The 144,179-nt window shown below is 44.6% G+C and overlaps 2 protein-coding genes, 2 long non-coding RNA genes and 1 pseudogene across 7 annotated transcripts in view; 2 read left to right on the top strand and 3 right to left on the bottom strand.

The window, feature by feature from the left end:
- Positions 1–18,339, bottom strand: part of HERC4 (HECT and RLD domain containing E3 ubiquitin protein ligase 4) — a 74,401-nt gene extending 56,062 nt beyond the window's left edge. For 2 of the 3 annotated variants that reach the window (XM_084751929.1, XM_084751930.1), the window contains exons 1-3: positions 17,970–18,339; positions 16,317–16,347; positions 15,600–15,903 (exon numbers count right to left, since the gene is read on the bottom strand). In XM_084751929.1, the coding sequence (XP_084608055.1) occupies positions 15,600–15,825 (226 nt within the window). In that variant the 5' untranslated portion in view covers positions 15,826–15,903; positions 16,317–16,347; positions 17,970–18,339. Of the gene's footprint in view, positions 1–11,089; positions 11,223–15,599; positions 15,904–16,316; positions 16,348–17,969 lie in introns of those variants that run through there. The other variant, XM_084751931.1, reaches the window with a different exon arrangement.
- A 41-nt stretch (positions 18,340–18,380) lies between these two features.
- Positions 18,381–21,625, top strand: LOC311581295. Its single transcript, XR_014773736.1, has 4 exons — positions 18,381–18,713; positions 18,847–19,247; positions 20,992–21,126; positions 21,377–21,625. It is a non-coding gene; the product is annotated as an uncharacterized lncRNA (long non-coding RNA).
- Positions 21,626–48,798: 27,173 nt separating this feature from the next.
- MYPN (myopalladin) lies at positions 48,799–136,508 on the top strand. Its single transcript, XM_084751925.1, has 20 exons — positions 48,799–49,006; positions 57,368–58,264; positions 79,105–79,280; positions 81,236–81,287; positions 84,910–85,021; positions 86,438–86,509; positions 95,140–95,281; positions 98,279–98,302; positions 100,476–100,592; positions 101,807–102,182; positions 110,765–111,361; positions 112,384–112,522; positions 122,760–122,981; positions 124,681–124,830; positions 128,300–128,382; positions 130,388–130,514; positions 131,190–131,397; positions 133,085–133,250; positions 134,223–134,356; positions 135,522–136,508. Exons 2-20 carry the CDS (start codon positions 57,369–57,371, stop codon positions 135,689–135,691), a joined length of 3,963 nt encoding a protein of 1,320 aa, XP_084608051.1. The 5' UTR covers positions 48,799–49,006; position 57,368; the 3' UTR covers positions 135,692–136,508.
- On the bottom strand, positions 108,337–108,819 carry LOC311580407 (large ribosomal subunit protein eL21-like; annotated as a pseudogene). The gene has a single exon. The product of its transcript is annotated as a large ribosomal subunit protein eL21-like (transcript).
- A 3,245-nt stretch (positions 136,509–139,753) lies between the features above and the next one.
- LOC311580415 lies at positions 139,754–140,004 on the bottom strand. The gene is made up of 2 exons (XR_014773458.1): positions 139,932–140,004; positions 139,754–139,877 (listed from the first exon to the last, which is right to left on the bottom strand). It is a non-coding gene; the product is annotated as an uncharacterized lncRNA (long non-coding RNA).
- Between the last annotated feature and the right edge of the window lie 4,175 nt (positions 140,005–144,179).

The raw sequence follows: 144,179 nt of genomic DNA, 5'->3' as shown, positions 1-144,179 counted from the left end.
CAGGGTTTCTTGACATACTAATTTGTAAATAATGCTATTCAACTATAAGACTGACTGCATCAAAGAAACTGGCATTCCTTCATGTAAAGCAATTCAAATTGTAGAATTCTATTGTTAGATAATCTCCAAGAATCTATACAACTCTACTGATAGATTAAGTACTTACCTTAAAGAATCCTAAGTTGATAGCTTATTTTTTAGACATGAATACTTGACCTTATATAAACCTGGCCAGTTTATGCCTGCAGCAATCCTTCTAACCTCTGCCTCCCAAGTGCTAGGATTACAAGTGTGTACAACCATGCCCAGCAAGTTCATAACTCTTCAAGCTGGTGCCCAGTACACTGAAGTTTATTACACCAATCTCTGTTTTTTGTTGTTATTTTTTGAGACAAGGTTTCTCTCTGTGTAGTCTTGGATGTCCTGGACTCACTTTGTAGACCAGGTTGGCCTCAAACTCAAAGATCCACTTGCCTCTGCCTCCATGAGTACTGGGATTACAACAGGCATGCATCACCACACCCAGGTTTCACTCTTTGTATTATTGTGTATACTTGTTAAAATAAAATCATTACTCAAAAAACCCCTAAGATGTCACATGACTTGTCTCTAAAAATCAAGAAAACTAAGAACCATTATATAAACAGTCCTATAAATCTTAATTACAAGGAAAAAAAAACACAGAAATCTGTTGTTAATAACAAAGGCTCTCCAAATAAGTCAATTATCTCACTAAAACAATTCTCAAAGGAAATAGCAAAAAGTAAACAGAGTACAAAAATGAGTAAGACTCCTTGGTTCTCCAATTAACAAATTAAGAACACTTAAATTGGATTTATGGCCTTGAAATCAAAAGCATCTAATGTATAACATGAATATCTAATATAAAATATTAGACAAGCACTAAAAATACAAAAATGAAGTTTGAGAAAAACAGAAGAAATAGGAGTTGTGATTAAAGGTTAAACTAAAGTTAATGAAAAAGATGTTTATTTAGGTTTTGAAACACATTAGGCAGGATTCTGGAAGACAGTGATAAGCTCAGGAAAACAAAAGATCCATGTATCCATTAAGAAAACTCAAATTATCAGAACAAAACAAAGACAAATCAAAGTAAAAGTCTGATGGAGAAAACATTATTCATACCTCAGACAAAGGAACATGCTTCCTAATTCTTTTATTTATATATTTTTAAGGCAGAGTCTCACTATATAGCTTAAGTTGACCATGAACTCAAAATCTTCCAACCTCAGTCTCTTGAGTACTGTGGGCACCACCAAACCCATTCCAATTCTTAAAGACTTCCTAGGGGAAAGATCAGTAATTCACATCAAAGCTATAATAAGGAAGAGAACTTGACTCACACAAAAACAAATAGCCTTTAATCATATCAGAGATGCTCAACTTCAAGGAAAAAAGGCCAATTCAAACTATACTTCAGAGACTGCCAATAAACTAATAAAACAAGCACCTGTGGCTATGCTTACATTAGAATAAATTTTTTTTTAAAAAAAAAGACCTCTAGGGCTGGAGAGATGGCTCAGTGGTTAAGAGCACTCATTGTCTGTTCCTTCAGAGGTCCTGAGTTCAATTCCCAGCAACCACATGGTGGCTCACAACCATCTACACTGTGATCTGATGCTCTCTTCTGACATGCAGGTGTACATACAGATAGAGTACTCATACACATTAAATATATAAATACCGCTACATCATCATTATCTAATGATAAAGAGTCAATTACCACAGAATACCATGAATGGACATATACACCTTCACCTAAAACCAAAGCTCCTAAATATAAAGCAAGTAAGTATTAAAGGACTTAAGTGAGAAAAAAAAAAAAAAAGACTCCAAAATCAGAAGGGGACTTGGTTCCTCCCGTTAAAAATGAATAGATTAATTGGTTAGAAAACTCACAGGGAAATACTAGACTGACTGGATAGAATTGTAATTTAGAATAGTCCTAATACCTCATACACATAAAACACCTTTTTGTTAAAGTGACAAAATAAGTCTTAACAAATTCAACAAGATAGAAATCTTACCAAGTATTATTTTTTTTATCACAAACAGCATGAAACTAGAGAGCATTTACAGGAAACAATATCGATAATTGACAAATGCACCAGTTGTGGTGACTGGCTTTACTTCAGGCACTCAGATGTAAGCAGAAGCAGACAGATTTCTTTGAATTCCAGGCCACGTACCCACGTAGTCTACGTAGCACATTTTAGGCCAGTCAAGGTTACACAGGGACACGCTGCCTCAGCTGGGGGGAAACTAGACCAATGTACTCCTCAACAACTAAGAGGTCAAAGACAGTAAAAGCAAAACTAATTATAAATCTTAACAAAAGTGAAATAAAAACATATGGGGGGGGGGACTGGAGAGATGGCTCAGAGGTTAAGAGCAACTGCCTACTCTTCCAAAGGTCCTGAGTTCAATTCCCAGCAACCACATGGTGGCTCACAACCATCCATACTGAGATCTGGTGCCTTCTGGTGTGCAGGCATACATGCAGGTGAAACACTGTATACATAATAAATAAATCTTTTAAAAATATGTTATGATGCTCTTGTGATTGTGTTCTTGTGGTTGCTGGGCAGTGGCAGAGGTACAGGCCACCCCCTGACCCACATGTACTTGCTGTTAAACTATGATAACCAGCAGGTTACCTACATCAAATACATTTTTAACTTAGAAATGTACTCTGCATGCTACTGGAGGAGAAAAGTAATCAGTATTTCCTAGCTATAAACCCTATGATTCTGATTTCTTTGTTAATGTTACTGTTTGAGATAGTCTCACTTTGTGAGCTATGCAGCATACTGCCTTCACAGATAAGCACTGTATATAGCAAGGTTATTTTAACAATTTGTTTTCAAATTATAGTTTGTAAATACTTAAGGATTTCAATAATTTTTCTATAAATTTTTACAGGGATGACCAAAGAATGATATAAAATTTTTTATTTTAAACTTCCACTTCCTCCCATGCACGAAGTGATCTCTGCTCTTTTTTCTGTGTGGCGTTTTAGTCTTGTCTGAGGTAAGCTGTGATTGGATCAAGGCAAAGCCAGCACACTGATGTGAATCCAAAGGCCTATCCCCTCGCAGACGCCCACCTCACCAAGAAGCTACTGGTCCTTATTCAGCTGTCGTGCAGCTGCAAGCAGCTTCGGAAAGAAGTCGATGAAACCACCAACACTCAATAGAGGCATCTCTGAGTGCATTGTGATGGCAGCAGATGCTGAGCCCTTGCAGATCATCCTGCACCTCCCACTGCTGTGTGAAGACAAGAATGTCCCCTGTGTATTTGTGTGCTCCAAGCAGGCTTTAGGATGTGCCTGTGCGGTCTCTAGGCCTGTCATCGCCTGTTCTGTTACCATCCAGTCCACTCAGCAGTCTACTGAAAGGCTCTTGGTGTAGGCCTGTGGCCTCTGTCATTTCCTGTCTACTCCCACCCTATTTGTGTATCATATTGTCTGTTGGCATGTAGTGTTTTCAGCCAGTTTCTATTATAAATATTGTACTACAAAATTTTTTTTCTTTTTTACATTGTAGCTGGGGTTTCCAAAGACAATATGAAATACACTTTGTAAACATTACCAGGTATTAGTAAGAACAGACTGAATCAGAGAAAACTATGGTCACAATTCTTGTATGAAACAGAACTGATCTTACTAGGATAAAAACAAAGACCCTCTGGGGCACAGTAACCATGCCTGTAATCCCAGCATTCAGGAGGCAGAGGCAGGCTTGTCGCTGTAAGTTCAAGACCAGCCTGGTCTCTACAGAGAAACCCGGCTTGAAAAACCAAAACAAACAAACAAAAAGTCTTTCAGGTACTGGCAAAAGAAAACTAATGGCCAAAGTTTAAAGTAATGAGCTCAGGATCATACAACCATCTGCGCAAAAAGAAATAAAATGACAGGACTTACAGGGTAGAATGCCAATTTTTGGCGACATAGCCAACACTAATACTATAACAAGGAACCAAAGCCTAAATGATTCTCAGATGTGAATCTGGGTGAGGTCAAGGGGTAAATAATGAAGGATGAGGGGCTGTTTTGGAGAAAATGAAATGGACTAATAACCCAAATCACAATCACTTCCACTTTTAACACTCCTTTCTGTTCTCACAATCCTAAGTGTTATAATTACACACACACACCTTCATTTTCTGTCCTGGTTTTTTGTTTTGTTTTGTTTTGTTTTGTTTAAGATACGCTCTCCATTTGCAGGCCTGGCTGGCCTCAAACCCAGGGACTCTCCTGCTTCTGCCTACCTACGTGCTGGAATTAAAAGCTTTCATTTTCTTGACATGCAAATTTCTCTTCTATCCAAGTGCCAAAATAATGGCTGCTTATATACCAAGTAAAGAAATATACTCTGATTGGTATGAAAATAACTGCAAGTGCTGAAGCACAAGGCATGATCAAATGTAGTTTTTACTTTTTTGTTTTTCAAGATAGGGTTTCTCTGTGTAGCCTTGGCTGTCCTGAATTCACTTTGCAGACCAAGCTGGCCTTGACCTCACAGCTATCTACCTACCTCTACCTCCCGAGTGCTGGGATTAAAGGCGTGCGCCACCACACCCGGCTGTATTTTTTACATTTCACGAGTCAGTTCATCATTTCAGTTCAGTTGTGTTTAAAATTAAAAGCCTGAGTAAATAATACTAATTTGAGTATTTTTCAAAATATCAAAACACAGCTATACTGTATAATTAGTACTCATAAAATCTTTTTTTTCCTTCCTTTTGGTTTTTTGAGACAGGGTTTCTCTGTGTAGTTCTGGCTGTCCTGGAACTCACTCTGTAGACCAGGCTGGCCTCAAACTCACAGAGATCCACCTGCCTCTGCCTCCCGAGTACTGGGATTAAAGGTGTGTGCCACCACTGCCCAGCTCATAAAACCATTTTTTAAAAAACCAATGGCTAGGGGCCTGCAAGATGCCTCAGTGTAAAGAGGCTTGCCACTAGATCTGACTGAATCCTCTTCACAGGACCCATACAAAGGGAGGGAAAAGCCAATTCCTCTATGTTGTCTTCTGATCTCTCCATGTAAACCTGCATGAGTGCACTTATCTCCATCTTTTTTTTTTTTTTTTTTTTTGGTTTTGTTGTTGTTGTTTTCTGAGACGATTTCTCTGTGTAGTCTTGACTGTCCTGGACTTTCTCTGTAAACCAGGCTGGCCTCAAACTCACAGCAATCCGCCTGCCTCTGCCTCCCAAATGCTGGGATTAAAGGTCTGCGCCACCACATCCGGCAACAAACAATTTTTTTTAATTAAAAAAAAAAATCAGCTAAGCACAATCAAAATACCTAGACAGGTCAGGCGGTGGTGGAATGTGCCTTTAATCCCAGCACTCAAATATGCATTAGGCAGATCGATTTGTGTACCCTCCCGAATTCCAACATTAGTACCTTTTTTAAAAGCAAGTACTATTAAATGAATACTCATATGCCAGGTATTGCTCTTTACACTGCATGTGTTCTTTCGTAATCCTTACACTCTCAACCTTTCAAGAATTTAGCATGATTATGCTAATTTCTCTTTTTTTCTTTTTTTTTTTTTTTTTCTTTTTTGGTTTTTCGAGACAGGGTTTCTCTGTGTAGCCTTGGCTGTCCTGGACTCACTTTGTAGACCAGGCTGGCCTCGAACTCACAGCGATCCACCTGCCTCTGCCTCCTGAGTGCTGGGATTAAAGGCGTGCACCACCACGCCCGGCGATTATCCTAATTTCATAGACCAGACACACAGAGAACAACCAGTGTGCCCAAGACAAGACAATATACCTACAAGCAACAGACTAGGACGGCATCTAAGTTCTTAAACTCCTACCTTTAAAAAATAAATTTGAGCTGGGCGTGGTGGCGCACGCCTTTAATCCCAGCACTCGGGAGGCAGAGGCAGGCGGATCGCTGTGAGTTCAAGGCCAGCCTAGTCTACAAAGTGAGTCCAGTATGGCCAAGGCTACACAGAGAAACCCTGTCTCGAAAAACCAAAAAAAAAAATAATAATAATAATAATAATAAATAAATAAATAAATTTGAAAATATAGTTATACTGTTGAAAAGGACATAAAGTGTCCTTCACCACCCTAGTCGTTATCCTTTTACCTCTGTACCTATAGTAGCTGCTTTTGTTATCTGTTTCAATACATCTACAAGTCAATATAAATGGATGGGCTTTTTTAGATTTACCTAACTTCCTACCCTATGATCTTCTATATCTTACTTTTTTTTCTTTAGTATATTAAATGCCTTCCCATGCCAGTCCTCAACCACATAGCACTGCATTACATTACAGTGCTTAGATATATTATAATTTTGCCAGTTCCCAAGAGAAACATTAAAGTTATTTCTAATCTCTAAAACACTGCGGTTGCTGGGCGATGGTGGCACACGCCTTTAATGCCAGCACTTGGGAGGTAGAGGCAGGTGGACTGCTGTGAGTTCAAGGCCAGCCTGGTCTACAAAGCAAGTCCAGGACAGTAAAGGCTACACAGAGAGATGCTGTCTCAAAACAAAACAAAACAAAACCCACAAAAAACAAAACAAAACAAACACACTGTGGAAAACAGATATAGCTATTAGGTAGTAGCCCAGATACTGGACTTTTCAGATAAAAAGCAAAGTGCTTTCAATTCCTCATCTACATCTTACACTTTTTAAAAAAATGACCTTGAGTTATTTTTTATTGTTACTCTAAAGAGTTTCTTCTATTATTTCATTGATTTATTTTCACTATGTTAATCGTTTGTGTGTGTTCGTGTGCGCGCGCGAGCACGCACACACACAAGAGACAGAGACAGACACAGAGATAGATTGAGAGAGAGAGGAAAGACACGAGAGAGGAGAGAGAGAATAAATATGCCACGTGTGCAGGTGGTTATGAAGACCAAAAGAGGTCACTCAAACTCCCAGGAGCTAGAGTTTTAGGTAGTAGCTAAATGTGGATGTTAAAAACCAAATTCAAGTCCTTTGAAAGTGCAGCAAAGGGGCTGGAGAGATCGCTCAGTGGTTAAGAGCACGGCCTGCTCTTACAAAGGAACCAGGTTCAATTCCCAGCACCCACATGGCAGCTCACAACTGTTTGTAACTCCAAGATCTGATACCCTCACCACACATAAATTAAATGTTTTAAAAAAGAGCAGCAAATACTCTTAACCACTGAAGCATCTATTAAGTCCCACCTCACCGTCTTCTCTTCCTTGCTTACAAAAACAAGGCTGAACATGGTGTACAAGCCTGTAATCCCATCACTAATTAATTCAAGGGCAGCCTAGACCAAACAGCAAGACCAAGTCTCAAACAACAATAAAAAAAAGGGGGGCGCAAGCTGATTTAAGGTAATACAGAAGGGATTCAATAGTGCTTGACACATAATGGTGGTGACTATTACTAGTTTTGAATACCAGCATTATATTCCCTCCTCTCTATACACTGCCATATCAACTTCTAAATGTATGCTTTCAACTTGCAGGCTTACTCAACTACTCACCCAGGTGTATGTGTAAACATGTTCGTGCAGAGAGAACCAATTACCTTTTTACATAACCACTCTTCAAAAGATAAGTGTAGGTTGGGCTAACAAGGTACCTCGGTGACTAAGAGTATGTACTGCTCATCTAGAGGACCTGAGCTTAAGTCAGGATCCCATATGCTCAAGCTATTTCTAGTGTGGTGGACAGTCTTTGCCTGCTGCCTGCTGATCAAGATATAGAACTCTTGGGAGCTGGACAAATGACTTGGAGGTTAAGAACATCACCTGCAGCCAGCCATGGTGGCGGCCACCTTTAATCCTAGCACTAAGGAGACAGAGGCAGGTGGATCAATTTGAGTTTGAGGCCAGCCTCATCTACAAAGTGAGTCCAAGCCAGCCAAGGCTACACAGAGAGTCCAGGCCAGCCAACACTACACAGAGAAATCTTCTCTCAAAAAACAAACAAACAAACAAACAAACAAAGAACATCACTTGGTCATCCAGAAGTTGAGTTCAATTTCTAGCAACCACATGGTGGCTCACAACCATCTATAATTTGATCTGATGCCTTCTTCTGACATGCAGGTGTACATGCAGATGGAGCACTCATATACATAAAAATAAATAAATGGATTAAAAAAAAGATATAGAAGTCTCAGCTCCTCCATCACCATGTCTGCCTGCATACCACCATGCCTCTTACAATGACAATAACGTACTAACCTCAGAAACTGTGAGCCAGACCCAATTAAACATTTTCCTTTGTAAGAGTTGCTGTGGTCATGAGTATCTCTTCATAGCAACAGAAACTCTTAAGACACTTGCCTATGTCCATTTGAACTAGTTTGCCTGTAAAGCACTTTCCATTCTCTCCTTTAAGAGAACTGAATGTCTTTCCTATCCATGTATTACCTCCTCTCCACTCATCTGTAACCATGCTGTTTTATAAGGTTCCGTCACCCATCTTTGTATTTTAGGATTTTCTGAAATAGGATATAACTGTGAAGCCTTGACTGGCACAGAACTCCCAAAACATACCAGTCTAGATAGACTCAACTTTGCAGGACCCCTTCTGAGTCCTGGGATTAGAAGTATGAGGTATTCTATACCGTCATTCATCTGTAAACAACACTGCTGCTTACTTATGTGCTCTCCCATGATGTGTGTCTTGCTTTACTTCCTCACTAGACTGTGACACAATGTTCTCTGCATTGTACTCAGAAGCTTGTCAGATGAATGTACTTTGTAACTCATGAGCGTATATACTTATAAAATTATCTACAACTGTATGTTAACATTTTAAAAAGTAAAAGTTAAGAGGCTGGAGAGATGGCTCAGAGGTTAAGAACACTGACAGCTCTTCCAGAGGTCCTAAATTCAATTTCCAATAACCACATGGTGGCTCACAACCATCTAATCTATGTGATCTAATGTCCTTTTCTGTCCTGTAGGCAGAGCACTGTATACATAACAAAACTTTAAAAAATAATTAAAAAACAAAAAAGTAAAAGCTGTTTATTTTGATATGCTAAAATTAAAGGTGCTCTTTTTTTCTAAAGAAGTAAGAGATGTAAGCAAGGACTAAACTGATATGTACAGTCGTGGCAGATATAGAAATATAGACATATCTTGAATGTTAAGTTATGATTAGTCAACATTTTAAATTTTGTTGTTGTTTTTTGTTTGTTTGTTTGTTTGTTTTTTGGGGTTTTCGGGACAGGGTCTCTGTGTTAGCCTGGGCTGTCCTGGACTCACTTTGTAGACCAGGCTGGCCTCGAACTCACAGCGATCCACCCGCCTCTGCCTCCCGAGTGCTGGGATTAAAGGCGTGCGCCACCACGCCTGGCCTTGTTGTTTTGTTTTTTGAGAGAGGGTTTCTCTGTGTAGCCTTGGCTGTCCTGGACTTTGCAGACCAGGCTGGCCTTGAACTCACAGAGATCTACCTGCCTCTGCCTCCCCGAATGCTGGGATTACAGGCATGCGCCACAGTTTTTTTAAATGGTAGGCTGGGCGTGGTGGCTCATGCCTTTAATCCCAGCACTCGGGAAGCAGAGGCAGGTGGATGGCTATGAGTTCAAGGCCAACCTGATCTACAATAAGAGTTCCAGGACAGCCAGGGCTACACAGAGAAACCCTGTCTCAAAAAAAAAAGAAAAAAGAAAAAAGAGCTGGGCAGCTAGGCATTGGTGGTGCATGCCTTTAATCCCAGCACTTAGGAGGCAGAGGCAGATGAACCACTGTGAGTTCGAGGCCAGTCTGGTCTACAAAGTAAGTCCAGGATAGTCAAGGCAACACAGAGAAACTCTGTCTCCAAAAACCAAAACAAAACAAAACAAAAAATCCAGAGCTGGGCACAGTGATGCAGATCAGTAATCCCTGCACTTGGGAGGCAGAGACAGGCTGGTCTCTTTGAGGCCAGCCTGATCTACAAAGCGAGTCCAGGCCAGCCAATGCTACACAGAGAAACTCTGTCTCTGGAAGAAAAAAAAAAAAGGCCAGGCGGTGCTGGTGCACGCCTTTAATCCCAGCACAGGCAGAGGTAGGCAGATCGCTAGCCTGGTCTACAAAGTGAGTCCAGGACAGTCAAGGCTACACAGAGAAACCTTGTCTCAAAAACAAAACAAAACAACCAAACCAAAGTCTCTAAGTAAGAATAGGTGTGGTGGTGAGTCTTTAAATACAGCACTCAGGAGGCAGAAACAGGAAGATCTCTACTAAACTGGAGGTAAGCCTAGTTTATTTAGCAAGTTCCAGGCCAGCCAGAGATAGAGTGAGATCCTGCTCAAAAAAATCTGAGTAGAAGATGCAAACTGACTCCATAGGCTGCCATCTTACAACATTAATCCTTAGTAATTGCCCAAAGCATGAAACTCAATTCTACCACACTCCTTTTATGTGGTGATAGAAGTGGTTATTGTGGTTTTCATTTTGTATTTTTGAGGGAAGGTCTTGCAGCCCTGAAAAGCCTCCAACTAAGGATGCCCCTGTTTCAACCTTCTGAGTGTTGTATTACAGTCCAATCATGTAAACACACTTATACACCAAACGCAAAGAAAATTCTGATGGCTTATTTCTGTGTATGTGAATTGTTTATACAACATAAGCAAACCAATGTATCCCAGAAACAGACAGCCTTGACATAACATAAATTAAGTAATCTAAGCTCTAATGCTAGCCACTCATCAATCACTACAGACTTCTAACCAGCAGAGCAGTCAAAGAAGGAATATGTGACAATATAAAACAGAAATAAGAAAAGTAAGCTTTGTTTGTCTAAATATTCTTGGAATGGGTGTAGCTGAGTGTCAGTGCTTACTTAGCATGCATGAGGTCCTAAGTTTCATCTATAGCATAACCCCCCCCCCCCAACTGTAACCATCTTGGTAAAATACTGATTTATTTCAACAGGCCATCAAATAGAATGGCAAAGAAACAATTTGCATTACTATTTGATCTGCCTTAAACAGAAAATATTATTGTAAATAATACTAAACATAAACACAATTTAGTGAATAAAGTAGGAGACTGGTAGGCTTAAGCTTTCAGATTCAATTACAGCTGTTCACCAGCCACCTGCTGTTTGACAAGTTACTTACCAACTTGTGCTGCCATTTCTCCGAAAATTTATCCCCTAAGATGAGGATAATTCTTGCAATTTGTGTCACAAGCATTTTGAAAGGAACCATGAGTTATTGTGTAATGCTCTTGAAATTCCTCAGATGTGGGGTCCTACACAAAGTAAAGTATTATTATACATCTCTCTAACAGTAGCATCTGTTTGCATTATGACTTTCCCTACACTTGAAGCTGTGATTCTTGGGCACTGACCTTGCGATCCTGACCTAAGTAATGCTTTTTTCCAAGTCTCTGTATCATGTACATCTTTCTCTTCCTTGGAAGGTACTATGAAAACTAAGCCTTACAAACCCAGTGAGCTCCAATCTTATATGTTTTTGGTAAAATAAGAAATATATGGGATAATTTGGTATTTCTAATTTGCAAATAATTTACCATATTTACATATTTCCTACACTATTCTTTTAAATCCAATTGTATATAAAAGGACATTTCATTTATAGATTTATGTTTTATGAACAGAAAGAACAGTCAGAAAGTAAGGAATCAAGAAAGAATAGTCAGAAAGTGAGGAATCAAGAAATAATAGTCAGAAAGTGGGGAATCAAGAAAGGCAAGCAAGCAGCTACTCTTGTGACCAAACCGCTTTCACTGGAATGACTAACTGCAGTTTTTTGGTTTTTTTTTTTTTTTTTTTTTTGGTTTTCCGAGACAGGGTCTCTCTGTGTAGCCTTGGCTGTCCTGGACTTGCTTTGTAGACCAGGCTGGCCTCGAACTCACAGCGATCCACCTGCCTCTGCCTCCCCAGTGCTGGGATTAGAGACGTGCGCCACCACGCCCGGCTTTGCAGTTTTTTGAGGATTAAATAAGATACAATATTTGAAAGAGTTTGGAAAACCACAGAAAGCTACCAAAATACTCTTCCAAATCACAACAGTCTTTACAATCATAAAATAGCTTAGCACTGCTCCTAACATGAGACAAGTCAAAGCATGTATTAAAGCAACACTTAAAGTTCCTGTCAATTTGTGACCGGGTATATTGTGAGTAAAGAAACTTGTTATACTTTTAATAAATTACTTTTGAATCTTCATAAATAAATCTAGAAGTACACAAATAAAACTAACAATTCATTTAAGTGGACAGATATAATGCACTGAATTAATGTATTTATTTGTAAGCTATAAATTAAGAAATTGAGAAACTACCTTTAAAAAGTATTTATAAGTTCTTACATAGGAAAATATACATGAAGGTAAAAAAGACATTCATTTTTCAGGCACTAATTCAGAAAGAGCTAGTAGTGACGTCATACCTAGAGAACAGAGATGGATATGGACTTAAATCTATACTCTACTCATGGTCTAAAAAGAAGTCAGCAAGTGTCTTTATAATTCCTAAAATATCCAGAATGAAATACTCTCCCATAGGTCGCAGGTCTAAACTACTACACGGCAAGGCCAACTCCTACCCATGTAACTTGAGTGATTTATCCTTAATGACGCTAAGTTCCACTTCTTTACTACATGTTTGTTATGGTTATAAAGCCAGCCTATGTAATGAAATAATTCTTAGGGTTTTTTCTCTACTTTCTTTGTGCCTTAAGCTCTAATGAAGTAATTGTCTATGACTCAGACATATAAGCAGACTGCTCAATTATCAAGACTTTAAAACCAATTAATTAAGATCTAACAATTCCTTATCTTTAAACTCAGCTCTCAGATTCAACAATTTATAAAAGATGTAGGGAAAAGGCACATTTAAAACATTGAAGATTCATTCCAGAGAGAAATAATTTTAGATGAAACATTATTAAAATTTACCACACATATACTTTAAACAAAAGATGAAGTTGAGAGCTGGAATCCTATCACAGCATTCACACTTCCTTGAGTTCCTATTTTCCTATCTCTGTAGCCTAGTTACACTTCATAATATCAGAAAAGCAAGACTTTTGCTTAAGATCAGAGGCTTTGTCCCCCTCAGCAATCCCTTTTAAAAAAGTAATTCTAGCTGGGCATGGTGGCACAGGCCTTTAATCACAGCACTCGGGAGGCAGAGGCAGGCGGATTGCTCTGAGTTCAAGGCTAGCCTGGTCCACAAAGTGAGCCCAGGACAGCCAAGGCTACACAAAGAAACCCTGTTTTGGGAGAAAACAAAAAAACCAGAAAAATTCTAGCTCCAGACTTATTTTCTAGCTATTCATGTAACTACTGACAGAATTAAACTTGAACCTTTATTTCTTTAATTCAGCCCCACATAGCTTTCTCATCATTTAAATTCCCTAGGCTTGAAATATATTGCATGTCATGGCAAACTTTATTTACTATATGTCTGTGTATATGTATGTATGTATATATGTATGTATGTATGTTTTTTTTTTTCGAGACAGGGTTTTCCTGTGTAGCCTTGGCTGTCCTAGACTCAATTTATAGACCAGGCTGGCCTCGAACTCATAGAAATCTGCCTGCCTCTGCCTCCCTAAGTGTTGGGATCACAAAGTGTGTGCCACCACACCCAGCTCTCATGGGAAATTTAAATTCACTTTAGTTATTTCATTTATATATGTTTTAACTCCCAACTCAAGTTCTCAATCCCTGAAAAACAAAGCCCCATCTTTTTCTGGTTGGGGGTTTTTCCAGACAGGAGTTTCTCTGTGTAGCCCTGGTTGTCCTGGAACTCACGATGCAAGCCAGGCTGGCCTTGAACTCAAGAAATCCACCTGCCTCTGTGGTGGATGCCACCGCCGCCAAACTCAAGCAATGTTTTATATGCCCTGAACATCAATGGGTCAAACTGAAAGTGGAAGCACATTCTTCATCTTTACATTACTAAATGCTTCCAGGATGAATTAATAGAAGACAGAGATATCACAATACAGCCATCACAATGTCAACAAGACCAAAAGGCCCTTGGATTTCCCCAAACTTTATGCAGTTTAAGTTATGCTACTCACCGGTATGTGTGCCCCCCCCCCCTTGTTCTGAACACCAAACGGTATTTAACAACAGTTACAATTTCTAAGCTTCAGTAAATTAGTGACTCCTACATCTACAATGTAGTCCCAAAACCATGAAAATCTCAGCTTCAAGGCAGTATTTCCACGCTAAGCAAAGTGTGCAGATAGTAAACTGCCACCCACAACCACCTCAAGGCCCAAGATTATAAAAATCTGGTAGGATTCTCTCAGGTTTTTATTTCTTTTTCTCTAAGAGATTATTTCATGAAACATAAAGAACACTATCGTTTACTTTGAGCTCTCCAATAATTAGACCTATTGTATTAAGGAATTGCTCTCATTCATTAAAAAAAAAACCAAGTTACATTGTCATGAGATAATATGTTCCATACTGTGAGAAGAGATTAAGACCCTACCCACAAACAAAGAATAAAACCTTCAGTATCTGCAAATCAAAAGTATGACAATGGTGGTGAGACGATATGAAGGAAACTTCCATTTACTGCCTGAGTTTTTATACCTACATTGATCTCTCAAACAAACAAACCCAAACCCTTATATAATGAGCTGATGGAGAAAAAGGATTGCCATAGGGAATACCTAAGTGTCATTATTGTCAAACAGTACAGCAGCAGTCTCACCTGATTTTACCACCTTAATGTGGTAGATTTTGGCTATCACAACTGAGAACAAAATATCTTAACAATATCATTGCAAATGTGTTAGTATCTAATTTTAAGTACAACATCCAGGACATCGGACCAGATGCTTCCAATTTGTAGTACCTGATAAATGACTTAGATGCCTCTACAAAGTCAGGCCACCTCACATCTACAAACCTTTTTTTCTTTTTTGGTTTTTCAAGACAGTGTTTCTCTGTGTAGCCTTGACTGTCCTGAACTCACTCTGTAGACCAGGCTGCCCTCGAACTCACAGCAATCCACCTGCCTCTGCCTCCCAAGTGCTGGGATTAAAGGTGTGCGCCACCACACCCGGCCACAAACCGTTTAAAAGCTAACACTGATAGTGATGAAAACAGAGGTTAAGGTATTAAACAGTATTTCTAACTAAGCAAAACAAAAATTACAAATCTAAAGTATAACGGAGATAAAATGGAAGAATTAAGATATAGTTTAAGCAAGAAAATGAAAATAAAAGCTTTTATCATACCTCTCCATATGTACAGAAATATCACAGAAAGCAAATTAGGAATTCAAAAGCTGTCCAAGGTGGCTGAGCTCATTGAAGATTTTCATACCTTTATATCACTGAAGGCTAGGAGTTTTTTGTTGCTGTTTTCTACCACAAACAATCAGGTCATAGTAGTAGTAGTAGTAGTAGTAGTAGTAGTAGTAGTAATTAAAAACATAACATTAAAAAAAACGTAAAACAAAAAAAACACACAAATCAACATATTAAGAGGCATTTGAAAGTCAAGAGTATGTTTAACTCTTGCTTTGCTTTTAAGGCTTGATAAAGACTGAAGGTTTAGGATTTACAGAGGTTATATAAAACATCATTTCTAATATAAAGATATGTGAATTATTAGAAGTAAAAAAATTTTAACTTACCTGGTTTCTTTCTGGACTTTTCATGACCTAGCTGTCCTAGGTCATTGCATCCACATGTGTATACAGTTCCGTCATCCAGGACAAATACAGTGTGTCTGAGTCCGCAGCCTACATCTCGCACCTTCTTATTTACAAAAAAGTCACTTTTTCTGGGCTCTAGTACAATTTCTTCATCAATTCCACCCAAACCTAGTTGTCCATAGGATGCATTTCCCCAGCACAACATGCTTGTAATGACTTTGGTCTTCCAGTTTCAATACAAAATTCGTCTCTGAAACACTGGAAACTTGGAGGCACCCTATATCTGAGGAGACAAACCAAAGTTATTACAACTTCAAAGAAAGCAAGTTGTGTAACTAACTGCTCTTTCATCAAGTGTCAGGCTACAATGAGAGCTGTAATTGTTAAATATTTATAATATGCTCCCAAGTTATCATGCAGTTCCAAGAACCAATCTGTTCTTTTTTTTTAACCATCATATGCAAATGTTTAGGAAACAACACCACTTTCTACTATTCCTCCCAAAACTTAAAAGTTAAGTGGCTTAGACTGTGTTAGTAACTCAGAAATAAGTAGTCTAATGAAATTTCTTTAAGTTTTATGAAAACAGTAAATAAAGCATGTACCAATGCTCAAACAAGCAAGTATCAAGCCAACTGCAGAAACATAATCTTGCAGTCTCCCTCCGCTCACAGAATTCAACAATCTGATACCTACCTCCACATCAACAGAAAACTGAAGCTCTTATCTGTAACAAAAATAAAACCAGTAATAGAACTTTAAAAACAACTCAAAATTTAGACTAGACTTATTTAAACTAATAGGCTATATACAAAATTAGAATTTATGAAGTCACAATTTAAAAACAATCAACTCCATTTTACAAGTTACTGGCGCCGAACCATCTCCACTAATTAATTTTAAAACAAAATTGAAAGCCAGGTGCGGTGGTGCAGGCTATAAAACCAGCACTGAGAGCGGCAGAGGTAGGCAGATCTCTGTGAGTTCGAGGCCAGCCTGGTCTACAATGCGAGTCCAGGACAGCCAAGGCTACACAGAGAAACCTGCCTCCAAAACAAAAAACAAAAACAAAAACCCCTAAATCGATGTGATTATAACACATAAGAAATATTAAGCTTAAATATCAAGATTCTCTCAATTCAAAAAATTTTATTATGAATAGTTTCTTCAAATAAAAAAGTCTGTACTTATGTATACCTCTAGGACAATTACTTGAAGATGAAAAACAAATTATAAGCAATCGCAGGCCTGCTGGGTTTTTTCAAAATAAAAACGGGTTAGGGACAGGGTTAAGACACTGATATCTTGACAGGGAGATCTAGATAACTTCTTCCGCTTGAAAGACATACAGGACCGGGCTGGGAGCTCTTACAGGTTAAGGGCACTGTCTGCTCTTTAAAGGATGCAGATTCAATTCCCGCACCCACACGACTTCTCTCTACAGTTCGTCCCAGGGACTCAATCCTACGCCCTCTTCTGGCCTCCACCTGCACCAAGCACACACAGGATGCACAAACATCTAAACAAAACAGCCATAAACATTCTTTTTAAGGGACGTAAGTGAGTCCTTCTCCTCTAAACCTCCATATTAAAAAAAGAAAAAGAAAAACGAAAAAAAAAAAAAAAGAATAAGGGTGCGTTACTAAATAGGACCATTAACGAAGGCTGTTAGTCATCCCGTAACTGTCCAAAGTCACCTAAATTCCTTACACCGAATCTGAAGTTTCAAAGCTATTTTCCTGCATATGTTTATTTAGAAAGTGCCGAAGCTGCTCCATCCCACGCCCATCACCAGAAGTTAGGTTTTCATCCCTTTGGGACGCCAACACTCGAAAGTTCCAGAGAGTTCTGCATTGTCTTTTCCATATCTTTTTTTAAGGCTAACGGAAGACAGAAACCTATCTCCTATCTCAACGCGCTTTCGTTTGGGCACCCTTTTTTTTTTTTTCCTTTTCTTTTCTTTTTTTCCTCCAAAAGTCAGAACGGGTGTTGGAAAGGCGTTCTCTCGCCAGCAACAGGTTGGAGAAGGGAAAGCAGTTTTGGTTTCCTCTTTCCCTGACCGTGCTCACGCGGCTCGGGGAAGAGGACTGGTGTGCACACACCCAACCTCGCGGGCAGGACCAGCCAAACTCCCGCAGCTACCTGCGCGCCGCCGAGTCCACACTACCGGGCTCGGCTCCCGGGAGGCCTCGGCCCCAGGGAGGCCTTTTTCCCCCCACCCCACCCCCGAGGGAGGTGCAACACCCCGGCGCCGGGAAACCACTGAGGACGCGGGCGCCCTTCACTAAGGCCCCTACGGAGCCCACCTCCGTCACACTACCCCGCGAACCCACAGGGGCAACGACTCACCGGGCCCCTCAGGGCAGGGAGAAGCCCTAAAACGATGGTGGAGGGCGGCCGCTCCCTGGACCTCTGGGCGGCTCTCCGGCTCCCGAGATCTTCCTCCCTCAGCCGGCCCGCGGCTTATGACCCACGGCTCCCCCGGCGTCCCGGCCGCCGCTCCGCTGGCTCTTGCTGCCCGGCTCCCCTGTGAAACTTTCCCAGGTTCCTCGAGAGAAAAGCTGCCGCCGGCACACTCCGGACCGAGAGACAGCCGTCAGCGACCCGGATGGAGCGGGAGGGGAAGGGCTGCCGGCGAGCAGGGCGGAGAGCACGAGGGGTGGGGAGAGCCGAGGGGAGAGGCTGGCGACGAGGAAGAGAGGGGCGGTGGTTTCGCGGGAGGGGGTGGGGGAGGGGGGAGGAGGAGGGGCCTGCCGGAAGTGAGCTGCGGAGCATGCGCGACTCCGCCTACTTCCCCATTCGCGCGCCTGCGCGTGAGTCCTCCCAAGGGTCCTCCCGACCCGGGCGCTTGCGCAGTATGTTACTTTTCCTGCTCTTAAGAGACTTAATACGATTGGGAGAAAAGCTGTCAGTGTATTTTCTTTCTTTCTTTCTTTCTTTCTTTTATTTTTGGTCGTTGTGTTTTTAAACAGTTCTTCAGCGTTCTTCAGAGCAGTTCTTCAAAAGGAAACTTTCTTTTGGGTATGGTTTTCTCCTAAGGAGGAAATCTCCTAAGGAGATTTTGAAGCAGCACATGAAACTATCGCAAATAAGGTTAGAAAAGCCGGTGGCTCACTCTAAACCCTTCAACTCACCTGAACCTAATCTGAACACGTGAGATGTATTGATATCAATGGAGCCATGGCTTAGCCTAATCTTAGTAAATGTCAGCATCTTCTTGCTTCAGGTTCCTGGAACAGAGTTAGCTCACATTTCAGCTAACTCCTTGGAAGACGGAAGGTAAAATTGCCGAGGCTCAGAGGAAAAACAGCGTACAGCTAATCGTTCCTGCTCCTTGAAGACGAAATCCAGATCTCACAGGCCAACTTGAACGTTATCTTGATACCAAATCTGTCTGTTGTGTCTCAAAAAGTGAATAAATGGAGGGCAAACTGTTAAGGGGGAAGGGGGAAGATTTGGTAAGACGCCAAGACCAAAAGTGTGGAGTAGCTTGCTCACATGTTAACCTTTTAAACACAGGTTCCATGCTCCCTTTGTCCCTAGGAAGAAATGAGTGAAGAAACCCAGTAGCTACTGCATCTGTGGGTGTGGATCTGTGTCAGCCTTGGGGCTGGAAAGGAGAACATGGTAATCCCAAACAAAACAACTGTGTCGCTAGCTTCAGAGGGAGGGCTGCGTGGCTGAAGGAAGCACAGGAGCGTTTCAGCAGAGGATAGCTATAAACAAAATTGTAGTCTCATTTAAAGACTTAAAACGAGGCAGTTTTGAAATTGTACAGGACTTATTTTTACACAGCATTTCGTTACTGTCTTTCCTAGGTGTTTTAGCCGACTAAGCATGGCACCAAAGCTAAGTTAGGTTGTCTTCAAACGTGTGAAACCCTCCCTCCTGAAGAGCTGAGGTCGCAAGTATAGACTATAGCACCTGGCTTGGGGGGGGGGGGGTTGTTATCAGACGTTTGCAAGGACCCAAATGGGAGTTAGTAGTGGTGGAGGCTGACATGGCAGTAACAGAGATGAGGTGAAGAAAGATGAAGAAAAACAATTTGCTTTCTGTCTTCTGCCTGCTCACCTGCGCCCCTGGCCTCACCACGCACCATACCCTACAAGGTCATATCAATCAGTGACTGGCTAGGACCTGCTAGGACCTGCTAGAACCAACCTGTGAAGACCTATGAGAAGCAAACAGTAACCTGTTGAGTCAACTAGTGAACCCCCTAGAATCAGTGGCCTAGAGTTGACTATGGATCCAGGCGGTTGTGATAAGGGGGCGTTAGCCACTAGTCTAGAGGTAGCCGCAGACCAAGAGTCAACCTCTGACCTGGACCTAGAGGCAACAGAGCATGCATTCTAGACAGCACACTGGCTTCTGCACCTTCTTCTGGGGGGGGTGAGACCAGCTGCCTTCAGCTTTCTGGAAAGAAGCCAAGGAAACCACAGATTCAAAATTCTGACCAAGAAAAGATTTTGGAAGTAGATTCCAGCCTAGTCCATGAAATAAACCCTGAGGGAGAAGCTGATGACAAGACGTCAGATTTTCAGATGCGTTAGACACGCAGCTCCATTAGTACCTCCAGAGTGTGGGCTGGAGAGATGACATCCTTGTTAGGTGGTTCACAATGACCTGTAACTTCAACTCCAGGGGTTCCACTGCCTCTGACCACTACCAGCACTACACACACATGACTTACACTCACAGATACACATATAAATGAGTTTTAAAAGATAAAACAACAACAGATCTGAGGGCCTCTGAGTCAAGAGGTCTAGCTTAAGTACCTCATCTCTTCACTTTTTACATTTTGGATCCTCTAAAGTATTTCTTCAGGAAGTAAAATGTCTATATATAATATATAATATGTAATATATATCAAAGAAGCTATAAACTTACGTTGTGGACAGTTTAACAGGGCTCCACCAGGTAGTTAATAAATTGAGGCCACAGCAACAGTAATAAAGCCATTTACAAAAATGAAGACACTGAAGGAAGCTGAAGATGAGAGTTTGCTTTAGTTTTTTTATTGATGACGATGATGGTGGTGGGTTTTTTTTTTCTTTTTTTCTTTTTTCTTTTTTCTTTGTGTGTGTGTTTGGGAGGGGGGGCGTTTCGAGACAGGCTTTCTCTAGGTAGCCTTGGCTGCAGGCTGGCCTTGGAATTACAGGTGTGCATCACCACACCCAGCTGATGATTGCTTTTTCAACAGGCTTTCTCTGTGTAGTCCTGGCAGTTCTGGAACTCACTTTGTAGACCTGGCAGGCCTTGAACTCAGAGATCCACCTGCCTTTGCCTCTCAACTGCTGGGATTAAAGGCAGGTGCCCCCACTGCATGGCAGCTTTAGCCGGTTTGTTGTTGTTGTTGTTGTTGAGACAGAATCTCACTGAGTAGCGTTGGCTCCTCTGGACCTTGCCATGGAGACTTGCCTAGCCTCAGATTTGCAGCAATCATCCAGCTTCTGCCTTGGGAGTTCTGGGATTACAGATGTATGCTACAAAGCCCAGCTGGAAGGTATGTTTTAGCAAGAGAAAAACTTTGATGTTTTTGTATTAATTTTGTAGGACTACCATAATACCACAAACGGGGTATCTTAAATAGAATTTATTCAATAGCTTATGTAACTTATAAATAAGTTACATAACTTAGGGGTGAGGTGTGGCTCAATGGTACAGTGCTTGCTTAGCATGCGCAAGAATCTGGGCTTTATCCCCGTTAGCACGAAAGAAAAAATAGGTAACCTAAATAATTTATTTTCTCACAGCTTTGGAAGCTGTGAGAAGTCCTTGATGAAAGTGCCAGCAGTTTCCTCTCATCCCCTCCCAGGAGGAAGAAACTCCTTCCTAGATTTGCAATAAAGCCACCTCCTTGCAATGTGTTCCCATGGTCTTCTGTTGGCTATCTGTCTACTGGTCCTGCCTTTGTTCTTGTAAAGACACAAATCACAATGGGTTAGGTCTTACCTCGTGACCTCATTGTACTTTAATCACCTCCTCAGAGAACCTGTGGATACTCTGGCACATTGAGGGAAAGGACTTCAACACATGAATTTGTCAGGGAAGAGTATAATGTGACCCACACTAGTTTTTCCTTTTTTTTTTAAACTAATTTTTATTTTATACTATAGATGTTTTGCCTCATGTCTGTGTACCATGTGATTGTGTGGTGCCTACAGAGGCCCGACAAGGTGTCTGTTCCCTCTCACTTCCCTAACCCCCAGACAGGGTTTCTCTGTGTAGCCTTGGCTTGATTTGTAGTCCAGGCTGGCCTCAAACTCAGTCATCCACCTGCCTCTGCCTCCCAGAGTCCTGGGATTATAGGTGTGCGCCACCACCCAAGGCTTTGTAGACCAGGTTGGCCTCGAACTCACAGAGATCAGCCTGCCTCTGCCTCTGCCTTTGCCAGTGCAGCCAGTGCTCGTAAGAGCTCTAGCCCCTTGGTTCCCCGCAAGAGATTAGTTCATTATCTTCACGGAGGGGAGCATGGTGGAACGCATGCAGAAATGGTGCTGAAAATAGCTGAAAGTACATGCTGACCCATTTGGGGGGGGGGGTTCAGGAGGAGAGGAAGAAAAGGGAGGGAGGGAGGCGGGGAGGGAAAGAGTGGGAACATGATTCTGAATCCTTAAAGCCCACACTCCAGCAAGGCCACACCTAATTCTTTTCAGCTGAGCCACTCCCTGTTGACTCCATGAGCCTGCCATTCTTATTCCCGTCACCACAAGTACTCTAGCTCTTTAACTCTAGCTGTCCTGAAACATGCTAAGCAGCCTAGGTTGTCCTCCTCTTCCTGTCACTGCACCTGCCTCAGCCTGCTGGGATTATAGGTGTTAGGAATCATGCTTGGACCCATGTTAGTATTTCTTTGTCTTGAATTATTAAAAAGCCCTTTGAATGACACTCAAGGGTCAGGTCACGTAGTCTGCTAACTATATGTGGCCTCCTTTAATGGAGTGGACTACAGTAATTATTGAAATTTTAAAAGGTTTCATTGAAATTGGATTTTAAAAATCGCATCTAAACCAGGTGTGGCGGCGCACACCTTTAATCCCAGCACTTGGGGAGGCGGAGGCAGGTGGATCTCTGTGAGTTGGAGTCCAGCCTGGTCTACAATGTGAGTTTAAGACAGCCAGGGCTGTTGGAGGGGCAGGGGAAGAGAGAGCACTCCTTGAAGATGGGGGGAAGGGGAGAGAGGCCAGGAAGGTAGGAAAAGGACAAGAGCAGGGGCAGGCCAAAGGACAAAAGGAGCCATGGAAAGAAAATGTCTGAGCCAAGTGGTGGTGCACACCTTTAATCCCAGGACTCTGGGATGCAGAGGCAGGCGGATCGCTGAGTTTGAGGCCAGCCTGGACTACAAATCAAGTCCAGGGCAGCCAAGGCTACGCAAAGAAACTGTCTCAAAAAACAAAAAACAGAAAAAAGGAAGAAAATGTCTGGTTTATATAGCGAGTAAAGAGGGAACTATGAGGATGGTTTGTCCTTTTATATGCCCTGGGGAGGGCCACGCCCCTGTGACAAGTAAGCAATGACATCACAAGTAGGCCGACTGAAACAGAATCCTAACAGGAAGCCCCGCCCTTAAGTAGAGGGCAGGATAGGCTAGCCACGCCCTGCAGCAGGACTTAATAGTTCAAGGTTAACTTTGGCTACCTACCAAGTTCAGGGCTACCCTGGCTTACACAAGACCATATCTCAAAAAATAAATAAAAAATCCTTTAGCTGTTGTAGTAGGGCGATATGGGCCTGTTCTTAGGACACATTTTTTAAAAGATGGGAGGAATAACTCCTATCGCATTAAAAGCAATTTTATTGATATTGTTTGTAATACTTCACCTAGTCAACAGCATAAAAAATAATACTTCTCAGTACTTATTGCAAGAACCTTTTCAACCTTCACCATCACAGTTATCTCAGCTTCCAATTTTGCTTTCTGACTTCAATTTTCTTCTCACTGTCTCTGTGTGAACTGGCAGTAATCTTTGCATTGTGAAAGCCAGAACTGTCTCTAAATGTGTTCTCTTATTTATTTATTTATTTATTTTGGTTTTTTGAGACAGGGTTTCCTTGTGTAGCTTTGGCTATCCTGAACTCACTTTGTAGACCAGGCTGGCCTCGAACTCACAGCGATCCACCTGCCTCTGCCTCCCAAGTGCTTCTCAGTACACCACCACCACCCAGCATGTTCTCTTTTTATAACTGTGCCAGTCTCTGTTTCTCACTAACTGCAGGATTCAACTGACAGTCAAACAGATGTAATCCCGAAGAATTCCATGTAATGTGGCCCTTGACTGGTATGTGGGGATGTGTCAATGCACTTGAAATTAGTTATTACTTTAGCAGTTACTATACTTGTTTGTTTTATTTTTTTGTCGATGTTATTGTCATTTTAGGTTTTTGGGGTGTTTTTTTTTTTCGAGACAGGGTTTCTCAGTGTAGCCCTGGCTGTCCTGGACTTGCTTTGTAGACTAGGCTGGCCTCGAACTCACAGGGATCTGCCTGCCTCAGCCTCCCGAGTGCTGGGATGACATTCTTTTAAACACTAAAAAAAAAAAAAAAAAAAATACTTATTTAGTGTTAGGAATCATAAAGTGGTAGGAGGGTACATGACTACCGCAACTTTTCAGAAATTGGTTCTCTCCTTGGTGTGGAACTTGGGGATTGAACTCAGGTCTTCAGACTGAGCATTGATATCTTAGCATTGATATTTTTATGGGCAGACATTTATTAGAATTTGAAAACTGTACTCTTATAAGTGTAACATAAGAACTGATAGCCTAAAGGAATTGAGCAGTAGTGACCAGAAGGCCACGGTGTTCTAGGAGATAAATTACAGTTGTCACTTTCACTTTTCCTAATATAGTTTAACCATATTAAAGTATCAAAAATGTTAGACCAAGAAAAATGCTATGCTGATCACATTACTTTCTAAAAATCTATATAAGTATTAAGAAATACAAATTATTCTGTAAGCATGGGATGTTATGAAGCAAATCAAGATGTAGTGTGTTTCCCTACAAAATAAACCAAATTCATATGTTCAACACTGGAGGGGGGCACATGGCAGGGAGCAGAATATCATTATGTAGCCCTGGTTGGCCTGGAACTATCTATGTAGACCAGGCTGGGTTCTATCTCATGGAGAGCTGGCTGCCTCTGCCTCTGGAGTACTAGGATTTAAAGCTTATACCACCATGCTCAGCCATGTGTTCTGTCTTTAACAGGAAGCCTTACCCAACAGGCTAAAATCCAAAGAGCAGACTCAAAGTGTCCCCAATTTACACATTTTAATACGAGAATTGCTGCACAAACCACTGGTGCTTTCATCTCAGGGAGATATTGGTGGTTTAATACCACATTCCAGGGCTGGAGAGATGGCTCAGAGTTTAGGAGCACTTACTGCTCTTCCAAAGGTCATGAGTTCAAATCCCAGCAACCATATGTTGGCTCACAAACATCTATAATGAGATCTGTATACATAATAAATAAATCTTTAAAAAATAATAATAATAATACCACATTCCAAGACTGACCATGGCCAGGGGCACAGTGGACTTGGGAGCCCAAATGTGATGGCGGCCTGTTTCTGAGGCAGGCTTTTTATAAGAAAAACTACAACCAAGTAACCAGGTGGGAAGCAAGGGGGAGGGAGCATCCTGTCATTTTGACTAGCTAAACACAAGAAAAGTTGCTTTTGCTCTGAGCACAATGTCCAGGTAGCTAGGCAAAGCACTCTCAGTTGATTGGCTAGGATATAAGCTTGGGGATTATTCAGCTCCCCACCATTCCAGGAGAAAGGAGCCTAGTGGGGGTGTTGTGGTTTTGTTTATGTGGTACATAACTCATTAATTCAAACAGAATATCCAACAAGTATTGAATTGTAAGTAAAAGGCTATTCAAGCTCCCCGGCAGGCAGAGCCCGAGAACCTGGACTTAATTTTACTTATGATCAAAATGGACACCCAGAGGCAAAATGGCTTCTGATAGGCTAAAAGTGACAGCAGCTATAGGGGAGCCACAGTTGTGCTAGGAACTAAAGTAGGTCTCAATGGAGAGGCTACAGCGTTTAAGCAGGATAAGCAGGTTGCAACACTGACCGTGTTGACGACAAAATGAAAACCCTGAAGAACAGTAGATGTTAAGGTCTTTTTAGTGTTGAAATACTGTTGGTTGTTATTACTTTGTGAGGTAGGAGGGATTTGAAGAATTTACCACAGGGGCCTCTGCATGCTGGGAAACTGCTGTGCTACTGACCTATGTCCACAGAACTCACTCTGTAGCCTAGGCTGCTTGGCATCTTCCTGCCACAGCCTCCCTCATGTGTCTGTATGCCTAGGCCACCACATCCAGTGAACTTGGCTCTCTCTCTCTCTCTCTCTCTCTCTCTCTCTCTCTCTCTCTCTCTCTCTCTGTTTCTCTTTTTGAGATAGGATTTCTCTGTGTAGCCTTGGCTGTTCTGGACTCACCAGGCCTGGCTGAGATCTGCATTTTTATTTTTATTTCCCTCCCCCCAGTGGTTGACCTTTCTAAGAACATTTATTTATTGCAAGTGGAGTTGTATGTGTATGCACATGCCAACAGCATACATGTGGAGGTCCAGAGACAACTTTGGGAAGTTGATTCTCTCTCTCCACTGAGTGGGTTCTGAGCATCAAACTTGCGTCATCAGGCATAGCAGCAATCTCAATGTATCAAACCATTTATCACTTAAAAGGTGAGATACAAATTCTTAGAAAACTTTATTAAGCCTATGAAGATGTTTTGACATAATATCTCTAGCGGACAAGATAAGACGTGAGAACACTGTGACATAATCAGTAATTTTTGTGTTTGTCGTCTAAACAGTTCTTCCTATTTAGACTGTGACCTTTCTAAGGGAGAGACCGGTGGCAGCTACAATTTTATCACCACTAATGCCTAGCAGAATACCGTGTTCACATTCATTTTTACTAACAAACTGAGTAAGCAAATCCTTTCATTATCTAAAACCTCAAGTCGAAGCTGGAATTCTTACACTTACGCCTTTGGGTCTTTATGTATTGAAATATCTGTGTGCCTTCTGAGGATTGGGGTTTTGCTTACAGACATGGAACATTGTGGAAGTATGATAAATGTACAAGATTTCACCAATACAAACAGGTCTGTTTCATTCATCAGTGTGTTGCAGTTACACTGGGCTGTCTAGTAAATATCTGTTAGAAAAACATAACTTAGAAACCTGGCTACTGGCAGGTATTAGTTCAGAAGCTCTAGCCTGCTAGCCAATCGGATCTGCCTCTAGGTTGCTTAGCAACCTCTGACATCATCATCTGCGGCCAGCCACCAGGTGTGTGCCAGAGGCACCTGATATAAAGGACCAACCAACCGCTTCTCTCTCTCTGTCTCTCTCTCTCTGTCTCTCTCTCTCTGTCTCTCTGTCTCTCTCTCTCTGTCTCTCTCTCTCTCCTTTCTCTTTCCTCTCCCTTCTCCTCCCCTCCCCTCCTCTCTCCCTGTCTCTCTCTCCCCCTTCCCCTCCCCCCTTCTTAACTCTCTCTTGCACTCTCTCCAAGCAGCATCCCCTTTTTCTTTTTCTCTCCCTCTCCCACTGTCTCTCTGTCTCAGTCTCTCTCTATACCCTCATGGCCCACTCGGGCCTTAACTCCTCTCCCCTAACCTCCCTTCAAATAAATCTCTCCATATCAGATCAGTTGTGTGGCATTTTTGTTTGTTTTGTTTTTCGAGGCAGGGTTTCTCTGTGTACCTTGGCTGTCCTAGACTCATTTTTTTTTTTTTTTTTGGTTTTTTGAGACAGGGTTTCTCTGTGTAACCTTGGCCATCCTGGACTCACTTTGTAGACCAGGCTGGCCTTGAACTCACAGCGATCCGCCTGCCTCTGCCTCCCGAGTGCTGGGATTAAAGGCGTGGGCCACCACACCCAGCCTTAGACTCATTTTGTAGACCAGGCTGGTCTGGAACTTACAGCCATCCACCTGCCTCTGCCTCCTGAGTGCTGGAATTAAAGGCGTGGGCCACCATGCCGGGCTGGCATCTTATTCTTAGTGATAATAGCAGAAATAGCTAAAATCCAGTGTGAAAAGTTTGCTTTTGTCTCTTGGATTCAGAATTAAATTCAGCAGAGGAAGCATAGTTACGAATGGGTTTTTGTTTTTGTAAGTACTAGGGTTGAACCCAGGACTTTGCATATGCTAACACACTCCTGAAAGACATATACCATATACATACATACATACATACATACATACATACATACACATATACATACATACATACATATATACATATACATACATACATACATACATACATATATATACTAATATTACAGCAAGATAGCTCAGTTCCACAGATATGGAGTGGGGGGAGGAGAAGAGAGACAAGTTGGAAACAAGTGAAGCTCATAGGAGAAAATAGCTCCTCTGAAGGGAGCCACATGCCTTGACACTCATGGCAGCCGCATGAGGAAGCAGCCTAAAATTAGCAGGATGGGCAAGCCCGGGAGGGAAAGCCAGGCAGCCTTCTCCACCCTCAACAAGTGAGGAGTCCCGGAGGAACCCCTTTAATCTCTCCATCCTCCGCTGGTGACAGGTAAGGCCCCCACTGGGGGTAAATCCACCTCCCTCCCTCCCTCCCTCCTCTCCCCCCCCCACACACCCACCCCCGTTCTTCCCTTCTGTTGTGGCTCCTTTGCTTTGTTTTTGAGACAGGGTCTCACTCTATAGCCCAGGCTGACCACAAATTTTCCATCTGCTTGCCTCAGCCTCCTAGGTGTGGTTAGCATGTCCAGAAAAAAAAAAAAAGCTGGAGGGAGAAGAAGGGGGTTTCTCAAGAGGCGATGCAGAGAAGTGAAAGATTTGCTATTACCAATGAATAATGTTTCCAATAATCTGGTAATTAAGAGACCCATAATAGGCTGGGCGGTGGTGGCACAGGCCTTTAATCCCAGCACTCAGGCAGGTGGATCTTTGTGAGTTCCAGGACAGTCAAGGCTACACTAAGAAACTTCCTACCCGTCCTTACCCAGTATATTCACCCAAAGCACCCACTTCCACATGACTGAATTAGGGCTCTTTAGCATGTGCTTTCTTCGAGTGCTAAAATACCTAAGAAAGTCTGTGAAACCTGTGGAAGGAGGCCTGGGGAAGGTGCCACTGGTGGCTTAGAGAAAGGGATGAGGTAATGCAGAGCCAGAAAGATTAAACATGGTACAGACAAGACTGGTGAGGCAGCAGGGGGCTTTTTCTATGCCTGAAATACAGAGTAGTTGAGCTCACTGAGAACAGATGGCATGGGCTGGCGAGATGGCTAATGGTTAAGAGCACTGTGTGCTCTTCCAAAGGATCCAGGTTCAATTCCCAGCACCCACATGGCAGCTTAAAACTGGAACCCCAGTTCCAACGGATCTGATACCCTCAGACCAATGCACATAAAATAAAATTAAATAAAAATGTTTAAAAAGCTAAAAGGAGAACAGATGACAGAATCCTGGAAAGAGCTAGAATTTTATCTGTGTTATTTCATAAAGAATTGGTAGTCAGGCGTTGATTGCTACTGTAATTAATAGCTCCAGCACTTGGGAGATGGACATAGGAGAAACAGGAGTTCAAGTCAGCTTTGGCAAATTTGAAGTCAGCCTGCACTAGGTGAGACCATGTCAAAAAGGAATGAATGAATGAATGAATGAATGAATGGTAAACCATTCTCAGTCAGGATAGTAACCTATCACTAGCTGGCTGGCTGGCTGGTTTTGAGACAAGGTCTCACCACATGGCTCATATTAGCCTCAGACTCTTGTTCCTTCCACCTCAGCCTCCCAGGCCCTGGGAATAGATATGCCCACCACACCCAGTGTCCACTCTTTGCTCTTATTACAGCTGCAGTGATGGCAGTGGAGATCTAACCCAGGTCTCCCGCACGTTAGGCTCATCGCTGAGCTGGACCCCCCAGCCCCTCTCCATTGAGCCATAACTTTCTGGAATTTATTTACATATGTCTTATTTCTTTTTTAGAAGTTATAAACCTCTATGGAGAACCAGGCATGGTGGCGCACGCCTTTAATCCCAGCACTTGGGAGGCAGAGGCAGGCGGACCGCTGTGGGTTCGAGGCCAGCCTGGACTACAAAGTGAGTTCAGGACAGTCAAAGCTACACAGAGAAACCCTGTCTCGAAAAACCAAACCAAACCAAACCAAACAAAACAAAAAAACAAACAAACCCTCTATGGATACTAACCCTTTTGGGGGGGTGTTTTTTGGTTTGGTTTGGTTTGGTTTGGTTTTTTTGAGACAGAGTCTCTTTGTGCAGTCTTGGCTGTCTTGGACTCATTTCGTAGAACTCACAGCGATGCCTGCCTCTGCCTCCCCAGTGCGGGGATTAAAGGCGTGTGCCACCCCACCCAGCTCTGGATGTTAAAACTTTCCAGAGATGGTGAAAAGAAAAGGGTCTTCTAGCCTTAGTCCGAAGGGATTGTACAAAGGAATAACAGAGACTCGGAACTAAAACAATAATGGGATATAATGCACATACAATACATCACCTATTTAGAGTATTCATTTCAGTGGATTTGAAAGTACTTACAGGATTGTGCAAACTGCAACCACTGTTAAGCAATTTTAGAACATTACACCATTACACACACACACACACACACACACACACACACACACACACTCACTCACTCACTCACACACACACACCCCTAGCCCTCTAGGCTTCTTTCCCTCCACTATCCTATGAGCCACAGTCCCGGGCAACCAGTGACTTATTCTCTGTTTCTGTAGATTTGTCTAATTCTGGGCTTTTCATGTAAGTAGAATCCTGATCTGTAGTATTTTGTGGGGTTTCCCCTTCTTTTTAAGATAATTAAATGTGTAGCAAGAGTAAAGGAACCCTCCGAGGTTGCCATTACCTCCACTGTACACTCCAATGAACACCCACAGCCATTCCTTTAAGCTCTGAAAGAAGCCCAGTGTTGTATGTTTTCCACCAATGCTGTGTAGTCATGATGACTTTTAGTTTTTTATTTTATATGTATGTATGGGTATTTTGCTAGCATGTATGCTTGTATATCACATGTTTACAGTGCCTGAGGAAGCCAGAAGAGGGTATTAAATCCCTTGGAACTGGAGTTACAAATGGTTGTTAGCTTCCATGTGGGCACTGGGAATCAAACCCAGGTCCTTTGGAAGAGCAGTCGGTGCTCTTACCTCCTGGGCCATCTCCCAGCCCTGATGAGGATTTGTATTTAAGGATAGTCTCAAATAAGACCCGATGTAACGATGCGTATCTGTTTAGGACGTCACTGGAGAGCACATAGGTGTACATTCTGTCTGTTTATTTTCCAAGTCAGGGTTTCTTTCTCCATGTAGCTCTGGCTGTCCTGGAACTGTAGACGAGGCTGACCTTCATCCCTGCAATCTGCCTGCCCCTGCCTCCCGAGTGCTGAGATTAAGGTCGTGCACCATCCCTGCCTGGCTTGCTTATACATCCTGTGAGTAAGTGAACCATAATGAGGGTAGTGAGTCTAGACTATGTCTGGTAAGTATTAGCATCTTTTTTGTTGTTGTTGTTTCTTTGTTTGTTTTTTGAGACAGGGTTTCTCTGTGGAGCCTTGGCTGTCCTGGACTTACTTTGTAGACCAGGCTAGCCTTGAACTCACAGAGATCCACCTGATTACAGGCGTGCACTTCCGTGCCTGGCTTCTTTCCTTCTACTTTCAATGTTAGACATCTAATTATAACATAAAACTTACAGAAGAGATTCGAAGACAGCCTTAACATAGCAGAGTGCTTTAAACAGACTACTCAATAAGTAAGTGTTTTTAAAAATGGGAACAGGGATACAGTTGTGGATATGCATATAATACAGCAATGACATTGTCTCATAAAAGCTGTGGAAGTAGTTTTGTGTTTCTGGACCAGGATGTGCCAATTGTAAAGTCAAGTTTGAACTAACATCAAGTAATAACTGACTTACTTTCTTGAGTCCTCAATTTATCTGCAGTTCTAGATTAGGGATGGTGATAGTGGGGGCCGGGGGTAGGGTGGAGAAATGGCTCCATGGTAAGAGTTCCTGCTGTAGAAGCGTGACGCAATGAGTTCAGATCCCAACGCTGTGTCAGAGGCTGTGTCTGAGTGCCTGTAACCCTAGCACTGTGGGCGTGGAGGCAGGAGGATGGTTGGCACTCTCTGGCCAGCATCCAGCTCCCGGTTCAGCAATAGACTCTGTTTCAAAGGGACAAGGCAAAGAGTGATAGAGCAGAACACACAGTTGGCACAGTCCTACACATCCTCACATGTACCTGCATATGGAGAACACACACACACACACACACACACACACACACACACACACACACACACACACTGGAGAGAAAGGAAATAATAATATAGGATTGTACTATATAAAATGCCATGTCCATTGTTTATGCTGGGGAATCATTTTATGGCAAGGTCTCCCAGACACACCTGCCTTGGAGGTGTTTATTTCATGCTAAATATGACACACTGAATTACAGGGCTGAGCTACGGGGAAGTCTACTTTGTTTACTGCCACAGACCTTGAAGCTTATAATTGCCTTGATGAAATTAACAGGTTCCACTGTTTGGCCTTCAGCGTTCCAACTCAGACTCTGAAACATTGTTTTCCTCCCCAAAATTGTCAGAGTAATTTATTTCATTACTAAAGATTTAACCCCAGGCCTTATGTCTGTGTATTCCACTAGCCAGAATTACAATTTGTTAATTTACCACACCACCACCCCGCCTCTGGTTTTTCAAGACAGGGTTTCTCTGTGTAATATCACTAGCTGTCCTGGGACTCTCTTTGTAGACCAGGCTGGCCTCCAACTCACCGAGATCCACCTACCTCCCGAGTTCAGGGATCTGTGCACCACCATGCCCAGCTCTCTCTCTCTTTTGGAGACAGAACCTCACTAGGTAGCCCTGGCTGGCCTGAACTCACTTGAATTCACAGAGCTCCTCCTGTCTCTGTTTCCTGAATGCTAGAATTAAACACAAGTGCCGCCACACCCCAATCTATTAATTTTCAAAGAGACAAGAAAGCTTTAAAAATGAACCAATTGCCATGACTCCTGGCTTTAGAAGCTTTAAAAAAGTTCAGCTAGGGTTGAGATGGCTTGGTAAAGTGCTTGTGGAGCCAGCATGAAAATCTGAGTTCTGATAGGCGGTAACTACCTAAGAAGCCAGGCATAGCATATGTATGGTGTGTGGGAGGAGGAGGGCAGGGTAAGTGGAGACAGGAGGAGAGCTGGGACTTGCTGCCAGCTAGTCTAGATGATCAATGAGCAGCAGGTGCAATGAAAGAATAAGACGAACAGTGAAAGGAAAAGACACCCTACGTAGACTTGCCTCGCCACTGAAAACACATCTTAACACACGCGCGCACACACACACACACACACACACACACACACACACACACACACACAGAGAGAGAGAGAGAGAGAGAGAGAGAGAGAGAGAGAGAGAGACAGACAGACAGACAGACAGACAGACAGACAGAGATAGAAACAGAGACACACACTACAGCCAATGCTTACTGAACTCCAGAATTTTAAAAAATAAAACAGGGTTTTCTATATGTACCTTTACGCTCACTACTGTGGAGGCAGAGAAAGGCAGATCGCTCTATAAGAGCTAGCCTTGCCTAACTCACGAATTCTGGGTTAGCCAGAGCTACATAGTAAGACTCTGTCTTGAAAAACAAAAACAACAACAACAACAACAACAAAACAAACAAACAAAAAAACCTGAACCCCCAATGATTACAGTGGAAAAATTGTGCTACTTATAGATTACTGCATTTTAAAAATGTTATTCTGGAAACAAAACCTAGGGTTCATGCAGACCAACCATGGCTTGACCACTGGACTATATCCTCAGTCCCATTTTTATTGATTGATTGATTGATTTTGGTTTTTCGAGACAGGATTTCTCTGTGTAACAGCCCTGGCTGTTCTGGACTCACTTTGAGGACCAGGCTGGCCTCAAAGTCACAGAAATCTACCTCTGCTGGGATTAAATGTGTGCACCACCATGCCCAATTTTTAAAAAAAAGACAATAAGTCTCTTTTGTCTGGGAAATAAAAATGAAACAGATTTTTAGTCTAGGACATCTGCTCCCCAACTTGAAACAGAATAATTTTTCTAAGACACTTACGTGTGAATTAGCTTCAGAGATGGGCAAATGAAACTGTCCACAGATGAAGAGGTGCTCCCAGTGATACCGGAATCATGTCACTGAGTGCATGCGGACACAGCTCATGGAAACTTGAAGATACACAATGGCCTACGTAAATAATAACTTCATATTCAGATGGTTTCTAGCATTGAATTACATGTAGATGCAAGTTAATGTCCTCTCTACGTGGCAGTTCGCTGTGGTAAAGCATGTGCATTAGGAAAGATCTGCTGACAGGATTCTGATGAGAAATAGATTTTTTTTAAAAAAAGGAATCATTTTTCAAATAAAACATTTTTTTTTTTTTTTTGGAACAAAGCAGGATTCTGATAAGAAATAGATTGTTTGTTTGTTTTGGTTTTTTGAGACAAGGTTTCTCTGTGTATCCTTGGCTGTCCTGGACTCACTTTGTAGATCAGGCTGGCCTCGAACTTACAACGATCTGCCTGCTTCTGCCTGTTGGGATTAAAGGTGGATGCCACCACCGCCTGGCAGGAAATATATATATATTTTTAAAATGAATAATTAGTTCAAATAAAACATTTTTTTTTGTTTGGTTTTTGGGACAAGATTTCTCTGTATAGCCCTGGCTGTTCTGGAACTCACTGTGTAGACCAGGCTGGCCTGTAACTCAGAGATCCACTCTGCCTCCAGAGTGCTGGGATTAAAGGCGTGTGCTACTACCACCCAGCAGCTCTAATAATAGTCTTTTTTATTTGTTTTGTGTTTTTTGAGACAGGGTTTCTCTGTGTAGCCTTGGCTGTCCTAGACTCACTTTGTATACCAGGCTGGCCTCGAACTCACAGTGATCCACCTGCCTCTGTCTCCCTAGTGCAATAGTCTATTTTTTTTAATTCACTTTAAAAAATTCACCTTACAGCCTAATCGAAGCCCCTCTCTCCTTCCAGTGCCACCCTCACATCCCTCCCCATCCCCTTATCCTCACAGAAGGGGAGCGCCCTCCCCCCAAGGGTCCAGCCTACTCTGGTACATCAAGTTGTAACAGGACTAGGTGCATCCTCTCCCAATGAGGCCAGACAAGGCAGCCCAGCTACAGGAAAGGGATCTAAAGGCAGGGAGCAGAGTCAGAGACAGCCCCACTCTAATTATTAGGGGATTCACAGGATGACCAAGCTGTACATCTTCTACATATGTGTAAGGGGCCTAGGTCCAGCCTATGCATGCTGTTTGGTTGGTGGTTCTGTCTCTGTGAGATCCCATGGATCCAGCTTAGTTTACTCTGTAGGTCTTCTTGTGGTGTCCTTGATCTCTCTGGCTCCCTCAATCCTTCCCCCCACTCTTGCACAAGACTCTCCACGCTCCTCCCTATTGTTTGGCTGTGGGTCTCTGCATCTGTTTCCATCAGCTGCTGGATAAAGCCTCTCAGAAGACAGTTATACTGGGCTCCGGTCTGCAAGCATAGCAGATTATCGTTAATAGTTTCAGGGGTTGGCTCTCTCCCATGGGGTGCGTTCTCAAGTTGGGCTATCCATTGGTTGGTCATTTCTTCAATCTCTGCTCCATCTTTATCCCTACACATTTCATAGGCAGGACAAATTTTGGGTCTAAAGTTTTGTGGGTTGGTTAGTGTCCCCTCCCTTCACTGGAAGTCCCACCTGGCTACAGGAGGTGGCCTCTGCAGGCTCTATAACCCTCTGCTGGTAGGAGTCTCAGCTAGGGCCACCCCCATAGAGTCCTGGAAGGTTCCCCTGTCCCCCCCCCCCGCCCCCACCACTGATTTCCATTCTCTCTCCCAGCCTCCCCTCCCCCACTCCTGATCCCCACCCTTGTTCCCCTCCCTATCTGTCTCCCTCTCAATTCCCTCTCTAGTAATAGTCTTAAAACACCACTGTATTGTACTTGACATCTGACCCGGGTGACGTCCATTGCCTTTTAGGACATTTATTGAGTAGATCTATATCTCATTTATCTTGTTCCACAGGAGGCATTAATAAGCATTAATTTTTGGACAACTCAGGACCTTGAAAAGATATCTCCCCACTTTCCCAGGTTTCTCCCCTATAAATCATTTCAAGAAGATCTATAGTTGTGAAGAATAGTTGTGATCCTATGTTGAGTGCTACACTTAGACCAACATCCTTTATTTAGATTAAATGAGAAAAAAGATATTCACTAATACCGCCAATGATTATTTTCTTGTCATAATGCACATACCATAGACTGATACGCTGCTCTGATATTTGTCACCACTCTATTTGGCTGCACAGGTCTTGTTTGATACCTGGCCTGTCAGATCAAATTATAATTTAAAGGCTTTAGCTATGTTTAGCCCCTTGGCAGTGGGTCAGTTGACAATCCAGATTTCAGAAGCAGATGTTTCCGGAGCACCGTAACTAGATAGGAGCATTTTTCCGTTTATCATCTGCGTGCGTCTAAGCTTGGTTGATCGCCATTGGTATTCTGCACAAGTTTTAAGTCACCTCACTCACCTCTTTCGTGGACAGTTCCCCATGTTATAGAAGCTCATCACTCTTGGCACTAATTGGCATTCTTGTTGTCAGCCTCAGGAAAGACGCCAAGGCCTGAATCTCTCTGGAAACCCGAACTGCAGCAGGGCCTGAGTCATCAGTCTAGGTGGCCCATTCAGCCTTTGGCCTTTCTTTAAGTTTATGGCTCAGCACAACAGCGTGAGCTTCACTACCTGTGACTTTACATAGCAGACCAGATGGTGTTTACCTCACTTTCTGTTTCTGTTTTTGCTTTAACAATTTGAATGGTAAAGTCTTGCTATATAGTCATGGCTAGCCCGGAACTCACATTGTAGCCCAGACAGCCCCAGAACTTGTGGAGATCCTCTTGCCTCTGCTTCCAGAGTGCTGGGACTGCAGGTATGCACTGATAACACCTGGTTTAAGATACATTTTTAAAATAAGAGTAGCAGTGCTTAACATTTGCTGCTCACTTTCAAGGAACCAAGCATTGATATGAATATTAATAATTTTCACAATATTCCCCTCCTCCCTTTCTAAGATGTATTTATTTTTATGTTATACAAGTGCCCTATCGGCATGTACACCCGAAGAGGGCACCAGCTTTCATTATAGATGGTTGTGAGGCACCATGTGGTTGCTGGGAATTGAACTCAGGACCTCTGGAAGAGAAGCCAGTGCTCTTAACCTCTGAGCCGTCTCCAGCCCCTCAATTCCCTCTTTAAAGTGGTGTATTTATTTATTAACTTTTTGGCTTACTTACTTGTTTACCCAGGGTCTCGATGTGCTTCCCAGACTAGTCTCCAGCTCTAGGTTCAAATAATCCTCCCACCCCAGTCTCTGGAACACTGGGAATTTAGGGGTACACCATTGTACCTGGCCAACTGAAGCATAAAGAGACTCAACAACTTGCTAGAAGTTTCTCAGACAGGAAGTAGTAACATTAGAATCTGATCCTAAATACAATTACATTCTGCCTAATTATAGCATTTGATCTCTTCTTTTACATCTTCCTATGTGCTTTGATATCTTTGTGCGTGTGTGTGTGTGTGTGTGTGATGCACAGCTGTGCAAGTGTGAGTTCCTGTGTGTGCATGTTCATGTGGAGAGCAGTGGATAACTTCGGCTGGTGTTCCTCAAGCACTGTCTGCCTTATCTTTGGGACAAGTTCTCTCCCTGACCTGGAACTTGCCCAGTAGGCTATGCTGACCAGGGAGCCCAGGGATCTGCTTGTCTCTGCACTCCCCACATTGGGATTACAAATCCACACTATCATGGTTTCTGGGGCAGGGGGAGTTTTCTGAGCTAGGAACAGTGGCTCACACCTTTAATCACTGCATTTGGGAGGCAGAGGTAGGCAAATCTCTATGATTTAGAGGCCAGCCTGGTCTACAGAGTGAGTCGCTGCTCTGATGGCCCAGAGACAGTAAAGCACCTGGATTGTGAGGACTTGGGAGAACTTTGGAGGTAGTTAGTAGCCACCATGATCCAACAAAATTACCGGGTGTCTTCTCCTTGCTGTTCTAACTCCTCTAAGGTTCCCCCAATCCCGAACAGATTCTTCCGTGTACCACTAACAAGTGGGATGCCTCTGAAAGGTGGCTTACCAGCAGAGAGAAGAGCTTAGCTTTGGCGTCCGGCAGACCACGGGGTGAATCATGGCCCTGTATGGCTTTTGTACAAATTTCGTCTCTGATCTTTGGTTTCCTCCTCTATAAAAAGAAGATAATGACACAGCACATCTTAAGCGATCTTTTTCAGACACTTGTATCTGCAAAAATCACAGAGGCATGTAATTTTTTTTCTCAGGTTCATCCTCCATAAAATAGGGATAATGATCCAGACTTCCTGAGTTGTCTTAAGTCATTATATTAACTACAGTAAAAAAAGCAAAGCTTGGCTCCTGGGCTGGGATCACAGCGTCACTTACAGAGCTAGGGAATCATTCCAACTTATCTGCATTGTAAAAAGTAAAGCCAAAAGTCAGCAACAAAGCATTGAAAGCTGGAGTTAAATTAGTGTATATTATGTAAGTTTTAAATATATTCTTTGCTGCTGGTAAAATGGAAAGCTTGGCGGGGACCTATAGCTGGGCTTCCCCAAACCAAGGCATGGGAGTGGACGGAGTTGCCCTCTTAGGGTGAAGAGGTATAAAGCCCAAGAGAAGCAAAAAACAAGAAGCCAACAGAAAAATATCATATCTTTGTTGGGTAGAGCGAAATCAAGGGAAAACACAAAATAAAGGCTGTGGAAAGGTGTTCACGAAAAGTGGACACAGCAAAGGTGTGAAGGGCCCCATGGGAGACATCTCAGAAAGAGACCTTGAGCAAGATGGACATCTAACAGCGCCACGCCTATTCCAAAAGCAAGGGCTCTCCTCTGATGATCCCACACAGTGAGCACACACTGAGCCAGCAGCCCATGTGCTCCCCTACTTTGTGACGAGCACACAGTGAAGATCCAGTCGCTTTGAGCTCCCTCCTTCATTTGACTTAATTCCTCATAGCATCTATGGGTTAAATACCCTGACCATCAGTGGTAACATAGCCACCATCAGAGATTTTAGGCCATTTGATCTCTTGTACCATGTAGGAAGTGTGCTAAGCAAATATGTATTGAATGAAGAGAATAATTTAGGACAACTTAATAGTGTGTGCTTCATTTTCATGGCCTGCCACAGGCAAACATTTGTTAACCTAATTGCTTCATCATAGGCCTTGACAATTTAATTGTGTGCTTAACATTTTTCATGGGAAAGCCAGGCATAGTGGCGCCCACCTTTAATTTCAGTGCTTGGGAGGCAGATCCAGGCGGATCTCTGAATTCCAGGCCAGACACTGTCTCCAAAAAAAAAAAAAAAAAATTGTTGGGGGAGGAGGCTAGAAACATGGCTCAGCTGCTAAGACTGTTTACCGGGGTAGGCATGGTGGCGCACGCCTTTAATCCCAGTACTTGGATGGCAGAGGCAGGTGGACCTCTGTGAGTTGGAGGACAGCCTGGTCTACAAAGGGAGTCCAGGACAGCCAGGGCTATTCAGAGAAATCTTGTCTCAAACAAAAAGTGTTTACTACTTCGCCAAAAGACTCACTGACTGTTCCCAGAGCCCACACTGAGTGGCTCAGAATCACAATGTAACGCCAGCTTCAGGGGAGTCCAGTGCTCTCTTCTGGCCTTTGCAGGCACATATGTGTGTATATACACACAAACACGTGTGCGCACGCGCACACACACACACAAATATAAATACGCCTATTTTTTTTTAAATGGCCTGATTTTCTTTCTTTCTTTTTTCTTTGTTTTAGTTTTTCAAGACAAGGTTTCTCTGTGTAGCCTTGGCTGTCCTGGACTCACTTTGTAGACCAGGCTGGCCTCAAACTCACAGGGATCTGCCTGCCTTTGCCTCCCAAGACCTGGGATCAAAGGTGTGTACCACCACGCCCACCCATGGGTCTGATTTTCAAGAAATTTGCCTAGGTATATAAACGAAAGTTTGCTGCTGCAATGTAAGAAGAGCAGGGAAAGGTAGCAAATGCGCTGAGGAGCTGGAGGCAGACGGACAAGGAATTCAAAGCAGCAGGCCCCCACGAGTTGTTTAATTCTGTTGTAAGTAAAAGAAACAGCAAGCAAAGGAATAAGTAAAGAAGGGAATGCTGCTGGAGTTTTCATTGAAGACAGAATTTGTGCAGAAGAATGGTAGATGAGACCTATTGTCACAGGACCAGGATGATCACATTTCTAATAATACCAAGGCCTTTAGATGCATAACAAATTTCACACGCATGTAAGGACACAGCGTGGTTATCTCAATAACTGTTTTTTTCTCTTTACTCTTTATTAGAACCATACAATAGTGTCAGGTGGGTAACAAATAGATTTATCTCCCGTTCACTGTACACTGTGCTGTTTCTGTGTTTAAAGCACTCTGCACCGTTGTCTATTTACGTGTCCCTGTTAGTGACACTAGTGGCACTGTTAGTGACCCACATTATGAACTGAAGTTCACTGCCTACGATAGAAGACGAAGGAGCTCCACACGAGCACATATAGTGATTACCTTGAGGCAGGAGACTTTGTTTAGACTAGGCTTTAAATAGCCCATCCTTGACTTGGAACAAAGAGCAGCTTGGAGATGAACAAGCAGAACAAAGCGTTTTTTTTTTTGTTGTTGTTGTTGTTGTTGTTTTTGTTGTTGTTGTTGTTTTTTTTTTTAAGGTCTTCCTCCATTCAGGTACTTGACAGGGAGTTTACCATGTCCAGAAAACACCAAATGGATAGACCCAGATGCAGGTAAAGATGTGAGCTTCGATCAGTGGTTCTCATCCTGTGGGCCGAGACTCCTTTGGGGACAGAACAACCTTTTCACAGGGGTCACATGTCAGATACCCTGCATATCAGATATTTATATTACAATTCATAACAGTAGCAAAATCACAGTGATGAAGTAGCCGTGAAAATGATTTTATGGTTGGAGCCATCAGAACATGAGGAACTATTATTATTAAAGTGTTCTTAGTATTAAAGGGTCCAAGCATCAGGAAGGTTAAGAACCACTGGTTAGATAAGGATATAAAATACAGACTCCCTTGGCATTTTTCATAGCGTTTATTCTCCAACTCTTGTCTTTATGTTCTTCCCTTTTTAGCAACAAACATCCCATTTGGCACATTTACTAATTTCATAATAAATTCCATATAATAAGATGATTGTTTTCTTAGAAACACATCTGATTCTTTACTATTTCAGTTTATTTATTTATGGCTTTTGTTTGGTTGGTTGTTTTTGTTTTGTTTTGTTTTGTTTTTGAATCAGGGTTTCTCTTGTAAGAGGCCTGGATATCCTGGGACTCACTTTGTAGACCAGGCTGGCTTTGAACTCACAGCGATCATCCTGCCTCTGCCTCCTTAGTGCTGGGATTACAGACGTGTGCCCCATACTGCTGAGTTTAAATTAATTTTATTAAGGTGTGTGTGTTATACTATTTTTCTCTGTTCTCTTCCTGTTTCTGTAAAATAAACACCAAGTTCATAGGAGCAAAGTAATAATTTTCACAACTTCTTTGCCTATGAAAACATAAAAGTCTTCCTTTGTCTTATTTTTGACTCTCTATACTAACCTGGATAATTACCCTTTGTGACTAGACAGTGGAAGCCAAGGAAAAGAGAATACATTCTAAGCTAGAAGACATAAGCTGTGCATCCCACTGGTTGGGTTACTTTAGGAAAGCCACATTTCTTTACCTGCCCCAGTATATGTAGATAACATCCATTCCTAGCATATGCAGATAACATTAAGCCATGAGATTGCTGGAAATTAAAGGAAAGTAATTCTCAGAGTTTAGAAACCTTGGCTCCTGTAGGGTGGCAGTGGTCCACGCCTGTAATCCCAGCACTTGGGAGGCAGTCAGGTGGATCTCGGTGATTTCGAGGCCAGGACAGCCAGGACATTGAGAAACCTTGTCTCGAAAAGAAAAAGAAGCATTGGTTCCCACTCCCCGTCCCATTGTTAGTGTTGATGTGATTACTCATATCATGAAGAAGAGCACTGAACTTTGATTCTGAGATGACCTTGTAGCCCCAAAATAGACGTGAGTGGGATTGCCAGAGCCTGACATACTGGCACATTCCACGTTAACATTCTACAGTGAGAACTCAAATCCATTTTCCTAGCCCTATCTTGCAAAAATAGAAAATTATTGACTTGTGTGGGTGTGTTCAGAAATAACATTTAAAGCATTTAAGCTTCATTTCAAATGAACAATGCTCTTAAATTGTTTTAGCAAATTGCTGTAATGAATAGAACCCCCCCCCCAAAAAGGCCCCGGAAAGCCTCCTGCCTGCCTGTCAGTGCCCTGTTCCCCTGCTTGTCTGCGTAGCATGCCAATCTGGCGCTCGGGAGTATTGGAAAGCATCTCTTTTCCCCACCTCCTAAATTTCCCCTTCATTTGGTTTGTCTAATCATACTGAAGGATTCCAGAGCAAGTGTCAATCAGAACCTAAGCGACTTTGAGTTTTACATAGACTCTCTTTAGGACATTACTACAAAAAGTGGCAGCCGGGCGTGGTGGTGCACTCCTGTGATCCCAGCACTCAGGGAGGCAGAGGCAGGCAGATCGCTGTGAGTGTGAGGCCAGCGTGGTCTACAAAACAAGTCTAGGACAGCCAAGGCTACACACAGAAAAACCCTGTTTCTTATTTATTTTACCCTCGGGCTTTTAACAAAAATGTTGAAAGTGGGAACATTTAGTTTTTTGCAATAGTTATGAGCATAGATTTGATTTTTGGCTCAAGCATTTACTTGTGTGATCTTGAACGTGCTTTTAACTTCTTTTGAGACCCCAGATTCTCACATGTTGAGAGAATGCATTAAGTAAAGTACAATCAACATGAAGCTCCTAGCCAAATTTCTAGTGCATCAGCACAGGAATGCTAGCATGTTTTTTGTTTTGTTTTGTTTTGTTTTTACCAAAACGGCAAACGAATATCTTTAAGAGTATATACTTGATACTAATTATTTTGGATTTTTGTAGCTCAGTGTTAGTGACAGAATACTTTTAATTTTTTTTTGTTTGTTTTTTCAAGTCAGGGTTTCTCTGTGTAGTCTTGGCTGTCCTTGACTCACTTTGTAGACCAGGCTGGCCTCGAACTCATAGAGATCCACCTGCCTCTGCCTCCTAGAGTGCTGGGATTACAGACATGCACTACAGTATCCTATAGGCCATCTGGGGGTCTCTATGTTAATTGCCATCTACTGCAAGAAGAGGCTTCTCACGAGGAATGAGAGATACCCTAATATGGAGTGCTGATTTGAACTCCACCAGTCTTTGTGCTTGTTGTTTTCATTTATGATGATGATGATGATGTTTTTTCCGAGACAGGTTTTCTCTGTGTAATAGCTCTAGGCTCTAGCTGTCCTGGAACTCACTCTGTAGACCAGGGTGGCCTCAAAATCACAGAGATCCACCTGCCTCTGCCACCCAAGTGCTGGAATTAATTTATTTTATTTTATGTGTGTGGGTGCTTTGCCTGCATGTGTGTCTTGGCACTATTTGCACGTCTGGTACTAGTGGAGGCCAAAAGATGACAGCACATCCTCTGGAATTGAACCTAGGTCCTCCGCAAGAGCACCAAGTACTCTTAATTGCTGATCTGCCCTCCCCCCCCCAGCGTACACTCTTCATTTTTTTTAAACATAAAGTTTGGCCAATTGTAGGGCCACATGCCAAGTTCAGAAACGTGAAAATCAGAATACACACATCCTATTATCAACCAGCTGGCTTTGTGCTTTATTCCCATCTCATACCTGTGAATAACTGAGATCAACTCCCAAATAGATACTTAATTGTTTTTCATTGTGTCTATTCGATGTACATAGTACTGTGTCTAATGAACAGGATGCTTATCTGGTCATTTACCTCTGTGTGTGTGTGTGTGTGTGTGTGTGTGTGTGTGTGTGTGTGTGTGTTTGCATATGCGTGCATATATACACGTGCACATGTGCTGCAGATTGAACCCAGGGGCTCATGCACACTATTCACATACTTTACCATTGAGCTATGCATTCAGTCTCAGGAAGCACTTACACAATGTTCTGGGAACAGGGACTAAAGAGACTGCTCAGATGTTGAGAATGCTCACTGTCCTCGAAGAGGACCCGGGTTCAATTCCCAGGACCCACACAGTTTTGTTTTCCTGCACCTGTGTTGGGTGACTCACAGTTACTGTCTGTAACTCTAGCTCTTTGGCACTTGAAACCCTCTTCTGGCTCACACACATGTGACATTCTCTCTCTCTCTCTCTCTCTCTCTCACACACACACACACACACACACACACACACACGCATGCATGCATGCGTGCACACGCACAAACACACACACACACTCAGGCATAATTATAAATAAATCTTTGGAGGGGCAGCAGTAGCACTCACCTTTAATCCCAGCACTCCAGAGGCAGAGGCAGGTGAATCTCTGAGTTTAAAGCTAGCCTGATTTGCCGGGCGTGGTGGCGCACACCGTTAATCCCAGCACTTGGGAGGCAGAGGCAGGTGGATCGCAGTGAGTTCAAGGCCAGCCTGGTCTACAAAGTGAGTCCAGGACAGCCAAGGCTACATAGAGAAATCCTGTCTGGAAAACCAAAAAAAAAAAAAAAAAAAAAAAAAGCTAGCCTGATTTACCGAGTAGGTTCCAGGACAGCCAGGGCTATGCAAAGAAACCCTGTCTCAAAAAACAAAATAACAACAAATCTTTTAAAGTTCTGGAAACAGATTTTTTTTTCCCTTGGAAGTAATGCTTTCTATACAATATAAACTGTGGTATGTTTGGGAATATATTAGAGTTTCAATATTCATGCCAGGAACATAGTAAAATAAGCCCGGTTGTGTGTTGCTAAAAAATTACACTGTAATGCTTTACCCTAAAACTAGGGACACAAACTCAAAGTATTTAGCAATAGTAATTGATCGTTTCTCCACATTTACTTAACTAAATGTATTACCATAGCCTCTGTTTTGTACCAAATAAAAGCCTTTCTATGTCCTATGTCTTTTTAAAAATATATTTCATTAATTTATTCATATTATATCTCAATTGTTATCCCATCCCTTGTATCCTCCCATTCCTCTCTGCCTTCCATTTTCCCCCTTACTTCCCTTCCCTATGACTGTGAGTGAGGGGAACCTCCTCCCCCTGTTTATGTTGATAGAGTATCAAGTCTCTTCTTGGTACCCTGCTATCCTTCCCCTGAGTGCCACCAGGTCTCCCTATCCAGGGGACCCAAATATGGGGCACCAGAGTTCGTGTGAAAGTCAGTCCCCACTCTCCACTCAACTGGAGAGAATGCCCTGTCCATTGGCTAGATCTGGGTAGGGGTTCGAAATTTACTGCACGTATTGTCCTTCACTGGTGCCATAGTTTGAGCAGGACCCCTGGGCCCAGATCCGCTCGTCATAATGTTCTAGGACTGTCTGGGTCCTTCTATTTCCCCATTCTCCCATGCTTCTCTTACCTAGAGTCCCAAAAGGATGTCCTCCCCTCTGTCCCACTTTCCTGCTAAGTGAGGATTTTCATGGGACATGCCCCTTGGGCTAGTGTCCAGATATAAGTGAGTATATACCATTTGACTCTTTCTGCTTCTGGGTTAACTCATTATGATCATTTCTAGTTCAATCCATTTGTCCACAAATTTCAGGAATTCCTTGTTTTTAATAGCTGAGTAGTATTCCATAGTGTATATGTACCACAGTTTCTTTATCCATTCTTCTACTGAGGGACACTTAGGCTATTTCCATGTTCTGGCTATTATGAATAAGGCTGCTATGAACATGGTTGAGCAAATGTTCTTGTTGTGTGCTGGAGCATCTTCTGGGTATATTCCAAGGAGTGGAATAGCTGGGTCTTGAGGAAGCCTTACTCCCAGTTTTCTGAGATAGTGCCAGATAGATTTCCAAAGTGGTTGTACTAGTTTGCATTCCCACCAGCAATGAAGGAGTGTTCCTCTCTCTCCACATCCTCGGCAGCATGTGGTGTCACTTGAGTTTTTGATCTTAGCCATTCTGATGGGTGTAAGATAGAATCTCAGAGTTATTTTGATTTGCATTTCCCTGATGATTAAGGTATTTCCTATGTCTCGTGCAGTCCTTAAACTTTGTTTTTCAGAATTTCCTTGTTGTTGTTGTTGGGTTTTGTTTTTGTTTTTGTTTTCAAGATAGGGTTTCTTTGTGTAGCCTTGGCTGTCCTGGACTTGCTTTGTAGACCAGGCTGGCCTCAAACTCACAGCGATCCACCTGCCTCTGCCTCCTGCTTATTTTTTTATTTAATTTTTAGTTAGCATAAGAAGCAACAGGTTCCCTTATGGTGTTGCCATCCACACTCAGTTTTGGTTGACGTCCTTTGGGCTTTTCTCTTCCAAGTTCTCTCATCTCATCTGGGAGGTCGCGCATGTCCTTAGTCTTCTGAGTTATTAATCCGCCCTCACCACCTCACAGGCTGAGGACATCACACAGGCGACTGGGTTATTAAAGTCGGTCTGAGGGAGCAGTGTGTTCTGACTGACTGTCCCTGGATCTGCAACGGAACCCTGTAAATACCCTTGTTACTCAGGCTGGGCCGTATCCGTTTTCCCCGTGCTACTTCTTCTGTGGCTCACAAGAGCTGGGCAGTGAGAGCCAGCCTTTCCACGGTCCTGCTTGACTGATACAGGGACAGCGCTTCTCCTGATACAGGTAATGGCAACATCCCTTTCCCAACTCATGTGAGAATTGTTCAAAGCTCTTATAACTAAATGTGCTTTGAATTGATAATTTTTTAGGTTGGTTTTTTTTTAATTTAGTTTTCCCAGGTAATTTTTTTTTTTAAGGATGAGAAAGAAGCTTCTTAAGAATTGTGTTATATTTCTCAATTATACCACACAGGGTTACACAGCAGTCTAGGCTCTACCACCTAGCTCCTGCTTGGAATGGTCAAGAACTTGTCTCTAGGGTGAAAATCATTTTCATTACAAAGATCTGGAAGATGAATTTGTGTTGTTGGTCTTTAAATATGTTACCAGAGAGGGAGCCTCAACATAAAACTATGAACTTTGGTATAGACATTTTAGACATTAGACAACATAGAGGATAGCAGCAAATCAAATGTACGAATCTCCTAAGACGAAAATTCAGGTCTCTCCTCCAAGTAAACATGACTCTGCCGTAGATTCCCGGACTCCTTGTCATCCCTGCGGCCCAACCCAGGGTGACTAAACTATGTCTCTAGCACATATCTGAATTAAGGAAACAGCGAAGACAAGCGAGGATTGGGCTCTAATCGCAGTAGTACATACGGGGCTGGGCTGCACTGCTTTATGGGGAAGGCTTAAGATGTGTCACCTTGTGTTTGCTTGTCACTAGGAAGTCAATCTAGGGCCATGCTACATTTTAGAAGCTTTAAGAATTCTTTTCGCCGGGCGTGGTGGCACACGCCTTTAATTCCAGCATTTGGGAGGCAGAGGCAGGCAGATTGCTGTGAGTTTGAGGCCAGCCTGGTCTACAAAGTGAGTCTAGAACAGCCAAGGCTACATAGAGAAACCCTGTCTCATTTAAAAAAAAATTCTTCTCAGTGCCAGTAAACTCTGGTAAAACCTAGGAGGAGGTTTGCAGTACAGTATTTGCTTAATTGTTGCTGATAAGCAAGGCTAATATTTATTTATTTATTTTTGTTGGGTTTTTCGAGACAGGGTCTCTCTGTTAGCCATGGCTGTCCTGGACTTGCTTTGTAGACCAGGCGGGCCTCAAACTCACAGTGATCCACCTGCCTCTGCCTCCCGAGTGCTGGGATTAAAGGCGTGCGCCACCACGCCCGGCTAAGGCTAATATTTAGAATAAGAGTTTGAGATCTTATAAGCAAAACACCTCATAATTGCCAAATAATACTTTGATACCTAAGTTACCTAGATTTTTAAAAAGTTTTTTCTTTTCTTTTTCTTTCTTTCTTTCCTTTTTTTGTTTTTGTTTTTGTTTTTGTTTTTGTTTTGTTTTGTTTTTCAAGACAGGGTTTCTCTGTATAACAGCTCTGGGTGTCCTGGAACTCACTCTGTAGACAAGGCTGGCCTCAAACTCACAGAGATCCACCTGCCTCTGCCTCCCAAGTCCTGGGATTAAAGGTGTACACCACCCACAAATGGCTTTTGATACTTTATTTATTTTTGGTTTTTCGAGACAGGGTTTCTCTGTGTTGTGTTGGCTGTCCTGGCCTCACTTTGTAGACCAGGCTGTCCTGGAATTCACAGCGATCCACCTGCCTCTGCCTCCTGAGTGCTGGGATTAAAGGTGTACTTTTTGAAGAAGGCCCTTCAAATGTATTTACTCCTGTATTTATCCTCAAGCTAAAAAGTTCTCTTTTACTTTGTCTGTGATTTGGAATTAGCTCCCTGTGTACAGAGTTTTAAAAGGCTCTTGACTTTGAACTGTGAACTTCAGCTTTGTATTTCCTTTTCATCAACAGATTTCCTCAGTATCTTAGTAATTAAATGAGAGTAAGTCTCTGTTGATTAAAATTAAAGATATTGGACCAATGAGATGGCTCAGAGGCTAAAGATGCTTGCTGACGATCTGAATTTGATCCCGGTGTCCCACATGTTGGAAGAAGAGAACCAATTCCTGAAAGCTGTCCCTTGATCACCAATTGCACGCTATGGTCCCTGTCAACCCCGACACACGAATCCACAAAGACAAATATATGTATTTTTAACTAACGACAAATTCTGCTATACATTTAAAGTAATGCTGTTGTTTTGCTCTTTGTTTTTGGTGGAGTGTGATATGGCTCATTTACTATTAACTCAAAATATCAATCAATAATAAAATACCTTGTTCCACCAGCTGTAAATGGAATTCCGTGGGTAGAAAACTATCACTGACCCCAGCTCCTGTAGGTGCTGGCCCGCAATGGAATCCCTTTGCTCAGTTTTCTCCTGTCCAATCAGGTGGAATGTTTCACAGGCACATGGTTTATACAGCTCAAAATAACTCGGGACCCGTGAGCTGACAAATGCTCTGGCTGCGGTGGTGACAGGTTGCCCAGCTTCTAACAGCCATCTTCACTGAACCTAAGGTTAACTCCTCGCTCTCTATGGACGGCTGCTCTCTCTCTCCAAGGGCGTGAAGAATTTTCCCTTTCTCCTGTGTTTTCATCTAAAACCAATCCTTGGATAATTGTCATCATAGAAGTGTGCCTGAGTTGGACATCCTCATCTGGGTCACCTAAAAAGAGAAAGGTAATATCCCGATTTAAGTTTGCTACGTGTGTTCTGATAGTAGGCTACTGACAATGGGGAAAGGGGTATTTCAGGCAACTAATTACCGTTCCTTAGAGTGAAACCTAGGATAAGTTTCTAATTATGTACCATGAGACACACAATTACATGGAGAATAAGGCTTTCTATTCCAAAGCTTCTGGAATAGAGAGTGAGACTCACAGAGGTGGTATCCTACCGGAGGTCTAAGGAAAAATACTTTAACAGGGGAAGCTGTGACAGTTCTTACTGACACTTTTTTACAAACTCGTCGATTATGCTAAAGTTGTTCATATAGAGTGTGTGTGTGTGTAGTTCCTATTTCCTTCTTAAAGGAAATCGAGTCTAAAATAATGTGACTCCATGGTTGAAGGCTTTCATTTAAAACTTTTTTTTTTATCCTGTAAAAGGATCTGCTTGCTATATTTAGTGTTGGGAGATCTGCTCCCTGGATTAATACACACAACAGCTGCAGAAAACCTGCTCAAGAGACATTGCTCTCGCTCTTGCTCTCTCTCCTCTCTCTCCCTTCCCTCTATCTTCTCTCTCTCTCTCTCTCTCTCTCTCTCTCTCTCTCTCTCTCTCTCTCTTCCCCCCACGACTGCTCTCTTTTTCCTTATCTCTTCTCTCCTTTCCATCCCTTCTCCAACTGTATCACAGATACTTAGCAGCCACTGACAAGTGTTTGACCAGGTACACTGCAATCTTAGCTCTTAACAGTAACTACGTGCACTCTTGAATATTTTTAAAACCATACAGGCAAAGAGAAAAGGTAGATCACTCAGTGTATACGGTCACAAAAAGTGCATGGCATGAAGAAATGGGATCACTTCGTCAACAAATTTTCATTACACATTAAACATACCCCCACCACTCAGTTTGAGAGAGATGAAAGAGCAATCTTGCCACGGCCAGCTGTGCCTGAGGAGGCCGGGGACCCAGCTGCAGTGTCTCACCAATCTGGGCGATGAGCATGTCAGCCAAGCCACCCAGACAATCTAGCTTACCCCCCCCCCAAATCATTAAGATAATTCAATCACTTTCATGTTAGGAATAATTTACTAACGAGAAAATGAATTTTATAGGCTATGAATTAAAATTTTGTCTTAACTTCACAATTTCCTTTTAATAATACTCTCAGGTTCATTTAGAATCTACAGTATTTTTCTAGGAAATCAAGAATATCTACACTTAAAGATACTCCCTCTGACATTCTATTTGGCAACAAGCAAACTATTTACAATCAAGGCCAGTGTAGGGAACCTAAAAAGCATGGGGATTGCACTTCCAGAAGTCAGGAGAATAAGCAGACTATGAAATAGTTGTCAACCATCACATCCTAGAAGGTTGCCTCTCTTCCCACTGACACCGTGTGGCCAACGATAACTACAATTCTATAAAATACCAGCTCTTTCGTACATCTATAACTTACAACACAGGTTCCACACACGTTTCCTTTCCAATGAGCAGCAACAATACACATTGACTGGGCCAGCAAGATGGTGCCGTGGGTAAAGACACATGCTGCTCAGCGTCTGCCCTGAGTTCCATTCCCAAGACCTGTATTGTTTAAGGAGGGGACAGACTCCCACAGGTTTTTCTCTGACCTCCACACCATGTGGTAGCACACATGCATCATCATCATCATCATCATAACAATAATAAATGTTTTAAAAGGTATCCACTAAGAGCTATCATTTATGAGCACAATACATTCACACACACACACACACACACATACACATACACACATACACATATTATTATTTAAGCTTGCTTTGGAATTAATTGAGATAGCTTTTACAAATGAAGTTTTGGAAAGAAATGGTCCAGAAAGAGTTTTTTGGTTTTGTTTTTTAAACCAGCCTTTTCCCTTTGCTAGGGGATAAAAACTAATATGGGCATGTTTTCATGACTTTCTGTGACTGTCTACAGAATGCCTTTAAAACGTCCTAGAGTGTCCCACATTCGCTTCAGGGGAACAACCTGCCTGTATGTATGTGTGCCGCATGAATGCCTGGTACCCTCAGAGGTCAGCAGAGAGCACTGGAGCTCCTGGGAAGTGGAGCACCAGGAGTGGAACCTGGCTCTTCCACAAGAGCAACAAGTGCCTGTAACCACCGGGCCAGCTCTCCAGTCCAGGAGTGTTGTATTCTGAATAGACAGATGACTGTCAGTGGCTCTACCTGTGCATCCTAGAGAATTGCCAGAGCTCACGCAGAGCAAGTCACCTTGACAAGCTGTCTGGGCACAGGCGGCTTGGCTCACAGTCCTCCATTGGAACCTCACTGCCCCTCATTCTCAGCAGAGACTCAGGGCCATACTCCATTCTGAGCTACATCTTGGGCACTTTCCACCCATCCTTGCAAACACATTGTGACAGTTGGATTAGGGAACTTGACTCCTTTTCAAAGGTCGTAACTACCTGTGATACAAAGACCTGATTAAATATAGGTTGAAGAACATAAGCGGGGCCCCTTTCCTCCTGACTTTTCTAATTTAAAAAGGTAAATTTTGAGCCGGGCATGGTGGCACACGCCTTTAATCCCAGTACTCGGGAGGCAGAGGCGGGCGGATTGCTGTGAGTTCGAGGCCAGCCTGGTCTACAAAGTGAGTCCAGGACAGCCAAGGCTACACAGAGAGACCCTGTCTCGAAAAACCAAAAAAATAAAAAATAATAAATAAATAAATAAATAAATAGGTAATTTTTGAGTTTATGAGGATTGACAGAAGTTCTGCATTTATGATACCCTATATCCGTGGTTCTCAACCTGCGAGTCGCAACCCTTTCGCAGGGGTCACATCTTGGCTACCCTGCGTATCAGATATTCACATTACAGTTCATAGCAGTAGCAAAATTACAGTTATGAGGTAGCAACAAAATAATTGTATGGTTGGGTGTCACCCCAACATGAGGACGTGTATTAAAGGGTCGCAGCACTAGGAAGGTTGAGAGGCCCTGTCCTATAATAACCCAGTGCTTCATACAGATTCCACCCCTGTCACTGTCACCACCAACCAACCTCTCCTGACTCTACGCGTTCTGTGTGTATGTGGTGGGGGGCATATGTGTGTCTGTCTGTCTGTCTCTCCCTCTGTCTCAGTCTCTGTCTCTCTCTTGTGCCTCTTTTTTTCTCTCTGTCTCTTTCTGTTTCTCTCTCTCTCTCTCTCTCTCTCTCTCTCTCTCTCTCTCTCTCTCTCTCTCTCTGTGTGTGTGTGTGTGTGTGTGTGTGTGTGTGTGTGTGTCTGCCTGTCTGTCTTTCTCTCACTCTGTCTCTCTCTGTGTCTCTCTTTCTCACTCTGTCTCTCTGTCTCTGTGTCTGTGTCTCTGTGTCTGATGCTGGGGCTCAAAACCCAGGGCTTTGTATACTCTAGGTAGATGGTATACCACGGAACTACTTCTACAGGCAAATGCCTTTCTAATCTGAGATTCCTTCCATTAGCCTTTGGACTGCCCTGGGATTTTCTGAGCCCAGTTGCTTGCTGTGTTTCAGTTTCAGTGGTGACTGGGCTCTGGCTTCAGTATTGCTTACATTAATCTCCCACAGCAGCCCCCTCATGTTGCTTCTCCTCTGTGTCCAAAAACACATGCACTATATCGTGTGGCAAATCTCTCTTTCTTGAACATCAATGAAATCTTTCTTTCCTGCTTGTTGGCTTTCCTCAGTTTCATGAAAGCAAAGAGAGAATGACCTACTGGTCTTTGCCCTATTTTCTCAAAGTCCTTTCACTGCGTCAGCCTCTGGCCTTCAGGGAGGAATCTAGTCAGGAGACCCTCACTAATCCTCCTGTGTGTGGTCTCGGCTTTGCCTCTCTATTCCAACACACTTTTTTTTCTTTTCAATCTTTAGGCAAACAAACAACTTTTTTAAACCCAGGATCTTGCTGTGTAACCCAGGCTGGTCTCAAATCACAATCCTCCTTCCTCAGCCTTCCAAGGGCTGGGATCACAGGTGTGTGCCACTGGGTTCCGCCTCAACATATACTTTTCACTGAGTCTGTTGTCTGGATTTATCTTTAACTACTGTTTTTCTTCCTTCAGACTAGACGCTCTTTAAGAGAATGAGTCATATTGTTTCTAGACCTTTGATACTTACCCATACCTCATCCCCACGCCTATTTAGACTAATAGAAATTACTAATGCTGTTTGCGTTACAAATAGACTAGAAATAACAGGAAAGTACAGACGATCCATGTAGTATGAGGGACAGGCATTGTAATGGTGCACAAAGTGTGTCTCATTTGCAGCAAAATGTTTATAAGGTGTTCAGTGCACAGCTCCACGGAGCTGGTTCCTCTGCACTGAGACTTGCCTTTTGGCCAAGCAAGGGTATCTCCCGAAGAACTTGCTTATGCTGGGAAATTGTTTGTAATCTCTGTACTCAAAACGCTGAGGCAGGAAGGCTGAAAGGCTGAGCTACATAGGGAAATTCTTGTCTTAAAAAAAAAAATGGAGCTCTTGAGATAGCTCAGTGGGTAAAGGAATCTGCTGCCAAGCCTGATGACCTGAGATCAATTCCTGGGACCTACGTGGTAGAAAGGCAGTGCCAACTCCCACAGGTTGCCCTCTGACCTCCACATGTATTCAGTGGTACACATATGCATGCACACATGCACTCTCTCTCTCTCTCTTACACACACACACACACACACACACACACACACACACACACACACACACACACACACCACACCACACTAAATAAATGTAATTTTTAAAAAAGACAGCACTCAGGAGGTAGCACCAGGAGGATCAGAATTTCAAGGTTATTCTCAACTACGAACCACGATTGAGAGCAGCCTGGGCTACAAGAGAATCTGTCACAAAAAATGTTAACAAAGCCCCCAAGAGAGCACTGTCGTATTGTTACCCTAATGAAAATTCTAGGCCTAGTAATTACATATCGGCAGAAAGCGATTTTCTTAAATGTGCACAGTGCTCTACTTTTAAGCGCTCTCACACAGACAAACCTAGGAAGTAGTAAGCAGCCTTGCTCTTGGGTGTCTGCTGTTGCTTAAACATGACTAACTCTTCCTATCTCAGCATTCTTTATCAATAACTATTAAGTATTAGGCTGTTTTTTTGTCATCCTAGAAACTAGACTTGGATTTTATGTGTGCATTTGTTTTTGTTGTGGTTTAATGAATATGTTCCCCCACATTGCAGTGAATGTACAGCAGTGTTTATAGAGCTGTGTTTTAAAAGATATTTCCTGTTTTGCAGCTTTACTAAGTAAAAATTTACCTTACAACTAACAATTACTTTTGTTAGCCGACAAAGGCCCTGCTTGTGGATGGTAATAGCATAATGTTTTAATATATGTATGCATTGTACAGGGATTAATTAAGGTGATTAATATACTTCACAGACTTCTTTTTGGCATATATTGGTCTATTAGCTGTAGTTGCCATGCTGTTAAGAGAACCTCCAGAACATACCAGAACATACCTCTTTTGTCTACTTGAGACTCTGGGCCCTTGTGCAATCTCTCCTCCTCTCTAACCTTTGTGGCTGGTTTTTCAGTTAAACATATAATGATATCCAACATGTTTAGCATGTACAAGGCTCTAAGTTCAGTCCCTAGCACCAAATAGTAATAATAATAAAATAATAAATGATTATTGACAGGCAGAAAATTCCAGCACGTAGGTTTCAACTTGAACTATTTACTGTTGGGCTTTGCCAATTCTCTGGGCAATGCCACAGTTTGTTTATTTTCTTGTTTTTGTAGTGCTAGAGACACAACCCAGGACTTCCTGCATGGGAGGCAAGTGCTCCTCCACCCCTGAGCTGAATCCTCGAAGTCACAATTTAAATAGCCGCCTTTTAAACAAAAGATGAATTTATAGTATATGATCTTCTCCAACAACAGGGTCTTCTTAGAGCCTGAAGGATTGTAATGAGTTATAACGAGTCAAGAAATATGCCCGATGGGCTGCGGCTATAGCTTAGTAATGGCACTTACCCAGCATGCACTAGGCCCTGTGTTCAACACCAAACACAAGCAAGCTGAGCAGAGTAGCACACGCCTTTAATCCCAGCACTTGGGAGGCAGAGGCAGATGGGTCTGTATGAATGTGAGTCCCTCCTGGTCTACATGGTGAATTCCAGGACAGCTGGGGCTTCACAGTGACACCCTGTGCCAAAGAAGGGGGCAGGGTATCAACATGAAGTTTTGCCCTTATGAAGCAAACAAGGTCTAAGGGCAGAATCTCCTCAGGAAAAGTCATAGGGAAAAGAAACCACAAATGTAGCCAAGTCAATAAGCTCCCTGGGTGGCCACTCTGTCTTAGGACTGTGGCCAAGTCTTCCAAAATGACTGATGGGATTGCCTCATCTCCAGCATGGCCCAGTTCACAAATGCCAGAAAGCCTTCTCAGGAGCAGCTACACCTCTTGAGAGTGGCATGAAGTCTACATTTCAATTTACAAGGGACAAAAAAAATGAGAGTGTAGCCAAATGTCACAGAACGCCCCAGATGAAATGTCTAAGAGAACTCATTGGTTTCCTCTCCCCAGAGCTGAGTCTGCCAGCCTCCCAGTTGCTCAGGTCATAAATACTCCTCTCTCTCTCTCTCTCTCTCTCTCTCTCTCTCTCTCTCTCTCTCTCTCTCTCTAGCTCATTCCCAACCTATGAACAAATCACTGGCCTCTGCTTTCACAAGCGATCTCAGATCTGGCCATTCCTCACCACCTCCTGCTGCTATCACTCACTGGCCCATAGCACCCCATCACAAATGCTTTGATGAATCTTCTCCCTTCATAAAGTAGGAAAATGTGAAGTCCTTCCTATGGCCTGCAGGCTTAATATGATCTGGCCTTCTGTGTTTTTTCTTTCTTTCTTTCTTTCTTCCTTTCTTTCTTTCTTCCTTTCCTTCTTTCTTTTTCTTATTTTTATCCTCCCCCTTCTCCTCCTCCTCATCATTTTAAGACAGGGTCTTCCTTACTCTATAGCTCAGGTTGTCCCAGAAGTCACTATGTAGTCCAAGCTGGCCTGGAACCCTGTATCTGCCTCAGCTTCCCAAGTGCTGGGATTTTAGGCATAAGCCACCACGTTCAGTCTACGGCTGTATATATTTCTTTTCTTTTCTTTTTCTCCCCTCCCCCAGACAGGATTTCTCTGTGTAGCGCTGGCTGTCCTGGACTAGCTTTTTGTGGGTCAGGCTGGCCTCGAACTCATAACAATCCACCTGCCTCTGCCTCCCGAGTCCTGGGATTAAAGGCGTGTGCCACCATGCCTGGTGGCCCTGTACATTTCTAACCTCATGTCTTCTATTCTTCTTTTCCATTCACTGGAAAAGTGTAGAGTTTGAGGTACATCGTCTTTCTGATTTTGACATTTCTTCCTTGGTAAAGAATATTCTCCCCAGTTGTTGAGGTTGCTGATGTCTCCATAACAGACACTCTTGTCCTTCCAAGCTAAAGTAACACACCTTTCTGGACCACCCTTCCTGCTTTATATTTGACCACCATGTCCTACTTTATTCTTAACATTGGTGTCATCCTATTAGGAAGAAAGCTCCATAAAAACAGAAGCTCTGTCTTTTATTGGCCACTGAATCCTCAATATACGGTACCTGCTGTATACAAGATGCTCAATTAAATTTATTAGATGAGATGGCAAGGTTGTAGCCCAGTGATAGAACACTTGCCTAACATGTATAAAGCCTTTCTCCCCCACCCCTTTGTTACAGTATCGCATAGTTTTTCTTTTGACTGTAAGTTTCCTTTCCTTTTTATCCTTTCTACTTAACACTGCGATTAAAAAAATAATAAGTAATAGAGCTAACAGGATGTTCTGGTGAACAAAATAATTCAGCAGGTATTTGTTGGCTACCTTCTGCTCTTGGTCTGTGGAGAGAATATGGTAATACAAAACAATGTAGGAGAGACCAAATAAAAGTAAACAGACAAATTCATTATATTGTATTAAATGCTGTGTTTGGTGATAAGCACATGAGCTTTCCAGACACATTAGAAAGAGAGAAGAGATCACAAAGTTGATGTCTTGGCTACCAGCTGCAAACTATGCAGAATTTAATCCTGTAAGAGAGTAAGGAGAGGAGGGAACAGTGAGCAGGCCAATCAACCAAAGAGAAGTTATACAATGTTTCAAAGTGAGGACAGGCCATTCATGAGCCTATAGCTCAGCAGGAGACAGCCTTGCAAGTCTAGAGGTGTCTTTCCACAGGAAGTCATTTCACTAGTACTACTATTTCTCCATCATAAAATGGGGCCCAATGTGACTATAGTTATTATGTGACAATAGTAACTACAGTAAATTGTTGTTCCGTGGCAGTGATCCAATTTTTCCCCCTCCTATTCTTATCACTTTGTTACAGCATGCAAGACGACAGCATAGAGGCGTCTACTTCCATCTCTCAGCTTCTGAGAGAAAGCTATCTGGCTGAAACCAGACATCGTGGGGACAATGAGCGCAGTCGAGCAGAACCCTCCTCCAACCCTTTCCATTTCGGCAGCCCGGGGGCTGCAGAAGGAGGAGGCCCAGAGGACCTTCCGGATCTTTCCGCCTTCCTGAGCCAAGAAGAGTTAGACGAAAGTGTCAACCTGGCAAGACTGGCCATCAACCACGACCCCTTGGAGAGAGTGGATGAAGCTCAAGCTAGGAAACGCCTGTCTTCCGACCAGACGAAGCATTCGCCCAAACCAAGCTTCGAACCTGCCTTCTGCCAGGACAGCCCCCGAGGTCCTACCAGCCCTAAAGACAGCCCCCCGGAGACCAAGAGGCCACAGTACAGTTCTGAAACCCAGTCCAAGAAAGTATTCCTGAACAAGGCTGCAGATTTCATCGAAGAGCTGTCTTCCCTTTTCAAGGCTCACAGCTCCAAGAGGATCAGACCTCGAGCTTGCAAAAACCACAAGAGCAAAACGGAATCTCAAAACAAAGTCCTGCAGGAAAACAGCCCCACTTTCTCAGATCTGACGGAAAGGCGAGAGAGAGCATCCGTCCCCATCCCCATCCCTGCAGACAGCAGAGACAACGAGTTGAACCACGCGATTGAACAGCGGGAAGCCAAGAGGCGGGAAGCTGAGCTGGCTGCAGGTGAAGCTGCCGCTGGAGACAGCACCCCAGGGTCTTCACCTTCGTCCCTGTACTATGAAGAACCTCTCGGGCAGCCTCCCCGCTTCACACAAAAGTTACGGAGCCGAGAAGTTCCTGAAGGAAGCAGAGTCCAGTTGGATTGCATAGTGGTAGGAATTCCACCGCCCCAAGTAAGGTAAACACACAGCCAGTGGGTGATGTTCCGCAATGCTATCTGTCTGCCATGGTTGTTGTTCCAGAAAATTCCATATTTCCTTTGAGAAAAGGAGCTAGGATGAAAGGCAGGAACATAACACTAGCTACGTAAATAACTCAAATTGTTCTAGGGGCTGTAGTTTGGTACTGGCAGAGCGCTTGCCCAGCATAGGTGAGAGACTGAGTCCAACCCTTCACGCTAGGACTGCAGTAAGTGAAATTTCTAGGGCTGGTGCTGGTCTACCTAGCACGCTGCAAGTCCTAGATCCCCTCAGTAACACAGAACCTGTACTCTAGCACTCCGGAGGGAGAGGCAAGAGGATCAGTAGTTGAAGGTCATCTTTGCCTACATACAGAGTTTAAGAAAGTCTCTGTGAGTTCGAGGCCAGCCTGGTCTACAAAGTGAGTCTAGGATACCCAAGGTTATACAGAGAAACCCTGTCTTGGAAAAAAACAAAACAAAACAAAACAAAAAAGAAATACGCACTGGGAAGCTAAGGTTGCTTGCAGGCTCCATGGGGCTACAAACATATAAGGAAATACGTACATGTATAGAATAAAATTAGGACATAAGGTTAGGTGCAGCATGCCTGAGTCAAGAGCCCTGATACTTCTGTTTCATGTGCCTTAGATGAGTGTCTCAGGGCTGGGGGGAGGGGCAGTGGGGAAAGCACTTGCCTTGCAAGCATGAGACTTGGATTTAGCCCCCGAGCCCATGTAAAAGGCAGGTGTGGTGGTGTCCGTCTGTCCTTCCAGTGTTCCACTGGTAAGACGGGAGAAGACAGAGAACTCCCGAAAGCATACACACACACACACACACACACACACACACACACACACACACACAGTGAAAGTCATGGTTGTAGCTTCTTCACAGCAATGCTAATTTTGCCTAGAAAGGATTTCTCTGCTGATAGCGCTCATGATGATATCAACAATTGGTCTGAGGCCAGGAAACTGGTAGGAATTCATTACATTTATTTCTGAATGAACTTGTACTGAATTTCCTAACTACAACTGTCTGAAGAAAACTATAATTTTCCTGGTTGGTTATTGGCTGTCACTCTTTTCCTAAGCACAGAGTTTGTATAAGTCTACTCAGAAAGCAATATTTGTTTGGTTTTTAATTTGCTCAGCATCATTGTCAGTACAACCATATAAATAACATTAATACAAATATATGCCTTCCAGGAGGTTGAAATCCAATGAAAGATGTCATCCTAATTTCTCTTTCTTTCTGTTTTATTTTATTTTATTTTTTTTTTGAGACAGGATTTCTCTGTGTAGACCAGGCTAGCCTTGAACTCACAGAGATCTGCCTGCCTCCAGAGTGCCAGGATTAAAGGCTTGTGCCACTATGCCTGGCTTCATCCCAATTTTTATAGTAATAACCCATGTGCTCTCAGGCTATGAGGGAGGAAGATAGAGGAAGGCTGCTGAGGTGTAGAGACAGTCTAGTTCAACTCTGAAGCCTAAACAGGAGCTGGTTAGAAATGGGTGCGTTTGTTATTCTTCAAATACCTATAGAGTCACTAATGTTGTTCAAAGCAAGTGTTCAAAGCAGTGAGCTATTTGTTTTAAAGCCACATCTAAGCCATTCTGAGGAGGCAACTCATAACCTAGTGCCAGGATCAGCTGTGTAATCAGAACGCTGCAGTGTTGTGTAATAAGGGGTATACAAGGAGTAGGGCTGGGGACGCCTGAGTTTGGTCCCCAAGCCCCACATAAAACCAGACATGGTGACACAAGCCTATAATGAGCACTTGAAAGGTAGAAGTGGGAAGGTCAGAAGTTCAAAGTCACCCTTAGCTACATAGCAAGTTTGAGGTTAGACGAGGCTCCACGAGACCCATTGGACCCGGAAGTGGGAAGAAGGATGGGGGGGGGGCGGCGGGAAGCAAGTACAAAGGTCCAGGGGCAACTGCAACCAAGGAGTCACAAGCCCTTGTCTACTGGAGAACAGAACAGAGGGCAGAAGGCAGTAATGAAGAAATGGATGGAAAGATGGCCCCTGGGCAGCCAGGGAGGCCTGCCTACAGAAGGCCACAGATGTGGGTACTGGAATAGGTTTTATATGACAGGGAGGACACTGATGTAGACAGAATGGAGAATGGAGCCAGATGCTTTTGAAGAGCCCAGAAAGCAAAGTCCAAAATAACCTGGAAACTGTCTAAGGTAAAAGGAACATTTTGGAAGGGAGCTTCCGGAAGGATGGGTTAGATCAGAAAAGGACAGAGTGCTGAGCCTTCTGGGAAACTGTGGAAGGTGTCCTGGGCAGCAGATACTCCAGAGGGTTGGCATAGATGCTATAAGAAGGAGAAGACAGGACGCCAGAGACCGATATTTACACGAAGCTGAGCTTGGTGACTGACTGGATGGGAGGAATGATTCAGGAGTCTACTCCCTGTGAAAAGGCTGGGCATCCTGGCATCCGGGGCATCCTGGGCTTGTGCTTTGGCAGCAGTGAGCATATCCCTGGGGTTCCCTGGCTCGAGGACAGTGAAAGACCCTGGTGTTGCTTCTGCTCCAGTATGGCCCTAGGAACAAAAAGGCAGCACTGATTGGACTCAGTGGGGTGGGAAAAGAGGACATGCAGTCAGGAGGGGGCTGTGGTGGAGAGGGCAGTCTGAAAGGAGTCTGATGGGGAATGGAAGGCTTAATGTCATCAAAACAAGTTGTATATATGTATGATTTTTTTGTTTTGTTTTGTTTTGGTTTGGTTTTGGTTTTTCAAGGCAGGGTTTCTCTGTGTAGCCTTGTCCTAGACTCACTTTGTAGACCAGGCTGGCCTTGAACTCATGAGATCTGCCTGCCTCTGCCTCCCTGAGTGCTGGGATTAAAGGTGTGCATGACCACACCCTGCTATGTATTCATTCTTAAAGAATGAATTGGGAAGAAAAAAAGAGAGTAACTGAGAAATGACATCTAATGTCAACCTTTGTCCTGCACAAGTGTGTGTAGGCACATCTGTGTGCACGGGGCACACACACACACATATACACATTATTCCACAAGTTTTAAGCTGGGTACTTGGTGGTTGGGGGAGAATGGAAAAGGCATCATGGTCCAGGACTGGCCAAATGGAAGCAACAGCAGGTTTATGAAGGATGCCAATGAGCTCTAAGTCTGAGGGTCTGGAAAGAGCACAGTTCTCTCAGAAATACGGACAGAGCCAGGAGTTCTGGTGAACCCCTATTTCAGGATTCCAGAGGGGGAGGCAGGAGGATCAAGAATTCAAAGTGATTCTTAGCTACACTTGAGGGGAAAGCCAACCTGAGACCCTGTCTCAAAGGAATTAGAACATCCAAAGAGTTAGCCTGGATACTCAAAAGAGCCTGCTTCAGCGTCCCTGTGCCTTATATAAAGCTGAGTCGATCTAAAAGGACAGGACTGCTTGTGTTTCCCTGGAGTTTACAGAGGGACTGGTCACACAGGTGACATCGAAGAGAGACTTCTGATTCAGTCCAGTGCTAGAATGGAGTATATTTTCCAACTTTCTTTCTTTCTTTTGAGATTTATTTATTAATATGTATACAGTTGTCTGCCTGCATGCCAGAAAAGGGCATCAGATCACATTATAGATGGTGTGAGCCACCGTGTGGTTGCTGGGAATTGACCTCAGGACCTCTGGAAGAGCAGTCCGTGCTCTTAACCTCTGAGCCATCTCTCCAGTCCTATTTTCCAACTTTTAACAGTAAGTCTCCAAGAAAAAAATAGTACACACACTCGCTTTAAAGATCAGATCAGTATCTTAAAGGAGCTGAGGCAGAGAGGGCCTGAAGCCTGCTTGTTGCACACTAAAGCCCCTGGAACATCTCAGGGGACCCAGCAACACAGATTTTGACCCATAAGATTCTTCTAACAGCCTGGGCGTGGTGGCACACACGTTTAATCCCAGCACTCGGGAGGCAGAGGCAGGTGGATTCCTGTGAGTTCGAGGACAGCCTGGTCTGCAAAGCGAGTCCTGGAAAGCCAGGACTACACAGAGAAATCCTGACTTGAAAAACAAACCAAAAACCAAAAGACAAAAAGGAAAGAAAATATAAGTGCACTAGGTGCCTGTCTCAGGGCTCCTGTGTGTCATCAACATTTTATCTATGTGTAACTTAGATTTAGCTGAAAATACATTTGCGTTTTTACTCTTGGTTTCCAAGTTAACTATGTTGCGAGCTCTCAGTAGAAGTGGGATCCCATCTCACTGAAAGTAGCATCTCTGAAAGCAGGTTAAACTTGGGCAGAGTTTAATTCTGAGTCTTAGAAAATGTCATCCACTGGTGCATAAGTGCAGATGAAAGCATCTGCTGGAATCCACAGCAAATGGCCTTGGTCCTTTTCTGTGGCCCAGATCTAAATTCTTTGCCCAGGAATGTACAGCTGGGTCACTGTGTTTGTACTTGTACACAGACTTCTAAGGGAGCACAAGTTTACCTTTTTATAGCTATCTGCGCCTGCTATGGTTGTTAGGGTTCCTTATTGCTACTTCTGCTTGAAAGTAGCACACTAAGGTGGGGGTGGGGGGAGCGTGCCTAGAGAGATGGCTCAGTGGTTAAGAGCACTGTCAATCCTTCCAAAGGACCCTGGTTCAATTCCCAGCACCCACATAGCAGCTCACAACTGTCAGTAACTCCAATTCCAGAGGATCTGATACCTTCACACTAATGCACACAAAATAACATTAAAGAATTTTTTTTTAAAGACGCAAGCCAAGGAAATAAAAAAGAAATGTTAGCCAGGCGTTGGTGGCACACACCTTTAACCTCAGCACTTAGGAGGCAGAGGCAGGTGGATCTCTATGAGTTCGAGGCCATCGTAGTCTACAAAGCAAGTCCAGGACAGCTAAGGCTACACAGAGAAATCCTGTCTTGAATCCCACCCCCACCCCCACCCCAAAAAATTGAAATAGCAGTGAAAACAATGTTATGGTTAAGGGTCACCAAAACATGAGGGTCTGGAGCCGGGCGTGGTGGCGCACGCCTTTAATCCCAGCACTTGGGAGGCAGAGGCAGGCGGATCGCTGTGAGTTCCAGGCCAGTCTGGTCTACAAAGTGAGTCCAGGATGGCCAAGGCTACACAGAGAAACCCTGTCTCGAAAAACAAAACAAAACAAAAAAATAAGGGTCTGAATAAAAGGGTCAGATCTGAATAAAAGGGTTACAGCATTGAGAAATGCTGCTTTAAGCTTTCTGAATACAGAGAATTTGTGAGTCTTGCTTGATACTCTAGCCTTAGATACAAGTCATATAAATGTGCTAAATACTCATTGGATAAATGAGTGGATGTGGAGTTTCCCAACAGGTAAAAGAAAAAGCCCTGAAATAACAGAATATGAATTGCCTCTTTAAGATGTCCTTCCTTCTTTCTCCCTCCCTCTCTCTCTCTGTCTCTGTCCCTCTCTGTTTGTCTCTTTCTTCTTTTCTTTTCTTTTCTTTCTTTCTTTCTTTCTTTCTTTCTTTCTTTCTTTCTTTCTTTCTTCCCGCCTCTGAGACAGGGTTTCTCTGTGTAGCCTTGGCTGTCCTGAATCTTGCTCTGTAGACCAGGCTGTTCTTGAACTCACAGCAATCTACCTGCCTCTGCCTCCCAAGTGCTGGGATTAAAGGGGTGCACCACCACATCTGCTATTTCATAACTATAATTTTTCTACTGCTATGAATTGTAATGTAAATATCTGATATGCAGGCTATCTGATATGTGACCCCTGTGAAAAGGTCATTCATAATGCAAAGGGGTGCCGACCCACAGGTTGAGAAACACTGGCTTAGATAATTAAAACTCTGTACGTGATACCTAATTTTTTTTTTTTTCAATAGCGGTAGGTTTTATAAAGGAGGGAACACATCGTATGGGGACAAAACTAATGGTTGGGGAATTTTTCTCTAAACAGTGGTACTAGAGCCGATGCGTAAAGCAACCAATCCCGCCAAGCAGTGGGTGGGAAAGAGGATTGCAGGGTGGGGTAGGGCGGCAGAAAATGTAAAGCCCTTGAGGCAAACAGCCAGGCAACTGCTGAGTATACGGAACTGAAAGAACTGACGTAGCCAACACATGAGCAGGGAGGCAGAGATGGTTTCGAAGCAAGAGGGGGCAGCTTCGGATGCCTTCTAAAGCAGGCAGAGCAGCTTGCTGGGCCAGCAGCATGAGGGCCACCTGGGACCTAAACAGGCAGGCAGCTTCATAGGCTACAACCCAGGAGCGCCTGAATCAAGGTGGTAAGAGGAGGCCAGACGCTGTATTTTTAACAAGCTGCCGGTAACTTGTTGATAATTGATGGTGCTCAACGATGTGCGTGTCTCTACCTCATCTATAATCTAAAAGTTAATAAAAAGAAAAAAGAAAAAAGTTAGGGGCCAGCAAGGTGGCTTGGCAGGTGACGATGCCTGCAACCAAGGCCTACAACTGGAATTTGATCTGCAGGGGCCCACAGGGTGGATGGAGAGGGCTGGCTCCGGCAGGTTGCCCTCCAGCCTTCACGTGTGCACTGTGGCATGCACGCACCCTCCCCCACAATGTATAAGCATTGCTTTGTTTTTTTTTAAATTAAGTGTATGCTGGGTGTGGTGGCACACGCCTTTAACCCCAGCAACTCGGGAGGCAGAGGCAGGCGGATCTCTGTGAGTTCGAGGCCAGCCTGGTCTACAAAGTGAGTCCAGGACAACCAAGGCTATGCAGAGAGACCCTGTCTCGAAAAACAAAACAAAACAAAAAGAAAAACCAAAATTAAATATACAAGTAAGTGTATTAGTATGTACGCTGTCCTGTAACATGTTAGAGGAGTGGGATGAGAATGTCTGTCTTCTTTTGCTATGTGACTTTGCTTCCTTAAGTATTTATAGCTCTATCCACCCATTTTCACTGTCATATAATGTATTATCACATGGCTAAGCCATTGCATTCCCCACATACATCTGACTTGCTTCAGTGGTTTCCCCCCCCCCCCCACAGGAATAACAGTATACACTTCCTATATATCCTGGCGAATGAGCTCTACTTGTTTCGTTGATGTGGGTAAGGATGGACTTGTTAGGCAGTGTATATGTATAACTTCAACCTCATAGTAGCAGCAAATTGTTGTCCCAAAGAATCGTTCCAATTTATGTTTTCCCCTAAATAGTGGAACGGTTTTGGTTACTCTGCACCGTTGCCGATGTTGACATCACTGGCTTAACCAATATAATGGCTATGAAGTGCTGTCTCATATTATTTAGTTGTTCGTTTTAAAAGTTTATCTATCTATCGTGTACACATGCTATGGTGTGAGTGTCGAGCTTGGAGGACAACTTGCAGGTATCGTTTCTCTCTCTCCGTTCACGATGTGGGTTCCTGGAATAGAACCTGGGCCATCAGGCTTGGCAGCAAGCACCTTTATACCAGAGCCATCTTACTGGCCCTAGATGTTCTTATTTTTCTATTGAGTTGCTTGGTTTTTGTTTTTCTGTTCTTGTTTTTTTTTTTCTTTTCTGTTTGTAAGACTTTTTTTGTTTGTTTGTAAGACTTTTAACATAGTCTGGACATTAGCTGAGCTTGGTGGAGCAGACCTGTAATCCCAGTTATGTGGAAAGATGAAGCAGAAAGTTGGTGAATTCAAGACCTGTCTGACCCATAGAATAATTTAAGGTCAGCCTGGGCTATTTAGTTAAACCTTTTCTCAAAAGAGAGAGCTGTAGGGGCTGGAGAGATGGCTCAGAGTTTAAGAGCGCTGGCTATTCTTCCAAAGATCCTGAGTTCAATTCCCAGCAACCACATGGTGGCTCACAACCATCTAGGATGAGATCCAGTGTCCTCTTCTGGCCTGCAGGCAGGATACTGTATACATAATAAATAAATAAAATCAGCCGGGTGTTGGTGGCACACACCTTTAATCCCAGCACTTGGGAGGCAGAGGCGAGGCCAGGCTGGTCTACAGAGTGAGTTCCAGGACAGCCAAGGTTACACAGAAAGGGCTGTAATATTCACAAACATGGCGAATTTTCCTGTTTCCTTCTGTATCCTTTAACAAATTTGTTTTGCTAGTTTTAGCTTTGTGGTTTTTGAAATAGGGTTTTGTAGTTCCCTCTGGCCTTGAACTCTCGGGTTGGCCTGCCTCCACTGACCCTCGAGAGTGCTGGGATTACAAGAGAGTTTGTGCTCCTCAGACAGGAATCTAAGCCTTACGCAAGCCAGCCACTCTACCCAGCTGACTCTCAGGACCGTTTAGTTATCTCTTTAAAGATTTGAACTCATTTCTGTAGCTCTTACCAAATAGTTGGCTATCTTTATTCACAGGTATTTCATTTTTTATGCAATTATAAATTGTATCTTTTTTTTTTTTCAAAAAATGGCATGCTGTGTTTATCATATGTAGAAATATAATTGACTTTCACAACCTTGCTGAATTCGCAAAATGTTCTGATTTGGGAAACTTTCCTCATTTCAACAACTGCTGAACTGCTGAATTGATGGTGGTTTGGCAGCAGATTTTGTTTGCATATTCTTTCTTTGTTTTTTGTTTTTTTGTTTGTTTGTTTGTTTGAGACAAGGTCTCTCTGTGTAGCCTTTGCTGTCCTGGACTCACTTTGTAGACCAGGCTGGCCTTGAACTCACATTGATCCGCCTGCCTCTGCCTATTCTTTCTTTCTTGCATGCTCCTTTCTTACTGTTGATCAGCAGTGGTGACCTTTTGTGCCCAGTATTATTTCTGACCTTACCAAGATCACCTTCTACTCTTGAACATCATGTGGGATTTTGTTATAAGGCCTCTTCTCTAGGAAGTTTAATATTTTAAAAATCCAGTCAGGTGTCATGCCACATGCCCAGAATCCCAGCACGTAGGAGGTAAAGGCATGACCATCCTCGACACTCTCTGAGGTTTGCCTCTTTATGATTGATAGGGGCCTCCAATCTAAGTCGTCGTTGTCATCATCATCATCATCATCATCATCATCATCATCATCATCATCCTGGCAGTTATCCTGTCCACTCAGTGTTGTAAAGAAATGCCAAGGTATAAATCTTGGGTCAATAAGGAAACTGGCCCCTGGGAAAGTGCATCTCAAATGGTAAGAGAAAAATAGGGACAAACATAAAAAAGAAAAGTTGCCCTTAGAAGGAGTAGGTAAAACTGGGCATGTCACTCTGGAATCTGAGACAGGAGGATTTAGAGTTAGAAGCCAGCCTGGGCTGCACAGACCCTGTCTCCAAAAACTGATAAATAATAAAACTCTTTTGAAAAAGAAGGAATATATTGTGAATGAGGCTGAATGCTAATTCGAGGTAAGCAAGATGAAAACCAAAGTGTCATAAGTTACATTAAATATTAAGTATTTAACTTAAAATGTTGTGACCTCCGAGGTATTTTTGTTTTTTTGAGACTGAGGTTTCTCTGTGTAGCTTTGGCTGTCCTGGACTAGCTTTGTAGACCAGGCTGGCCTTGAACTCACAATGATTTGCCTGGCTCTGCCTCCCAACTGCTAGGATTAAAGGCGTGCGCCACCACACCCAGCAACCTTGGCGGTATTTAAGGGTAATGGCCACAGCAGGCAGATTAGAGGTGAAAGGAGGTCAAACCAAAATGGTAGACTGAGGACACATGTCTGCCTTTCCTTCCAACCCCGACCCAAACCTAACTGAAAAACTACAGAATGCCATCCGTGTATCTGAGATCTAAGACAGGAGCTTTTGTATCTCAAGAGAGCTTCAAACTTACTATATAACTAAGTATGGACTTCAGAGGAATGTTAATTCAGAACATGGCTGTTCTGGCAAGAGATCACATCAGCTGGGAGAAGAGTGGGAGCCAGAACAGCTGAGTTGAACCAGCCAGCCCAGAGTTCAGAAAGAACAAGTAAGGGTGAGCTTATTAAGCAGTAAATCTCAGATGCTGAGAACATTCTAGGCCTAGATTAGATTGTATGGAGGCTAGAAGCTTCCAGGACTAGGCCTAGGTTAGCAGACAGAGGCAGTAAGCCTCCCAGACAACAATAGAGCCAGGAGAATAAAAGTTACTTCTTTTGTTTTGTTTTGTTTTTCGAGACAGGGTCTCTCTGTGTATCCTTGGCTATCCTGGACTCACTTTGTAGATGAGCCTGGCCTCGAACTCACAGCGATCCGCCTGCCTCTGCCTCCTGAGTGCTGGGATTACAGGCATGCGCCACCACTCCCGGCTAAAAGTTACTTTTTAATGAACTTTTGTTTCTTCCTCCTCCACCTCCAGAGTTTGGAGTTAGAACTGTGAACCTTCAAATCTGGTTTCTTTGGTGCTGGGGACCAAACCCAAGGCCTCGTGCATGCTGGGCAGGACTTTACCAGCCTCAAATCAGACTTTCAGAACTGTCCTTAGAGTAGACATCCCATATGGAAGACAGGCACCAGCCTTATGAGTCTTGATGCATGTACAAACTGGAGGTGTCCTCTTTAAGATAAATAATGCTACCTCCTGAATAGACAGTAAAGGCCTTGGAAGGGTCCTTTAAAACCTAAAGATTCACAGAACATCTTAAACAATATGATTGGCAAGGAAATCTTTAGATCCAAACAGTCATATCCCAGAAAAGATGGACTAGGTACTAGGAACTCTTCTGGGCAGAATCAGATGGGAAAGACCCAATGGCTAGGAGAGGACCCCAGCAGTCAGCGTGATTAACTTGGGGACTACATTTAAAGAGCAGCTGTGCCGGTCAGGGCTTCCCACTTTCTTTGCTTGGGCTGAGCACCAAGCACAGCCCTGAATACAGGAGCCAACGCAGCAAGTGTGTTCTAGAGGAGCCAGGGCAGTGGCCCAGATAGCTAACAATAGCCAAGAGGGTTGAGGTGTTTCTGGTACACAGTGTCCACCTATTTGAAATCACAGCTGCCTCTCCCCAGCAAACACCAGAAACTATTGTCTCCTGTAATCAGAGCCGAGAGCCCTGAACAGGCAAGGGTTTCAGACAGCTCAGGAAAATCAATGCCAAGACACTCCCGGAGGGAACAAACAGAAGGACTCATTCTAGAAGGTTGTAACTTAACAGGGTCCAGGGATGACTCATTTGGTGAACTGCTGTTGCACAAGGCTGAGGGCTTGAGTTTGGCTCCTCAGCATGCATGTTATAACCTAGGCATGGCAGCATGCTGTGGTCCCAGGCCTGGGGAGGTGGAACAGGGTGGAGTGCTGGGGCAAGCTAGCCAGCCAGAGCACTCAAATCAACTCTGTGTGCTTCATGCCAATGGGAAGCCTGTCCTACACATACACACACACACACACACACACACACACACACACACACACACACATACACGTACATAAAACATGCACACACATGCATACCACATATGTACATACACACACACATATATACATACATACGTATATTCATACCTACGTACATACATAATAGGGAGGGAGGGAGAGAGTAACTGAGGAAGACACCCAATATTGACCTCTGGCCTCTACCTGTGCAAGCACATAAGCAAGCAAGCGCGCACACGCGCGCGCGCGCGCGCGCACACACACACACAAACTCCAACACAGCAGACAAAATGAAGGAATAAATTATACTTTTAAACATGTAACACAAAAAGATTTCAGTACATCAAATTGATGACAACAAAACCTGAAAATCTGTCTGTCTGCTCATTCAATATCAGTTGAAGGCATTTATTGTGTAGCGGGAAGTCTTCAGAGGCCCAGATGTCCTCTAAGGAAAGTGAAGTTCCCTGAAATACCACATTCCAGAAAGGAGATCAGATAGTAAGTGATAGCTTTGGTAAATAAGCAAGTTGTGTAGTAATCTAGACACAAAGGCAGTGGGTCGAAGAATGAATGCGTTTCTAGGAAGAAGCAATTAAAGTTTTGGCCAGGTGAGCCTTGACCAAAGTAATTTAGTCTTTAAAACATATTGTAAGGGATGAAATTCAGCTGGTCAAGTGTTTGCCTTGCAGGCACAAAGCCCTGGTTTGTGCCTAATTGTAGACTAATTCAAGAGGTGGAGGCGGGAGGGTCAGAAGTTCAAGGTCATCTTCAGCTATGGAGAGTTTGAGGCCAGTTTGGGATTTTAAAAAACCCCGTCTCAAGAGATAAATGAATCCTGAGAGGTAGCTGTGGTGAGCTCAAGCATAATTCCAGCACCTGAGAGGAGACTCGTGAAGCCACGGTCAGCCCTGGCTTAGGAATTGCTTTCCTCCTCCTGTTCGTCTTTTTGCCCTTGCTCTATGTAAATTTAGCTAAGTGGTAAGGGGTGGTCTCAGTGTCTTTATAGGAGACACATGTTTATTTGTGTCTAAGTCACCAACTAGCTTTCACCTGAGAACTCACACATTTGTTTTCTTTTTTGTTTTTGAGCCAGGGTCTGCGACACCATGCCTGGCTCTTTTTTCTTTTCTTCTTTTATTTTTTGAGACAGGATTTCTCTGTGTAGCCCTGGATGTCCTAGACTCACTTTGTAGACCAGGCTGGCCTCGAACTCAGAGAGTTGCCTGCCTCTTCCTCCCGAGTGCTGGGATCAAAGGTGCACACCACCACTGCCCAGCTCACATATACATTTTGTTGTTGTTGTTGTTGTTTGAGACAGGGCCACATATACATTTTTTTAAATCAGAATGTAAATTGTTTTAAACTACAACATCACTCCGAATTCTTGATGGCTCTTGTGGCTTTCACAATCAGGGAAAGAGACATTAATCACTTAAACCTACAAATAATACATCATCTGCAGATTCTAGGAAGGGGAGGGACCGGGCTAACAGAATAATAGAAGGTGCACTGGGGACTTTGGAAGGACTGGGGCAAGGTTAAAAGAGGACTGAGTAATCACTCTCTTAACGAGCACTGTTGCTGGTGAGTCAGAGCAACACATTCAAATTATACTTAGAACTTGCTAACGTGCTAAGATGACAAGTCACAATATTTACCCAAGTCATGTTTTAGATGCGCTAGTAATCCAACAGTGGACCGACAGTGATAGGCAGAGGCGGCAGGGAGACCAGTTAAGTCTGGAAAACGTATTTCTTGAGTGTCTTCCTTCCCCGGCTTGACTGCTGGCCAAATGAGCAGGCTTGGCCAGTGACTCCAGCGTTAGAAGGTAGGTTTGGATCTGCCCTGTTTCCCCAACCCAGTGACTCATTTCTTCTGAGCCGTGAGTCACGCTGCACACCTCCTGCCATTCTGTGAGAGTCATGGGCACTGGCATTCTGGAAACTTGGAGTAAGTGAGGGAATCTCTGTGAAGCCATTGCCTAACATAGGTAGCTCTGTGGTCAGATGTCTCTCTCCCTTCGGTCCATTTGTTGCCTCTGCCCCCTCCTTTCTCCTCTTCTTCCTCCTCCCCCTCTCTTCTCCTCCCCCCTCCCCCCTTTTCCTTATCCTCCCCGCCCCCCTTCCTGTGCAGGAATTGAGCTCCTGTTATCAAATGCTAAACAAGCCTCTGGAGCTTCCAGTCTCCAGCCTAGATATTTTTGTTTACATGGGTTACAATTACATAGCCTGTTAGAAATGAAAACTACAGAATGTTCCAAATATCCATTCCTTTTATAATAATAATCACATCACTCTAAAGAATTTGATGAAGCATATTTTCCAAATCAAAAAAGTTTAGCAAGAAGAGTGGCATTGCTTTAGTAAGTGTTCATGTGATGTGTGTGTACATGTGTGTGCAGCTACATGTGTGTGAGAGCATGCATATTGGAGGCCAGAGGTTGACATCTGTTATTTTCCCTCCACTTTATTTTCTGAGACAGACTCTCTCACTGAACCTGGAGCTTACGGATTCAGCTAGATGGGCTGGCCAGTGAGCTGCGGGCATCCACCTACCTGGGTACACCCCCCCTTCCCTGCCCCCCCCCCCCCAACTCAACATGTTTGCACAACAGGCACTTTAACAACCAAGCCATCCACCCAGCCCTGTGGCACATAGTTTTACAGTTCTCTTTGGTATCTAGTTTAAAGGAAGACAGCTGGCTCTTGTATTGGCTTCTGCGCTCAGCTGATTGTAATGTGCTATTTGGGCTGAAGTCACGGTACTGGACTGAGTCTCAGTCCTGAGCGGGAGGTCAGAAACAGAAATGTTTTATGACCTTTTCAGATCACGGCTCCCTAAAGGTTAGCTGCAGTGGGAAACCTGAACCCTAGCAGAGAACTTTTGCCCTCCATTGTCCTAAAACTCAGTGGATCATTTTGAACTCCGCACAGACAGTATCTTCCATCTGCCATTGGAATATGAATAATACAGATATTCCAAAAGTAACACATTTCTTCTATGGCATACAGCCCACATCATTTGTTAAGTCATTGATTTAATTAAGAAATAAATAAAACTTAAAGATAGTAGGAATCATTCTCACTGTGGAAGATGCAAACGTTTTCTAATTTCTCCTGGAAAAAAACAGTTTTTTAATCCATGGGCAACAAATGCTGTCAGTTGTTCTTTGCTTGAGATGACAAGCTTTCTCCCTTTGACCTGTGAGAAAAGGCCTGTAGAGTACCCCTGTCTGAGTTTCCATAACCTATTAGTCATCCTGTCAAATTAAAAGGCTTCATGCATTAAACAGTTAGTTTAAACTTCAATTCAAGTATAGCACAAGTACCCTCTCACATGCAGCAGAAATGCCTTATACCACATCCCACTCTACTATCCGGAATGTTAAAAAAAAAAAAAAGTAGACTCAAGGTTACGATTCAATAAGAAGTTGCTGGATGAGGTAGTCTACACCTTTCATTCCAGCGCCTAGGAGGCAGGGGGTAACCTGATCTACATAGTGAGTTCCAGGCTAGCCCAGACTCTATAATGAGACCCTCCAAAGGGGGGAGAAGGGTTGATAAAAACAAATGATTTTTTTGTTGCTCTGTCAAAGTCTGCTCTGTGTGGGTATGCCGGGCCCAGCACTACAGACTGTGACATGCTTCAATTGACATGGCTGAAACGCTCCAAGCTCTCTTTACTTACTGTGGCTTTTGCCCATCAGTGTAAACCAGAACACAAAGGCAAATAATCTCACTTTTGTCCTCACAGAAAGTGAGAGACCTTAGTTCAGCGATATGCTTGGGACGCTGTTACTTAGTATGCTAGTGTAAGCTATTTTCTATTGACTTCTGTCTGTTGGCAGTAACTTAACATCGCTACATTAGACCAGCACCACTGTCTTCTCTTTTTCTGTTGCCTCACTATGTTGTCACATTGTTATATCAAAAAGTACTTAGTCTCAAAAAACAAACAAACAAATAAAAATCACCCGTGGGCCTCTCATGATGTAAGGAAGGACCCAACTCCCACACAAATTGTCCCCTGACCTCCCTACATGCTATGGGGCACACACAAAATAAATAAATAAATGTAAAAAGAAGTCGGATACATAAATAACAAAATACCTGATATAATAAATGCCATACTAATTGTTGTTATATGTTGTTGGAAAAATAATAACTCAAAAATTCTGTGCATCTCAGTGCAGATATGGTTCTTCATGGAATCCTCGCCTGCATAAACTACAGCTGCTGAAGGACAGACATAGTGTTCATTTTTACCTAATTTATTGTTGACTTGGCTCTCTGCGGTAGTTTCTTTTATCGATGGGCAGGGCTCTGAGGGGCGGGGTTCAAGATAAGGTTTCTCTGTCTGGTCTCTAGACCAAACTGGCCTTAAACTCACAGAGATCTGCCTGCCTCTGGAATTAAAGGCGTGTACCACCATCCCTAGGCTATTGGTGGTGGTTTCTTTGTATTTGTTTGGTGTGAAACAAAGTCACCTCAATTTTACCAGTAGTTTGTGAAACTTCAAAATGGCCTGGTGTGTGAAGCGAAGCCCTTCAATTTCCCCCAGAGAAATCCCTCCTGAAGCCCTGCTTTCTTTCCCTTGCTCTCCTCTGAGAGGGGGCCTTGTTTCCCTGTAGTTCAGCCTTCCTGGGCCTGACTGCTCAGCTGAGGGGCAGTGACATGGGGTGGAGGCTCATTTTGCAAATTTGTAACCTTTCCCCATGTTTTACACTCCCTGTCCTCTCCCCTGTTGTCAGCAATCTCAAATCTCCACATCCCTGATTTCTGGGACTTGGCTGCATCAGTGCATCTTTCACTGACAGCCTGGAGGAAATACTTGATTTGCAACTCTCCTCCGTCCTCTTCTGTATGTGCATCTTCCCACAGCTCCTAAAGGCTAGCATCTGCTCTCACTTTCCTTCTCGTTCTTTTGGGTTGTGCAACTTTATGCCTTTAAAAAGCTTTTTCATTCTGTACTCTCAGCATTCAGAATGTGGGGTCAGAAGGGTGGGGAATTCAAGGTCACTCTTGTGGTCTTTGTTTGTTTGTTTGTTTTCGAGACAGGGTTTCTCTTTGTAGCCTTGGCTGTCCTGGACTCACTTTATAGAGCAGGCTGGCCTCGAACTCACAGAGATTCTGCCTGCCTCTGCCTCCCAAGTGCTGGGATTAAAGGCATGCGCCACCAAAGCCTGGCTCATCCTTGTCCTCTTAACCAGTTTTTAAAACCTGTCTTGCCTACAAGAGACTCTATTCCAACACCCCCAAGCAGGAACAACAACAAGAAAATCTTTTTAGTCTCATTTGATGGGTGTTTCAAGTGGAAAGTAATGACGATGAATGTGCCCAATACAGTGTTTAGTTGAATGCCCAGTATTTACACCTGGTCACAGCTGTGTGCTCTGGGAGACATGTGAGTCTGTCTTGGCAACTGCAGGTCCTATGTCTGCTGTTCAGAGACAGGCAGTGAATCTGGTGAGGCAAATAAATACTCATAAAACATTAACTTGTTTGACAAGTCCATCAACACTTTTTTCTGGGGAATAATTTTATCTTGGGTAGCCCAGTTACTTAATATTTGTTTAACATTAGGAGAGTGCATTCCACAGGAAGCAAAAGCCTCATTTAAACACCCCCAGATCTATCATTTCTATAGGATGACACATATAGGATGACACGTAATCTCATACAATCCTGATCAGCACCATTAGCAGGCAGGTGCTGAAAATGACCAGGAACCCCTGTGGTGGTTTTGTAAGCCCAGGCCACCCCTCCTCTGGCAGCAGAGTTGGCTCAGTAGGATACATAGTACAATCCTATCTCAAGGACCTGCAGGAAGATGACTCATTGGGTAAAAGCACCTGCAGCGAGGCCTGATGAACTGAGTTCAATCCCTGGGACCTACCTAGTGGAAGGAGAGACCAGACTACCACAAATTCTCCTCTGACCTCCACAAGCATGCTGGGGCAGGCATGCTTCCCATGCAAAAACAAAAAACAAAACAAAACAACTTTTTTTTACAAATGTAATAAGACACCCCCCCATCAATTAAAAACAAACAAACAACCGGGTGGTGGTGGCACATGCCTTTAAATCCAGCACTCTGGAGACAGAGGCAGGCAGAGCTCTGTGAGTTCGAGGCCAGCTTGGTCTACAAAGGGAGTCCAGGACAGTTAAGGCTACACAGAGAAACCCTATCTCAAAAACCCAAACAACAGCAACACCCAAACAAACAAATAAATATCCATGGTAGAGAAGATCTCACTGTGCGCACAGACTAGAAAGGTCCATGAGGCTGAAACAGAAGGAAGGTGAAGTTAGAAAAAAATACTAATCATTGGTGGCAAGCGTAGCCTTCTGCGGGAAGTGATAGCTGAACCACATGTCGATGGATGAGTTATATTTAAAGTTACAGAAAATCAGAGGAAGGGAGATTAAGAACCTGGACAGAGGCTTGAGTATCGGCATGACCGTGATGTATTTATGGAAGAGTAGAGAATGGCTTGACTGTGGGAGGTGACAGATGTGATTTCTAGAGTGTGCTTTAGAGTCTTGCTTCAACAGCCAGGCTTGGTGGTGCACACCTGTAAAATCCCAGCACTCGGGAGGCAGAGGCAGGCGGATCGCTGTGAGTTTGAGGTCAGTCTGATCTACAAAGCGAGTCCAGGACAGCCAAGGCTACACAGAGAAAGACCGTATTAAAAAAAAAAAAAGAAGAAGAAGAATCCTACTTTATCAAGTGGTATGGAGGTGGATGGAGCTAAGCCACTTGGGGTTAAGTATATCTTAGGGACCCATCTATGTCAACACTCAGGGCTCCTTCTCATCCTTTTTGAAGCTGAAATGTTCCATTGTATGGTGGCTGCACCTTGGTTTGGAGAACAGCAACCTTATGATGGACAGTTAGCTTGTTTCTAGTCACTTGCTATTCTAAGAGTAACATGTATGTTCTCTTGTTGTATGCTTGCAAGTCTCTCTGTACACAGATTCCAATGAGATGGTAGGGTCCAAAAATAAGGTATAATTTTATCTGTATTTTTAATGTCTCTCCACAGTCCTATTTTTCTTTTTGGATTTGTATTTTTTTCTTTTGTTGTTGTTTTGTTTTGTGTGGGAGGGTTGTTTGCTTTTTGTTTTTTTCAAGGTAGGGTTTCTCTGCATAGCTCTGGCTGTCTAGAAACTCATTCTGTAGATCAGCCTGGCCTCAAACTCAGAAATTTGCCTGTCTCTGCTTCCTAAGTGTTGGATTAAAGGCATGCACCACCACTACCCAGCTTGAATGACTTACTGTTTTTCACTGTCCCTAATGTATGTGAAATTGATCAAAAGATTTTTCCAAAATTGTTGTGTGAGAAATTGTATTTGTTTAATTTCAATGTTCATTTTTTTCTTATCATGCACTTCCACATTTTATTTTTTTCTTTTTAGAAAAATGCATGTTTTTAAAATTATGTGGCCAGGCGTGGTGGCTCACGCCTTTAATCCCAGCACTCGGGAGGCAGAGGCAGGTGGATCGCTGTGAGTTCGAGGCCAGCCTGGTGTACGAAGCGAGTCCAGGACAACCAAGGCTACACAGAGAAACGCTGTCTCAAAAAAAAAAAATTAAAATTATGTGTATGTGTCTCTGCATGTGAATGCAGGTGCTCATGAAGGCCAGAAGAGGGTGTTGGATCCCCTGGAGCTGGGGTTGTTACAAGCAGTTACCAACCACCTGATATAGATGCTGGGCTAGATTTGCAGTCCTCTGCCAGAGCAGTACATACTCCTAACCCTTGAGCCATCGCTCTCCAGCCCCTAAAAAAAAAAAAGAAAAGAAAAGAAAAGAAAAAATGCTATATGTAGTGAAAGGGTCTAACTAAATATACATTCTATATTAAAAGAAAAGACCAGCCAGGCATGTGGCCCACACCTTTAATCCCAGTACTCAGGAGGTATAGACAGGTAGATCTCTGAGTTTGAGACCAACATGGTCTTAGTGCGTTCCAGCTCATGTAGGGCTACACAGTGAGACTCTGTCACAAACAAACAAACAAATAAACAAACCATGCATCATCCATAGAAACATTTAACTTGGGCTATTTACTGGGGCTAGACCAGTCCTGGGAGAAGTAGTAATAGAATAAATTAATTTTATTTCTTTCTTCCTTCCCTTCTTTCTTTCTTTCTTTCTTTCTTCATTCTTTTGTTCATTCTTTCATTCATTTGTTTTTCAAGACAGGGTTTCTCTGTGTAACCTTGGCTGTCATGAACTTGATTTGTAGACCAGGCTGGCCTGGAACTCACAGTGCTGGGATTAAAGGCATGCACCACCATGCCTGGCCTAAATTAATTTTCTTATAGTGTCAGACACAACATAAGTGCATTCAACATCGTAAACACTTATTGCCTCTCCGATGCTCTCTACGTAAGATAAAGCAACACTTGGTGCACACTACAAAAAGATTAGGAAGGACATCTGTATCACAGACCCATCTTTGTGAATGATAGTGTTTGTTTTTCTCAACATCTCTCAGTTGTATGATTCTTTAGAAAAATAATAAAAGAAGTTATACAAGTGACTGGAGAGATGGCTGAGAGGTTAAGAGCACTGGCTGCTCTTCCAAAGGTCCTGAGTTCAATTCCCAGCAACCACATAGTGGCTTACAACCATATGTAATGAGATCTGGTTCCCTCTTCTTTTATGCAAGTGTACATGCAGGCAGAACACTGTATAAATAATAAATAAATAAATATCTACGTAAAAAAATAAGCTATGTGTGAGTTTGTATGTAGGAGTGCAGTGCCCATGGAGGACAGAAAAGGATCACAGCCCCTAGAGCCAGGATCCCAGGTGGTGTGAGTTACCTGACCTGAGTGCTTGGAACCAAATTCAGGCTTCTCTGCAAGCAATGGGAGCCCTTGACCCACGAGCCAGCTCACCAGTGTAATTTTCTTTCTTTTCTTTTCTTTTTTATTTATTTATTTATTTATTTATTTTTATTTTATTTTATTTTTTGGTTTTTTGAGGCAGGGTTTCTCTGTGTAGCCTTAGCTGTCCTGGACTCGCTTCGTAGACCAGGCTGGCCTAGAACTCACAGAGATCCACCAGCCTCTGCCTCCCAAGTGCTGGGATTAAAGGCATGCACCACCATGTCCGGTTTACCAGTATAATTTTCAATAGGAGTCACATAGGTGTGCTTTATTTAAGGATGCTTTATTGGATTCTTCTATCTGTCTCCACCCCAGTCCCTTCCAACCCCCCAACACTAGGTAGATGCTGACCAAGGGCATCGGGTTCCTTGGGGCAAGTTGGACCTTGGCTGTCAGGAGATTTGGTTTCTTCTTCTGACTCAAAGTTTGTCAGTTTCTTTCTCAGGCAGTACCTGGAGCCATTTCTGCTATTGAGCCTTTGATACTGTTACATTTTATTCCTTTGTTTTGGTTTGGTGTTTATCCCAGTTACTTTGAAGCAGGGTCTCCTGTAGGTCAGACCAATCTCCAGTTCACTGTGTAGCCTAGGATGACCTCGAACCTCTGACTCTGTCACCTCCACCTCCCACATGTTGGGGTTCCAAGTAAATCCCACCATCCCTGACAACTCTGCTGTTTTACCTGTGCCTGATGGCGGTGATATTCTCATCCTTGCAGGTGGTACTGTGAAGGTAAGGAGCTAGAACATTCTCCAGACGTTCACATCGTGCAGGCGGGGAACCTGCACTCACTGACCATCGCTGAAGCCTTCGAAGAGGACACAGGACGGTATTCGTGCTTTGCTTCCAACATCTATGGGACAGACTCAACTTCTGCTGAGATTTACATAGAAGGTAAAGCTAAACACTTTTAGAGCATGGCATGCACTATGGAAATATAATCATCTGTAATTAAATAAACATTTGCCTACTCAACCCATCTGGACACTGGAGATGACAGCTATAAATCAAGCAGACATAAATCTTCAGATGATGTCCCGATGAAATAATTACATTATAATGGGAGAAACAAGGCCAGGCGGTGGTGGTGCACACCTTTAATCCCAGCACTCGGGAGGCAGAGGCAGGTGGATCTCTGTGAGTTTGAGGCCAGCCTGGTCTACAAAGTGAGTCCAGGACAGCCAAGGCTACACAGAGAAACCCTATCTCAAAAAAAAATAATAATAATAATAATGAGAGAAATGGCAACCAAGTGAGATAAATGATGATAAATACACAGTATGACAGAAGAAATATAAAAAATAAATAGGAATTGTGTGTGTGTTGGCTGTAATTTTAGATTAGGTGACTAATAAAGACCTCACTAACCAGCTGACATTTGAGAGGAGACCCAGAGGAAATAAAGTGGTACTCACAAGAAAGTCAAGAGAACCTCACCTTGGCTGAGAAATCAGCAAGTGCAGTAGTGCAGAGGTGAGAGAGCATCAGTTTTGAGGTAGAAATGAGCCAGTGTTGGGCCAACGAGATGCCTCAGTGAATAAAAGCCTGGAACCTGAGTTTGATCACTGGTACCCACAGCGGAGGAGAGAACTGGTTCCAAAAAGTTGCCCTCTGACCTCCATGCATGCCCCCCACCAATAATAATAACTGTAATAATAATAGTGATGATGATAATAATAATAATAATAATAATAATAATAAACAAAAACAATTTAAATAAAATAGGAAGTGTTGAGTTAACATGGCCAGAATAGAGCAAGTAAGATGTAAGTAACAGAAGCTTGAAGTTCAAGATGAGATTGAGGTGGAGGGAGGCAGGCGAGCAGATCCTAAGTCCTAATCAGTCATTGCGAGGATTTTGCTTCTGAGTAACGTAGGAAATTCTGGAAGGTTCTGAGGAGAGACAAGATACAACATGACTGTCCCTAGCTGCTGGCTGAGAGTGAGTACTGTGGGGAGCAGGGTATAGAAGTATGTTAAGCACTAGAGGTGTTTACAACAGTTCCAAACGGGAGTCACTTCAGAGGAGAAATCAATTTGTAGTCCTCAAATATCTGTTATGCTGTTGTTCCTGTTTGCTCCAACCTCTGAGTTTTACCTGGGCACTCTGCTCTAGTACTTTCCCCTGCCCTACATACCTTAATGTGCGCCTTGTCTTGAGCACTTACATATTATATGATTATGAAATAAGCACTCGTTTGCCAAGAAGATAGCACAGAACTAAGCTCATATTTAACAAACATAGGTCGGAATGTCTTCCCTGTTTCCAGCCTCCAGTGTTTGCAGTACAATAAACGGCTCCTGGTTTAGCTTTACTGTGTATTCCTAGAATTTACTACCTTGGGGAGTAAATCTAGGAGCAGGCATCCGGCAAGAGAACTGAGATTGCATTGCTGTTTGTATTTGTATTCTGACATCTGGATATAGAACACTCCCACTCCCAGCTTGTAGGATGATTTGTTAATAGCAGGACAGGACGGAAGAACCCCCGCCTACACCTGCAGTGTTTGGAGTCCGGAATAATCCCCTCTTTCACCCACTCTATGAGGATTTGTGAAGACCAGGGAATGCCCGCAAAGACTGCCCTCTTAGTCCAAAGTCCTTAGCGGGTGTTGTTCACACGGGAATTCAGAGCATGGCCCAGTTTATTTGACCTGTGCCACTTAGTAGGCATATGTCCCTGATGGATGCCTTCCACTTCTTTGGGTCTGCCTTTCTCCTTTGCCAGACTGGGTGTTCATGTGAGGAACCACTAGGTTGTTGCTAAGTCTAAGATTCCTTGTTAGGTCTTCAGATGCCTAGGGATATGGTGGTCTTAAAAATCCCATCTCTTGTATTCCTTTCTCTAGGAGTCTCTTCCTCCGACTCAGAAGGGGACCCCAACAAAGAAGAGATGAATCGGTAATTCTAAAGCTTGAACACCCTCAGACGTCACGAGAACCCTTAATTAATGTCTAGAACTTGAAGGAGGTGGTTCCATGGGAGGGCCTAACATTTCAAGAAAACATACGTATGTACATATACGTGGGCAGATTTGGGGAAGACCCAATTTGTTTTTGCTTAAATCCAGCCCGGCAGATTAATTTAAATCTTCCCTGATGTTTAAAAAGAAAAAAAAAAAAGTAAAATGTCTCTTACGAAATATCATCATAGTTTTAGCTACAGGATTAAAAAATATAAAGCCCAATGGTTTTTAAAGTACGTTTTAAAAATAGTATTTACCAAGCTTGGTGTGGTAGAGCACACTTGTAATACTAACACTTGGGAAGCTGAGGCAGGAAGGTTGCCATAAGTTTCAGAGAAAATAAATGTTTCGGGGAGTCATAGTCTTTTTGCTAGACAGTGGTACTGAATAAAATGTTACCTATCTCTTTTTACTTTTAACAACTTTGATTGACACCCACCCACCCCTGCTATGGCCTAGGTACTGCGCTAGGTTCAGTGGATACCAAGAAAAATCACAGGCTTCCTGCCTGGACAAGATTTAAGGGAACAAAAAGTAGGGCAATTGGGCCAGGCATGGTGGTGCACGCCTTTAATCCCAGCACTCGGGAGGCAGAGGCAGGCAGATCTCTGTGAGTTCGAGGCCAGCCTGGTCTACAAAGTGAGTCCGGGACAGCCAAGGCTGCACAGAGAAACCCTGTCTCAAAAAAAAAAAAAAAAAAAAAAGAAGTAGGGCAGCTCCATGCTCAGTTCCCAAGATTATCTATAGAAAAACAAAACCAAACATGAAACAAAGAACATTTTTTTTAAAAAAAAATTTTCCCCCCGGGCTGGAGAGATGGCTCAGAGGTTAAGAGCATTGTTTGTTCTTCCGAAGGCCCTGTTCAATTCCCAGCAACCACATGGTGGCTCACAACCATCTATGATGAGATCTGGTACCCTCTTCTGGTGGGCAGGTACACATGCAGGCAGAATATGTATATAATAAATAAATAAGTCATGCCGGGCATGGTGGCACACCTCTTTAATCCCAGCACTTGGGGAGGCAGAGGCAGGCAGATCGCTGTGGGTTCGACGCCAGCCTGGTCTACAAAGTGAGTCTAGGACAGCCAAGGCTACACAAAGAAACCCTGTCTCAGGAAAAAAATAAATAAGTAAATAAATAAATAAATCTTTTTAAAATATCTTCATGAGGCCTCCATACAAAGCTGTATTCAGGAAAAGGTCAACCAGGATGCTCTGTTCCCCTGCCTCACGCTCTCCATGTGGCTGGCATCTCACTCAGACAGAACAGCATTCATTCTCAGCTTTCCTCTCATAGTGCTCACCTTGTGGAATTTCCTGTTGTGAAACTTCTTACTCATCATTTACACCCGGTTTAAATGTTCTCTTTCTGGGTTCCATAATAAACTCCTGTTCAGCCACACACTCACCACTCCTCTCTTGGGGACCCCTCGATGCTGCGACAAAGGCTAATGGGTATAAGTTTTGGTCTACAAGTTTCAATAAGTGAACAAGGAGATCTCACTTACTCATTTGCTTTAAATTGACTTGTTACAGCAAAGATTTTAGCTTCAGTTGTATATAACGGAGACCAAGCCAGCTGTGACTTAAATAACACAGATATTTGTTCGTCATTTACATACAAATCGGGATTTTTCTGGTAAGCAGACTTCTCAGCCTGCTAGGTACCAGCAAGGGACACGCTGGGTCTCTGGTGGCCTGATTCAGTTCTCTTCTTTACCTCATGCTAACACTTGGCCTCCATCACTTCAGTGTGACAAGAAGGAATGAAGGACACACTAACCCTCCTTTTGAGTCATCCCTCTTAAGCTGCACATAGCACTCTCCCTTGTGGCCCATGTCCAGAAAGTCATCACAGGGGCCACACCTAAGTACAGTAAAGGTTAGCAAGTAATCTTTCTACAGAGTAGCCATGAGGAAAAAGTAAATGGCTGCCCTGTTGTAGAGGGAAAGAAGTGCTGTGAAGACAATGCCGTGTAATTTTGCTTCTTAGAACACACACTAAGCAGGGTGTGGTGGCACACGTCTTTAATCCCAGCACTCGAGAGGCAGAGGCAGGTGGATCGCTGTGAGTTTGAGGCCAGCCTGGTTTGCAAAGGGAGTCTAGGACAGCCAAGACTACACAGAGAAACCCTGTCTCAAAAAACCAAACCAAACCAAACCAAACCAAACCAAAAGCACATGCTGCCTGTGTGGGAGAAAAATACATTCTGTATCCGTATGTCCCTCTTTGTTGTACAGCGATCCCACGGGCAGCTATACTGAGCGTGGCACAAGTGAGGACACTCAAAGCATCTGATGGGAGTTACCTCTTTTAACCCCCTAAAACCTTACAGCCTATAAGTGACTATTCACTCATTTTAGAGTTGAAAAAGCTGAGAGGCAACATCCAGACAAAAGAAAGTGTAGTCTACTCTTCAGCAGTCACATGTCCTCCTGTTGAAGACCACGAGGACCCTTTAAGCCCCGTGCTTCTAATTTCCCAGTGCTGCTCTTCCTTCCGGAAGACCCAGGTGTCAGCCTTCCACTCTGCCTTAGGCTCTTTCTCTTGTCGGGTTCTCTGGCCAAATCCACAGACCTCTATCTTCCCCACAAAACTACTTTTCCTTCTGTGTCCTTCTCAGGAGCACTTCCTGGTTCAGATCTCCTTGAGCGAAATGGTATCAAATTGAAGAGCGTATCGATTTTAGGGTATTTCTCATTTTTTGCCAGGGCAGATCCCAGAGATAAAGATTTATAAAGCCTGGCCTCTTTTCTTTTTTTCTTTTTTCTTTTCTTGCTTGAGATGGGAAGGAGTCATTGGTGGAGTGCTTGTCCAGTGTGCACAAAGTCCTGGATCTGATCACCACATTAAACAGGCGAGGTGGCTCATGCCTATAATCTGAGCACTCAGAGGGTATGTGCAGAAGGATCCGAAGTTCAAGGTTCCCCTCAGCTACATAGCCAGTTCAAGGCCAGCTGAAGGAGAGAGGGAGGGGAGAGAGAGAAAGAGAGACACAGAGAGAGAGAGAGAGAGAGAGAGAGAGAGAGAGAGAATTTAATGGTACATACCTTTAATCCCAACACCTGAGAGGCAGGTACAAATGGATCTCTGTGGCCTCAAGGCCAATCTTGCCTACACAGTGAAACCCTGACTTTAAAAAAAAAAAATGAAAGGAAAAAGTAAAGAATGGAGAGAGGGAGGAAGGGAAAGATAAGAAAAGAAAAAGGAAATGAGAATTAAGGTAGAGGCAGGGACAGCAAATGGATCTTTAGGAATTACCTCCAGCCCTTGCTGCGCCCATCTGTTATGAATCTCCAGTCACTGTTGAGATATCCGACCCTCTGGCTGTAGCCCATGCAAGGAATCCAAGGCTAAAGATGTCTTGGTGTATGTCTTGCCGGACAGAGGGTATAGCAATGAAATGCTGGCGGATGCTTGCTTGTAGAATATTGTCGAAGACTTACTATACTCAACTGTACGCAGAGCTGACATTACTGGTGTTGCTGAGAGATTTTTTTTTCCCACAAGCAGCTAGAGTTCTGTTTCATAATCTATATTTTAATAATTTCTCAGAATCCAGAAGCCAAATGAGGTGGCATCAGCCTTCACTACCTCTGCAGCCATTCCTCCAGCAGCACGAGCCCAGCCTTCGGTGGCCCAGCCCCGTGTGTCCACTGTCCAGCAGGTACGAGGATCCAGGTTGAACACAAGTGATCATGACCACCTTGCATGGCAGGCTCATGGCCCTCTGTTGTAAATCTGTCATTAACACAATAGCCTTGTCCTGCGGCTGCATGAGCTCCTTGCTTTCAAAGGCTTTGGGAACCTCGTCTCCAACGCCTTGGGAAAACACCGCAGGAAAAGAGACTCTTGACAAGTTAGTTCATGAAATTCCCCCCCCCCCCATTTAATAAAAAGTACCAATTGTACATGAACCGACGGGTGTGTATCTTAACTTTATTTCATGGAACTTGGAATAGTTCTACTTATTAAGATAAGCAGGAAGTCAGTGTTGTTGTTGTGAGAAAAATAATAAAGACTCACATCTTTCACGTTGATGATAATGTTTATTGTAAAGCACCCACGGTATAGAAGCACATTAAGTAAAAACTTTAACCAGAGCTGGAAAGATGGCTCAGTGGTTAAGATCAAGTGTTGCTCTTGCAGATGGAACCTGAGTTCAATCCCCAGCATTTACTTTGGGCAGCTCACAACTAACTGTAATCCCAGCTCTTGGGATCCACCTGCCTCTTCTGGCTTCCGTGGATACCTGCAGGCACATACACAAACAAAGCTACATACCTATACACGTAACTAAAACTAAAATAAAATCTTTAAAAGAAACAAAAACCCACCAACATTAGCCAAGTATCTATCTCTACATCCTCAAATAAGTCTCCAGTCAATAGTGATAGTTGCTGGGAGAGACTTCCGGGCATTTTCTACTCATATATAAAAACACTGCATATGCATGTGCTTTAAGAAATGAAATTATGCTTTCTGAATGTATGTGCTGCATGTTAATGATGATATAAATAAATGCCCTTCACCCCCCCCCCCCCCCCCCCCGTTTTTTGAGACAGGGTTTGTCTGTGTAGCCTTGGCTGTCCTGGACTCACTTTGTACACCAGGCTGGCCTTGAACTCACTTCGATCTGCCTGCCTCTGCCTCCCGAGTGCTGGGATTAAAGGAGTGTGCCACCACACGCGGCCAAATAAATGCATTTTTAAGATCTACCATTTTTTGAATGTTCAGGATTACTTATCTAACCTCTTCAACAATGCGGGGAGGGTCAACTTTGAGTCCAAATGCATTGCTCTTTAAGCTGTGATTTGTGTAGCCCCAGGGACTTGATGAGTCCTCTTCCAGTTAGTGCTAGTTGTCTGGACCCCATAGGGTCGGGAAAGTGTAGTTTTTCTAGCCTGACCTAGGAAGGAATGCCTTCGATTCAGTCTACAGTCTCAAGTCTATGATTCATCAATTTAGAAAGCACTGGTCTTTTGGCTTGAAATTAATCTTATGGAACAAGGTCTGGTATCTTTAGGTCCACCCTGCAGTCATCTTGGTGACAATGGATGTCTTGTTGATTCCCTCCTAACAGTGTCAGAGTCCTACCAACTACTTGCAAGGCCTGGACGGGAAGCCTATCATTGCAGCTCCAGTGTTTACAAAGGTAATCAAATAGGACTTCCGCTCTTTCCGTCAGGGCTTTAAACACCACGGAACCCAGACAAAGGGCCCCAGTTTATCTCAGGATTTGCCTCTTGGAAATACAGTGTAGGACTTGTGGTTTTTGTGTGTGCGCGCATTTTGTCAGTTTCTATGGTATCACATCTAGCCCTAGGTATATTTATTTTATTTTACTTTACTTTTTTTTTTTTCCGAGACAGGGTTTCTCTGTGTAGCCTTGGCTATCCTGGACTCGCTTTGTAGACCAGGCTGGCCTCAAACTCACAGAGATCCGCCTGCAGATCCTCCCGAGTGCTGGAATTAAAGGAGTGCGCGACCACGCCCGGCTTTACTTTACTTTTTTGAGATAGGACCTTGGTATGCCCCAGGCTGGCCTTGAACTTGCTGTGTAACTTAAGATAACCTTGAACTTCTTGCTATTGAGTCCTGGGATTGCAGGTTTGAACTGCTACGCCCAATTTATTCATTGCTAAGAATTGATCTTGGGGCCTTGTGTGTGCATCGCAAGGACTCTGTCGGCTAAGGTATATCTCCAACCCATCTCCAAGTCTCAGATTCTTTTCTTTTCTTCATCTTTTTTTTTTAAACTAAAACAGCTGTCAATTTTATTTTCATACTTCACAATATAAGTGAAGGCAACAACTTTTTGAAAATCCCACTTCTCCCCTCCAAACTATTCTCCCTGCTAGGAAGGGAGAAGTCTTCCTTATCCTGCAGCTAAAAACAAACAAACAAACAAACAAAAAACCACTCAGGCTCAGCACAGGGAGCTCCTGGTGAAACAGAAGAAGAAACACAAAACTGACCCAGGGCCCTTCTGCTCTTCTCTGTCTGGCCGAGTGGGCATCGTCGTAGGGCGAGCCTCAGGCCCAGGCATCATGGGCATGTGGCCTCCACAGGGTGGCCTTGTCTCAGGAACAGGTCCCACAGGCACGATCCCAGGAGGAGGAGGGCCTCTCACTGGCATCGAGGGAGGGCCTCCCATGTGGGGTGCAGGCATCATGCCAGGGAGAGGAGGACCCAGGAGACTAGGGGGAGGCGGCGTCATGACCCCTCCAGGAGGAGGAGCTGGAGGTCTCTTTCCTTGTTGAAACGCAGCCATTGTTTTGTCAGTCAGGCTCTGGGCTCCTTCATCCATTTCTGGTAGTAATCTTTCACGTTCTCTTTGTGTTTCCTACCACCGCAGTCTCGCAGATGGAGAATCATGGGTAAGATATGAATCACAATAGTGACAATAAAACATAGGTGTGTTGCTCCTCAGGCCGTAGGCTACCAAGCTTTGCAGTTGTCCCAAGTCTCAGAGTTCTTTATTTTTATTGAGACAGGGTCTCTCTGTGTAGCCTTGGCTATCCTTGGACTCACTTCTGTAGACCAGGCTGGCCTCGAACTCATAGTGATCCACCTGCCTCTGAAGTCTCAAATTTTTTTTTTCAAGACAGTGTTTCTCTGTGTAGCCTTGGCTGTCCTGGACTCGCTTTGTAGACCAGGCTGGCTTCAAACTCACAGAGATCTGCCTGCCTCTGCCTCCCGAGTGCTGGGATTAAAGGCGTGCGCGACCACACCCAGCCCCAAGTCTCAGCTTTCTAATGACACTTTTTGTAATGAGGGAAGTGTGCTCACCGCTAACCACAATGACCTTTATGCCATTCTAAAGATTGTTAAACAGCCACACCTGGAGATCAGGTGACAGGATTCTGGGCACTTGTAATTCTAGAGATATATCCTGACTTTCAGGAGAATCTGGTTGAGGGGCTTGCCTTTCATGTTCAAGGAAACAGAGTTAAGTGATCCTTGGAGAGTCATCATAAAGCCTAGATTAGGACAAATAGCTCTCCTGTCTGTTCCATACCATTAGCAACTGTGGAGCCATCAAACGCTAAATCACAGTCTTTGTGTTTTGAACTCAAAAATCCAGCCAGAGGTTTTCATTTACAAAGAGAAAAACCAAGGGAGGGCCAGAGATTACAATAAAATTCAGCCTATGCTAATGGTAGAATTAGGAACAGGAACAAGTTTTCCCACTTCTAAGACTGAGATTCTTTCTGTGTGTAACACACGCCATTGCCCAAGACAATGAGTTCAAAGGTGGAAAACAAAATCACATTGGATTTTTGTTTGTTGCTTTTTGTTTTTTGAGACTCGGTTTCTCTGTGTAGCCTTGGCTGTCCTGAAACTCACGTTGTAGACCAAGCTGGCCTTGAACTCAGCAATCTGCCTGCCTCTGCCTCCGGAGTGCTGGGACTAAAGGTGTGCGTCACCATGCCTGGCTCACATTGGATTTTTTTGTGTTATGAAAACCAAATGTGTCTTCATGACATTCTTCTTAGTATAAACAGCACCTGTAGACCTAAATATATTTTTATTCTAAAAGAAATTATGGATTGAGCCATGGCTATTAATTGTGGTCAATTTTGTTCTCCATGGATCATTGATAATGTCTGGAAACCCTTTTGGTTGTCACATGAGAGGTCTGTGCCAGTGGCATGTGAAAATGTTGTTAAATACTCTACAGGGCACAAGGTGCCAGCTCCCCATGCAACAAAGACTTATCTATTCCCAAATCTCTTGAGTACCCAAGATGAAGAACTCTGGTTTCAAGAAAAATGGCAAATGTGGAATTTTCTAGTGCATTACACTTAGTAGCCTTTTTGTTGTTGTTTTTTGTTTGTTGTTGTTGTTTTTGTTTTTGTGTTTTTGTGGGGTTTTTTGTTTGTTTGTTTGTTTTTCAAGACAGTGTCTCTCTGTGTTAGCCTTGGCTGTCCTGGACTTGCTTTGTAAACCAGGCTGGCCACAAACTCACATCAATTCGCCTGCCTCTGCCTCCCAAGTGCTGGAATTAAAGGTGTACACCACCATGCTGGGCAGTAGACCTTTTTTTTTTTTTTTTTTTTTTTTGGAGACAGGGTTTCTCTGTGTAGCCTTGGCTGTCCTGGACTCGCTTTGTAGACCAGGCTGGCCTCGAACTCACAGCAATCCGCCTGCCTCTGCCTCCCAGACCTTTTTTTTATTTTAATCTCTTATTGACATTGCTAAGTCATCTAGCCTTAAGATACAACATAAAAATGATGCAGAAATAAAGCCATTTGTCACAGGTGAGAGGGAGTGCTGACTCTTCAAAAGTAGCTAAACCACCAAATATTCAACCTCTGGTTCCAATAACATCTCCTGTCTCCCTGTTCTCAGCACCTACCACCAAAGATTCAGATCACCCTACACACACACCTGGTACACCCATCACGGATAAAGCTGTTTGTGTCATAGGGCTTTCCCCCTGGGAATTATGTGTAATGTGCAGCTAGAAGTTTACAGAGTGCAGTGTGGTACATTGACACATTCCTGTAGTCCTAACAATCAGGATCATGAGACAGAGAGGGGCTTTTCAAAGTTGGCCTGGGCTACATAGAAAAACCTTCTCTCAAAAACTAAGTTCCATGGGTGGGTATGGTAGTGCACACCTTTAATCCCAGCCAAGGCTACACAGAGAAACTCTGTCTTGAAAAACCAACAAAAAGCCGGGCGTGGTGGCGCACGCCTTTAATCCCAGCACTCGGGAAGCAGAGGCAGGCGGATCGCTGTGAGTTCAAGACCAGCCTGGTCTACAAAGTGAGTCCAGGACAGCCAAGGCTACACAGAGAAACCCTGTCTGGAAAAACAACAACAACAAAAAAAAAAAAAAAAGAAAAAGAAAAAAGAAAAAAAACAAGTACTAAGTTCCAGAAGCGTTTTTTTCCTTTAAAATCTGTTCAGAGTGTAGATCAGTGGTTAGCTACTTACCTAGCAAGCACAGCGCCCTGTGTTAACCCTCAGAGAGATACAGAGACACAGACAGGGAGTCAGATAGGCCCATTTAATATTAATTCTTGGTTTTGTTGTTGTTGTTGACTGTCCTGGACTTGTGCTGGGATTACATGCATGTTCTACTGTGGCCAGGTTAATATTAATTTTTTATACTTAATTTCCAAGCTCAATAGGAGCATCCATTTTAACTGCTTTTACTGAGGTTATTCTGGTCACCTCTTTCTAATCAAGATGTTCTGATTGGCAGATACAAATGCCTTTGACAAATAAAAATGGGGACGTGAATTGATCATTAGATATAGTGAAGTCTATAAAAACATTAGCTTGCTGGTGGGAAATCAGCTCTTGGTATACAGACGCGAGCTCTGAGTAGGCTTTCTCTGCCCCCTTTTGCCTCCATAAATGGGATCAGAATTGTCCAGGGACGTGAGGCACCAGGATAGGCTGGGGTTCAAATTCCAGAGAGACTTATCAGCCACAGCGTGCTTGCGTCAGTGAGGGCAGGATTGAGGTCACAGTCGCTGCCAGTGTCATTAGCGAATTTCTGAGTCACAGTTACCAAGGATGGTATTACGCCACCAAGCAATGATAGGGAGGCGACTTGCATGAATTCAGTCGCTGTTTATCTCTGTAGGGACCTCTGGCAGCCCAGCTCCAGCGACTCACTTTCTATACAGCCCAACAAAGCAGTTCTTTGCCAATTACGGCAAGATGTCACTTTTTTCTAAAGCACTGATTAAAGAGTGGGATTTTATTTAACTCCTTTCCCTCCCCTCTTCTTTAATGATAGAAAGTGCTTATCTTCATTTTTTTTCCATTTTCTTTCTTTCTTTCTTTCTTTTTTTTTTTTTTTTTAGGAGGAGGGGGCCTCAAGACAGGGTTTCTCTGTGTGGTCCTGGCTGTCCTGGAACTTGTTCTGTAGCCCATGCTGACCTCGAATTCCACCTGCCTCTGCCTCCTAAGTGCCAGGATTAATGATGTGGACACCACCACTGCCTGGCACTTAGATTCCCTTTATAGAGGGTTTGAGAGAGAAGGAGAAGGGCCCGGCTGGATGCTGACAAAGTGAAGAGCGCACTATGGGTTCTGTTTGAGTTTACTTGCAGAGAGCATCTGTGCCATTCGTTTGCTCCCTATGCGATGAGCATATGCTTATGAGTATTAGGCAAGTGCCCTGCCGCTGAGCTACATCCCCCAGCCCCTGCGTTTTGTTGTTGTTTTAGACCATGTAGGCCAGGCTGACCTCAACCTCTCTTAAGTAGCAGTGGAGGACTTTGAACTCCTGGTCCTCTGGTTTCCATCTCCTGAGTGCCAGGGTTACAATGTATTTGTGGCCATACCTGCTTTATGCAGTGCTGGGAACCAAACCCAGCGCTCTGTGCCTGCTAGGCAGCTTCTCTAGCCAATTGAGTTACACCCTCAGGCTACCTTCCATACTTTGTTTCTTTTCATTTTACATTTATTCACTTATGTGGGGGTGGGGTTGGAGGTGGGTTCGGCCCATGCAAAAGATTAGAGGCAACTTGCAGGAGTCAGTTCTGTCCCTCAGCCCGGTATGTTCCAGGGGTGGAACTTAGGCTGTCAGTCTTGGCAACAAGTGTCCTCCCCACCCCCAGCCATCTCGCCACCCTCCTTATGTTTTTAAACACTCTGTGTATGGAGCTAGACCACCTTTCCTCCTCCTTGCAACATCAAAAACACTTGACTCGGCTTATGAAGGGAGCAGTACTCACACTTCTTGAGTGTGGAGGGAGGGTGGTGACCAAATTAGAATCTTGCGCCTGTCACCTCCCACTCAATGGCAGCTGCCCTGGCAGGCTTTCAAGGCTGCCGAGGTCCTGGCTCTGGCTGCTTCAGCAGTAATTTGAGGAGTGTAAGGGGGCAGGGGAAGCGAGAATTTGAAGAGCACCACATTATATAACAGCAGAGGCAGGAAACCCTGAAATAACTGGGCCAGTGGCCAGATCCAGAGTTCTGAAAACCTCTCTCTCTCTCTTCCAACCCACCAATTCCAGGGACTTTTCTGCATCAACTTTTGCCTGGGGCACCCAAGGCAGCCAAATAGTCCAGGGCCTTCTGTCTGTTGTTGTTCTCTCTCTCTCTCTCTCTCTCTCTCTCTCTCTCTCTCTCTCTCTCTCTCTCTCTCCCTCCCCCCCAACTCCACCCTAAGGCACTATACACATTCACTTGCTTTATGTTCAAAGGAGCTGAAACATCTGGATTTAAAAAGAAATAAGCCGCATGTGATGGCACACACCTTTAATCCCAGCACCCAGGAGACAGAGGCAGGCAGATCTCTGTGAGTTCAAAGCCAGGGTGGTCTACAAAGAAAGTTCTAGACAGCCAGGGCTATTACACAGAGAAGCCTTGTCTCGACCCCTCCTGAAACAAACAAACCAACAACCAGCCAACAACAACAATAGATAAACAACAAAATGAACCTCAGAGCTAAGGTTAAGCAGGAACCTACAGTTACAGCACCTGACACTACAGGGCAGGGACAAAGCAAATATATAGTCACATTTATTCTGCAGTAAAAATTTCTATGTCTGGAAGCTTCCGAATATCTTGAGGAAGAGCAGACACGACAGTCCCAGGGCTGACAGTCACAGAGGCTCTCCAGACTGTGTCAGGTCTACAAGGAACGAACTGGGACAAGATCTCTATGACGGCAAACGAGGCAGACGTGTACTTTAACCATTGTCTTACCTCAGGAGGCTGTGGACTTTTGACAATAGTGACTTTCGTTCAGATCCATAATTTCTAGTAAAGATTAACGCAGCCTTTCTCAGTTGAGGATGTTTAATTTATCCTGTTCCCCTTTAGTGAAATTAGATGAATGTGCAAGCCTGTGTGCATTATGTGTGTTTGTCTCTGTTTTGTTACTGTAATGAAATTCCAAAGGCTGGGTCCTTTATATGGGAGAGAGGTTGATATACCTTATAGTTTGGGGGCTTCAAGGGTATAACACTGATACTGGCTTAGCTCTGGTAAAGATCTTGTGGAGGGTGGTAACACGATGGTGAAAAGAGACAGGACAGAATCTTGCGGCGAGACAGGAAGCAGGATTTTCAAAGGAAAAAAAGGAGGGGTTGGAGTGATTGAGAGTACTGCTCTTCCGGAGGAACACAATGTTTTGGGGGGTTTTTTTGCTTTGTTTTGGTTTGGTTTTTGGTTTTTTGAGACAGGTTTCAGTAGGCCCCAGTGTTGACATTTTAGCAAAGATTTTTCCCCCCAGAGGTCAGAGAAGAACATAACAGCCCGCTTTCTATCTTGTCATTATAAGATATGTTGGGGAAATGAAGAATGACTAGGTTTTTTGTTTGTTTGTTTGTTTGTTTTTCGATTTTACTAATTCAGAAACCACTCTGTGTTATTCAGGTCATGAATGATTTCGGCAAACTAATTTGGGACTACATAAAAAAACAAAATAGTGACACTGAGCTACAGTGCCCCCTGGCTGTCATAGCGCCAATTCACAGACACAGCTGATTAAAAAGTCAACTGTTCAACCTTTGGACCCTGGGACAAGACCTTGCCACCTACAAAACTTGTGCTTGAAAACTGTGCAGCTGACCAAAACCACTCCACTTTGTGATATTTTAAAAATATTTTTATGGGTTTTGTGTAAGGCATTGCTCACAGCTGTTGGAAGCGGGATGTGTCCACACAGCCCACATCACTAGCCAAGGGTTATAAATGTGTCATGGCAATGCACAAAGTACAGTAAGTTCTGTTTAGACAAGAACTATTTGAAAAAACACAACTTGAGACTCCACCCAGCAGGGGATTGAGGGCTGAGACTCACAGCCAAGCTTTGGGAGTCTTATGGAAGAGTGGGGAGGGGGAAAGAAAGACCCGGAGAGGACGGGAGCTTCACAAGGAAACCAACAGAACCAATAAATCTGGGCCCAGGGGTCCTGCACCAACCAGGGTCATGCATGGAGAAGACCTAGACACGCCCTGCTCAGATGTAGTCGATAGGTAGCTCAGTCTCCATGTGGGTCCCCTAATATGGGGAGCAGGGGCTGCCTCTGACATGCACTCTGTTGCCCGCTCATTAATCACTTTCCCCTTGGCTGGGTGTCCTTGCCAGGCCACAGAGGAAGAGGATGCAGGCAGTCCTGATGAGACTTGATAGGCTGGGGTCAGATGGTGGGGGAGGAGGGCTCCCCCTTTCGAGGACTAGGGGTAGGCGAGAGGGAGGGAGGGTGTTCCTGGGAGGAGAAGAGGGAGGGGGCTACAGTTAGGATGTAAAACGAATACATTTTTTGTTTGTTTTGTTTTAGTTTTTCAAGACAGGGTCTCTCTGCGTAGACTTGGCTGTCCTGGACTCGCTTTGTAGACCAGGCTGGCCTCGGACTCACAGCATTCCGCCTGCCTCTGCCTCCCAAGTGGTGGGATTAAAGGCGTGGGCCACCGCTGCCTGGCTACGAATAAAGTTTTTAAAAAGAAAAGGAAAGATACGAACACACATACAAAATTGTAGGACCCAATGACAAAAGAAAACAAACTAACTAACTAAAAACAGAAATTACTAAAAAAATTACCTCCATTTACTCAAAATGTCTTACCTAATATTTAACAAATTTGATTAGCACTGAAATGGAAGCAAAGGCAAGGAATAATGAGGAAAGAGCCTGGGAAGGGTTGGATGGCGCTGTCTTCTGAACTAGACTCAGTATACACTGCATTGAAGCTGCTGGGCACAGAAGATCTGGAAAGAGTCCAAGGGTGGAGATGGCGCCCCTAAAATCCAGGATTGGGATTCACTCCTCACCTGCATTGGTGGTAACAGTGCTTCTCTCGTCCCAGATGCTACAGAACTTGTCAGCCTCCGAGGGCCAGCTGGTTGTCTTTGAGTGCAGAGTGAAAGGGGCCCCGTCCCCGAAAGTCGAGTGGTACAGAGAAGGGACCTTGATAGAGGACTCTCCAGACTTCAGGATCTTACAGAAGAGTAAGTCGTGCTTTTCGCGTAGTCCCACTTCTTCAAGTAAGGGTTTCACCTAGGTTTACTTTTATGTCTTTAACCACAAACCAAATACATAGGAAAAAGCTAACAAATGGGCTGGAGAGATGGCTCAGCAGTTAAGAGCATGGCTGCTCCTCCAAAGGACCTGGGTTCAATTGCCAGGACCCACATGGAGGCTCACAACTGCCTACCTCAGTTTCAGGAGATCAGGTAGCCTCTTCTGTCTCTGTGGGCACACAGACAATATACAGGAAAAAACATCCACACATGTAAAGATCTTTTTTTTTTTAAACTAACATAAAAATCATTTGTAAGAATGTCTGCTAAGGCCAGGAGATGGTGGCATATGCCTTTGATCCCAGCACTCCAGAGGCCGAGGCAAGTGAATCCCTGAATTTGAAGACAGCCTGGTCTGTATAGTGAGTTCCAGGACAGGCAGGGCTATACAGAGAAAACCTTTCTCAAAAACAAAACAAAGCAAAAGAATGTCCCTAAGAATAAATTTTTTTTTTAAGAATAAATTTTATTAGCAGGCCATGGTGACACACACACGCCATTAATCCCAGCACACAGGAGACAGAGGCAGGCAGATCTCTGTGAGTTTGAGGCCAGCCTGGTCTACAAAGGGAGTCCAGGACAGCCAAGGCTACACAGAGAAACTCTGTCTCAAAAAAACAGGGGAAAAAAAAAGAATAAATTGTATTAATATGTTGCTATATATTCTCCACGATTTCTTCATACATATTTTAATTTTTTAAAAAATGAATCTTTTTTTGGTAATTGATTTTGGGGTGTTTTTTTTTTCCTTTTCTTTTTTTGAGACAGGGTTTCTCAGTGTAGCCTTGGCTGTCTTAGAGTCACTTTGTAGACCAGGCTGGCCTCGAACTCACAGTGATCTGCATGTCTCTGCCTTCCCAAGTGCTGGGATTACAGGCTTTTTGAGACAGGGTCTCACTGTGTAGCTCTGGCTGACCTCAGATTATGTAGACTGGCTTGAATTCACAGAGATTCCTCTTGCCCCTGACTCCCAGGTGTTAAGACTAAAAAAGTATGTTCCAGAACACCCAAGTATAATTGATTTTTTTTTACACAAAACTTCATAGACATCTTCCCATATTAACATAGGTTTCTTTTTTGTTTTGTTTTTGTTTTTGTTTTTCGATACAAGATTTCTCTGTGTGTAGCCCTGGCTGTCCTGGACTCCCTTTGTTGACCAGGCTGGCTTCAAACTCACAGAAATCTGCCTGCCTCTGCCTCCCAAGTGCTGGGATTAAAGGCATGCGCCACCATGCCTGGCATTATAGGTTTCTTAATTATTTTAAATGTTAGTTACATTTATTTATCATATGTGTGTTTGTATGTGTGGATACATGTACTACAGCATACCTGTGAGGTCAGAGGACAACTTGCAGGAGTAGGTTTTCCGCTTTCATCACGTGGGTCCTGCAGATTAAACTCAGGCAACCAGCCTTGGCGACAAGGGCCTTTACCCACTGAGCCATTTTGCTAGCCATAATTATAACGCTTTTCTTTCTTGTAGTACTAGGCATTGAGCCCAGGACCTTCTGCCTGCCAGGCAAGAGCTCTACCACTAAGCTACAAGTTTTGTTACCTTTAAAAACTAGTGTAAGTCATGGACCAGCAAGATGGCTCAGTGGGCAAGGGTAGCTGCCTCTACCCACAGACTGGTGCAGTGCAGGAAGAGAGCTGACCCCTGAGGATTATTCTCTGGTTTCCACATGCATGGTGGCAGCAAACAGCAACAATTCTAAAGCCATCTAACTGAGGAAGCAAAAACAGTTCAGTGGTTCTGTGAATTGTGTAGAGAAGAGGCCGTGGATTGTACAGCTGATCACTGAAAGCCTGCCTTAGGATAAATGTATGTGGAACACCTGTATTTTGTGGTAGGTGCTTTGAGGAAAACCAAACAATTTCAAGATAATGAACCTGCCTACTAGGAATATTTGGTGTGTCTTGAGGCTCTTGGGCTTACAAACTTTCAGAAGAAAGAAGCTACATTTTACATGCACAGAGTTGAGAAATACTTCTCAAACGTCAGTCACATTTTTCTTCTAGGTAAAGAAAGTCATGGCCAGTGAGATGGCTGAGGAGGCATACACAGGCTCTTGCCTTCAAGCCTTAAGACCTGAGTCTGATGCCAGGCAGTGGTGGTGCATGCCTTTAATCCCAGAGGCAGGTGGATCTCTGTGAGTTCAAGGCCTGGTCTACAAAGTGTGTCCCAGGCACCCAGGAATACACAGAGAAATCATTTCTCTTTCTCAAAAAAGAAAAGCGCTGAGTTAGATCCACATGATGGAAGGACAGAGCTGATTCTGATTTCTGCAGATTGTCCTCTGACCTCCACTTGAGGGCTGTGAAATGCACACAAATGGTAGATGGAGGATAGATAGATAGATAGATAGATAGATAGATAGATAGATAGATAGATAATTGATAGATAGTAATAAATTATAGCTAGATAGATGATAAATAGATGATGACAAATGATAGATAGATGAATGGATTGATGATCGATAGATATATAGAGAGATGATAGAAGATAGATTTTGTATGTATGTATGTATATATATGCAAATATATGGAAAGAGATTGAGAGATGATGACGACGATGATGATGATGATGATGATGATGATGATGATGATAAAGAGAGATCGGGGCTAGTCCTCCCGCATCCCAGCTCCCTCAGGCACTCTTCCTTGCCTGGGGCCCTGAAGCTTATGTTCACTGTGTGAACCTAGGTGTGCTCCAAGATGAAGCACCGTTGAGCTGCTCTCCAGCTGCCCCTCTGTGGCCCTCTTTGAGGTCACTGGTACCTGGGTCATTACTTAGTCTTGGCACATTGGCCTTATCACTTCACCCACAAGAAAGGAAGGCTGGGATGCTACAGGCAGCTTCTGGTGGGTGGGTGTGGCTTCCCAGCTGAGTAACCGCTCACCGTCTTTTGTTTCTTCTTCCTTTAGAACCTCGCTCTATGGCGGAACCAGGTAAAGAGCATCTCAACTTTAACTTATTAGTATGCGACGAGTCGTTTGAGATACACATCCATGCAAATATGTTGCAATTACTGTACATCAAGAAAAAGTGAAAACAAAAATTTCTAGAAAGATCCGAATGAACTCTAGTTGCTACTCTAGGAGGGGGAAGGATGGGGCATGTTCCAATTTGCGTATCAATTCAGTAGCTGATATGAATAAAGTTAATTTTTCATGTTTTCCTGGGGGGTCTTTTCCCTCTGGCCATTACTTCTACTCATTTCATACTCTCCTCAAAACTGGGCGTGGAATTTCTCTGATGCTAGGTCAATTCCAATCCCACAGCCTTTGTGTCTCAAACTCAATGGATAAGGCTGGGACTGTCGATAAGTGAGAACCCTTGACTAGCTTACTCAAAGTCATGGGGTTTGATCCCCAAAACCAGTCAAAACAACATAGAGAAATAATTTATAGATCAGACTCAGAAATGTATAGAGGTTAAATAAAATGTGTGTGCTGTTCCTTGATTTGGCTTTGGAGAATACTGAAATAGAAGCAATAGCCTTGATGCATGCGCCTGTAGACAAGGTAGGTTTACAAACCAGGCACCTCAGGCTGCATCTGGTGAGGAGACTGTTTGCAGTTTCATTACCAATCTCTTCTCACATCAAAGGCCTTCCAGAAGTAAGCTCGGAACAGTCCTGCCGCAGACCTGTGCTGGACTGCAGACAAGGAGGGTTCTCTCGCCTAAGGAGTAACCAGTCCTGTCTGTCACGGCCTCTCGGGGAGTTCTGCTAGAGCAGGTGTTCTCTGCCTTCCTAACGCTACAAGGCTTTAATGCAGTTCTTCACTGTAGTGACTGTCCTCCCCAACCCCCAACCATAAAACTGTTCTCCTTGCTACTTCATAACCGTAATTTTATTACTGTTATGAATCATAATATAAACATCTGATATGCGAGAAATGTGATATTCGACTCCTGTGAAAGGGTCATTAGACTCCCTGCCCCCCTAAGGGGTCATGGACACAGGTTTAGAGCCCCTGCTCTAGAGGATCTAGTTGACTTAACGCACTGGTAACAGAGATGGCAAGCTTCCCCTAACACAGCTGCTTTAGTAATGACCCTGCTCTTTTTTAATTCTCAAAAAATATCTAAGTGTACTGGTTTTAGGCTCTAGTCCTATGTGAGAATCACCAGCCCGGCCACGCACAGACTTCATACCATGTATCAGGCTGATTTGTAGGAACGACTAAAGGCAGATGCACTTGGCTCTCTCCCTGGAGTTTCTATTCTCTATCAACTAATTGCTGCCACTTAAACAAGGCATTTTCTGACAATGAATTTCTGTCCAATCAACTCTCCTACTGAGATATACACCACAGCCCTTCTGCCCAATTTTAAAGATTTACTTATTTATTTATTTATTTATTTATTTATTTATTTATTTATTTATTATGTATAGAGTGTTCTGCCTACATGTACACCTGCAGGCCAGAGAGGGCATCAGATCACATTACAGATGATTGTGAACCACCTGGGAATTGAACTCAGGACCTTTGGAAGAGCAGGTGGCACTCTTAACCACTGAGCTATCTCTCCAGCCCTTCTGCCCAATTTTAAACTTTGGCCTTTGTTTGAAATTATTTCACTGTGAAACTTCCTCAGGAAAATAACAAGAGGTGGGTTAAGAAAACGATTTCATTAGTTTTTGTTTCACATACACACTTCCTTTTCCTTTGACTCCTATTCTGTTACTGGGGTTTTTGACAAGCCTATTATTAGTTTGATTTTTTTTCACCTGTATTGACAACATAGAAACAATATGTATCATGTGTAACCACTGGTCTTGCTTCATCCTAGCTGGCAAAGGTGGTAGAGGGAGTCAGGAGTTTGAGGCAAGCCTGAGCTGCCCCTCTTGGGGATGTAGCTCAGTCGTTAGAGGGCTCCCTTACATTATCACACAACCCTCTTGTCAGTAGACTCAGCCTGTCAGCAGGGCGTGGTTGGTTTTATATCTTTGGACTCTCTCAGCCTCCTAACCAGTCAATTTGACCAAATGGCTACAAACCAATTAAGTCAGCTCCTTACACCAACTTTTGTAGCTGTGTCATTTGGTATCAGTAAGTCTCACCATTCTGTCTCCATGATTAAGTCCTTGATCTTTCCTGTCTTGCTCGAACACAGAGGAGATCTGCACATTAGTCATTGCTGAGGTGTTCTCAGAAGACTCGGGGTGCTTCACGTGCACGGCAAGCAACAAATACGGCACGGTGTCTAGCATTGCGCGGTTGGACGTGAGAGGTGAGTGCTCCCTAGTAGTGGGACTTGAGTGTGAGCCTCGGGGTCATCTTCCCTTCCTGATTCGCGTATGAACCGTAAGGATTTAAATTTGGGGCTGGAGAGATGACTCAGCTGTGAAAAACACTAGCTATTCTTCCAGAGGACCCAGGTCCAACATGCAACACTCACCAACTGTCTGTAAAACAAAAGATTTATCTGTGTTTAAAGCTCCAGGACACACAGCAAGAGGTTTTTGTTGTTGCTGTTGTTGTTGTTGTTGTTGTTTTTAAAGATTTATTTATTTATTATGTATACAATATTCTGCCTGCATATGTGTCTATACTCCAGAAGAGAGCACCAGATCTCATTATAGATGGTTGTGAGCCACCATGTGGTTGCTAGGAATTGAACTCAGGACCTCTGGAAGAGCAGCCAGTGCTCTTAACCTCTAAGCCATCTCTCCAGCCCAGCAAGAAGTATTGTACAGGAAAATACTTGTTATATGAAAGGGCCATCCTATATAGAAAACTGTTATCTTCAGTTTCTACTTCATGGAGCCAGCCGTGGTGGCACAAGCCTGTAATCCTAGCACTCAGGGAGGTAGAAGCAGGTGGACCTCTGTGAGTTCGAGGCCAGCCTGGTCTACAAAGAGAGTTCCAGGGCAGCCAGGGCTACACAGAGAAACAAACAAACAAAGAGTACTTCATGGAGCTGAAAGATAGTTTAGTAGATGCCATGCTTCCTTCACAAACTTGAGGACCGGATTCCGTTCCCCGAATCTACGTACAAAAGGCAGGCATGGTAGCCTGTGCTTGTAATCCCTGTGCTGGGGAGAAGGAGATGGAGCCCAGGAACTTACTGGCCATGAGTACCTAAAGTTGTCCTTTGGCCTTCTCATGTGTGCATGCGCGCGCACACACACACACACACATACACACACACACACACACACACACACCACAGGATGCTTAGATTTCAGAGGTAGGTGATCAGGGACTCAAGCCCACATCCCCGAATACACTAAGCACTCATTCCACTGGGCCGCATGGACTCGGATGTTCAATTCAGTTTCTCCCCCACATCCTCACCGTTCTTGGAATTGGCTGGCTTTTAGCAAGCATCTTCCTGTGTGAGTGTTTATCTGGTCTGACATTTCCTCATCTGTGGTCATGGTGACAGTCCCAGCTCAGCCCTATGGGTGACCTTCAGCTCATGATCTCTAATTGTCCTTTCAGGAAACGAAGACATGAGTGATAACGGGGCTCTTCACTCAGCCAACTCAACGGCTCACCCAGCAGTGGCAGAACAGCAGCCCTCCCCGCCCAACCCACGGCCTCCTCCTGAGGACCAGCCCCCGAAACCCAAACTTGAAGGGGTCCTGGTGAACCATAATGAGCCCCGGTCCAGCTCCAGGATTGGGCTACGGGTGCACTTCAACCTGCCCGAAGATGACCAAGAGAGTGAAGACGCATCTTCTGGGAGTGGAGTGGCCAACACCAGCCAGACTAGGCCTGATTCCTTCCCTGAGAGGTTCAATGGACAGGAAGCCAGAATCCCAGAGCCTTCCTCGCCTGTCAAAGAGCCCCCTCCCATCCTGGCCAAACCCAAACTGTAAGTCAAAGTCGAGTGAATAACTGTCAGTACCTGTTGAGTCTCATCTTTAGAAAAAGTGTGGAGATGGGCCCGCGTAGGATGGCTCGGATGGGTAAAGATAATTCCACACAAGCTTGGAAACCCAGGTTCCATGCCTGGAACCCACATGGCACAAGAAAAGCGACTCTCGCAAGCATCCTCTGACCTCCACATACACATGTATGAACACACGTGCACACACACATCCACAAACACACATATATATTAACTTTTAAAAATGGTAATAGTAGAGTCGGGTTGGGAACATAACTTAGTTGTTAGCGTGTTTGCGTAGGCTGCATGAGGTCCAGGGTTTGATCCCAGCACTGCAGTAGGTGAAGCAGAGCACATGGTAGGGAGAGGCAAGAGGATCTGAACTTCACCTTCGCATGGAATTTGAGGCCAGCCTGGGCTACATGAGACTTTGCCTCAGACCAAATCAAACCAAACCAAACAGCGATAGAGTTGAAAAACATAATTCCAAGTGAGAAAATATACATTGTCCTTGTATGTCTCTGCATCAGCCTGATCTTGTTAGAGTAACTCTTTGGTTTATTCAGAGAGTTCTTTGCTAGTACTGAGTACACAGTGTAAAACAGCATGATTTGCATGACTCTGGTGGGATGCAAGAAACCTTGGCCTTCTGACTCAGCCCGGGATCTCCACTGTCTGCAGAGCCCATGTCAGAGCCATGCCCCGCCTTCAGTGCCCCTGCAGCCATGCAGGTATAGAGCGTGACCTTAGCATGTTGTGTTTCATCCAGATCTATTGATGCTAGTGATGGTGTATATTACAGATAGCCATAGAAATTATAATTATATAAACCTTTAATGTCAGTGTACTGGCAAATTGTCATGAGCTACATAAATCATCAGAGAGGAAGGATGATTCCTCAGCTGAGGAAATGCCCCCATGAGCTCCAGCTGTAAGGCATTGTCTCAATTAGGGACCAATGGGGGAGGGCCCCGCCCACGGTGGGTGGTGCTTTCCCTGGGCTGGTGACCCTGGGTCCTATAAGAAAACAGCTGAGCAATCTATGGGGAGCAAACCAGTAAGCAGCATTCCTCCATGGTCTCTGCAACAGATCCTGTCTCTAGGTCCCTGCCCTGTTTAAGTCCCTGTCCTGTGGAAGTGTAAGCTAAATAAGCCTTTTCCTCGTAAACTTGCTTTTGGTCATGGCGTTTCACTGCCATAGAAACCCTAAGACAGTCAGCAAGCCTGCAGCAACAGGTCCTGCGTGTTGTCCTTCGGTGACGATGACGCGATGCTCACCAGGTGACATTCGCATTATTTACTTTGCTCACCACACAGTGTGCAGCCCATTGAGAGGATGAGTTTGCAAAAGAGAAAGAGTTTGTTCAGGAGGCAACCACAAGGGGAGCTGGAGGACCAGCTCCCAAAGGCACGTTCCTAGGGCGGGGCTTGGGAAGACTCACAAGCAGAGGGGTGGGAAAGGTGAACGGACCACATTCCAACTATTGTCTCTCTTCAGAGATGCTAGTGGTAGGCAACCAGAGATGAGGAGCTGGGAGCAGGTGAAATCACCTCAGGAACTGGGGGGAGGGGATGAACAAGGAGACAGAGAAAGAATGGTATTCGGTACCCCCACCCCCTCCACCCCCTACCCCTGGCTTATATATTTCTTTGATATTCCTTGCCCTTTTTCTTTTGCCTCTTTTAGTTTCCTTTTAATCGTATGTATGTTTATATTAGTATAGATATTAATATACATGCCTAATACACGTACATACACCCTCTGTGAACCCACATGCCTACAACCTTTAACTTACTAGTTAAAAAAAAAAAGATTTCATTTATTTTATGTGTATCAGTATTTGTCTGCATGTGTGTACGTACACTAGGCATAGCAGTGCCTACCTAGGCCGGAAGCAGGTGTTGGACTCCCTGGAACTGGAGTCACAGACAGGTGTGAGCCACCATGTGAGTGTTAATCGAGCCTGAGGAGGGGTAGCCAGTGCCCTTCGCTGCTGAGCCAACTCTTCAGGCCCCCATTGTTTATTTTTTAAAATTGTCACACAATAATGGTACAGTTACGGGGCACTGTGTGACATTTCAGTACAGTAAACACACTGTATAATAATCAGTCAGCATCATCCGCGAGGCCAGCGCCTCAGATGGCACTTCTTGTGGGCACTTCTCACACTAGTTTAGCCTGCCTGGTTTTCGCTGCATAAGCTTTGCATTAAAATGCAGGCTTTTCTTCCTGGTGCAGGAGTTTGTCTGTCTGTCTGTCTATCTATCTTTCTTTTTTCTTTCTTTCTTTCTTTCTTTCTTTCTTTCTTTCTTATTCCTTCAGTTAGCCATTCATATGGAAAATAGAGATAATGTTAATTTTTAAAATGCTGCAGAAAGAAGGGCTGTCATTTTTCAGCACTGTATAGTCAAAGCCATGATACTTTTTTTTTTTTTAATGATTTTTTGAGACAGAGTTTCTCATAGCCTTGGCTCTCCTAAAACTCACTCTGTAGTTCAGGCTGGCCTTGAACTCACAAAGATTCACTTACCTCTGCCTCTGGGACTAAAAACATATGCTACCACCACCCAGTCAAGATAGTTCTTTTTTTTTTTTTTTTTTTTGAAATTCACAGCTTAAATGTCTGAAGCACTTCTTCTGAATTTTATGAATATATTGATGCCCTCCAACTTGATTGACTGGGTCCCCACAAATTAGTTTAATATACAGTCAGTTTAGAAGCTACAGGCCTAAAATTAGAGACATGCCCCGAGTTGCCACCTTTCCTACCCCTCAGCCCTCCATGCCCAGGAAAAAACAAAAACAAAAACAACAACAAAAAACCAAAATTAACATTTAAAAAGGAGCAAACTTTCAGAAAAAAAAAATAGGATAAACTAGAAAGCCTATGCTTTGGGGACAAATGTGTGTGGTTTTGATGTTGTTGTTCGTTGGTTGGTTGGTTGCTACTATTTTGAGACAGGGTCTCATGTAGCCAAGGCTGGCTTTAAACTTACTATGTAGCCCAGGATGACCTGCTTCTGATTCTTCTGCCTCTCCTTCCTTCATGCTGGGATTGCAGGTGTGCACGACTACACCCAGTTTTTATGGGGAGCTGGGGATTGAACCTGGGTCTTCCTGGATGCTAAGCAAGCATTCTACCCCTCCAGACCCCAGACGAGTACATATGCGGTGCAGCAGTATGAATATGAGTCACCCAGCGTATGGTAGGGGGCTCTCAGCCCCCCAACTCTGACCCACGGGATCAGAGCCTCTGGATGGCTTGGACGTCTGTCTTGTTTTGTTTTGTTTTCTTGATATAGGGTTTCTTTTTCAGTACTGGCTGTCCTGGACTTACTATGTAGAACAGGCTGACCTTAAACTCATAGAGATCTGTCTGCCTCGGCCTCCCGAGGGCTGGGATTAGAGGTGTGCACCACTACTGCCCGGAAGAAGTCTGTCTTTTAACCAGATTCTAAGGCTGACTAAATGAGAGGAACAGCTGTCCTATATTTTAAAACCACTGTGTTTAGTTTCCTTCTTCCTGGTCCAATTGGTTCTCTGCGCACTGGTAAGGCCAGTGCACACGTACTCAGAATGAGTTGTCCTGGGCTGCAGCGATGATTTATCAGTTAAGAGCACTGTCTGAACTTCCGGAGGTCCTGAGTTCAATTCCCAGCAACCACATGGTGGCTCACAACCATCTGTAATGTGACCTGATGCAGATATAGCACTCATATACATAAAATAAATAAATAAATCTTTAAAAAAAAATGAGTTATCCTGATCAGCCCAGGGAACGGTTAACAACTGACAGGGGGGTGAGAGAGACCTAATAGCCTTTACAAACCTCTCCTACATGGTTTTAGGCTACTGAGCAAAGGCCACTGAGTGGGTTGCTGGGTCCGGGTGCATGCATACCAGCTGTCCTTCAGAGCCAGGGAGAGCTGGTTCTGGCACACAGTATCCAAAATTGTTGCTAAAGCCACCTTCAAACTTGATACCCAGGCTTGTATTTTGACTGTCTAATACTTTATAATCTCAAAGATTTTAAATCCACAGGATATGTTGCCAGTACACTTATAATCGGGGGGACTGAGGCATGGGGACTGAGGCATGGGGACTGAGGCATGGGGACTGAGAGTTCCAGGTTAGCTGGGGACTCATAGGGGACCCTGTCTCAAAAAAAGTAAAAAGTTAAACTGGGCGTGGTGGCACATGCCTTTAATTCCAGCGCTTGGGAGGCAGAGGCAGATGGATCGCTGTGAGGTCAAGGCCAGCCTGGCCTACGAAGTGAGTCCAGGACAGCCAAGGCTACACAGAGAAGCCCCATCTCGAAAAACAACAACAATCCAAAAAAAAAAAAAAGGAAAGAAAATTAACCGAAGGTCTAGGGATGTAGCTCAATGGCAGAGCATCTACTTAACATTTGTAAAATGCTGGATTTGACCCCCCAATACCTCAAAAAGATGTAAGATTTTAAAGAAGTTTCTGGTTCAACATGGTGAATGTTGACTTCTTGTTTGTTTGTTTGTTTGTTTGTTTGAGACAGGGTTTCTCTGTGTAGCCAGACCAGGCTGGCCACAAACTCAGAGATCCACCTGCTTCTGCCTCCCTGAGTGCTGGGATTAAAAATGTGCACCACCTTGTGTCCCGGCCCAAGGGGTCTTCAACGGGTACCTGTGGAGGGGGCGGGCGAGTGGGGGGACAAGAGACATGAAGAAATGAGGGCAAGTCTAGATTCTGATCAAGCCCCGTTTATTGAAAATTTTCATAGGGTTTTTATAGGCGGGGGGGGGGGGGGGTTGGGAGGATGGGTATTTGTGTAAGTGAGGGTTGCTATGGATACCTAACTGTGAGATGCTCCAGCAGGTGTCTACCTTTATGGCTTCTATAACCACAGAAGGGGGAGAAATTCCAGAGAGAGAGAGAGAAGTTATAAAAGATCTGGTTAGTCAGGAACAAGTTCCCAGAACTGCTGCTCATGGGCAGCTGGCCTTTAATCTGATTTTACCAGTAGTCTTACTGGAAAAGCTAGTTTATACCCAGAAAGGAGTATGAGCTAGGGGGTCTTAGAATGACCGTCCCCCAAAACCTCACTGGGCAAGTATTGAGTTTCTATTTCAAAATGCTTTTTTTTTTTTTTTTTTTTTTTTTGAGACAGGGTTTCTCTGTGTAGCCTTGGCTGTCCTGGACTTGTTTTGTAGACCAGGCTGGCCTCGAACTCACAGCGATCCGCCTGCCTCTGCCTCCCAAGTGCTGGGATTAAAGGCGTGCGCCACCACGCCCGGCTTCAAAATGCTTTTGTGTTTTGGGTTTTTGGTGTGTGTGTGTGTGTGTGTCTGAGAGAGAGAGAGACAGAGAGAGACAGAGACAGAGAGACAGAGACAGAGAAAAGGGGGAAGGAGGGGGAGAGAGAGTTTGTGTGGGCATGCACGCATGAGTGCCATGACACACGTGTGGAGGTCAAGGGACACTCGTGGGTTCCAGGGATTGCCCTCTGCTCATCAGGCTTCACCAGCTGAGCCATTTCACTGTCCCTTCGCTTTCTTCACTTTCCTAATGATTCTAAAGCACGAGACATGTTTTTGTTTTAATAGAGCTCGGGCTCATCAGCTCACCCTCACTGTGCCAGAAGCAGCACCCAGTTACAAGGAATGAGAGAGCCCAGTGGTCTTGAAATGTCACCGTCTCCTATGTGTTTCTCCTTCAGGCCACTCTTTCATGAGTAAACCCTCCTCAGCACCACAGTTTTGCAGTCTCGATGCCTTCCTGCACATATGATCTTAAGACATTTTCCTTGCATCTTACCCAGTAGGAATAAGTCATTATCTGGGCATGGCGGCACACGTCTTTAATCCCAGCATCTGGGAGGTAGAGGCAGGAGGATCTCTGTGAGTTCAAGGCCAGCCTGGTCTATGAAGTGAGTCCAGGACAGCCAAGGATACACAGAGAAACCCTGTCTCAAAGCACGCCCTCCCCCCAAAAAAGAATAATTCATTTGTGAAGAGGAACAAGCAGGCTGTAAGAAGACAGTCCTGTGGCACCTCTGTGCCTTGGGCTCCTACAGAGACACCTCTCCTACACTATCTTCCTTCTTTCTTTTCCCTCCCCTTTTATTTTTTTTTACAGCCCAGGTTCTTTATTTCGTTTTGTACATTAGTCCATGAATTTGTATACAACGGGCTCCAGCAGCTCAGGCTCCTTCCCATTAGTCCTCACGAAGTGAGCTTCTCTGGGTGGTGCAGGCTGGCGCTTCAGCTGAACCCTGGTGCCCTTCTCCTTGGCTGCTGCTTCTGCTGGTCCTTCTCCTTCACGCACTTCAGGACGATATCCCTGCTCTTAGAGCACTTGATGTGCTCGATGTGCACATTGATGCTTTTGGCGAGAATCTTGCCCTTAACCTGCTTGTTCACAATGATGCCCACAGTGTGCTGGGTGACGTTGTAGACTCTTCCGGTTTTGCCGTGATAACACTTATAGGGCATTCCTCTTTGAACAGTACCCATTCCCTTAATGTCTCACCCTTCTTGTAGATTTGCATGTACGTGGCCAAAGAAACGACTCCATGCTTCCTAAAAGGCCTGGAGAATACATAGCGAGTTCCCCTCTTCTTTCCCTTTGTGTTTGTCATTTTAGCGAGTTACTAGAATATGGCTGCTGCAGCCCTTCTCTCTCTTTTTAAATGCCTTGTGTGTGTGTGTGTGTATGTGTGTGTGTGTGTGTGTGTGTGTGCCAGAGTGTTATGTACATGTGTGTGCAGGTGCCCTTGGAGGCCAGAAGTGGGCATTGGATCCCACGGAACTGGAATTACAAGCAGGTGTGAGCCTTGATGTGGGTGCTGGGAACTGACCCTGTATCCTCTGCAAGAGCAGCCGCGCTTCCGCGCTTCTACGCTTTTTTTTTCTCATGCTGTGTGTGCACATGATGTATGTTGTGTGGTATCCGTGCCTGTGGTGTATGCATATGTATGTGTGGGTTCCAATGCTTGCTCCCTTGAGACATAATCTTTCACTCAACTTGGACGTTGACAGGCAGCCGGAAATCCCCATGATCTTGCTGCCCTCTTCCTCAGTGCCAGGTTTATAGGTGTGTGCTGCCATACCTCACCATCTTTGCACAGAGGTGTTAAGGATTTGAACTCATGTCTTCAAACTTGTACATCAAGTGATTTTTTTTCCTTTTTTTTTTTTTTTTTGAGACAGGGTTTCTCTGTGTAGCCTTGAGTGTCTTGGACTCCCTTTGTAGACCATGCTGACCTCAAACACACAGAGATCCACCTGCCTCAGCCTGCCCAGGTGCTGGGACTACAGACAGGAGCCACTGCGCCTGGCTCTCCTTTTTCTTTTTAGGAACAAGAAAAGTCAAAGTGTATTAGGATACTTTGTGTGTGTGTGTGTGTGTGTGTGTGTGTGTGTGTGTGTGTGTGTGTGTGTTACATGGCCTGGACTAGCATGAAACTTGATACATAGCTGAGGCAAGCCTTGTACTCCCAAGCCCCCTCCCTCCAGCACTCAAAGATGGCCCACCACTGTGATAATTATAATGCTAATGAAAGGTTTAAAACAAGGCTGCTTTGAATGAACAGGAACATAGGGTCGTCTTATCCACAGAGCCTAGAAACACTGGGACATACGACTCTCCTTCCCTAAGGTAGTTTTTAGTGGCAGGCTGAGAGCGTAGCCTAGTGGTAGAGCACGTGCTTAGCATGTGCCAAGCGCTAGGTCCCATCCCTATCACACGTGGAGTAGGAGATATTCTCCTAGAGGATCCATGCTTACAGTAACTCACAGCCATGTGTGTCGAGATGCCTTCTGTCAAAGTTGAGATAGACTGGAGGCCATCTGGACTTTAAACAGTATCCACAAGAGTAACACTGTCTCCATTGCTTTCTTTTTCTTTTTTTCTTTTCTTTTTGGTTTTTCCAGATAGGGTTTCTCTGTATAGCCTTGGCTGTCCTGGATTCCCTTTGTAGACCAGGCTGGCCTCGAACTCATGAAGCTCTGCCTACCTCTGCCGATCAAGCGCTGGGATTAAAGGCGTGCGTCACCACCACTCAGCTTCTTTAATTTTTCTATTTGTAAACTTCACTGTTGTACAACTGAAGTGTCATAGCACAAAGAATAGAACATTTGCCGGTCCCTTGGGAAGAGAGAAAGACAAATCCACAGCTCACTGACAGTCATTAGGTGATGTCTTGCCACTTCTGTCCTCTGTGTCTCTTTGTTTCTTTGTCTTTCTGTCTCTGTCACTTCCTCTGTGCCCTCCTCCCCCCTGCCTCCCCGACTCAAGCCCTCCATCCCCACCCCCACGTGACTCATCTAAAACAGCCATCTGTAGCCCAGGCTAGCCACAAACTCACTGTGTAGCTGAGGACAGCCTTGAATGTCTCATCCCTGTGCCGCCACCTCTGGAGTGCCCTGATACCTGGTTTATTCAGTGTTGTGCACTGAACCCGGGGTACCACACATGCTAGGTAAGCACTCTCCCAACTGAGCTACACCCCCAGGCCGGTCTGTAGGTTTTCTGAGGAGTGAGGCTGACAGTGACGCGTTCTTCCTCTCGCCCTGCTCTGTTTTCCCTGCAGCGACTCCACTCAGTTACGACAGCTTCATAACCAGGTGTTACTGGAACAGCAGCAACTGCAAAATACATCTCCTTCGTCCCCGACGGAGTCGTCTTTCAACATGAGCGTCTTGAACTCGGTTCCCCCAGCAGGGACCATTTCCAGCAAGCAGGTGAAGGGCCCTGCATCACAGACATTCACCTTGGCCAGGCCGAAGCATTTCTTCCCCACTTCAAGCGTTTCTACGGCAACCGCGTCCCCATCCAGCTCCCCGGTGTTCACCCTCAGTAATACTCCTCAAACAATTCAGAGGACAGTCAGCAAAGAAAGCCTCTTACCGTCTCACCCCGCTGCCCAAAGCCGATCTCCAGGCGGCCTCTCCATGCAAAATGAGCCGGCTCCTCCAGGCCCCGCAGAGCCGGCGCTGCCGCCGCCACCACCAGTCTCAAATCCCACCCCCAGTGGAAACCAGTTTCAGCCTCACTGTGTCTCCCCAACTCCTGTCTCTCCTACCGGCCGGATTCAGAACCCAGTGGCTTTCCTCAGCTCTGTTCTTCCTTCTCTCCCATCCGTTCCACCCACTAATGCCATGGGGCTGCCTAAAAGCGCACCATCCGTGTAAGTGTCTTGAATGATTTGGAGATGCCAGTTAAGAGGGGCAAGTGCACAGAGTAGCTTGGTCTGGGCGGAGACTCTTAGATAATCTTATCAAATAGATACAAAATGGATATTGAACGCCTCAGGACAAGGGGTATGATTTTTTTTCTTCTTTTTTCTTTTTGGTTTTTTGAGACAGGGGTTTTTTTATGTAGCCTTGGCTGTCCTAGACTCACTTTGTAGACCAGACTGGCCTCCAATTCACAGCGATCCGCCTGCCTCTGCCTCCCTGGTGCTGGCATTAAAGGCGTACGCCACCACGCCAGGTCCAGGGCATGATTTTTGTTTTTGTTGATTTTTGGGTTTTGAGACAGAATTTTTTCCTGTAGTCCCTTGGAAACCAGGCTAGCCTTGAACCCAGAGATCTGCCTACCACTAGAGTGCTGGGATTAAAGGCTTGTGCCACCATGCCTGGCAATTTAAAATATGCAGTTCGTTTGGCAGAGCACTTGCCTAGCTTGGGTGAAACACCTTATAAGCTGGATGTGGTTTGCACACCTATAATTCTAACACTGAGAGCCAAAGGCAGGAGGATCAGAAGTTCAAACTCATCATTGACTACATTGCTAGTTCAAGGCCAGCCAGGGCTACATGAAGTCTTATCTCAAATGATAAAATGAAGTAATAAAACAAAAATGCCTCTACACACAGTGTTTAATCTGCTGACCTGTGGACCCTCTAGGTGGGCTCTTTTAAAATTGAAGCAATTTAAAAATTGGTTCTCTAAATATCACAAGGTATCATCTTACTAGCATTGTAGGGTTTAAATTAGCCACGTGCTAAGTAAGTTCTGCCTTAGAACCCCATTATATCCCTTTTTTAGAGTGTTCAGCTAAAAGGACGATTGTTTTCCTTAGTAAATGAAGAATGCCTCTAGGAAAATGCTGACTGAAAGCCATGTTGAAGTAGATGATCCTCCACACACTGAGGGTTCCTATGACACTGACTAGTCATTTCATAGGTGTGGGGAATTTATTTTACAGACCGCCCCAGGGTCTGATGAAGAGAACCGCAAAGGCTCCTCACACAGTGAGTGACGACTACATCCGAGAGGCTAAGAACTCTGTGATTCTAGACTTGGGGAAGAAAGTGAATTTCAGTGACGTCAGATCACACCAGCAGGTAAGGCTGTTGGATGGAATTTTGCTTTAAGGATATAACTCTCTTTATCTTTGGGTACTGAGGTCATCTGCCCTCACAAGGTCAATCACAGCACTGATGGCAGAGCATGGACTAAGCCAGCTAGGCAACTTGTTGACAGAGAACGCTGGCTCTAAACCACCTCATCAGCTAACTCAGGTTATTTGTTTATAGGTGTTTGCCTACGACAGACTATCAGGTGGTGCCCGTTACCCTTGTTCCAAGACTCTCAATACATGCCAAGTTCCTCAGATGCAATATCTTTGGATGCATGTCTATGTTAAAACTTAATTAACAGAAGACATGGTGAGGGCTCAGGCTGTAGCTCAGTGGTAGAACGCAGCTGTGAGGCCAAGAGTTCAAACCCCAGTACAAGAAAGAAAGTGGAGGGGGAAGGGAGACAGGGAAGATGGTGGGGGGTGGAGAGTATGGGGTGGGGCATAGAGAAACGATAGAGTCCCTGCCTATCATGTATGAGCCTTGGTTTGAGTTCCTGGGATGTAGGCACTAACAGGATGGGATGTAGGGATGAGCAGGTGGGATGTAAGGATGAGCAGGTGGGATGTAGGGATGAGCAGGTGGGATGTAAGGATGAGCAGGTGGGATGTAGAGATGAGCAGGTGGGATGTAGGGATAAGCAGGTGGGATGTAGGGATGAGCAGGTGGGATGTAGGGATGAGCAGGTGGGATGTAGGGATGAGCAGGTGGGATGTAGGGATGAGCAGGTGGGATGTAGGGATGAGCAGGTGGGATGTAGGGACGAGCAGGTGGGATGTAGGGACGAGCAGGTGGGATGTAGGGACGAGCAGGTGGGATGTAGGGATGAGCAGGTGGGATGTAGGGACGAGCAGGTGGGATGTAGGGATGAGCAGGTGGGATGTAGGGATGAGCAGGTGGGATGTAGGGATGAGCAGGTGAGATGTAGGGATGAGCAGGTGGGATGTAGGGATGAGCTGGTGGGATGTAGGGATGAGCAGGTGGGATGTAGGGATGAGCAGGTGGGATGTAGAGATGAGCAGGTGGGATGTAGAGATGAGCAGGTGGGATGTAGAGATGAGCAGGTGAGATGTAGGGATGAGCAGGTGGGATGTAGGGATGAGCAGGTGGGATGTAGGGATGAGCAGGTGGGATGTAGGGATGAGCAGGTGGGATGTAGGGATGAGCAGGTGGGATGTAGGGATGAGCAGGTGGGATGTAGAGATGAGCAGGTGGGATGTAGAGATGAGCAGGTGAGATGTAGGGATGAGCAGGTGGGATGTAGGGATGAGCAGGTGGGATGTAGGGATGAGCAGGTGGGATGTAGGGATGAGCAGGTGGGATGTAGGGATGAGCAGGTGGGATGTAGGGATGAGAAGGTGGGATGTAGGGATGAGCAGGTGGGATGTAGGGATGAGAAGGTGGGATGTAGGGATGAGCAGGTGGGATGTAGGGATGAGCAGGTGGGATGTAGGGATGAGCAGGTGGGATGTAGAGATGAGCAGGTGGGATGTAGAGATGAGCAGGTGGGATGTAGAGATGAGCAGGTGGGATGTAGAGATGAGCAGGTGAGATGTAGGGATGAGCAGGTGGGATGTAGGGATGAGAAGGTGGGATGTAGGGATGAGCAGGTGGGATGTAGGGATGAGAAGGTGGGATGTAGGGATGAGCAGGTGGGATGTAGGGATGAGCAGGTGAGATGTAGGGATGAGCAGGTGGGATGTAGGGATGAGCAGGTGGGATGTAGGGATGAGCAGGTGGGATGTAGGGATGAGCAGGTGGGATGTAGGGATGAGCAGGTGGGATGTAGGGATGAGCAGGTGGGATGTAGGGATGAGAAGGTGGGATGTAGGGATGAGCAGGTGGGATGTAGGGATGAGCAGGTGGGATGTAGGGATGAGCAGTGGGATGTAGGGATGAGCAGGTGGGATGTAGGGATGAGCAGGTGGGATGTAGGGATGAGAAGGTGAGATGTAGGGATGGGCAGGTGGGATGTACGGACAAGCAGGTAGGATGTAGGGACGAGCAGGTGGGATGTAGGGATGAGCAGGTGGGATGTAGGGATGAGAAGGTGGGATGTAAGGATGAGCAGGTGAGATGTAGGGATGAGCAGGTGGGATGTAGGGATGAGCAGGTGGGATGTAAGGATGAGCAGGTGAGATGTAGGGATGAGCAGGTGGGATGTAGGGATGAGCAGGTGGGATGTAGGGATGAGCAGGTGGGATGTAGGGATGAGCAGGTGGGATGTAGGGATGAGCAGGTGGGATGTAGGGATGAGCAGGTGGGATGTAGGGATGAGCAGGTGGGATGTAGGGATGAGCAGGTGAGATGTAGGAATGAGCAGGTGGGATGTAGGGATGAGCAGGTGGGATGTAGGGATGAGCAGGTGGGATGTAGGGATGAGCAGGTGGGATGTAGAGATGAGCAGGTGGGATGTAGAGATGAGCAGGTGAGATGTAGGGATGAGCAGGTGGGATGTAGGGATGAGAAGGTGGGATGTAGGGATGAGCAGGTGGGATGTAGGGATGAGAAGGTGGGATGTAGGGATGAGCAGGTGGGATGTAGGGATGAGCAGGTGGGATGTAGGGATGAGCAGGTGGGATGTAGGGATGAGCAGGTGGGATGTAGGGATGAGCAGGTGGGATGTAGGGATGAGCAGGTGGGATGTAGGGATGAGCAGGTGGGATGTAGGGATGAGCAGGTGGGATGTAGGGATGAGCAGGTGGGATGTAGGGATGAGCAGGTGGGATGTAGGGATGAGCAGGTGGGATGTAGGGATGAGCAGGTGGGATGTAGGGATGAGAAGGTGGGATGTAGGGATGAGCAGGTGGGATGTAGGGATGAGAAGGTGGGATGTAGGGATGAGCAGGTGGGATGTAGGGATGAGCAGGTGAGATGTAGGGATGAGCAGGTGGGATGTAGGGATGAGCAGGTGGGATGTAGGGATGAGCAGGTGGGATGTAGGGATGAGCAGGTGGGATGTAGGGATGAGCAGGTGGGATGTAGGGATGAGAAGGTGGGATGTAGGGATGAGAAGGTGGGATGTAGGGATGAGCAGGTGGGATGTAGGGATGAGCAGGTGGGATGTAGGGATGAGCAGTGGGATGTAGGGATGAGCAGGTGGGATGTAGGGATGAGCAGGTGGGATGTAGGGATGAGAAGGTGAGATGTAGGGATGAGCAGGTGGGATGTACGGACAAGCAGGTGGGATGTAGGGATGAGCAGGTGGGATGTAGGGATGAGCAGGTGGGATGTAGGGATGAGAAGGTGGGATGTAAGGATGAGCAGGTGAGATGTAGGGATGAGCAGGTGGGATGTACGGACAAGCAGGTAGGATGTAGGGATGAGCAGGTGGGATGTAGGAATGAGCAGGTGAGATGTAGGGATGAGCAGGTGGGATGTAGGGATGAGCAGGTGGGATGTAAGGATGAGCAGGTGAGATGTAGGGATGAGCAGGTGGGATGTAGGGATGAGCAGGTGGGATGTAGGGATGAGCAGGTGGGATGTAGGGATGAGCAGGTGGGATGTAGGGATGAGCAGGTGGGATGTACGGACAAGCAGGTGGGATGTAGGGATGAGCAGGTGGGATGTAGGGATGAGCAGGTGGGATGTAGAGATGAGCAGGTGGGATGTAGAGATGAGCAGGTGGGATGTAGAGATGAGCAGGTGGGATGTAGAGATGAGCAGGTGAGATGTAGGAATGAGCAGGTGGGATGTAGGGATGAGAAGGTGGGATGTAGGGATGAGAAGGTGGGATGTAGGGATGAGCAGGTGGGATGTAGGGATGAGCAGGTGGGATGTACGGACAAGCAGGTGGGATGTAGGGATGAGCAGGTGGGATGTAGAGATGAGCAGGTGGGATGTAGGGACGAGCAGGTGGGATGTAGGGATGAGCAGGTGGGATGTAGGGATGAGCAGGTGGGATGTAGGGACAAACAGATGGGATGTAGAGAAGAGCACAATAGGGATCATCAGGTAATGACACTTGCCACACAAGCCCAGCAACCTGACTTTGATAATGAAAACCCATGTTTAAAATGAAAAGAGACAAAAGGTGGTTTCTGAGCCCTGTACATGCCCCTACATGCATCATACACTAAAAATAAATGAAAAATGTTAAAAATATTAAAAACTGGGCTGGAGAGATGACTCAGAGGTTAATAACTACCTATAATGTAATATGGTTTCCTTTTCTGGTGTGCAGTACATGCAAGCAAGAACACTGTATATGCCGGGCGTGGTGGCGCACGCCTTTAATCCCAGCACTCGGGAGGCAGAGGCGGGCGGATCGCTATGAGTTCGAGGCCAGCCTGGTCTACAAAGTGAGTCCAGGACAGCCAAGGCTACACAGAGAGACTCTGTCTCAAAAAACCAAAAAAAAAAAAAAAAAAAAAAAAAAAAAGAACACTGTATACATACTAAATAAATAAATCTTTAAAAATATTAAAAACTATGATAGAATAGTTATAATAATACACTATTTATAAAACTATTTAAAATTTGTCAATTGTTTACTTCTGAAAATTTCTATGTAATGTCTTTGGACCTGTATTTGCCACTGTTAATAGAAAGTGCAGAGAGCAAAATCATAGGCTAGGTGTGTTGACAAGTTTTGTGTCAACTTGAAACAAGCTAACGTTATCTGAGAGGAGGGAACTTCAGTTGAAAAATTGCCTCCATAAAATTAGGCTGTAGGGGCTGGAGAAATAGCTCAGCAGTTAAGAGCACAGACTGCTCTTCCAGAGGACCTGAGTTCAATTCCCAGCACTCACATGGCAGCTCACAACTGTCTGTAATTCTTTTTTTTTGTTTGTTTGTTTTTGTTTTTGTTTTTTCGAGACAGGGTCTCTCTGTGTTAGCCTTGGCTGTTCTGAATTCACTTTGTAGACCAGGCTGGCCTCGAACTCACAGCGATCCGCCTGCCTCTGCCTCCTGAGTGCTGGGATTAAAGGCGTGCCTGTCTGTAATTCTTAAGATCTGACATCCTCACACAGACATACATGCAGGCAAAACACCAATGCACATAAAATAAAACTAAATAATTAGAAAAAGATTAGGCTGTAGGCAAGCTTGTAGGGCATTTTCTTAATTATTGATTGATGAGGACAGGCCAGCCCATTGTGGGTGGTGTCATCCATGGGCTGATGGTCCTGGATTCTATAAGAAAGCAGGCTGAGGAAGCCATGGGGAGCAAGCCAACAAGCAGCACCCCTCCATGGCCTCTGCATCAGCTCCTGCCTCCAGGTTCCTGCCCTGCCTGCGTTCCTGTCCTGACTTCCTTTGATGGTGAGCCATGGTGCTGAAGAAGCAGCTGAACAAGCCCTTTCCTCCCCAAGTTGCTTCGGTCATAGTGTTTCATCACAGCACTAGTAACTCCAAGACACAGTGGGAACAACTGTGCTAAAGAAGCAGAGAGAGTGTGTCTTCCTCCACCAGCTCTAAGCTGAACCGTCCCGTCTCTGAGGCGCTTCCATAGCTGACCCGTAAGATAATCTGTCATTTCAGATCTATCTTAGCCACTTTTCCACTACTGGGACCAAGGCAACTTATAAAAGAAAGCATTTAATTTGGGACTCATAGTTCCAGAGGGTTAGAGTCCGTGACTGTCATGTTGGGAAGCATGGCAGCAGGCAGGCATGGAACTGGAGAAGGAGCTGAGAGCTCACACCTTGATCCATAAGCACAAGATAGAGAGAGGGAGGGAAAGAGAGGAGAGAGGAGAGAGGAGAGAGAGAGAGAGAGAGAGAGAGAGAGAGAGAGAGAGAGAGAGAGACAGAGACAGAGACAGAGACAGAGAAAGACAGAGAGAGACAGAGACAGAGACAGAGACAGAGACAGAGACAGAGAGACAGAGAGACTGAGAATGGCTCGGACTCTTGTAACCTGAAAACCCACTCCTAGTGGTATCCTTGTGGTAAACCTCCTCCAACAAGGCTACATCTCTGGATCCTTTCCAAACAGATCCACCAACTGCAGGTAAAGCATTCAAATATATGAGCCCATGAGGGCCATCCTTTTTGTTGTTGTTGTTGTTTGGGTTTTTTGTTTGTCTGTGTTTTGTTTTTTGAGACAGGGTCTCTCTGTGTAGCCTTGGCTATCCTGGACTTGCTGCTTTGTAGACCAGGCTGGCCTCGAACTCACAGCGATCCGCCTGCCTCTGCCTCCCGAGTGCTGGGATTAAAGGCGTGCGCCACCACTGCCCGGCATATGAGGGCCATTCTTATTCAAACCACCGCAGGATCTCTGCTGTCCTAAACTGATCTCCTATAACCTCAGGTCCCTGTAAGTCTGGCCATTCCAGTTACTCTTCATCTTTTCCTCAAATCCTTTATGCCCCCTCAAACCCACACACATAGATTTCATTTTAGATGGGGTCTAAATATGTATCCCAAATCACCTTCTATTTGCCTTCCTGCATCAGCTTCCAGAGGGCTGGGATTACAAGTATGTTCCATTGCACTTAGCACTTCTCAGTCTCCCTACCTCCCTAGCGTTCCGATACAGGGCCTTGCTCTGTAGCCCAGGCTAGCCTGATACCTATATAGCCCGTGCTGGTCTCAAACCTTCAGCAATCCTTGTATCCCCCCCCCCCATCAGCTCACAAATTCTGGAATTACCGGTGGACACAAGCATACCCAGCTTCTCAGTCTTTACAGTACACTGAGTGTGTGGAATGGCCACCAGACAAAATCCTGCTCTCCACCTGTATGGCTCTTTGCTTCCCAGTAAGTTTTTGTGCCAAAAGGAAAGAATACCTATATGAGAGCGTGATGCAAATTAACAGATAGGGCTGGAGATGTGCAGAGCACTTGCCGAGCACACACAGAATCCCGGGTTCCATCTCCAGCAGTGAATGAAGTGGGTGTGGTGGTTCACATCTGTAATCTTAGCACTAGGCAGACACAGGCTGGAGGGTGAGGAGTTCAAGGTCAGCCTGAGCTGCATAAACACACACACACACACACACACACACACACACACACACACACACGACCATTTGCTGATTTGAGACACTTATTTGGTTTGTTGTTGTTTTTGTTTTGTTTGAGACAGGATTTTTCTGTGTAGTAGCCCTGGCTGTCCTGGACTTGCTTTGTAGACCAAGCTGGCCTTGAACTCATAGAGATCCACCTGCCTCTGCCTCCCGAGTGCTGAGATTAAAGATGTGCGCCACCATGCCTAGCTTTGAAACACTTATTTGTACTTTTGATAATCAAAGGGTTGTTTAAAGGCAGGTTTACATTTCACATTATAACATAGTTTATTTCTCCAGTATGGGAACTGGTCAACCTATTTTGCAGAATTTGTTCATAGGTACCCCAGAAAGAAAGTTCAAGATGCTGTTTTCCTAGTTGTTAAGTAGCCATGTGCAATATTTTGTTTTTCTGTTAAACAGTGGGAGCTTCCTTTTCACCTCCCTTCCCCTCCTTGCTCCCGTCACCTAGTTTGAGGGCAGCTTGAAATATGTGAGACACTGTCGATAGATAGATAGATAGATAGATAGATAGATAGATAGATATAGATAAATAGTGCACAGCATACCCAGAATCCAATGGGAACACTTTGGCTTGACTTTCTTTTCTTTTGGGGGGGGGGTTGAGGGGAGTTGGTTTTTTGAAACAAGAGTTTCTCTATGTAGCCTTGGCTGTCCTGGACTAGCTTTGTGGACCAGGCTGGCCTTGAACTCGCAGTGATCCACCTGCCTCTGCCTCCCGAGTGCTGGGATTAAAGGTATGCGCCACCATGCCCAGCCCTGGCTGGACTTTCTTAAGGCTTGATTTGTTTCATTATCAACCCCTGACGCCAGATTGGAAATGCAGAGCCGAGGAACCCAGGCAGTGTCAGGTGCCAACCCCAGTGCTGGCTATGGATATGTCTGATTTAGGACCCGCCCCTATACTGTGTGTGGTTCTCAACAGGAAAAGAGTGCTCTCCACTCCACTTACACGAAGAAGCTTCCTGCAGATGTACCCCTGAAATACAATGTTTCAAGCTGTCAAATTATCATCCATCTTGGTCACTGTTCTGTTGTTGTGAAGAAACACCAAGGCAACTTATTTTACTGGGGTTTGCTTACAGTTTTGGAGGGTTACTCATGGTCAAGCTGGGAGACAGATAAGCTTGATGTTGGAGCAGGATCTAAGAGCTTTACATCCTGACCCACAGGCAGCAGGAAGAGAGTGAGAGAGACAATAGACCTGGCTTGAGCATTTGAAACATCACCAGAGCCCAACCAAGGTGGCACACTTTCTCCAGCATGGCCACTTTACTTCAACAAGGCCACAACTTCTTTTTTCTCTTTTTTTTTCTTTTTTTTTCTAGACAGGGTTTCTCTGTGTAGCCTTGGCTGTCCTGGACTCACTTTGTAGACCAGGCTGGCCTCGAACTCACTGCGATCTGTCTGCCTCTGCCTCCTGAGTGTTGGGATTAAAGGCATGCACTACCACCGCCCGGCCTAAGGCCACAACTTCTAATTCTTCCCAAACAGTTCCACTAACTGGGGGGTCAAGCATTTAAATATCTGAGCCTATGGGGTCCATTCTCACTCAAAGTACCACACAGCTCCCCTCAGAGGATTAAAAGAGAAGTAATAATTTCAAATATCATCTTCTCCTGAAATTATTATATTTAGATTTTCATTTTCTTTTGTGCACAGCTGCTGTAATGCTAAGGAACCAGAAACCTAGAAAGCAGAGGCCATTTTTCAATTATTTGAGTTCTATACAGAAGGGGTGTGTGTGTGTGTGTGTGTGTGTGTAGTGTACATGTGTGCTCACACATACATATGTGCGCTCTCCTTTAATTAGAGGTATCACTGAAGGCAGCTCATACAGAAACTTGCATTTTTATTCTGAAAGTGGATAAGGCAGAAGAGAGTGAGAAGTGGCCCAAATCTATATGGGAAATCAGAAACATGCATCCACCAACAGTGGACCCATAGTGGCATTTTCAGAAGCTAACAGTGCAAAAAACGACCCACGGGCTTGGCGTAAACATGCAGCGTTTGCACAGCCCATCAGGAATTGTGACCTAGGTTGTAACTTCACAGTTGGATCTGTGTGTGGCAGCCATGTCTGACCTTGAGATCAAGCAAAGTGCTACACAAACTGCCAATCCGCTCAGGGTTTTAGTAACGGGCTGCACAGCATTCTCTGGCCCAGTGTCCTTGTTCCGAGGGCTCAACCTGCCAAATGTTTAATCTGTCACGGAAGCAACCTGGCCTTTATATTCTTATTTTGGCATTTCTATAATATCATCTTCAATTCATACAACTTATTACATGGTTGGTACATTGACCAGAAATGTCTGTTTATTTTATAGTTTTTAATTTTATAAATGTTACTATAAAAAGCTTGCAAGTCAACTGTCACACACCCAAGTGAACTATACATACATGTCAACGAACTTCCCTACAGCTCAAACAGCCTTTCTGAAGCTGGATTTTATCCTTCACTATTGGATATACTTTTGTGTGCTTCCCTTCCACAAACTTGACAGCTGGAGTTCATCCCCAGAACCCATAAGGCAGAAGCAGGGGTGGGCTGGTTAGTTTTTCTCAACCTGACACAAACCCAGACATATCTTGAGTTTCTGCCCTGACTTCTCTGCATGATGTAAGCTGTAAGAAGAAATAAACCCTTTCCTCCCAGAGTTGCTTGTGGACATAGTCTTCATCACAGCAATGGAAGCCCCACCTAAGGGGCCAGAGAGATGGCTCAGTGGTTAAGAGGACTGCATGTCCTTTCAGAAGACCCGGCTTCAATTCCAGGCACACACATGGTGGCTCACAGGCATGTTGCACAGACATATGTGCAAGCAAAACATCCAGACACACAGTAAAAATAAATAAATATTTAAAAAAATAAGAAACCCCAAGACAAGAACCAACTCCAAGGAGCTGCATAGACCCTTACACAATAATGATGATGATGATGATGATGATGGTGGTGGTGATGATGATGATGGTGGTAGTGATGATGATGGTGGTGGTGGTGGTGATGATGATGATGGTGATGATGATGATGGTGGTGGTGGTGGTGATGATGATGGTGGTGATGATGATGATGGTGATGGTGATGGTGGTGATGATGATGATGGTGATGATGATGGTGGTGGTGATGATGATGATGGTGATGGTGATGATGGTGATGATGATGATGATGATGATGGTGATGATGATGGTGATGATGATGATATGTATCTTATATTACAGGAATCTCAACATACCCTTCTATTTTGACAGGAATATAAAATCTCAAGCTTTGAGCAGAGGCTGATGAATGAGATAGAGTTCCGCTTGGAGCGTACTCCCGTTGATGAATCAGATGATGAGATACAGCATGATGAAATCCCCACGGGCAAGTGTATTGCACCCATCTTTGACAAAAGACTCAAGCACTTCCGGGTGACTGAAGGGTCTCCAGTCACCTTCACCTGCAAAATTGTCGGGATACCCGTACCAAAGGTAGGGGAGATGGCCTGACAATTGATCGTCAACAGCTTGGAACTATATACGGTATCGTGAGGAAAGCCTCACGGGGCTGGGAAGTAGCTCAGTGTCAGAGTTCTTGTATCTCATGGACAAGCTTTAGCATGTGTCCCCCACACCAAGAACAGGCTCTGCAGCCAAGAGCATTCTGCTTTTACAGAATGAGAAATCACTTTGGGTGGCTCACAACCATCTGTAACTCCAGCTACTGGGCGTCTGATGCCCTCTTCTGGCCAATTCCCGCACACACACACACACACACACACACACACACACACACACACCCTACCAGAGACACCTGAAAAACAAAGGTCTCAGGCTTGGCATAGCTCACTAAGTAGTAAGCTTGAAGCCCTGGGTTCAATTCCCCAAACCATAAAAACAAAACAAAGAAAGAAACCTGGTAATAGTGATGCATGCCTATAATCCCAATACTCAGGAGAATCAAAAGTTCAAGATCACTCTTGGCTACATAGTGTGTTTGAGGCCAATAGATGTATGATACATGATACCCTATTTCAGAAAAGAAAAAATTAAAAATAAAAATAAAAACCAACTTATACTATAGCAAAACATCTTCAGAAGAAAAATGAAAAACAATTCTCAAAAATTAGCAAAGCCTAGATGACTTAGCTAATAATAATATCAGGAACAGGATCATTAGGCCAAAAAGATTAAATGTGTTAGGGTTTTTCATCTGTTTTTTAAACAGGGTCTCTTTATATAGTCTTGACTGGTCTAGGACTTACTGTGTAGGCTAGGCTGACCTCAGAGTCACAGAGATCACCTGCTTCTGTCTCTGGAGGGCTGGGATTAAAGGCGAGTGCCACCACATTGAACTTTCTCTAAATTTTAATAAAAGTTTAAAACAAAATTCTTAGCCCCGATGCATTATTTTGGCTTATTGGCTCTCTTAACCACTGGGCTCATCCAATTAACATTTGTCATTGTGTCTAGTTTCTGTCGAATACCCACAGGGTGCCTTTTGATGTACAAGGGCTATATCAGTGTCCTCACTGTTAGGCTAGTAAATGCCAAGAATGTCCCATGCTTGTCACTGGTTCTGAGTCACCACATTCCTTGGCAGTCAGAGAGGGATTTGCACCTGGTGTGACTGTGGCAAGGGATCCTCTTTCACAAACATGACTGTGGTGGTGCCTCACATTTAGGTAACCAAGGAAAAGTAGCGCTTTATCTTCCCTGCCTTGAAGAACTCGCCCTCACACGTGCAGGGCTAGCCACATGCACAGCAAATCCGTACATTTCAGCCTTAGAGTTGGGATTCTGGCCAGAGGGTAATTTTAGCAACGTAATCCTAGCCTTATTCTTCTTCATCCAATCAGCCCTGCTAGCCTTTCAGGCAAGGTGAGCCTCCCCAGTTGCTTAGACCTGCATCTGCCTTATGACTGGGAGACATGGGGGGTGGAGAATGGGACGTGATCCAGGTCCCTTGTGTTCATTGCTTTGCTCATGAAGACATATTTGATCCTTAGAGTATCTTTAAGCTAATTATGAGATACAATAAAGATAGTCAAAAACGTTACCCCAATGCTAGACTATATTGTAATTTTTAAATTTAAGTATCGTATGGGTACAGGTACTCAGGTACTGAGTAATGAAGGTACTCAGAACAGTATGTCTTCACCAACAGTTCCCTGCTTACCTTTCACTCCAGGTTTACTGGTTCAAAGATGGGAAGCAGATTTCTAAGAGAAATGAGCACTGCAGAATGCGGCGAGAGGGAGACGGGACCTGCTCCCTGCACATTGAGTCCACCAACAGTGATGACGACGGCAACTACACCATCATGGCAGCCAACCCCCAGGTGGGTTGCAGGGCCCCCTGGAGGTCGGAAGGAGTAATCGACGGTTACCGTGAATGAGAGACCTTGACAGGCGCTGAGGAGAATGAACGCAAAGCATTGGGATTGCACCTAACTCGAAAGCAGGGTGGAATTTAGACTAGCCTGCAGCTTGCTGCCCTTGTCCGAAAATACCGGTGGGGAAAAAGGATACAGTTCAGCTTTTAAAGCGCTCGTCAAGCATGCCTGGGGCCCTGGGTTTGATCCTCAACAGTGCTCTAAAAACAAGCAAGCATGGTGGGGGCTCCCAGGAAGCCAAGGCAAGGTCGCAATGTGTTGGGTTTGAAGGCAGAAAACAAATCAAAACAAAAGCAGGAGGGCTGGAGAAACGGCTCGGTGGGTGGTTGAGAGCATTTGCCAATCTTCCAGAAGAACCGTGTCACCCACGTCAGATGGCTCACAAGTACCTGTAGCTCCACTCCACGGGCTCCGACACCCTCTTCTGGCCTCTGAAGGCACCCACACACCGGGCAAACAGACACAGACACATGAATACAAATTAAATAAATAAATGATGGCTACAGAGGTAGATCAGTGGTCCAGAGCACTTGAAGTTCTTCCAGAGGGCCAGGCCTCAGTTCCCAGCCCCCACGGGGCAGTTGACAGCCACCCATAACTCCAGGTCCGGGAGTTCCGGCATCTTCTGACTTCCAAGGGAACCAGACACACACATGGTGCACAGATACGTATTCCAGCAAAATACTCATACACATAATCAAATCTCTAAGAAAATTAAATAAGCCTAAAGAATAAATCACTTCAAAAAGGCTTTAAGCTGGGAGGTGGTGATGCGCACCTTTAATCCCAGCACTCAGGGAAGCAGAGGAAGGCAGCCTGGTCTACAGAGTGAATTCCAGGACAGCCAAGGCTACACAGAGAAACCCTGCCTCGGAATTAAAAAAAAAAGGGGGGGGGGGCTTTAAGTATCTCTCAAACTCATATCAGATTTTTTTTTCTTTATAGATAAAAGTTGGAGATCTTCCTTTTTTTTTTTTCCAAATGAGGCCAAGTTTTAAAATTCTCCTAAGAGAAAGGCCTGTGTATTTTCAATTGCCATTCAAATAAAAAAAAAAATACAGCTATAATTTCCATTTTAATGCATTTCCACCAATGTCAATGTTGATGAATATCTATTGAGGAAAACATAAAAATATCTGGCCATGCTCTTTGAATTGTTGCTGCAAATGATGTTAAATTCGGCGGAGATGGGGGGGGCAGGGGAATGGCAACTTTAAAAATATTTGTGCTCTTCTTATTTCTTAGGTTAAAGTGGAAATTATTGCAAAACCCCTAAAAGTCTTTCAACCTGAAATACCAACAGTTGTTTTTAATTGATAATCCCAGATCGTTCTATTTTACCAATAAAAACTCAGGAGCCAGATGCTGGGGTGAAAAAACTGCTAGCTCGGAGAGGTAGAGAAAGCACCCAGCTGACCTTCCTACTCACCTCACGGTCCCGATGGAAAAGGCCCAAAGGGCTCACTAGCTCAGCTGACAGGCCAGGAAGAAAAGGCCAAAAAACCCAAGGCTAAAGGCTTGCTGGCTCAAAGCCCAAAAAGCCAAAGGCCAAGGAGCTGAGGAGCTAGAGAGCTAAGTGCCAAAGAGCTAAAGACCCCTTCTACATCTACACTCTGTCTTAAATACCCCTCAACTCAAAGTCCCTCCTATTCTTTAATTTCTATCAGCTGGTTTCTTGCTCCGCCTCTTGACCACCCAGGGTTAATTTGATTATACCCTGTGTAAAGAAAGCTCTACAATTAAAGGTATGTGTTAGGGCTGAGCCATGCCGAACAAAAGACAGGTTTTTACAGTTCACAATCTCAGGAATCACATTGGGATCAAATATCCTGCAACAAATTGTGACTTAAGAAGCCATTTTAGGGGGCTGGAGAGATGGCTCAGAGGTTAAAAGCACTGCCTGCTCTTCCAAAGAACCTGAGTTCAGTTCCCAGTACCCACATGCCAGCTCACAACTGTCTGTAACTCCAAGATCTGATACCCTCACACCAACACACATACATTAAAATTAAATTAAATATTTTTAAAAAGAAGTTATTCTGGAGCCAGGTGTGGTGGCCTTTAATCCCAGCACTCGGGAGGCAGAGGCAGGCAGATCGATGTGAGTTCAAGGCCAGCCTGGTCTACAAAGAGAGTACAGGACAACCAAGACTACACAGAGAAACCTTGTCTCAAAAAACAACAAAAACAAACAAACAAACAAAAAAGAAGTCATATTGGGCCTGAAAAGATGGCTCAGTGGGTAAAGACATTGGTCACATGAGATCAGTGATCTCTGAGTTTGATCCCCAGAAGGCATGTAAAAATGCAAAGAGAGAACTAATGCTACAAAGTTGACCTCTGACCTTTACCAAGACTGTTGCATGGCATGTGACCTGGTAATAATAATTTTTAAAAGAAGCCATATCTACATATATTTTAATGAGTGTTTATGTGTGTGTGTGTGATGCATATGCCCTCGGAGATCAGAAGAGGGTATCAGATCCCCTGGAATTATGTGGCTATGTGGATTCTGGGAACAGCTCTGGTCATGTGGAAGAGTAAGCAAGCTCTCTTAACCTCTGAGCCATCTCTCCAGCACCCAGAAGCCAGATTTTTAAAGCACCTGGTGTACAAGCCTGCCCACCAGTGCTCATGTGAATGTTGGGAGGATGTGGTGGCCCCGTTGGAATTCAAGCCTGGGAAGGCAGAGATATGAGAGCCCCAGTGCAAGCTGCTAGCCATGAGTCATATCTGCAAGCTCTGGCTTCAACTGAGAGATCCTACCTTAGTGATTAAAGTGGAAAGGCATCTAGGAAGACTCCCAACACTGGCCACACACACACACACACACATACACACACAGGCAGGGGGTGGGGTGGGGATTAAAAGTTGCATTGTTTTAGTAGAATGTGGTAGAACATCTTTTCGGTTTTGGTTTTGAGTGTTTTATTTGTTTGGTTCCTTTTTTGTTTTGGGTTTTTGTTTGTTTGTTTGTTTGTTTGTTTGTTTTTCAAGACAGGGTTTCTCTGTGTAGCTTTGACTGTCCTGGACTTGCTTTGTAGACCAGGCTGGCCTCGAACTCACATCTATCCACCTGCCTCTGCCTATTGAGTGCTGGGATTACAGGTGTGTGCCACCTCACTCAGCTGGTAGAGCATGTCTTTAACCCCAGCACTTAGGAGGTGGATGTCTGAGTTTAAGGCCAGCCTGGTCTACAGAGCAAGTTCCAGGACAGCCAGGGCTACACAGAGAAACCCTGTGTCAAAAAGCAAAACAAAACAAGAGTTGCATTATTTTCATGCCTTTTGAACACAGAAAAATCTCTATTGTTAGGAAAAAAAAATGTATAATGTTTTAATGAAGAAAACATTAATATAAATTGAAGAATGTGGATTTCTCCTTATTTTAATCTTGTGTGCTTTCTGCTTCTCAGGGGAGGATCAGCTGTTCCGGCCACTTGATGGTACAGAGTTTGCCCCTTCGAAATCGACTCAGCCCTGCTGGTCAATCTCACAGGTAAAGACAGGAGACCCCTCTGTTCTGGATCCCTCCCATATCTCCACTCACCACGGTGAACAGCAGTTGTAAGGCCTACAAATCACTGTTTCGCACACGTTACAGTACCACCATCTCCTTGAAATACAGACACCCAAGCCGGATCCAGAGCACCCAAGTCAGAATTCCCACTTTAACAAAATCCCCCGGAGATGCATAGGCTCAAGTTATCTTTGGGATGCTCCAGGCTTCGGCACCATTTTGTTGTTGTTCATTTTTATTGTTGTTTTAGACAGGCTCCTGTGTAGCCCAGGCTGGCTCAGTACATAGCCGAGGATGCCCTTAAATTGATACTTAAGTGTTGGGATTATAGGCATGTACCACCCAGTTTCTGTGGTGTTGGGGAATAAATCCTGACCTTCATGTGTGCAGAGGAATGTACCCTGAGCTTTATGCATGCTAAGCACACACTAGACCAACTACATGCCCAACCCCTTTGACACAACTATAATGGGTCAAAACAATTGAACCCATCGGTAATGCCCATGTACACAATGTGTGATGAGACCCTGTGAAAGGACTGTCTTTTTTGTTTTTGTTTTTATTTTTTGTGGGTTTTTTTTTTTCCGAGTCAAGGTTCCTCTGTGTAGCCTTGACTATCCTAGACTCGCTTTGTAGACCAGGCTGGCCTCGAACCCACAGCAATCCGCCTGCCTCTGCCTCCCAAGTGCTGGGGATAAAGGCGTGCGCCACCACCACCAGGATAGGCTTTTCTATCCCCAAGAAGAAACTCTAGAGCTGGATATGCCACTTTAGCCCCCATTATAGTAGGTATTCTTCTCGGATTTTACGAACCACTTATGTGAAAGAGCCTGGCCTTCCGCTTGAGTCTTAGGGTGCCACGAAGTCTTAGTAAAGCTACCATAGATGATGAGGTTGAAAAATCAAATGACCCACGTTTCACATACAGTGTCTCACATCGCTGTGAAGATGCTCTCCACACCCTCCTTTATCTCTTTTATTTTGTTTTGTTTCTTAGGACAGCTGTTACTGTTGGTCAGCCTTACTGACTTCAAGTTTATCTTTAATTATCCACCATAATTTATCACCAGGCTGGATTTCTTTGCAGTCCCAGCCGCGCTGTTCTGGGGGATCCTGTTCTCTTTGGGCTAGCAGACTGAGTACAGATTTACTTGTTTATTTTGATGACTTCTCAACAAGTTACCAAGGCCCACAGAGAGGGGGAGCTGAGCCCATTAACACGGGGTGGCTTCAGAGAGAGAGAAGCTAAGGCCTGCTTATTTTATTCATATTATTTTTAGTTATATATATGGGCAGAGCGTGTGCACATGGGTACAGGTACATTGGACCCCCTGAAGCTGAACTCACAGGAGGTTGTGAGCCACCCAGCATGGGTTCCGGGAACTGAACTTGGGTCCTCTGGAAGCACCCAGCCCCTGAGCCTGTTTGCTTGATTTCAGAATTCAGAATAATACTACAGTGTATGGAGTACTTGCCGTAAGGACCTTTGGGTTTGGTGTGTGTGTGTGTGTGTGTGTGTGTGTGTGTGTGAGAGAGAGAGAGAGAGAGAGAGAGAGAGAGAGAGAGAGAGAGAGACAGAGACAGAGACAGAGACAGAGACAGACAGAGACAGAGACAGAGACAGAGACAGAGACAGAGACAGAGTTCTAGGCTATGATTGACTGGTTGGTTGGTTGATTGGTTGGTTGTCCAGTAAGTTGTCTCTACTCTAGGGGTGTGGTTCATTTGGTAGAGCACCTACCTAACGTGCACCAAGTCCTAGGCTTCATCCCCAGCACCACATAAACAGAGCATGATGATGCATGCCTGTAAGGCCAGCACTCAGGAGACAGAGCCTGGAGGATCCGTTCAAGGTCATCCTTGATAACTCATTGAGCTCGAGGCTAGCCTAGGCTATAGGAGACTCTGTCTCACTATATATAGCCTTATAGCCATGCCTAAGTGCATACGGTTATTGTTTCATGCCCGTAAATGCTTCTTGTAGGGGAAGGTCCAGAATGCAAGACAGAGACAAAGAGCCGCTACAGGAACGCTTTTTCCGACCACACTTCCTGCAGGCCCCTGGGGATATGGTGGCTCACGAGGGCCGCCTCTGTCGGCTGGACTGTAAGGTACTTACTTCCAAATGCCCATCCTTAACTCCAGGTCTGTCTAGAGTTTGCACCTAGTTATTTGTTTACACTCATTTCTGTTTGTATTTGTTTTGTGGGGTTCCCCCCCCCCCCACTGAAGAAGTCTTAAAGGAAGGTAGGGAAGCTGTCCTCTCCTTAGGCTTTTTTTTTTTTTTTTGGAGCATTTAATCTTTTTAATACCATATCATTAAAATCTTTTTTTTTCCCCTTCATTTTTCAAGACAAGGGTTTCTTCATGTAGCCTTGGCCGTCCTGGACTCGCTTTGTAGACTGGCCTCAAACTCCTATCAATCTGCCTGCCTCTGCCTCTGGCTCTGGAGTGCTGGGATTAAAGGCGTGTGCCACCGTGCCCAGCTAAATCACCATATCTTAATAAAAATTCTGTAAGCTTAAAAAATTTAAAGCCTGCCAGCTGTGGTGCCATGTGCCTCTAATCTCAGCACTTAGGAGACAGAGGCAGGTGGATCTCTGTGAGTTCAGTGCCAGCCTGGTTCTACAGAGTGAGTCCAGGACAGCCAGGGCTACATGGAGAGACCCTGGCTCGGAAAACCAACAGCGTATATTTGGTGCCAGTAAGGATAAAGAACTCTGTCACCTGATGAATCTGCCTGCCATCAGTGTGTCGTCTGCGTCAGCTGTTTTGTCCGTCGTTAGGTGAGTGGCTTACCGCCCCCGGAGCTGACATGGCTGCTCAATGGGCAACCTGTGCTGCCAGACGCCTCCCACAAGATGCTGGTGAGAGAGACCGGAGTCCACTCTCTGCTCATTGATCCGCTCATGCAGCGCGACGCAGGGACCTATACGTGCGTGGCTACCAACAAAACTGGGCAGAATTCCTTCAGTCTGGAGCTCACTGTAGTAGGTAGGTTTGCTTTTGGACCCCTGCGCAGAACCCCCTTCAAACGGGACTGTCCAAACACCCAGATGCTCAGACGACGGGGTCCCAGAATCCCCTTGCCCCAGCAATCGCTTTCCCCTTCACTGCAGCAGGCTGCTTTCTGAGACACGGATACATAATCTAGATATGTAGTAGGGTTGCCTCTTAGTTTTAAGCAATGGGAGCAACTGCAATAATTGGCTAAGCAGTCAGTGAGTTGTTTAATTGGCTGTCACTAAATTCTAGTCTTTTGCCCTTTAGCCTACGATTCCTGGAGCATCCCAGGCTCTTTTGTCTCCTGAGTTACGTATATGTGCGTTGCACCGGTGCCATCACACAGTCCTGCCACCTGGAAAGTTCTTTACCCAGCACCCTTTTGTAAAGTCTTAACTTCCTGACTGAGGGTTTATCAGCTCAGTTGGTGGAGTGCCTGAGAGCACACCACACCCACTTATACCAGGTGTGGTAGCATATACATGGCACCCCAGCACTGGGAAGGTGGAGACAGGAGGTCACCCTCCACAGTGAAATTGAGTCTAGTCTGGTTACCTGAGGTCTTCTCTCAAAAACAAAAATAGAAATGAATAAAATTTAAAAGCCTAAATCAACCGGGTGGTGGCGGCGCACACCTTTAGTCCCAGCACTCGGGAGAAAGAGGCAAGCGGATTGCTGTGAGTTTGAGGCCAGCCTGGTCTACAAAGTGAGTCTAGGACAGTAAAGGCTACACAGAGAAACCCTGTCTCAAAACAAAACAAAATAATACTAATAATAATAATAATAATAATAATAATAATAATAATAATAACCTAAATCCGTTCACCACCAGGGCACAGTGGGCTTGCCAGGCAGCCCTTCCTTCCCGACCTCCTCTGTTTCCATGGTATGAGAACAGGCAAGCCTCACAGAGCATGCTTGGGCTACAGTGTAAATGTTCACTGCTTTGCCTCCATGCAGACTCTGAGCTTCTGAGGCCAGAGGCTCCTGTTTGCTCTGTTGTGTTTTTTCTTATGGAGAAGAGGGTATGCCATGGCCTGTGTGTGGCACTCAGAGTACAGCTTGGGGAGTAGGCTGGCTCCTTCCACTATTCGGGCCTGGGGGATCAAATTTCGGTCTTTATGCTTAGTCAACAATAAGCACCTTTACCCACTGAGCCATTTCCTGAGACCCTGGTTTATTGCGTTTCTCTGATGTTTGTTTCAGTGAAAGGTGCTCACCAAATGTTGAGTTGATAAACAAATGAGCCTTTACCTTAGAAGGTAATGTGACTAAAACACAGCAATGCCTAGAAAAAAAGGCAAGCGAGGCATCGACAGGTGCATGATAGTGGTCCAGTCAGAATTTAATCAGGATGTAGAAATTCTAGTGATGGCCTTCCTCCCACTGTGGGTGGCCCATTAAAAGAAAAAACAAAACAACCTGAGCCGAGCAATGGTGGTGCACGCCTTTAGTCCCAGTCCTGGGGAGGCAGAGGCAGGTGGATCTCTGAGTTTGAGGCCAGCCTGGTCTACCAGGACAGCCAAGGCTACCCAGAGAAACCCTGTCTCAAGGAAATAAATAAATAAATGAATAAATAAATAAATAAATAAATAAATAAATAAATGTCATGACTTTGAGGCATTAACCTCAAGGCACCTGCTAGCCTTCCAATAATAAAGTCATTTTTCTTGTTCAGCCAAAGAGGTGAAAAAGGCACCTGTGATCCTGGAGAAGCTTCAAAACAGTGGTGTTCCGGAGGGCCACCCGGTGAGGCTGGAATGCCGCGTCATAGGCATGCCGCCTCCTGTGTTCTACTGGAAGAAAGACAACGAGACCATCCCCTTCAGTAGAGAGAGGATCAGGTACCTGCTCAGGAGGGCCTGTGGGACCATCCAAATAAGCCCGCAGTCTCTCGCAGCTGGCTTCCTTCAGTTAGTGTAGCGCTCCTGAGTTTCAGCCCTGTTGTTGTGTATGTCCCAGGCCAGCCTGGGCTACACAGTGAGTTCTGAGTCAGCCTAGACAGACTAGTGAAACTCAGTGTCAAAAGGGGGTGGGGGAAGGGCAGGAATTCTTCCCTTTTAGCTGCTCCTACTCTCAGAAGTTTTGTTTAGTATTTTTTTTCCTTCTCATTTTGCCTTACTAAAAGTATGTGTACCATGCTGGCCTGCAGGCACACATACAGGCAGAACATTGTATACATAATAAAGGAATTTTTAAAAATCTTTTTTTTTTTAAAGTGTTCAAGTTCTCAGCTTCATAGTGAGCTCAAGGTCTCCCTAGGCTACATGAGACTCTGTCTCAAAAAGGAATGGTGGTGGAGAAATGGCTCAGTAGTTAAGAGCACTTGCTGAGGACTCAGAGCACCCAGGTTTGGTTCCCAGCACCCACAAGGTAGCTCACAGCCACCTGCAACCCTACTTCCAGAGATTCTTGGATGCTGTCCTCTGGGTGTCAGTATGCATGTGACTCAAATAAAGAAATCTTTAGGAGGGGGAGAAGAGGTCTGGGTGAAGAGCAGGAAGAGTCAGAAGGATGTCTGCGCTGAGGCTATTGTGGTCTATCTAGTAATTTCCGGACCCAGCCAGGAGACTCTATGTCAAAGAGGGGGACAGGGGATAAGGGAGGGAAGGGAGGAGAGGGGAGGGAGGGAAGGACGGAAGGAGGGAGGGAGGGAGGGGGAGAAGGTGAGAGAGGACAATACGAAGGCTTTTCTAGGCTTTGGTTAAGAAGCTAAATTTCCCCTGACCCTCCTCAAAGAGTTTCTCCAAGCCTAAAGTTGACAGGGACGCTTCTGCTCCTGAGTTAGAGGCGAATAATCTCTTTCTCTTCTCCAGCATGCACCAGGACGCCACAGGCTACGTCTGCCTCCTCATCCAGCCAGCCAAGAAATCTGACGCTGGGTGGTATACGCTGTCCGCCAAGAACGAAGCTGGCATCGTGTCCTGCACAGCTAGGTTGGATATATACGGTATGATGTCATTCAAGGAACATCGGTGCTGTGGACAGCGGTTTTAAAACACCATTTTAAAGACTACTGTAGAATGTTCCATGAACAAATTAGATAGATTACATTGTGCTTTTGGTGCTTGGAAGATGGGTTCTCCCTACTGGTTTTTTGTTTGTTTGTGTGTTTGTTTGTTTGTTTGTGTGTTTGTTTGTTTGTTTTTGAGAATCAGGTGGTTGGGCTTCTCATCAAGTGCTTTTACCAGCTCAGCCATTTTTTCTGCCCCTCCTTTTTTCTAGGGATTCTGACAGAAACCTTTACGAGAAAAGGGCACATATTAAATTCCTTACTCAACCTTAGTGGCTCACACATTTACCTTATCATATTATAATTCTACTGAAGTCATCTCCAGAGCCATTGTATAATCTCACTTATCAAGAAAAGGGAAAAGACAGGAGTATATTTTTTGTTTTGGGGGGTTTTTTTTAGAATTTACTTTCATTTATGTATATCTGAGGAGTGCATGCCTAGTGAGTGCAGGTATCCGTGAGTGCCAGAAGATCATCCCTGGAACTGAAAATGTTAGACTTTCAGCTGGGCAGAGGAAAACGCAGTACGCAGCTGCTGGTCGTGCTTCTTTGTTCTGAGACAAGGCCTCACTGTACTCTCCTAGCTGGCCTGGAACTCACTCTGTAGACCAGGCTGGCCTTGAACTCACAGAGATCCACCTGCCTCTGCTTCCCGAGTGCTGGGATGTCATGCCTGGCCTTACACTGGAATTTTTGCTTCCCAGCTGGTGAGAGGCTCATTCTTGCCTTTCTCTTCTAAAGTCTCCATAATTCTCCCTGTCCCCTGTACTTCCTCAACGTTAGACAGGGTCTTAGGAAGCCCAGACTGATTTCAAATTTTCCATATAGCCAAGGCTGGTTTTGAACTCCCAATCTTCCCTGCATCCAACCTCCCAAGTGCTGGGATTACAGGAGGGTACCACCAACCCGGCAGCAGGAAGGTTTTAATTATATATATATATATATTTTTTTTTTTACGAATGGGGTCTCTCAGACTCAAATATGTTTAAATGTTTTACCAAGAATCCACAGGGAGTATTGACACAAGGGTCAAATGCACCCAGCAACAATCCTCCCGTTGGTTCCTCTGATCCTAACATTTAATCTGGTCCATTTTCCAGCTCAGTGGCACCAGCAGATCCCACCCCCCATGTCCATCCGGCCCAGCGGCAGCCGCTATGGATCTCTCACCAGCAAAGGACTTGACATCTTTTCTGCCTTCTCCTCCGTGGAAAGCACAATGGTGTACTCCTGCACCTCTCGGAGTGTAGTGGAGAGCGACGAACTTTAAGGGCGCCCACTGTGTAAGCGGGTAGACTGTGGAGGGGAAGGAAGACTGATCGTAGGCAGTGGTTTCCAAGCAACTGGATCTGGGGCGCGTTCCCACCCTGCTGGACCTGTGAGGAGAAGTGTTTTAAGTTAAGCTGGCTGGGGCTTTTTGAGCCTCGGCTGAGGGAGAGAGAGGGGGAGGGGACGAGAGTAGACAATACACAGAAACCAAAGATACCATAACCACTGCCACCACGGCTGGGGGTGGGGAGGCTGGCGTGCTCTCCTACCCCGTGTTTAGGGATGTTAGGCCCAGCTAGGAGCAGTTAGGAGCCATAACCAGGGCTGAGAGACGCTAGCATCTATAGGATAGATAACAAAGTAGAAAGACTGGGAGCCTATCGTCGCCTTCCATGGGCTACATCCTTATCAGTCATCTGGGTGACCTCATTAAAGGAGCTCCCATTTAACATTAGAGGGTCTTGCCATACACCGCCCCCCCCCCCCAAAGTGGTGAAACACTTAGTTTGCATATCCTGCCTGTGGAATCACATAATAAGCAGCCAAAGTATGCCTGAGACTTAAAAATAAAACAAAACATAGGAACAACAACAACAACAACCAAAGCCCATAAGGACACTAAAGATTTCACAGTGCACTTGTTCCATGGTCAAAATAAGGTTCCCATCGGCCTATCAGCGCCGTTTTAGTCGGAAGGTCACATCCGTCCCCAGCGCCTGGATGGGTGCTGAGCACAACTGAGACCTTCAGGATATATCAGCTGGGAATGGCTCTTGCATTGAACTGGGGTTTCTACCATTCTTAGGCGAGCCCAAACAAGACCCCCACCCCCCCACCCTAACCCCCACACCCACCCCACCCCCACCCCCCACCCCCGGGCATGGCTGTCACAGGGGCCGGCTTCAGGCAAGCCAGGGGTGTGAACTAGAGGTGTCTGTTGCCAATTCCCTTTGCTCAAATCTCTGATGTTCTCCATGCCAGGTCCCCCTCAGCTGGCGTCCTGCTTAAGTGATTTTTAGCTGGAGATAGTAATTGCTTAGAAAGGCTTGAAACTTTCTTTGCTTCAAGGCAAGGGTTTCCAGTATAAAAATAAATTCATTTGCTCCAAAAAAAAAAAAAAATCCCATCTGTCTACTCTGTGTAAAATGCTATGCTAGGTGCCGTGGGGGACACAAAAATATGAATGGGGGCGCAGGAGAGTTGGTTGAGCAGATAAAGGTGCTTGCTGCCAAGTATGAGAGCCTGAGTTCAATTCCCGGAACCGACCTTTCTCCCAGTGAAAGGAGAGAACTGACTTCTGCAAGTTTTCCTCTAGCCTGCACACCTACACTATGGCACCCACATGCCCTGCACACCCCAAATAAGTAAATGTAAAAAAAAAAAAGACACAGGTTCTGACTTTCAGACCTTACAATGTAATTAACAGGGAGCTAATATTTAAGGCATCTGCTGTAGTGCTTCTTGGGTCATAGATCTGGTCTCGGGGAAATGGAAGTCTGCAGTCTCTTCATAACTAACAAAATCTCATCGAGCTGGGCATTGTGGTGTGTGCCCATAGCTCTAGCCCTTGGAAAGGTGAAGAAGGAGGGTCAAGAATGCAAAGTCAGGTCTGCAGAGATGGCTCAGTGGTTAAGAGCACTGACTGCTCTTCCAGAGGTCCTGAGTTCCGATTCCTAGCACCCACAACCATCTATAATGAGATCTAATGCCCTCCTCTGTCATTCATGCAGGCAGAGCACTGTATACATCACAAATAAATAAATAATAATAAAGAAGAGTGCAAAGCCTCTACTACACACCGCATGGGGAGGCTGAGACCAGCCTGAGTTATAGGAGACCAGCCAGGTACAGTAGCGGTACACAGCACTCGGGAGGCAGAGGCAGGCAGATCTCTGTGAGTTCCAGGCTAGCCTGATCTACACAGTGAATCCCAGGTCTGCCACGGCTACACAGTAAGACCCTGTTTAAAAAAGGGAAACAAAAATAAATAAATAAATAAAAAACAGACAGGGGAGATGACAACTCAGTTGGTAAAGTACTTGCCACATGAGCCTGAGGATTTGAGGTCCACCCTCCAGAATGCACAAACAAACAAACAGAGTGAGGCTGCGTGGCCCTATAATCCCAGCTATGGGAGGAACAGACAGACAGGAGAGGCTCTGCAGCCTGTTAGCCAGTCAGTCTAGCCCAGTTATCAAACTCTTGAGTTTTGAGAGTTTGTACACACACACACACACACACACACACACAAAGGTGTCAAGCAATTGAAGACATCACTAGAGCTGACCTCCGGCCTCCCGAGCAGATGCACACGCTCATGCACAGACACACAACACATTTAAGCACACTCCAAAATCTTCTCAGTCTCTGTGGTGGTTGGAACAGGAATGGCCCCTATGCATGACCTTAGGGATTGACACTATTAGGAGATGTGGCCTCGTTGGAGGAAGTGTGTCACTGTGGGGTGACCTTTGAGTGTCTCCTATGCTCAGGCTATGCCCAGTGTGGCACGCAGTCCCCTTCTGCTGCCTTCAGATCAAGATGTAGAACTCTCAGCTCCTTCTCCAGCACCATGTCTGCCTGCACGCTGCCATGCTTCCCGCCATGATGACAGTGGACTAAACCTCTTATAATTAGGCCAGTCTCAATTAAATTTAAAAAAAGACAGGGTTTCTCTGTGTAGCCTTGGCTGTCCTGGACTCTCTTTGTAGACCAGGCTGGTCTTGAACTCACAGAGATCTGCCTACTTCTACTTCCCCTAGTGCTGGGATTACAGGCATGCACCACCTCACCTGGAAAAATTGCAGCACAATTCTCCCCTACCCCCTCCGCCAAGGTTTCTCTGTGTAGCCCTGGCTGTCCTGGGCTCACTTTGTAGACCAGGCTGACCTAAAACTCACAGAGATCGCCTGCCTCTGCCTCCTTGGGTGCTGGGATTATAGGTGTGTGCCCTATAATTGTACCTGTCTTGCAATTTTATTTTGCTATAGGGCAAGACATGCCACAGCATGCATGTAGATGTCAGATGACAACTTGAGGGAATAAGTTCCCTCCTTTAACTACACAGGCCCTAGGAATCATCCCCAGATGGTCAGGTTTATCAGCAAGTACCCTTGCCAGCTGCACCATCTTGATAGCTCCAGAGGCAACATCAATGTCATACGTTGTTTCCACCGTGCCTTTCGTTATGAAGTCCCTTACAACCAAAAATCACTTTTTAAATTCTGAGACTGCCTCTGGAGTGTATATATATAAAACCAACACCATGACATCATGCCTGGCTCTAGTCCTATTTATTCTAACTCTTATATTCAGACTTGGAATATATATCCAAGTATGCAATATGTATAAAAAATCCACCATTATGACAACTTCTGTAAAGTGTGGCTAGTCATCCCACGGATAGCCTTCATCTCCAATACCAACTCACTGAGTATTTTTAAAATCTTGTCTTTTGTTCAAGAACTAAGAAATCTGGGCATGGTGGCACACGCCTGTAATCTAAGCACTTGGAAAGCAGTGGCAGGAGGATCTCTGTGAGTTTGAAGCCGACCTAGTCTACAAAGCAAGTCCAGGACAGCCGGGGCTATGCAGAGAAACCCTGTCTTGAAAAACAAAAAACAAAACAAAACAAAAAGATAAATACTGTATTTTGACACTAGGTGGTGCTGTCTCACTCAAAATAAAGCAAAGCTCGGCTCTCCAGTAACTCTGTAACTATAAACTCTACAGGGTTATGTTTTAACTCTCAGCAGTGCTGACTTTCAGGGGCACTCCATAGTCATTGTAGGAGGCTGTCCTGTGCATTGTGTCATATTTGGTGTCTCCCCTGGCCTGTTGCCCTACCTCAAGCTGTGGTGACTCCAATCTCATACATAACTAACTGGCTATTCTCTGAGAGGCAGAATTTCCCTTTGTTGAGAACCTTGATGCTATGAAAAAAAAAAAAAAAGAATCAGTGTATGCTTCAACAATTCTATTAGAGTTCTATTGTCATTTGTTGTTGGTGGTGGTGGTGGGTTTTTGTTTTCTGTTTTGTTGTTGTTGGTTTGGTTTGGGTTTGTTTTGTTTTTTGTTTTGTTTGTTTTGAGAAAGGGTTTCTCTGTGTAGCTCTAGCTATCCTGGAACTTGCTCTGTAGACCATGCTGGCCTTAGACTAATAGAGATCTGCCTGCCTCTGCCTCTGCCTCTGCCTCTGCCTCTGCCTCTGCCTCTGCCTCTGCCTCTGCCTCTGCCTCTGCCCCTGGAGTGCTAGGATTAATGGTGTGAGCCACCGCTGCCTTGAAAATTCTATTGTAATAAAGGATATTGGAGTAAAAGATCTCAGTTCCTCTGGACAGATTTGTTTTCAGCACAGCCCTAATCAAACCCGCCGTCTTCTGTTTCGTAAGCTGTTGCTCCCCCTGGCTTAATGATGTGTTAAGTGACATGCACAGTCCTTATCACCTAGGAAGAGACAGCCAAACCATTTCTTCTATGTAACTCGTAAGCCCAGGCTGTAGAGATGGCTCAGCCGTTAAAGGCTAGGTTCACAACTGGAAATATAACTTGTAAGTCCCCTTCTTTGTTTTAAAAGACTTTTTTTTTTAATGTGTAAACCTGTGTGCATGTACAGTTGTGTGTGAGTACCCAGGAAGGTCAGAGGAGGGCATAGGATCACCTGAGGCTGGAGCTGCAGGCCGTTGTAAGCTGTCTGACGTGGTTGCTGGGAACCAGACTCGGGTCTTCTGAAAGAACACTGTCTTTGAAACCTCATGGCAAATTTCTTGGGTGTAGAGGTACAGAAGCTCTGTGCACGGCTTTACACCGTGCACAGACTGTGTGCTCGGCCTTGCCTGCTCTCACTGAGCCCACCCCCGCCTGCCTCCATGTCCTACTTACTGATGTGGACTGTGTTAGGCATTGATTTCTGTGGCTTACACAGAGTTAGCATAAACAAATATTTACTGACTTAACATGAATTTAAAATTTAATATGTGTTTCTTTCTCCCCATTCCTCCTTCTTGGTTGTTTGTTTGCTTGTTTTGTTTTGTTTTGTTTTTTTAAGACAGGGAAGTAGTATTGGAACGCGCTCTGTAGACCAGGCTGGCCTCGAACTCACAGCGATCCAACTGCCTCTGCCTCCCAAGTGCTGGGATTAAAGCCATGCACCTCCACTGCCACCACATTAGAACCTACTAGAACGCTCTTTAAAAATTCCAGCACCCATTCAGTCTTGAATGCCACCATCTGGGAGCAGAGACAGATTGAGCTCTGTCAGTTCGAGGCCAGCTTGGTCTACATATTAAAATCCAGACTAGTCAAGGCTATACAGTAAAACCTTGTCTTTATATATATGAAGCTGCCAACACTCAGTCCACACTTCAGATCAATTAAGTAACTAAGTACAAGGGTTGTGAGACAGGTGTCTTTGGTTTGAGTTTTATTTTTTGTTGTTTTAAAACAAAATCCCAAATGTTTGGTTTTACCAATAAAGACTAAGGGGCCAGATGCTGGGGTGAAAAGCCTGCTAGCTCAGAGAGGCAGAGAAAGCATCCAGCCAATGCTCCAGAAGGAAAAAGACCCCTGCCCTCCACACTGTCTTAAAAACCCTTCAAACTGAATGCCCCTCCTTTCTACTTGTTGGTCTCTCTATCCATCCTCCAGACCTCATTTCGTTCTCTATGGTTTTTCCCTAAGTTCACTCCCTGTCAACTAGTTGCTTGCTCCACCTCTTGATTTATGGTTGGTTTTATTTAATCCTGTTTACAGAAAGCTCTTGGATTTAAAGTGCGTGCTATGATTGAGCCACACCACAACTAGAACAGGTTTTCCAGTACACAATCTCAGGGTTCACAGTGTGCTCAAACACCCAGCAACAATGTTCTGTTTGCTTGTTTGAGATGGAGTCTTGAGTAATCCCTGAAGTCTTGATCATCCGGCCTCCGCCTCTCACGAGCTGTTCTTCTGCTCAGCCTTAGTTTTTACGGTTTCTCAGGTGATCCCAATGAGCAGCTAAGAATGAGAAAACAGCGTTTTATTTACCGAGACTTGATCCCAAAACTTACCACAAGAGGTTCAAAGGGATACAGATGCCTTACAGCTAAGGCGTTGGCATCTGTGCAGAATGCACCCCTGGCTACACATGTGGTGTGTTCCTGGAAAAGTGGGAAGACGGTGCATCTGTTCGCCTACTCTACTCTCTATACTACGGTCATCAGACAAGCAGCACACACTCGTGGAGCGCCCAGAGGATGAGGTCTTTTTCAAAGAGTCTCCAATCAGAAATCGCCTCCACCCCCAAAGTCCCTTCTCTACAAAAAGCGGGAGGGCTCTCCGTAGCCTGGTTAATCTGGAAATGGGGAACAGAGGTGCGCTAACCTCAAGTGAGAAACTCCTCTAGCTTGGCTGTAGGGAAGTCCGTGTGTGTGTGTGGAGGGGACGAGTGTTTTCTTGATTAATAACTGATGTGAGGGGGCTCAGCCCACTGGAAGTGGTGCCACCTCTAGTGGTCCTGGATGGTTCAAGAAAGCAGGCTGGGCCAGGCAGTGGTGGCACACGCCTTTAATCCCCAGCACTAGGGAGGCAGAGGCAGCAGATCCAGGGGGATCGCAGCGAGTTTGGTTTGAGGCCAGCCTGGTCTACAAAGTGAGTCCAGGACAGCCAAGGCTACACAGAGAGACCCTGTCTCAAAAAACCGGAAGAAGAAGAAGAAGAAGAAGAAGAAGAAGAAGAAGAAGAAGAAGAAGAAGAAGAAAGCAGGCTCGGCAAGCCACAGGAGCAAATTAGCAACCAGCAGGTCTATGGCTTCTGCCTCAGTCTCCCTCCCTACCCCGACTTCCCTCTTCATGATGGCCCCACCAGCTACCAGGAAATAAACCCTTTCCTTCCCAAGTTGCTTTAGGTCCAGGTGTTTGATACAGCCAGAGAAAGCCAACTAGAAACGAGGGAAAACAAAATAATCAGAATTTCGCAATATATGAGCTTATTAAACACAGCTTTATCTTTCTAGTCCTTACTCAGTGTTCACAGGCATCCAGCGAGAAACGAATTGCCACGAGGCAAGCAGTGGGGAGAGGCGGGGCTCTGGGTGTCACCTCTCATGGAGAATGGAGAATTGTTTCCCTAGGAGTAAAGTTGGTGTTTGTAGGGACAGGTTCTTTGAAGACATTGACTCTGCAAATGTTTACTTATATATAAATCGGTTATTTTAACCTCAGAAGAGGGCTAGGGCTGCAGCTCAGCGGTAGGCGGGGAAACTGAGCAGATTCACTAGGACCCTCCCCCCACCCCAAGACTAAACAATACAGACTGCTGGAGTCACTGTCAGACAAGCCAAGCTGTCCGCAAGAGGTTTAGACCAACTGAGGCACCTGGAAAGGGGACTCTCCAACCCGTTGAGCTGCCTGCAGGCTGTGCAGTGTGCTCCAGGCTCCCGGCTTTGGGAGTCAGCTGTCACTCATGCTGGCGTAGGCCTTGGTGCTGCAGCTGTCTTTTGAGTCATTTCTGCTCCTGTAAGTAACCCCCTCACCTGTGTTCCCGTTAGTAACTTCGGTGGTATCCATACTCGGGTCTGTGGGCTCCCTATCGGGGTGAACCGGCCTGTATGTTGCATCTCTCCGTGAAAAGGCTTGTCACACAATAAATAAGGCTGGCAAGATGGTTCAGCAGGTAAAGGCGTTAGCCACCAAGGCCGAATGACCTGAGTTCCAACCCTGGGACTCACATGGGGGAAGAAAAGGACCAATTGTTGCAAGTTGTCATACACACACACACACACACACACACACACACACACACACTAAGCAAATGTCTTTTGTTTATGTATTTTCAGTTTAAAAATAAAGTAACAATAAACCACAGAATACAAATACTAGATCTGTAGGAGACTCCAGAACAGCCCAAGCTGAATTCTAATGTCTCTATCTGTCTAGACTGAGTCAGAGCAGAGCACTGGGAGCCAGGGACAGCAAGGAAGAGATGGGGGAGTCCACTTCCTCTGCTTTTGTGTCTGTAGTATGTTGGGGCATCTACCCGGCTCCATTCTGCATTGTCTTGTTTTGTTTTTTTTCTGAGATAGGGTCTCGCTGTGTTAGGTTTGGCTGTACTGGACTCACTTTGTAGACCAGGCTGGCCTCGAACTCACAGTGATCCACCTGCCTCTACCTCCCGAGTGCTGGGATTAAAGGCGTGCTGCCTTTTTAAGAGCAACTGCTTTCTAACACCGTTGTTTCCAGTCCTTAGAATTGCTGTAGATTTGTGTAGATGCCATGTGTGAGGTCAGAGACCATCATCGGGTGTCCTTCTTAATCGCTCTTCACCTGACCTTTTGACGGAATCTTTCACTAAACCAGGAGCACACTGATTGGGCAAGACTGGTTGGCTAACAAGCCCCAGGGACCCCTCCCCTCCCCCCAGCTCCTCCCCAGTGCTAGGATGTGCCTCTGTACCTAGCTAAATAAATAAATAAATAAATAATAATAATAATAATAATAATAATAATAATAATA

This window comes from Acomys minous, assembly GCF_964271855.1.
Source record: "Acomys minous genome assembly, chromosome: 13".
Taxonomy (NCBI): Eukaryota; Metazoa; Chordata; class Mammalia; order Rodentia; family Muridae; genus Acomys; species Acomys minous.
Note: the sequence above shows the minus strand (reverse complement) of the source record. Positions and strands in the feature narration are given on the sequence as shown.

Excerpts from the sequence above, each read along its gene's own strand:
- MYPN (XM_084751925.1), top strand. The coding sequence starts at position 57,369 with ATGCAAGACGACAGCATAGAGGCGTCTACTTCCATCTCTCAGCTTCTG. Across the intron at positions 111,362-112,383 it reads CCTAAAAGCGCACCATCCGT|ACCGCCCCAGGGTCTGATGA; the intron begins GTAAGTGTCTTG and ends TTTATTTTACAG. Across the intron at positions 130,515-131,189 it reads TCTGTCGGCTGGACTGTAAG|GTGAGTGGCTTACCGCCCCC; the intron begins GTACTTACTTCC and ends GTCCGTCGTTAG.